Source organism: Seriola dumerili, unplaced genomic scaffold, assembly GCF_002260705.1.
Source record: "Seriola dumerili isolate Sdu_G_001 unplaced genomic scaffold, Sdu_1.0 BDQW01001124.1, whole genome shotgun sequence".
Taxonomy (NCBI): domain Eukaryota; kingdom Metazoa; phylum Chordata; class Actinopteri; order Carangiformes; family Carangidae; genus Seriola; species Seriola dumerili.
Window position 1 is genome coordinate 714947 of NW_019175379.1, and position 144179 is coordinate 859125.

The following is a 144179-nucleotide window of genomic DNA, read 5'->3' on the forward strand; positions in this document are numbered from 1 at the left end:
GCATTTACACGTGGAGTATCACCAGCAGCATGCAGTATGTGCTGCAGTGAAAATACTATGTCAGAAACAAATTATCACATTTTCTCAAAAAGATAAGACAGCTAATACCAAATTGCTTGGTAACAGGAAGACATAATGAGGAATAGCTATTTTTTTTTTAAAAATCTACATTTAAGCAGCTGGGACTTTTTACCCCTGATTGCATGATAAGGATAAATTATTTTTGGCATATAATCATGTATTGTTAGGGTTATGGTGCACAGCTGTTTCCCATCATTAAAGACAGCTGAGGTTTTAAGTCTAATTACTTACAACATCTTGGCTACAATACACCATACATGAGAGAAAAGGGATGAAAAACAACTGCATATACCAATGGGGATTCTTATGTGAAAGTGGCTTTAACTGTTTTTCTTCCTGTTGTATGACTATAGAACGATACTCTACATTACTGATATTCTTGACAGACAAAGACAAGCTAGACAAGTCAACCCCTTAAATAAGCCAAAGACAGTTTTTCACATCTTTTTTTTTCTTGTAGAGTTTCTGGTTAAAGATAAAAATGAAGGTCAGCAGAGATGATATTTTTTCTTACTGTGAAATTTGGGACTTCCTTTGTGGTCACTCGGAGGGAGGTCTGCGAACTGCACCCGGTGTCCCGACATGTCCGATACCACTTCTCAGGTCAAGCCACACGACCACCGACTGTGTTCTCTGTTCCTCCGGGTTGTTTCAAAGTATCCGGTAACTTCCGAGCACCGGGGCGGAACTGCGTCGAGGCGACTGCGACCCCGTCTGCGTGTGGCGCGTGGGAATCCTTCACAGGCGGCTACACTAAACCACGCGCACCGGTGGGGATCTGTCCGTCATTGACTTTCCCTCTGCTCCCGCTGTGTGTTTGTGTGTGTGTGTGTGTGTATGTATGTGTGTGTATGTGCTGACTGTGCCAGTACTGCGGTGAAGCAACCCGCTCAGTCCACTCTCACCTGCCCCCCTGCCTAATAGTTTCATCCGAGACACACTGGAGCAGGAAGAGGCACTTTCCCTCCTCCCGCATTTAAAAAAAAAAAAAAAAAAAATACAAACTTTCTTTTTTCCCCGCCTAATGTCCACAGGACTGCAGGGTTACGTCATCACTGTAAAGCTTTCACGGGAAATCATGCACAATAACTCCATAATAAAGTTTAAGTAGGAAGCTGCGCAAACATACAGATGTTACATGGATTTGGCTTATTGCAAGACCACATGGAACATAAATTATCCAGTCAGGAAACTGAAACAGTCAAGTTGTCAACATTTAGTCTGTATCATAAATTCTTAGCTGGGAAATCGACTGAACAATTGATTCAAACTAAATAAAACACACAATCCCTCATCATCTATTTGGCCTGTAGCCTACTAATCCTGAAACATTTCACAGTTTAGTTTGTAGAAGTTAGACATCAATGCAGCCCATTTAACTCAATGCAGTATAGGTCCAATAATCCTACATTGCAATCAGTTTGAAAAAGGAAATTCATTCCTTTAATAATACAGTAACTTTGTCCAAGAGTATATGGGGGGCTACACTGCCACCTAATGGAAGAAAGGTGCAACGTTAACTGTGGTCTGGCACCTTAAGAGTCAGAAAAGGTGGGTGAACCGTGAGTAGCCCACCTCAATAAAATGCAATTCACTACAATTGGAAAAAAACACTGAATTCTGACACTCTTTTAAATTTGGGAAGCAAATACACAAAATGTCTCCATCAGCATATGGTGAAGCACATGAAGTCTCTATAACTTATTCGAATTCCACAAAAAAACAATAAGAAGGTTAAAGAATTCTTCAATTGAGCAGCTCACAACTCACAGACATGCAAACTGTGATATTATCTAGGCTCAAGGCAGATGTCAAAAATTGTGTTGGAGTTGTGTTTCTCTTCTTTTTTTTACATGACAATATTTTTTCTCAGATTCACAAAACTTGTGAAAAGATTTTAAAAGTTAAATCGCACAAAAGGAGAACACTAGAAATATCACAACACAACAAAGAAAAACTGTGTGAAACTGTAGCTAAAGAGCCAGATTTCTGGGAACCAGAACTCACTCTTGGTGCAGCTGTCTCACATTTAAGTATGAGTAAGCTGGTCTAGAGCAATGTGTTTTTTTTCCTCCACATTAATTTGATTAAAAAGGCAGAAACCAAACAGAATGAATCTATAAACTACAGTGACATTGTACTTCTGTGTGATACTGTAACAGTGCACCCTTCAGCTTTCAACTTCCACATAGCTTTGACACAGCACAGCCCCCTTGTGATCCGTGTCCTGAGACCACAGTCACTTAATACACTGAGCTCTGCAGTCTGACCTGAATGGGAGGCTGCAGGCTCCAGGGTCACAGCATGTAATAAATTCCAAACATCACTTTTCACTTTAGGCCAGCAGGGGGTGGGGGATGAGTGCCGCACACATTACCTCATCCGGCCTGCTTTGATGCATTTTAATAGATGGATCCCATTACTGCTATGTACAAACTTGAGCCTGTGATAACATAGCTGAGATTATCATTGTGATACTGAATAACAATTCCTGTGGAATTGTAGGCAAGGGATATCAAAGCAAGCATTGAGCATGTAATCTAAATATGAAATCATTGCAAATCAGGTTTCTTCCAAACTTTATTTTGAAATATCATGTCAAATTCCCAAAAAGAACTGTAATAATAGAAAAACAAATCCTTTAATTGTTCTCACAGACACAAATCTAACTCTCTGAACTAGTCTGATAGGACTTTTGTGCAAAAGAGAGTAGCTAGACAGATATTAAACAATGTAGCTAAGTGACAAAATGCAAACCAAGTCTGTTGGCATTTGAAAATATTTGGAGATTGCATAAAAAGCATAGGCATGATAGAAAAATAACTGGTCTGCCAATAAAGGCAAATAAATACTATAGACTCAAAAGCACTTACATGTACAGTAACAGTATTAAAGTATTTCACTCATGTTAACATAACCCACACTATCAAGAAGAACAGGCTCACACACTTTCAAACACTTTCAGAGACAACTGCGACCAATTTTTCAATGTTTGCATATACAAAAACCCAAGTATGTGCACTGCACTTCCTTTCTCTCACAATATAAATCTTATAAAAATCATTTAAAGTATGCAGAAACCAAGCAGAGTCAAAAAACAGTTCTGCACTCTATTGTAACAGTGTGCGTCCTTTAACTCCCAACATATTTCTTTCATGCAGATCCATTTTGCTCAATGTACATTTTGGATAATGAGGCTGCCATTGATTTCGCCAGTTCCTCATCTCTTTTCCTCTGCATCTGTGAGTGCCTGCACCAGTCTTCATACTCTGGGTTGGGGAGACACCTGTCCAAGAGGACGTCGTAGTGACCGTTGCTGAGCCAACTCAGCCACACAGCAGGCTTGGAAGCATCCTCCTCCCCTAGATAGTGCACCATGGTGGAGACAGTGGGGCTCTCCAAGCTCCCCCCTGTTGTTAGGTGGATGTTGACATTCAGCATCTGGCTCATGGCAAGAAGCTCGGGGTAGCCGGCCCAGGCTCCATCCTGCGCTGCGTTGATCAGGAACTCTCCTACATCCCCTTCGATGATGGGGTTGAACTCATCCAAGTGGTCAGCGATGTGGTGCACCGTCTGCTCCCTGAGCTCCCCGTGCCTCGCCTGGTCCCCGTACGTGGCTTTGCACACCGCTCTGTACAGGCAGTTGCCATCTGGAATAATGTGGTACCTGAATTTATTCCTCTCCTGGAGGTACTTGTTTTGTTTCTCCACTTCAGCCAGATACCGGGTGACTTTATCGTTGATATCCCCTCTCTCTTGGCATCTCTGTGGAGGGCACTCCTGCAGAACACTGAGCTCAAAGGCCTTTCTCTCATCTGACGCTGGAGCAGCTTTTCCACTGCTTATATCACTAAAATCTTCCTTTATGAGGTCTCCAGGCTGAGCTGCCCTGGGGGTGACTGGCTCCACTTCATGTACTGAGGCCCATCCATTGCTTCTAAAGGGGGCATTAGTCACTGAAACCGCATCATCCTCACTTGAATTTCCCACCCACCTCTTGTATTCTTCTATTCTGGGTCCACAAACATTATTACTGGGGAAAAGCTGATCTTCAGCCAGCTCTGGGCAGTCAGGGAAAAGCTCATCTGTCCCATTTCTCAGATGATCTATGAAGTCAACTATCACATCAGAATCACAGTCATTACAGAGGATGCTTTCTCCATTATGCGAGTTAGGAGAGGGTGGTTTGGATTTGGACTCCCTCACGATATGGACAGGCACAGACCTCTCCACTCCATCCGGTCTGCGGATTAATATTTCAGCAGTCGACGTGAAGTAAATTGGCCTCATTGATGAAGCTTCGTAACATGAAAAGGCAGGCATGTTTGCGGAAGGAGCAGTCTCTCTCACCGGATCCCCGTTGGTCGTTGAAGTTGAAGTGTCCGGTTGAGTGAATCGCGGTTTATCGGGCTCAGAGGAACTTGAGGTTGTCCCGTTCAATCGTTCGGATCCGGTCGATAAAGTTATTGTAACTTTGCGCGACGACCTCGGGTAGTGTGTCAGCACACTGTTGTACAACTGCATTTTGAAAGAGTCCTTTATACTGAACGCTGCAGCCGGGCTGCTACGGAAAGATGACAACAACAGCTAAAAATACCCCGCATGTCATCAACAACAGCAAAGTTGTGGGGAACGTCTCCATGGTCCTGAGTCCTATTACCATTGACACAGAGACGAGTAGACTGTCCAGTTTAGCCTTCGTGCGTCATTTGCTGTTGGGGTGCCTCCCTAATTTTAGACTTCAAACTGTAACAAGACTCTGCCTGATTCAACAGTCAAGTCAGGCAGGATGAAGCCAAAGTCACTTCCTGTTATGTGCTTTCAAAATAAAACTCTTTTTAAAATAACATTTACTACAATTTCTTTTTTTTAAATACCATGTACGTCAGTGAAAATAATATTGGAATTTCTGATTAATTTAAGTTTTCCTTACATTTTAAACACATCACTGTAGTCTATGCTGTAAATTTGGGTCCAGCTCATAATATATGCCATGCAGGAAAGTCATGACATTTTACAGTCAAACCCCACTTGGAAGTTTTCATTGTTAGTCTATTACAATGATTAATTAAAGTGAATGTGGCTTAGTTTCACTGTGATCAATAGCAATAAATTCTTTAAAGTCAAAGTAAAAACCAAACTCAAGTGATCCAAATTAGTTACAAATATAGAACACTAAATATGTACTGATTTATATTTGTAATTAATTTGCATCGCTAAAGTTTGGATAAGTATTTATCTCCATTAGTAGGACAGATAACATATGTCATCACAGCCAACTGCATTTAGAAGTCACATAATTAGTTAAATAGAAATCTTGAGGTTCAGCGTTCATAGCCTGATAAAAAGTGACAATTACCTAGGCCTATTTTATTTCGACAGCAAAATCTCCTTTTTTTCCGGTATCATTCTTGCTGTCTGTAAACTACTTGATGCAGCTCTCCCTTTTCACGTCCTCACTTATGCGCTGTTTGGCCACAAGTCGTCAAATGTACAGGATTTGATGTGTTACAGCCAAATCACTTCTGTGATATGGTATCAAACAGTTGCGCGTCGAAGCAGGCGAATAACCTATTTTATATGCTTCTGGCAAACGTTTTACTCCTTATATTTCCTGAACAATTAAGTGCGACTAAAGTTATTTTCATCATAAGGAAATGAAAACAGCCACCAAACAGTCAATGTGAACAATGGTGGAAGTATTAAGCAAAGGAATATGCACATTTCTCCGCTGAATGCCCTTATAACGTAAAAAAAAATGAACCAAATAAAAGCACTCAACATTGGCAAAAACGTTTGATTGAACTTGTTCAGTTATTATTTTGAATTTTGTAAAATAAATAAACAATTTTCCACCAGTATTTCAAGACGCCTACCAAATAAAAAATGCACTACTACGGCCACAAGCACTGGAATTAGGCTTACTAATATCAAAAATACTAAAACTATTGTTATTATTATTATTATTATTATTATTATTATTATTATTATTATGTAACACATAGTAGCCTATATAAAAACGGAACAGGCTGATATTAACTTGGTGGCAACAGAAGGGTGCTGCTGCATTCTTAACTTGCTCCTACCTCTATTTTTAACACATTGTGTGACTGTTTCAGCTTGTCCGGTGTGAAACAGCCACACTACTTGTCTTTGCTAAGAATGGGAGCGCTCAATATAGACATTACCTCAGAGGAGTCCATTACAACTGCAGCTGTAAAGTAAACATGATGAAAAATCTAAAATAGTATTAACTTATACTTATGGTATGTAGTGGGCTGCCAGTTTGAATTTCTAATGATTTTGGCACTCTCCTCCAGGAAAATATTAGCCTGCAACATGGGACCTTTAGGTGATGTTTGTAAATAATACTCCTGTGACAATTTATCATGAGATATTTTCCTTGAGAGAAGGCTAACTACAGTTCAGCATCAGACAAAAGGTTAAAAGAGCAGTGAGAGAGAAAAAAAACACATTATTTTTTCTATTTCTCTTGAGCCCGTGTCACATTGCAGCACAACAACCACCAGAGGGAATCCTACGACCTCATGTTTGACATATGTTGCATTCACGTACAGTACCATATGTACACACACGGAGGCGACATTTAGCTTCAGAGAGAGAAATAAACGCCTCTCTGGAACAAATGCATTCAAGAAAAAAAAGACGTTGCTACAGCAGCTGTCGCAAGGTTGTGCACGGCATACAAATGAAGGCATTGATCGTTTCCTTCGTCCTACTGTTGTCTTTAGTAACCTGAACTGGTGCACTAACCTGCAGCTTGTGCAAGGTTGGCTCAACATCCCCCTGTTGCACCAACGTGTATACTGTATATTTTCCTCATTTCCTCGTTCGAGAAATGAGAGCAATAGTCCTTTACATAATGATGACACTGAAAAGGAAATGACATATTTACCACAACAAAAACAAGATTCAGACGACAGGGCTGCAACAGAATGAGCTACTGATTTGACAACGTGGGAGGGGAAAAGGTGCAGTAGTATAAACAGCATTTGCAGGTATAGTCACCACAATATGGGTCCCTTATTGTTAGACAATACTGTAGTGATATGAATTTTAGAAAGCACAATAGGACCACAGAGGTTACTGTTAAAAAAGCACACACACATACATTTGGAGCATTAAGAAAGGGCTATTAAATACCACACAATTATGCACGATGCTACATAAAAGTGAAACCTAAGGAGATAGAACAACAAAGAGCGATAAGGTAACCGAACTTATTTCTGAATACCACACAGACACACCATAAGTCACAATCAGCAACAACAACAAAAAAAGTATTGCGGGTAGAAATAATGTATGATGATTTGTCATTGTGGTTATTATTTGTGGAGGATGTATAACCACGAGGTCCGCAGTGCTCGACACCAGCCTGTTGTTGTTGTCATTCTGACTGCCCGCCTAAATCTACGCCTTCCTGCGGAGCATAATTTAATATAGCTACCAAATGTTGGTGTTTGTTTGGTTTTTGTTAAAAGGGGGTCTGCAGCAGATAAAGCTTAGCGACACTGAATCCATGTCAGTGGAACAAGCCATGCTGATGTCAGAGATTTTTCCTCTGCCCTCAACGGTGGGAGGATCTCTGTGCGTTGAGTCACGCAGCTGTCAAAGATAGCTGTCACCCAGTTTCAGGATCAAACACAGTCAATGAGAAAAGGGCTTTGAGTCGAAGGGACGCAGAGATCTCAGGTAACCCCCCCCCCCCCAAGACTCCAAACAAGGACGACCAGAAGAGAGAAATAAAACCAAAAAAGGAGAAAAGAAACGAGTTTTGATGAATAAGGATTTTTCAAATATTCGGATACACACTGGGGATATCTGGAGGAAAGAAGAAAAACACTGCACTTACACACAAGACAATTTTCTTCTGCGCTTGACGAGGAAAAAGTGGGCATTTTCGGACGGATATGAAGACGAAAAAGGGTAGGTTGGATGCTTTTGAGACAAAATATGTCAAAATTAGTTTAGGTAAGCAGAGACAACGTATACAACGAGTATTAGAGCGATTTCCCTCATATGCAAACCATGCAGTCTATTGTTTCCTTTCCAGACATGACAGGGGGCTTTTTCTGCCATGTGCTGGCGCGATGTCAAAAGTCGATATAGCTAGCTTTGACTATCATTTGTGGTTTTTCATGATAGGTTTTATTCAAGTTTTGACACCATAACACACGACTGTGTAGCCATGTGTTGTTTTTCTTGTCACGGTGTAATTAGGCTAACTTTAAAGCTCACATAAAAACGTCAAAATTGAATCAAACGACGCTTCCAGTGGGTTTGAAAAGAAGCTAATTTAAGTGACGAAAGCTACATTTGTATCGAAGTTTGAGAAAAGCGACGAAACAAGTAAAAGTTTGGCGACTATTGTGAGTTGGAGAGTTTGAAATGCTACATTTTTACGGCGTGCAAGCTTTAAAAATCGACATGTTGTATCTTCATAACCGTCTACCTCGGACAGAAACACCGTAAGCACCTTTAAAGAGTATCTAAATCCAAATGTAGGCTAATGTTCATCCTGACCTCATTGTGGGAAGTTGCTGTTGCCTTGTTACATTCATGGACCTCGTGGTGCAGCGCGCACACACACAATAGAAAAGCCTTACAAGTTGTATAAACTTACAAAACCAGTGTCTTCATGGGGTTAAAACACTTTTTCTGGCCACTCTGTTGAACAGTGACATTTCGGAGGGACTGAAGTTAATGGCGAAGTCGCAGTTTGCGTGTAGAAACTTTTGAATTGCATACAAAGAACCACGCAGCCCCGGATTCTTTTGTTTAGTCTGGAGACGCTGATTTGCAACAGGTCTCCCCTCCCCCTTCTCCTCTATCCAGCCTACGTAATTACCTCATCCTGTTGGCCGCTCAGACTTGGGAACTTTCTTATTCCTTTCCCATTAGTTTGCCCCAGGGCAGACTGCATAGGGTTGTGCATTAAATATTCCCAGATTTTTGTTTCTGCATTATCTTAATGGCGCCTGGGCTGCCTGCATAATACCCTGCTGGTATTCATGTGTGAAGAAAAAAAAGTGACCTACCATCACATGAGCAACTGTAAAAATCAGTTTCTTTATTCTCCAGAGGAAGCTCAAATATCCATGTGTGGTGTCACTTAAACCATACTGTCTATGACATTTAATATCATAATCAGCTGCAAACACACTAATGGCAGACAGAAATCTCATCAAAGTACAGTTTATAAGCTGGGTTATTTTCCCTGGGCAACAGTCTTGACATTAAGAGAATTTCAAAGGCCCAAATCCTGTTTGATCAAGATTGACTTTGATTAGACTGAAAAAGCTGTATTAAAAAAGATAGCAACTCTGTAATCCTTGTAAACACTCGGCTTCTGTTCTTCAAAACAAAACCTCCCTTTATACAGTGATTGTTCTTGTGGTCAGCCTGGTCTACTCTACTTATCCAAGCATGTAAGGTGTGCTCTCAGTCTGTGCAGCAGACCTGGCTTGTATTTGTCTAGGCAGGTTTTATAACTGACACAGCATCAGACCAGCCTTTGTGACGTCGCCCCCTCCATCCCTCCCTCGCTCCCTCCTCCCCCTCCTCCTCACTCCCTCCCTCTCTCGCTCCTTATATGAATCACATGGCTGAACTTGACAGCTTGCTTCTGACACATCAGCTGCCTGCCAGACAGCTTGCGTTTGGTAAACGGCTGCGGCAGAGTGCCTGGGTGACTGACAGCAGGGTGGCTGGCATAAGATGATAACATATTCTTCTTTGTCCTGTTCTCATACGCTCTCTTTTTCTCTCACTTGTGCTTGCTTGCGCAGGTTTGATGATGCTGTCGGGGAGTGAGACGGATGATGAGGACAGCGTGGACGCCCCCCTGGATCTGTCGTCCAGCACGGGGAGCAACGGGAAGAGGAAACGGCGGGGGAATCTGCCCAAAGAGTCAGTTCAGATCCTCAGGGACTGGTTGTACGAGCACCGTTACAACGCTTACCCCTCTGAACAGGAGAAAGCCCTCCTGTCCAAGCAGACTCAGCTCTCCACACTGCAGGTATGGACGCAGATATGACAGAAACGATAAGAGTACTTAAGCCTTCACTAGCAGTAAATCCTTATAGTGTAAATAGACCACTGTAAAAAGTCAAGAGGAAGCAAGTGTCAGCTTGACTGAGTCATTTCCTGTCTAGATGGCAAACAAAACATGACACACAAACAGTGAATTGAAGGTCATCCAAACCAGCTTGATGTTGCAACATTAAAGTCTATGAGACAACGTGAGTAAACTCACTCCCTGTGTGCTGTGGGCTTGGCTGAGGCACTCGAACAGGAATTTCCCTCCCTCCAGCCCCTTTCCATCCCAGCTGTCTGGGAACAATGCAGAGTCATTTACATAGTTGGAGCTACAAGGCTCCCAGAGCCAGTTACGACTAGCCTGGAGAACTGAGGGAAAAAAGAAGAAAGATGACCATGATTACTGCTGTGACAAAAGAGATTAGTTTCTATTGAAAACAATTTTAAATACAAGATTAAGAAGTCCAACCTAGGCTTTTGGATGAAAGTTAATGTTTAGTTTCTCATAGTTTGAGCTGTGATCATTAGTACAAATCTTAGAAGTCTGGTTTTTCATTTATGCACTGCTGAAATGATAAACAGGAAATGTTAATGGTGTGAAATACTGTACATTGTCTGTGGTGTGAAATCTCATCGTGTGATGGGTGGTGTTTACCCTTTCATCGTGATCCCTCTATTGAAAACACAGGTGCAAGCTGCACCTGGGGACAAGGGTACCAGCAGATTTTCCCTTTAAATTGCAAGGCAGAACATAAGTGAGCCATGTGATGCGGCTTTCTCACAGCACGGATTTTTGTTGTTGTCCTTTCCAGGTGTGCAACTGGTTCATTAATGCAAGGCGGCGACTTCTCCCAGAGATGCTGAGGAAAGATGGCAAAGATCCCAACCAGTTTACCATATCGAGGAAAGGTAGCAAGGCTGGCGACAGCTTCTCTGACAGCTCCCAGTCCCCGAAACACAGCAGTCCTGCAGCCGGTACAGAGGAGAGCTACGACAAACGTGTTCTCCACCCCTCCAGCTTCGAACCTGCCATGCCTGGTGTCCTGAGGAAGGCAGTGTCCCCCTCCATACCCTCTCCGACCTCCACGTCCCCCTCTCCAGGGCTCATTCCCACCCGCCCCTCTGTCATCTGTCACACCACTGTCACCGCAGCAATGCAGGCCAGCCCGACAGCCTCCCACCCTTCTGTGCCAGGAATGAACTGCGACAGGGCAGCTGAGCTGTTGCAGTCTGCACAGGCGCTGCTCAGGTGCCAGGAAGAAGGGCCAGGCATCCAGCCGCTCCCCACCACTACCACCATCCTCGGCAGCACCAGCATGGAGGGCAACCTGAGCCCCCGCAGCGGGCTGTTCAACACCCCTCCCCCCACCCCTCCAGACCTCACACAAGACTTCAGCGGCTTTCAGCTCCTGGTGGATGTGGCCCTCAAACGGGCTGCAGAGATGGAGCTGCAAGCCAAACAGCTGGTCTCCTAAAGGGAGTAAGTGACAGAAGAAGAAAAGGAGGCAATAGAGACTGACTTTGTGTCTCAACTATGGAACTCCTCTGAGTTCAGTGACTTGTCTGCACGCAACAGAGAACAAATCCACATGAAAGCCTGATCATTTCTATTTTTGGTATACCAATCAAATTGATGAGGATGTTTTTTTTATTGAAAAAAAAAAACTATTGAGGTGCCTTGGCTGTAAGTTTATTCATTTCATATACATGCTTATGTATCTACATGTGTATCTTATTTGCACACAGGGACCAAAAATGTTATCAGAGAAATGCTGCCTGTCTAATGTCTTTCCATTATACTGTATATCATTTTAGAGAACGGAGCAAAAGCTAGAATCAGCCCTCCTTCACAGACCAGTCAGACAGATTGGTTGCATTCACACACGTTTACTGTTTTACATTTCAGAGATCAGTTCATAATTGGTCTGCCTCGTTTGCACACTAAAGGCAGAGGAAGGTCATCTCAGTGTCTTAAACATACTTTGCTCTTGGCATCTATGACAAACTTATTCACTACTGTAGTAAATGTTATGTGTTTTCATGAGTATGAGTATAGTTTTGATTTTGTAATTTACTTTTACTTTTAGGTATTTTAAAAGAAAAAAACTTCTATGCTTTTTTTTTTTTTTTTTTTTACTCTTCTCCCACCAAGGGATATTTCAGATGACCAATGTAGCAGGTTCTTAGTCTGAGCCTTCATCCCATCACTCAGCGATAACGACGGCCAGTGGACTGGAAAATTAAACACTACAGATGTCTTTTCTGCATTTGCTGTTTTACGACCTGACAAAGACAGCATTTTTTGAAATCACCAAAAAAACATTTTCATGTATAATAGGACCATGTGTATAGTTAATGTGACATGATGCCCAATGATGTGATTTCTTTTCATACTGTGCAATGTTTGTGGCAAATAGGGGTCACATGGGATTCAAATAAAGTTTTGTTTTTCTACATCTAAGAATCAATCGTTTTTATTTTCCCTCATGCGGATCACTCAGATGACTTCAATCTAACAAGCATTTACATAGACTGTATTTTCATAAATCCCATCAAACTTTGTTGCAGATTACTGATTTATCCCGTAAGGATCAGAAGAGTGAATTGAGTCAGAATGTTCAGTAAATAAAGGGCGCGAGTACGGGAGGACAGAAATAGGTTGGCGTTCATGTCTTTCCACAGGCTACCGTTAGGCATTCAGAAACATTCCTGTGTGTGTAAGAGAGGTTTACAACAGCTCCTGCCAATTAGCATAATCCTGCATAAATTAACACGGGCAAACAGCAGACGTCAACAGTTTCTTGCCAACAGGGTTTTATGTGTGTCTGCGTCTCAATAGAGTCAATGTAAGGCAGCTTGCAAGTGAGTATGCTGCCTCGTTCAAGGCTAGGCGGACAGCTGTTCCCTTCTGGTCCTGCTACAATCCTAAAGCTTCTCTATTGGTCTCAATAGGATTTGTTGTCTGTATTTACTGAGGCAGCCACCCTTTTATTTATTACATGTTCTCTATAGTTCAAAACAAACTATTTTTCTGACTTAAAAGGAATAAAATCTTTTCTTTAAATTAAAATTAAAAAATTATTACAATTAATATGTGTACAAATGGGAGCAGAGGTGGAATGTAACTGAGTATTTTTATTTCATGCCACTTATACTTCTACTCTGATACATTTCAGGGGAAAAAAAATTACATTTCACTCCAGTACATTTATTTCACAGCTATATATATATATATATATATAAACATCAGCTGCAGCAATAAAATGCTACTTGAACATAAAGCACGTGTAATACTAAATGTATAACACAGGGATATATTTTGTAAATTTTGCTGTCATATTTTTCATTGAGTGATGTTTGTAAAGCAACTTTTACTTCTACTGCAGTATATCTACATTGTGGTATGGCTCCAAGAGAAAGGTCGTGAATGCTTCTTCTACCACAGGTTAGGACAGTTGCTTATCAAAAAGGTGATATCCATCGTCTGTGGCTGGAGCGTTGCCCCTGAAGGCTTGCCCCTGCAGGCTTGCCCCTGCAGACCGTTAACAAATGTTCAGAATGCATTTTGAGTTTTCCACCTTTTGTCAGATGTTGCCTGTGAAAAGTGACAGCTCTGGTGGTGGAGGTTGGGTCCAGTCAGGAGGATGTAATCACTAATAAGGGTTTAAACAGACCTCCTGGCGCACAGCGGGCAGTTGTGGCCCACCATGGTAGGCCATGTGAAGGGTACACTGACCCAGGGACCCAGGGCCAGGCCTTATACAAAGCTGAAACCTACCTCTGCAACCCCCTCTTTCACCCCCCACCCACCCCTGAACTCTGGCCACTGAGGTCAGCATGCCTCCCCTCAGCATGACTGATGTGTGAATGACAAATCACCAGAAGCTGCACGTACAGGAGCGTCGAGGCCGAGCCAAGGCCAGAAATGCTGTCTAATTATGGGGACCCGCCCCTGCGGAAGGGAAATGCCCTAAAAACACACCATGCTGGCCTTGTAATCTGTTTAATTACATTCCGATTGAAAACACATGTGGAGACAAGAAAGAAATGAACACAACAAGATTATGGCAATGATATTTTTTTTAATGCTGATAAGAGCTCATACACGTGCCATAACATCAACAGTGTAATAACATTAATTACAAAATGTATATCTGCTTAATATGTTATTTGATCAGGTTTTTTAAGCTTACATTTACATAGGGAAACATTCATTTATGTACAAATGTTTATTCGAATGTTTTTCTCTTAATATAACTACATCACAAGCTTCAGAATTGCCAGGATCGCTGGAGTGTCTTTTGAGTTTAGCAATTTACCACAATCCAACATTCTGGTTTCTAACTCCCTGCTATACCAGGAGTATTATATTGATATGTTAATATAATAAACATAAATAAGAAGTCAATCATTTGACAGACAGTTTAATTCAAATACAAGTTCCAAAGTAAAAAAAAATCTAAAATTAGCTTCATCTACATAAAATGGCATTAAGTTTGAACTATTGTTACTTTTATGCACCTTCTCTAAAATTTATATCGACCAACGAAAGGAAATACAAATCATACTGTACGGTTTACTTCATCACTTGAGTTCCTTCACAAACAAATGCCTCTCAATGAAATCTTCAGGTAGCGTTCAATAGGGACAAATAGCAGGAATATAGCTTTACCTATTGTTGTCCAGTGGCACAAAAGTGTCAGATCAATAAAAAGAATTGGACTAACACACCCTATTCTGTAATCTAAACAAGTATGTGATGGTAAACCGGCTCAGGATTGTCTCCATAGTCAAGCAGCAGACAGAAAATACCTTGTTTCACTGAAGTAAGTAGGGCTGAGATGTCCAACAGGAACATCATTCAAAAGATGGCATGGACACTAGTTCCTTTATTTAAGAACATGGCCTATCTTGGTGACTGGGGTTATATACAGTAAGAGACAAAGCCATGGGTCGCATACAGTCACATGAAGTCAGTCACACTCACTCTCTCCCTCCCTCAGTCACACACACACACGCACACGCACACACACAGACACACTTCTTCCCCTGAGACTGCTGTTGTGCTCAACTATCATATTAGAAATTAAGGCTGATCACTGAAACAGAAAAGACAAAAAAAGGGTGCCTGTCATGCTAAACAAACATAAAACATAAACACAGTATAAGGGCCTTGTTGTCAGTGCATAATAATAATCACAATGTCAATAAACAGTCATTGTTCTTCTAATCAATAAATTAAACATGAATACAAAATATTAGAAATTGGATTTTTTTTGTATGACCTTCAAATAATTGCTTCATTTGGAGGCAGAGATAGTGCACACACAGTGAGGAGAAAATAGTCCCTTTTCAGTCCATTAGTCTCAATACTGTCAATAAACCTCTCTTGTCTAAAAATGACATAATAAAATAGAGTACAACTACCAGTATTGTACCAAATATCAGTATTTTAGCTTAGTCTGTAACACCGAAGAGCTTGAATGCAACATGAGAAAGGATTAAACCTGTTAAAAAAAAAAAAAAAGACAAAAGTATCGGTTACCTTGTGTCAGCATGCATGTCATGTTATTATATGTCCTTTATACAAACACGTTTTGCTCAGTTTCAAATGAGACAAAATGGGTGGTGTGTTTACAGGTTGTTGATAATGCTACCTTAATAATCAGTTACAACTGGGACCGTCCCGCCCCAGAAAAATAGGAAGCACTTCTTGAAATGAACATCTGAATCAAAACACACACGCACACACATAGACGCACACGAGCGCGCACACACACCCACGCACACATGCACACACACACACTTACTCTCACTCACACACACAGATTAGGTTTGTGGCATTTTAAAACAGCGACTCTTTCAGTGAAAGGTAGTCTCATAATTCGCTCCTGGCACAAAAGCCACTTTGCCTCACATGGAGGAGCAAAATCTGACTTGACTCTTGACCTTTCCTCCTGCCACTGAAAAGACCTATTTGCAGACAGATGGCAAAATGTGTCACTAACTGACACTATAATTTCCCTGTCTACTTTTTATAACATTCGGTTCTAATGTTCAACCTCTTTTTATTTTAGAATTAGATCATGGGATTTTGGTAAAAATATAAAAGTAACATCAACGTAATCAATTTATCAAATATGATTTAATAGGTCTGATCTCCGTTTGATTTGATGTATTTGATCTGATCTGCTCAGAGTACATCTCTCATAAGTTTGTGTGTATTTGCATGTATATACAAACACACACTCCACATGCCCATGCATGCTCCCTCCAAGTTTTCCTGTAATTCTCAGCTCCTGAAACGCATTAACGTGAAGCATTACAGCTGTGCTACACCAGGCTTACTTTTGTAATATCAGGTCACTTAAAAAAGGGATTTATAAGAGACTTCTTTGGGAGTGAAGGGGGCGGGTGGTGATACGGAGGAAAAAGGGAGTGCTACATCAAAGCTGGGAAAAGGAAATGAGGAAAGGGGGGCAGATAAATAAATAAATAAATACTGTAAATGTACATTTCTTGTTCAAACAACCTCCATCGTGACTGACCCCACAGTGATCTGAGAAGTCTGCAAAACATATGATTATGTAATGTTAGCACCTTGGCTGTACCATTCAGTGCTATTGTGTGTATGGGGATGGTGTATTGGGCATGTGTGTAGGTACATATATTTGTGTGTTTCATAGTCTGGTCTGAGCCTCGGGGATATAGATCTCGATACTGTCTGCGCTCTCAGTAGCAGAGCTCTGCCGAACCGACGCGGCACGTTTGGCAGCTAGCAGGCGTTTGCGAGCCTCCAGACGCTGGCGCTCAGAGCTCTCCAGCGAGCGGTCCCTAGCCAGGGGAGGGTGGCCCTTCTGGGGCTTCTTTGGCACAGGAGGAGGCATCCTTCTCTCCTGGACAGGAATGATAGATAGTCTTAATGACAGACCACTGAGTCCTCATGGCAAGCTGCAGCTAAACACCAGTAAGGAGCAACACAATGGCAGCCAGTTTGCATAGGGGTTAGAAAGAGCACTGTAGCTGCTGCCAGCGTAATGTCAGAGCATGCAATTGTGAATGAGGTTATGGTTCACAGTGGCAGCCATTTGTGTGGGGTAAGAGAGCACGGTGGTGGCCATTGCGTGAGGTAAAAGTGACCATTGGAGATGAACAGGCCCCAACGGTGCATGGCAGGTAGAGAAGCTTCTCAAAAGCAGCTCACTGTCGGCAACAAGACAGAACAAAACACACAAATACAAGTGGTGACGTCAGGCAGGCAACATGACAGTACACAACACATATCTGCATGCTACAACAAAGCTTAACTGTGAATTCAAAGTAAACAGTAATGACAGCAGATAGCATGCAGGTTAGTAAGGCAACCCAAAACAAAACTGAGGCTAGGTGAATTTCATCATTTGAAATGCAGTTGATTGAATGTGATATTTGCGTATGTGTGTCTGCACCTGAATTTCTGGGGGAGTCAGAGGTTTCCAGTTGTTGGCTTTGAGTTGGTGGAGTTCATCAAACTTCAGGCTAATGTTCTCGATTGACAGCTGGAGCATGTCCCAGAAACCTGCCAGGTCCTGGGAGATGGGCCGTGGGTGTGCATTTGGGTTCTAATACACAAAAATTGCAGACATACACACATGTACACACACACACACACACACACACACACACACACACACACACACACGCACAAAAACATTTTGTTTATATACACTCATCACACATTTTTTGGAAAGATGCTGTTGCTGTCTGATGAATCACAGGATTGACTTTCAAGAAAGTTAAATGCGCATTGAGGCGCAAGTTATTTGGAATTCAAATGAGAGATTTTCTTTTTATAAATCAGGCACCATACTCCAAATATGTGGAAGTACTCTGCTTGTCTCTAGAATACGGCTTTGATTACATTCACTATGGCAGGTCTTATTGTTTTATAATGGATAAATTATGCAACACACGTACTTGCAATATTTTGACATGCAAATGGAAAAATAAAGGTAAATATCTGCACGAGAAAACACAAACAAAGAAGCTTTAGGCTTAAAAATCCCCGTCTGTCAGGCTCTCGCTTTCACACTGCAAGATCTTTTTTTGTATGTGAAAGACAGTAGGGGTGTGCAAAACCACACTCCACACTAGATGCATAGTAAATGAGCGCTGGCCTGTCCTGTCAGGATGATTTGTGCAGGATGATGTAAGTGTGTGTGAGGGGGGCTGGGGGAGCATGCAGAGGATGAGGTGACACATACCAGATTCTCCTCACACAGCTCCCGGAACTGCTGGAACTTCTGGGACATCAGCAGCTGGGCACTCCCCACTGCACTGCGGATCTTCCCCATGACTGCAGAAAGACACAGACACATGTGCGCACACACACACACACACACACACACACACACACACACACACACACACACACACCACAATGCAATTACTCACGGAACCGCATACTGCAGGCATGTTGCACCGCTAACAGAGAGGGTGCATTAGTAATGCAACACATAAGGATGTGCAGAAACCTCTTCTACCTGCATCTGAGGAACAGAAATCATTTAGGGAAGTGAAATAATTACTGAAGAGCACTGAAATTCAAAATTCAAAGCTATAATTTCCAAAAAGAGAATCTTGAACACACAATCCAAAAAAACACATTTACAGCACAGTTCTTCAAATCAAGCATATGGTCCTAAAACAGATTTTAAGAATGTAATGTTTTATTTCTCTCACAATGCCAGTTTGCCAGACTGATATGTGAAATAAACAAGGCTGTGCTGTATAACGGGACTCCACTGGCCAGTCATATTGACTCACATATCCCTATGGAGAGGAACTGCCACTGCATACATTACTCGACATGAAGAGAATGGGATCAGAAACTGAGAGGGGGAGTAATGAATCTGCACTACAGACACAACCCCTTCAGGATGTGCGTGTGCGTGTGTGTGTGTGTGTGTGTGTATGTATATGTATGTATGTATGTGTGTGTGTGTGTGCGCACATGGTGGCGTGGGAGCTGGGAAAACATAACCTTGAGACAGCCTCCCTGTTCTGCACGTTCTGTGAGAGAATCTCTTGCCTGGAACCATAACAACACACTAGCTGCATAAGCAATGACATTTTCTGTAAGACATGAAATCAGCTGCGCAGTAAGGACAGGTAGAAATACAGTGCCTACTGCCTGAGGCTTGTTTGCTCCATCTGATATGTGCATGTGAATAAAACATATTTAGACGTGCACATACAGACATGTACTGCTGTGTGTGTGTGTGTGTGTGTGTGTGTGTGTGTTACGTCAAGATCAAATAGTTGCCTGGAAGGGGCACTGACAGAAACCCCTTCACTGTGTTTGTGTGAAAGATCATTATACAGTGTATCTAGAGGACAGATGTGTGGCTGGGGCCAGCAGCAGCCTATTGATAAGTATGCACGGTATGTCTGTGGAGGCCAGAGGGCCTGAGACAGGAACAAGCAGCTATTGTGGTCCAATACCATGAATACCAGCACCCTCCAAATCAGAGGAGAGGAGAGGAGAGGAGAGGAGAGGAAAAATAGACCTAATATCAGTCTTATATAATATAATTTATATCTTGGCTTCATATCTTGACATTTAAAACCAATGATTCAACTCACTCTCATCAGGCAGCTCATTCTCCATCTCATCTTGCTCCATCTGCCTACACCACCCCTCCATGCGCTCCGTCTCGGCCTGCAGCAACTTGAGGAACCAGCGGCCGTCACGGGGGCACACCGATCGGCCGACAGCCTCCGAACCCTCCGCCTCTGGCTCGGCCACGCTGTCCATCCAGGGGTCCGGAGGGGGCAGGATAGACGGGTCGAACCCCACCTCCCCGTAGTCATCCCCGGCACATGCATGGTAGTGGTTCCCCGAGCCTTGGATGCTGACGGTGGAGGTGGCAGCGTCCCGGGAGTGCTGGCGCGGCATGGTGGCGCAGTGACGCGGCGGCAGCTCTGGGACATCTGTGGGGTCGTCGAGGTCAGCCTGCACAGCCGTGGTTACGCTGTTGGAGCGGGTCATCCTGCGGTAACTAGAAGAGGAAGCAAGAATAAAGTTAGGTGGTGAACAAAAAGGTATTGTTCATTTTTTTTTTCATCTGGTATGAATCTGATTTTATGCAATGATTGAATACACACACTCGTATCGTATAGTAATACCACACAGTGCCTTCCTTTTTGCAGTAATTATGATAATATTGTTTACACACAGTTCTTGGAGGTGCTCCCAGTATGGAAAATTGAAATGATCACAGTGATCTCGTCACTGATAGTGATGAATAGCTTTTGTAGTGTGGAACATCTTTTGTGTGTTTGTGTGTGTGTGTCTGTGTGTGTGTGTGTGTGTGTGTGTTTTGTCACCTGCCTCATTCAGAAGCAACAGAGTGTGCAATCGTCTGTAAAACCACTAGCTCTGCTTTGGGGGCTGATGAACATACATAAATAGTGCAAGCACACAAACACACACTCATACACAAACACACACACCTGGGACCCTTCCCTACAGCTGGGTGTGCCATGTCGTTTTTGGCTCAGAGGTTTTGTGGCACTGTTGGGGCAGCCTCTGCCAAGTCCCTCCACACTGTGTGTGCAGGAGCGGACCCACATACACACACATGTGCAAAGATTAAATCAACACACACACATACACACACTTGGCTACGTTCTATAGAGCAGCTCACCATCCCAGTAATGAATGGGACGCCAAAGGGATGCGGGTGTTTTGGGGGTGTGTGTGCGTGTGCGTGTGTGTGTGTGTGTGTGTGTGGGGGGGTGCTGGCCAGAGAGCTGCGCAGCGATTGGACAAACCTGCGGTCTAATCACTGCCAGATTACAACTCAAAGTGGTACAACACTCCAAGCACATCATTTATTAACAACTACAAAAATGTACCAGGGCGCAGCTCACTGAGCCACTCGAAAAAAAATTACTGATACACTTTGTAGTGTACACAAGAGCTTGCTAGAGTCAGGAAGTCCAAAGATAAACAGATAATATAAAAGCAGAATAGTTTACATCTGAGCTCAACACATAAGTTCTCATGCAAACGTTTCAAGTCTGGTATACCAAGCATGCCATATCCTATTATTGAGCATGTCTGGGTTCAAATATTTGTTAGTCAGTTGTCAATATGCTGCAAATTAGTAAGAAGTAACAACTTTTCCAAGCCAGAAACAAGACTGAATTGCTACTCTATTAGCTGTACTCCTATTCAAACATGCCGACAATCCTCTCGCACCTGAACCTCAGCTTGACCTGCCTGCAGCATGACACACACAAATGATCACAGCTCCATCACGTCTGCTTCAGCCCATCTCCGGACGCACACTCCTCCTCGGTGCTCCCCATTCATCTCTACCTCCCCTTTTTTCTCATTCATCTCTCCTCTTCCGTGAACACGAAAAGAGAGGGAGCAGGAACAAGGGAGTGGCTTCGGGGGAGATCAAACAGAGTGTGTATATGCTTTACCAGCAGCCTGCGAGTGTGTGAGTGTGTGTGAAGAGCAGTTAAAGAGTAACTCCTCCGAGCAGGTGTTCAGTTCTAATGACCTCAGCCTGCTTTCTATCAGCCTGCTAACAACTTCCTGCAGGGGCAGAGACGGGCAAGGCCAAACACAGCCCAGACAGAAAGACAGACATATCAATAAGCAGGAGGCAAAAGAACAAGGAAGGGCATTTCAACAGGGAAGTCAATGTGAGGGGGGAAAACTAAGAAATATGAGGAAGGTATCTGGTCGGTGGGAAAAGGAGCAAGTAAAAATGCAGAAAGTCCATGTTCTCATTTCATTCGTGTGGTGAACATGACGGAAAGTTGTAAAAAAAAAAAAAAAAGAAAAGGGGGGGGTGTCTTGCATTCCATAAGCTACAGATTTCAGAAGGCCTCTTTACCTCCAGGCTTTTATTACTTTTCCTCTCATCTGCAGAAAGCATGACTCAAATCAAAACCATGAGGAAATATCGAGGCATCGATAAACAAAAGCAGCCTGATGTCTTATTTGGATGTAGATGGAAGCTCAAAACAAGGTGAGGAATGTTAAATGACAGAAAACACAGCACTACACAGCCACTCGTGCTGCTACGCACCACACATACACATTTAAAAGTTGCCCGTGCACCCGAGCCTTCCCGTTTGTTTGCCAGTAATGACAAACCTTCAGTCAGTTGGGAGAAAAACAAAAAGACAGGGAGGTCTAGCTGTCATTTAAGTTGATTTTTCAAGACGGTTGTGCATATGGTTTAGTCACTACAGGACAATGAGCAATGCCCCACTTCTCCTGTGACTGCAAAGCCATCTGGTGACCACCAACCCCAGGCCCTAAAAAACAGAATCTGTCAATCCATCCAACATTTAGAGATCACATTTTAAAATGTTTTTTTTGTGCTTACATACTTGCTGTTTTCCTAATTTTATACGTGCACTATTATATAAAAAATACATTAAATCAGTATAATTTAATTTGACATGTATTAAAAGCTCAACTCATATAGATCTGTACGGTCCTGCAGAAAGAAGTCTGTGTAAAGACAGGCATGCTTTTTGTTGTTTTCATCTCTTTTACTCCCCCTCAGTTAATCCGAGTTCAAACAGCAAGGTGAGGTTATGACCGGAGACTGCTGCATATAAACACACAGATTCTCACACACACACACACACACACAGACACAAATAAGGCAGGTTGAGCACTGAAGCAAGGCCGTAGGAGTTTGGCACTCTCACTTGTCTGGAAATCTAATGTAGGGCCAGCATGCCCAGACCTCCCAGGTACACACACACACACACACACACACACACACACACACACACACACACACACACACACACACACACACACACACACACACACACACACACACACACACACACAGTGCATGCCAACAGGTAAAAAAAAAAAAAAAAATTAAACATGCACCAACAAAAATACCGTCCCACCTATTCCAAACATTAACCAGAGAAATGCAGAGGCTGCAGTGCTGCATAACATCCCAGCCTCAGCAGACTAGAGGGTGTCTGGATGAGTTAATATTTGGCTTGGCAACTACAGGAACTCGGAGCTTAGTCAGTCAGCTGAGACCTCCCCTTTCAGAAAGTCCATCACATTTCCTGACACTGCGTGAGTGTGTGTTTTAAAGTTCTGGACTCAGCCCTCTCTGTGACCTTTGATTAAAGGTGATGTCTCTTTGAATTCCTGAAGCATGCCTCGGCTGCGGTGTGAAAACCAGTGCCGTGGCTAAATTTGTCAACTTCCTTCACCAAACAGAAGGTCATTGTTTTGACAGGGTGAACGAAAGCAGACAAAGAAGCTATAAATGCCTGCGTGTCCCAGCAGAGGCCTTGATAAGTGTGGCGCAATGTGAGCTAATGAAACAGCGTGCACACTAGGCAGCTTCTTCTCAAACTGGGCACATGTTGCAGAATGAGAGGCTATAGCTGACAGCACAGCAGTCTCTCAGTGCTCAGAACTAAACAAACCCAATAAAACTCCCTCCCCTTCTCTCTCTCTCTCTCTCCCTCTCCCTCCCACACATACACAAACACACACAACCTCAAAGTAGCCTGAATCACAATGACTGCAGCAACAGATGGCTGTCAACTCACCCCCTCCACCTTCCCAGTCCCCTGTACCACATCCTCTGGCCCAGCTGTCACTTGGGGCCCCTGGCTGAGGGGGCTCTGACGCCAACCTCCCCTGAACTGGGGACAGCTGCTGCGGGAAGCCAGTGCAGGGGGGCGAAAGCTTGCACTGCACACTACAAACCTCTCTCTGTGTCCATAAGTCCTCTCCCTGTCCATGCTATCTCTGCCTCATTCCTCCCATCAGACTTATCCAGTTTCATTTTTACAACCTCCTACCACTCCTCTCTTTCCTCTCACTACTCACCATCGCTCATCCTCCACCTGAATTCCTATCGACTGGAATTTAGACTGCTCCTCTGTGGGCCCTCCTTCCTCTGGGTCCACCTAAGAGGAGGGGAGAAACTGTCAGAAAGCATGCCAGGGTTTTATTTTAGAACATCCACAGGAACCACGGGTGCACCCACAGACCTGGATCCCTATGGAGAGGCACTTGCGGAGCGCTTCCCTCTGCGCCTTGCTGTCTGCAGAGACGTGCGCGACGGCGGAGGTGGTGGCGGTGGCAGTGATGGTGATGGTGCTGTTTGTGACATGCTGGCTGGCCGGGCCGTGCACCTGAGCGTTAGCCGCCTCGATGGCTGCCGTCAGGGCCTTCATGCTGTCGATGCTCTCCGTGGAGTTGGACAGGCCCGGCTGGGAGCTGATGCCCGTCCGTTGGCCCGAGCCCCCGTCCATATAGGCGTCCTGGGCAGACTCTGTGCTGCTTTGGGCTGTGATGGATATGAAGGGTTTGGATGGGGTGGTGCGTGGTGGGACAGGGGGAGGTGTCTTCTTGTAGGTGGTGATGCATGATGACACTGCAGTGGAGGAAGAGAGAAAGAGAGATAAATAAGTAAAAAAAAAAAAAAAAATCTCAATCTATTAATTAAAAAGGTAAGTTGAAACTTTAGAGAAGCATTTCACCAATTTTACACATGAAGTTCAGTTTACTCAAAATGAGGAGGACTACATCGCCTGTGAAAACTGTTACGTGATGTCCTTTGCAGCTTTGGAGGGAGCTTGCAAAACTCGGAGAATGTCATCGGGGTTATTTTGCCTTTGGCTCGAAATTTTTCAATGAAAATGCTGCATAACAAGCTTGGGGATGTAGAGTTTGACAGACGCACGTGTTTAACAAGCAGGGAGGGGGTCGAATGAAAGGTACAACCCAGTTGCTTTATGTAGGACGTGTTTTTGCATACTAAGGCCTGAATGTCAAGATACAACTGGGTTGATGCAGCTGCAAATAATTACAGTCAAGCCAAGAAAAAGTAAACATGAAGAAGATCATAAGTACAAACGTAAAATAAGCAGAAACAGCAGAAATGTCTAAGTCGAAATTTGTGAATGAAAGTATGGAAACAGCATATATTTCTATGCTGTATAACATACAGCATAGAAATATATGATGTCACCACATGACTCTGGTGACAGCTGACACCCTGACAGTTTACACAGAGGTCTTAGGCCCCTGTGTTGGAGTCAAAATGGACAGTAGATTAGGGCCAACTTTAACGAATCAGAGCTTCGTCCAGTAATAGGATTATGTCAGCCACTTGACCCACTGATCTAGATGGTTAAGCCCTCTACGCACTTACTGTACACATCGAGAGGAATTTGACTTTGCCAAATATAGCCCTTGCTGTTGTTTACATGCGTAGTCGCATAGTTGTAATTTAAATGATATTTACAGTAAAGTGCAGACGTTTAATGATATTGTAGCTGGAGCGCTCAGTACAGTCTAAAGGCTTTGTGTTAAATCCAAGCAAATGGATGATACTTAAAAAAAAAAAAAAAGCATCATAGTGCTGCTCGGTAACACTCTCCCTCTTTCTGTCTGCGCTCTCTCCCTCTCAGGTTACAGCTACAGGTTCTGCACAGACAATGGAGCCTCTCACACAAACTGAGTCTGTGAGTCTGTAACATACCAACAGACAGAAAAAAATAAAAAGCATAGCCCGTCTAAAGAAAGACAACATCAGCCACGTCCTAACTACATTATGCCTTGGAATCTCCTTCCTGGCCTGGCGCTATCATCAAAACTAGGTCGCCCTCACTGTGCTGTGCAGCAAAACTAGGACAGCGGGTTTCCTGGATCCCTTTAATCCCTTCAAAAGACAAACATCCTACCGTGGCGGGATCGCTGCTCAGTGTGCAGCAGACAACTGTTGCCGGCCACACCCAGCATGAGCAGCCATGTCTAAAACTATTAGAGCGGGATGTTGTTTGCTTTGTGTCTTGCCATCTCACTGACAGCTACAGAGAGGCCCGAACACATTGGAGGTGAACAGAGGGCTGACTTCATCCTCTTGGTTTGTCAGAGTCATCCGCCCGTCCTCCCACCTCGCTCCTGCCTCGCCCGCAGTGATTGGATGATCCCCGTCGAGATTTCAGTCAGGTTTTGACAGGCTGGAAAGTCCTCGGATGGGATGAGTGCTGCGTTGAGATGAGATCACAGCTGCTAATATGAGTGTCTTTGATGGTGGCGTACCAAACCACAAGAAAGACAAAAGAAGTGACTTACTGTGTTTTCCTCCGCAGCTAAATGTCATGTGCGTTTCTTTTGAGATATACTGCATATGTAGGAATTACTGCCAAAGCCATCTCACGGGGAATTATCTGAGCATGCCACGATATGCACCAGTGTCTCGACTTTTCACAGATGTCTAGTGAATATGAGCGACATCCAGGGCTAATCTTCAGAAAGGTCACTAAGTACAGACCCACAAGAGAACAAAAAAAAACACACACAGTGAACACACACGCACTCACACAGAGGGAGAGGGTGAGGTCTTGCCCCTATCAGCCGTGGAGGTTCAAAGGATAGAATGTCAGCCCCCTTTCAGAGCTTCTATCCCCTGAAGTCATCTAAAAGTCACATTTGTGTGTACGTGCGTGTGCGCTTCTTGCTGTGTTGTGTGGGTACGTGCTCCTCTTCGTTCGCTCGATAAAGCGCCGTATGAAACAGGAGACAACGCGCCGCGTCCCACCTAGCTGTCACTGCGAGAGCCAGACACGCCAGAGAATGACAGGGGTCTTGAATGCCGAGACAGGTTGAGTAAACACACTCAGGAGTCAGAACAAGCCCACGCACACACACGAGCCTGCAGAGGCATAAAAATAACACTGACACAACCCAGCTTAACGTTTCAACCTCTCCACATCAAGGGAGACCACAGACTTCCTGCCACTGATATACTCTCCGTCCATAGGGAGTTGTTGTCAAAAATGACCTGCCCCATGCCAATGACTGCTATGCGAGGGTGTAAAGACGTCATCAGACTTTCAGCTAAAATGAATGGATTAAAGTCCCTTTGTTAGAAAAACTCTGAATTTTCTAACTCTTGTCTGTCTGACAATAGCGAAAGGAAAAGCATCTGAGCGAAACTACGGTCCCGATAAGATGAGGGCCAAGTTTCCAGTTTTCACAGAAATGATAAGAAAATAGTTTGATCCTCCTGCAGCCATGAAAGCATTAGACAACGCCGCTGCCCCCGGACCTCCCACACACACAGACAGTCAAGGACGGAGTGAAGTAGGAATGTGACGCAGGATTCCATCAGACCCCTAAGAAGGAATGTGGAAAACTCTCTTCACCAGCCACAGATAAACACTGACGACCACACAAAAAAAAAAAAAAGTTTCTCTCTTACTTTATAATATCAGGTTTATGCAGCTTTGATCACAGAATAGGAGAGGCAACACTCATATTCTCTTTTGTGCAACAAAGAAACCTGGGAGTAACTTCCTCACTTAATGGGAGTGGGGTTGTGGAATTTCATCTCCCTTCCCTCAGAGGTAGGTGCAGCCTGCTGAGAGTATTGTCATCGCAAAGAAGAGGAGAGTTTGTGAATGACAAAACTCTAGTGGTTCTCTGCCAAATCCCTCTTTTGACAAATGCTTCAAAAGTCCCATGCCGACAAGTTGGTGTGAATAGCAGTTCGTCTTGGCAGAGCACACCCCCCTTGATAATATCAAAGAAAGCCCTCTTCCCTCCTCTGAGGCAAAGCAAAGTCTCCATTCATTTCTCCAGCATTCAGAACAAAAACAGACTTGCTTAGCCATCTATTTTTTTGGCTCTGCTGATCACTGTGTCCCATTTGTGTGTCTGCATAGGTGTATGCTGTTTCCTTTATTTAACCACTGTGTTCATGTTACTGGACAGATTGAAGGCAGGCGGCTGCCTTGTAATCTCCAATCTGTGTATCTGTGTGATAGGCCACTTCAAAGAGCAGACGGTTTGGTCTAAGAGGCTAGCTAACAGGAACGAGCTCCCCCGCGCGGGGGCCAAGGGCAAATCCACCACCATCCAAACAAATACAAAGGCCAGGAAAGGGGGCGGTCGGTATGGGGGAACATTGACAGCTGAGCCCAGCTGCGCTGTGTTTGGGATGAGGGTCTGCCAGAGGGGAGAGGGCAGAGAATAGTGAACAGAGAAGAAGAGCTGAACAAGTCTGAGGAGGAGGAGGAGGGACGAGGGTAAATCAGAGTTACTGCCTGGCTCCGTCTGCCCACTCTCTGTCCATTTGTCCGTCTCTCTCTCTCTCTATCACACACACACACAAGCACAGAGAACCAGCTGGAGTCCTTTGTGATTGCATCACCATGGCGACACATAGCAACATGAAGTTTGCTGGGAGGCTTGGCGTTTTACCAGCAGCAAGCAGGGGGGAGCTTCTGTTGGCCATTTGTTTACCTTGACAGGGTACACTGCAGCTGCACTGACACTCACCTAAACACCAGCCAACAAGAAAACACAGCAGGAATAATAGGTCGCAGCATAACTGAATCAAACAAACAACAGGCTCTCTGCATAGACAAAAGAAGTGAATGGTTGCAAATGCATATCTAATAATGTTTCTAGCCCTGAAGCGGCAGCTTTGTGCGGGTGAATGCTGAACTCTACCAACCAGTTTGTCTTGGATCCTTGTCAAAAGGCTTGTCACTGGATTTCTGGGACAGGGTCATTAGATGACAATAACCTGAAAGTTTTACACCGTGTGACACATGGTGTGCACTGCTCTTGTGAACAACAATGCAAAAATATAAGACACGTCCTAAACGACTTAACATGGCCTCCAGTTAGACTAATCTAAGTCACTGTAAAAAAGAATTACAAAAAGCCTTGAGTTTCAAAATGTTTTGATGTGTTAAAATAAGCTAAGATAGTTTGTTGCTCATCACTTATCACTGTTGATCAGCTAATGTTGCAGAGACACAACAAACCCTGCATACACCACACACAATAGTGCTTTAATAGACCTCTGACAGCCCTCTGAGTCACCTGAAAGTCTCACTGAGACCCTCATGTCAGTCTGCGACTCTCGACCGCCAGAGGTCAGAGGTCACCAGAGAGGGTTTCTGCTTTCCAGATGCCTGAACTCTCTCAGACACAATAGCTCACTGTGTGCGCCTGCGTGTGTAAATGTGAACAAGAGTGGCAGTCTGTGAGTGGCTTTTAAAGAGGTATATTTAGCATGTGTGAGTGCTTTTTGGTGAGGGAGTTTTCAGTGCAAATGGTGCCAGAGTTGTAAACATCCTGCACTAACTGCTGCATTTAAATTGATTTCTTGTCATAAGTTAAACATAAGCATGCATATCAGTACAAAACATTTGTTAAATATGCCTCCGGTGTCCTCAGGCCAACAGTGCTATCAACAAAGCTGTGTGCTCAGTGTGCCCCTTTTGACAGAAACCCGTGTCAACAGTGGGTAACTGCTCTGGCAGGCCTGCGTCTCCTGAATCACTAGATAAGAGTGTGTTTACAACTGTCAGCCGCCGCTAAATCTGGCAGGCAGCTGCTCCCTGTTAGGCAATAGATTCACTTCACTTAACCCACTTCCCTGTGTTCCAAGTTCAAATAGAGAGCCCGGTTACCTGCATTCCTCTTTTATGGCCCAACGCTCTCCTCCTTCTGTCAGTCAGTGACAGGCAGGGAGAGACATGCTGAGAGCTACAAAATGAAAGGGGCGGGGGAAATAAAAATTGAAAGTTCAAAACATTCTTTTTAGTGCTCACATTAGCGTCAATACTCCCTCTGCCTTGGACATGTAGTGTTCTGAGGTTTACCTATGGGAGGGTGGGGTGACATCACTCTGAAATATGCAACTGATTGTTTTATATTCCTCTAAAATATTAAAATAACTAACATTTATTTTAACACCAGTGTAATTGCTATCATCAACAGTGTAAATACCAGTTAGATGACATGTATTGCAGGTACAATTATCCAGGATTCGGTATAAATATGTAATCCCAAAGTTCCCCTCAGTACAGTACTGTAGCATGCGGGCTAATCTCCTGAAGACTTTTCTTACATGAAGGGGGTTTTCTCATTAGACCTGCCCTGTGACGGCTCCAGGCCGTTTCCATTGTTCTCCCCTGCTCCTTGGCAAGGGCTTTACCCTGACTAGTCCACAACCACATGAACAGACAAATCAGTCTTTTGTTTCTGTCCAAAAGACCTGCCTGCAGGGGGCTGAAAGAGAGAGCATGGTCACTCGACATAAGGGGAGAGGGAGAGAGATAAAGAAAGAATAATAGAAAGAAAAGTGAGTAAAGGAGGAGAGGAAAAAAAGGGGGAGAGGGCATGGGATAAGTTTTTTGTGCTGTTTCCTTCAGTTCCTGTACATTCCATCTGCTTCGTGGGGCATAAACCCTGAGTATTAGCCCTGACGCTAAAGCTAACACACCCACACATGTCACGCATGCTTTCACTGCACTCATTTCCCACAGTATTGCTCACCGGCTGACTGAGACTATAAGAGTAGACTGGCTCGCTGTGCGGAGTGACACATCGCATGTGCCGGCAATGACAGCATAGTCGACTGTAACAAGTCGCCGCATACTTAAAAACAGAATCATGTAACTGGAGAGGATCAGTCAGTCATTAAATGAAACTGGATTTGTGATTGAGCAGTGACTAGGTGTAAATAAATCTCTGACTAAAGAACTTGTTAAAGTCAAGCTCACAGAGATAAAGACAGTGTGAAAGAAGAAGAGAGGACAGGCTCTTCATGGTGGCATTTTGTGTTGCTAAGTGGATAATACAGGCCACTTAGTCCAGTGTCTGGTAAACTAAAAATACCCACAACAACACAGCAATGTTGCCACCACACTGTCTCCAAGTGTTTAAACACAGCTCCCTGATAAAACATGACAGACTGTCCACAAGAACTGAAAGTCTGTGGAGTTACAGCCGAGTACAGGGAAACATAACCGCAAGCCTGGGGAGTAATGGACGCTGGGACAAAATAGCAAACACACGGTCAGACGGACAAAAAGACAAGAGACATACACACACATACACACACAAGAACCAGCCTCAACTGAGAGGGCTGAAACACAATGCCGATGTCATGTCATTACATGAAGGATCACTGCTTGCTGCAGCTGCTATTTACATATAAATGCAGCAGAATGTGGTCAAAAGTTCACTTCTTCTTTTCTTTGCTACAAGCTCTCGGGGGATTAACTCCAAAAGTCATAACTTGATTCATGAAATGACTGGGCACAAAAAGTAGCAGAAAGCTGGATGGCAGTTTTTACAAGCGTTTTTGAGTTTACTCTTCCAGGAATGCCGTGAAACATCAGCGTCGGGTGTTGTTTCACAGTCCTGCATTCCTTCCTTCTTTCCCCCTGTTTGACGTTCTTTGTCCTGACCACTTGCACATGGAGGGGGGAAAGGAGACACTGGCGGCTTAATCCACCGCCAGAGGCATGCTAAAGCCATCTGGGCCCAAAACCAAACGTCAGGCCTTCTGCGTCTCCTATAGGAGGGATGGGGCAGGCGGGGGAGGACGGACGGAGAGACGGAGATGGAAAGTTAAAGAGAGAGAGAGAGAGAGAGAAGGAGGAAAATGAGAGAAAAAAGGGGGTGGGGGGGGGACAGAAAGGTAGGAGGTACAACAGGGGGCTAAAGGGGGATTTGGAACAAGAACCAGGCTATACTGACGCCTACTGTCTTTTGTGGTTTCCAGTCCTGACCCTCTGACCCTATACATCCTGTTGAAGGAGAGGAGGGGTGCGGAGGGAAAGACGAGATGGCAGCTATAGGCACTGGCTGCATGTATGCACATCTGTGTGTGTGTGTCCAAAGTAGCGGGCAGCATGTATCAGGATAAATCGAACTATCTGAGAAGATGACCCGGAGCTCTGTCTGTCTCTCAGGTGTGATCTTTCACACCCCTCTTCCCTCTCTTCCTGTGTGTTTACATCCACTCCCTGCAGAATCTTGTGGGGGAGAAACAATGGTCTCTCCAACATTCCCACTCTCCTGCCGAGAGCACTCGTCTGTCTCCTGCATTCCTTTCCCCATTCATCTCTTTCTCTCTCTCCCCTCCTGGACAGAAAAAAAAAAACTCCTGCTACTCTTAACACGGGGGAGGGGTCTGAGTGTGCCTCTTAAAAACCTCTGAGTGGAATCAGTCCCCTTGAACACCCCCCCCCCCCACCCTTTCCTCCCCGTTTTACTTGGTTAGTGAAGCAGCAAAGCTCAAAGAAAGGGAGGAGAAAGAGGAGATGCATTCTTTCTCTCCCTCTCGCTGTCTCTCAGTGTGTACCGGGGGTGAGTTGTGGCTTATTTTTAATGACTAGTTAAAAAAAAGAAAAAAAAAAAAAAAAAAAATGAAGAGGGTAGTGTCTCTTCCGCCTGCCACTTGCACACGGCTCATCACTTCAGACACACACACAACACAGTGGTGCTCTGGCTGCTCACACACACAACACACACACACACACACACACAACACACACACACACCACACTACTACACACCATCACACACATCACAGTCTGCACACAATACAAGATGATATTTACCACACACAACACACACACACACACACTACTGTAGCTGAGTCTGGGACTTTCACAGAGAAGTCTTTAATTTGCACTGGGGCCTGGCCTCCCACACTGCACAGCCCAAACCACCCACTTACAGCCATGCACCATTCCTCAGAGTTACTCCAACGTCCTCCCTCCCCTCCAGATCAGTGAAAGCGAAATGAACTCTCAACCACACAATTTAGCTGTCAAGAAAAGTCTCAAAACTTTCAATATTTCGCAAAAAGAACACAGGAAAACACATGTTTTTCTCCCCTCGAGAAAAAAACTAAACAAAAAAAAAAACTCCATCTCCTCCAGGAGATTTAAATCTATATCCCAACCCCTCTTAGGTTTTCATTCCCCCAGGGCTTTGAGTTTGCTGGCCCTGCCCAGCTTCAGCATGCGGGAGCCATGAGGATCATCCACAGTCAACGCTGAGGAAATCCTTTCGGGGCTTTGCTTTTCCTTTGCTCTCTCTGATGCCAAAACACAGACAGGAAGAGCAAAGAAAAAACAAAAAAAAAAAACAAAAAAAAAAAGAGAGGAGAGGGACTGGCCCCACCTGACAGAGCAGACCCTGTCCACCTGATGTGACACGCCAGATGGGCTCTGTTACATCTTGACATTTTGGGAAAGTAATCCTCAAAAGTGAACCACAGATTTCTTGATTTTCACAGGAAACTGTTGTATGTGTTCTCTCTGCAGAGTGGGGTGGGTGGGGGTGGGGGTATGGGGGTGGGGTGGGGTGGGGGGCGGCAGGAGTGCACTGCCGCAGCCATTCTTTGTGTTTGCCGTAGCCCTGTCAGGTCCTCCCTGTACCCCTCTGTCATTTTTCTCCTCTCTCCTCTTTTCTCAAATGGAGAGCAGGAGAAGAATGAATGACATTCTCTTGCTTGCACTTCCTGTGTCAAAAGATATCCAAACGCCACTCTTCCTCCCTAAATGGCTATAATCAAAGCATTCCAGGCCATAACAAGCTGGGACCAATTAAGTCGTAAGTAAACATAAACACCTAGCAGCCACTAACCAACGCTTTAAGTCCTGCAGATTTATCCTACTGACTTTTATTCCGCTTTAGAGCATGTACAGACAGGAAATCACTGTCTATTCAGGTCAGGGAAGTACACAATAATTACACATGATTGATATTATGATATAGCAATTTCTGCACAAATATTCAGCAAGTGCGTACAGGTGCAAGTCATCTGCATAGGTTATTTATGATCAGTTTGAATCAGAGTGTCGTGTTACGCATAAATTGGGCTGTATCCAACACTTCCAGGCCGGATCAGACCACACAAAATGTTTCTGGCAACGAGCTTCAAAGCAGCTGAGGCTATGATGACATCTAGTGAAAGATTTGATATTGCAAGTCTAAGGATTTGCTCTTTTCCCTGCTTACATTCAGCTCACAAGAACCTGATTTACTTTAAATTGAATTTTCAATTTGACATCAGACGGAGCAGAATTACACTATTAAACTCAGCATTATGATAGAAGGCCAAACACATCAAAACAAATTAAACTGAAGCTGTGAAAAAAAGGCAGTAAATCTACAGATGTATCATTTTTGAACTCAATTCAATTCCTCTGGATCTGCTTATCTGATGACTAACACTCTTAAGCCGACACTGAGCCGTATAAAAGGGATGCTCGGTGTTTTTCCCATGTGTCAATGAAAGAGCGACAGTGCAAGTTCCCACTGGCTTGCATTCTCAGACAGTCGTGACAGGATGAAGTAATTACTGAGTGGCTGACACACCAGCATGGCTAGGATTTATCTCCTCCAGGAAGGGAGATAGCCAAATCACAGTTTACCCACATCCAGCTCCCAGTTCAGGCTTGATCCCCGCAGCTGCAAACAGTGAAGCCACACACAGACACTTTGACACCGTACAGTCGCATGCGTGTGAGCACGCCCACATGCTCGAAAGCTCCGTCGAGGTACGGCTGCCAACCGCAACTGAGAACGGCGTCTTTCTCCTGCTTCTTCCATATGTATGCTGTGCGTGTGCTAGTGTGTTACCACATGCCTCGACCCGGCCCCTGTTTCCTGTCAAACACACCTACTAGCACCATCAAAGCAAGTGGAATGACAGTATTAAGCAGGTGTGTGTGTGTGTGTGTGTGTGTGAGAGTAAGAGAGAGAGAGAGCAAGAGGGAGAATTGGAGAGACAGATGACACCAGAGTGCTGTTTAATTTACATCCCCTCTTTGAATAATAATTCCACCTTAGAGGATGAGCAGCTTTGATCCACTGACACACAGGTGTATTTCACATGCAGAGGCATACGTTGCTAAGGCAGGGCTTTATCTGTCCCTGTAATTAACGCCAGAGCAGGAAATGGAGAGCACAATGTGTATGTGTTTTTTTTGTGTGTGTGTGAGTGTGTGTGTGTGTGTGTGAGACTGAGGAACAGACATGGCAGGAGGGATTGATGGAGCTCAAAGAAGCATTCCTGAGCAACGTCGTCGTTTGATCTCTGTGTCTCAGCCACATACACATCAAGCAGAGCAGAATGTCAGTCATGACTCAGGGCTACAGTATCACTCATTTCTCTATCTCAGTTTCTTTTCGTCTGTTATACACACACACACACACACACACACACACACACTGCTAGTGTTGATAGGACAGAAAATGTGCCTAGCTAACAGTTAACACTGATCTCAGGATAGAACTTGTGAGTTTCACTGGGACTAATTGCTGTGGTGAAACATCAGAAGGCAGGATTTATTGTAAAAGTAGTGAAGCAGCTCCATCTAGTGGTGACAAATGAGAAATTAAAAAAAAAAACTGATGTGAAAATGCTTGGAAACCCTTGTTTCATTTAATATCCACTTCACACTTGAATTGATTTCATTAAGTGATGGGATCAGCTGTTTTTCAGCTCCGTCTCACGGAGAAAGCAGGCATTCTTCCATTTGGTCTACTTATTTGTTTTCGCTGATTCCAGTTAACACTTGTCAAATGCAGTGGTTACATTTCGTGTCATTATATCTGTTGAATTTCATATAATTAAAAAAAAAAGTATTTTTCATTTTTGTGTCATTATTCTACCACTAAATGTAGAAACTGGAAGTGTTGAATGTGCCATTTCAGTTACTGTATATCGAACACGACTTTCACTTGTTCCTCTTACATGGAACAACACTATAATCTGTTTAATCGTGTAAAAAGAAAAACAGATTTATTTAAAAAAAATAGACAGTGATGCAGAAAGACGTAGTTGTCAAACATTTAAGTTCGCTTGTGACTTGGAGAAAACCTTGGAGATAAAGCTTTAGACTCATCGGATTTTTGTTTTCCTTCTTTTATGAGGTCCACGATTTATTTAAAACTTTCCATATAAATATGTTAAAAGTAAAGTCTAGCGGTTTGTACAATGTCACCCTGAGATCTCTTGTTATAATTTTATGTTTGATATATAGTGTCTTGTAATTCCATGTGGGATCGGGCACATGTTTGGCATGGCACAGACATAAAACTAACTACTGAATACACAGTTATTAGTCTGAGCATTGACAGCATCTCCACATACACACAGATGAAAACTGACACCTCCTGTATCGCATTGTCAGTGGCAGCCTTTGTTTCACACAAATACTTCAGTACAACAAGAAAGAAAGTCTCTTTTCTGTATTAGCTTAGCTTAGAGCTTAACAGTTTTAATTAACAAGCATATTTTCACCTGACCTCTTCATCTTTGTTCTCCTGTTCTGCTTTTTATGTGGATTACTACAAATCTGGATTTAACTTTGCCCGCAGCACAGAGGAATTAGGAGGCAGATGAAAGAGGGAAGTTGAAAGAGTAGAAGTGAGTACAGAAAAGTCAGTGAGAGAGAGAGAGAGAGAGAGAGAGAGAGAGAGAGAGAGAAAGAGAGAGAGAGAGAGGGAGAAACACTAAATATGCAAGGAAATTTAGCGGAAGAGGTCAGCTCTGAAGAAAATTTGGTCCGCTTGGATTCTAGAGCTATACTTGAGTACATTTTTATTTTATCTTTTATTTGTTTTCCTGAAATTCAATTTCAACTAAAAGACAGGAGTTTTCCTTCAGTAGGAATTATTGTTGCAGCTGAATCCCGCGTCATCCTTCACACCGTTCTGTTTTTCAGTGCCCCGAGCCAGCGAGACTGTGTTTATGAGTTTCCTGTCATCACATCTCTATCCAGAGTTACTGTAAATGAGGACACCTCACACCTTCACTAGGTGTGTGCCTTTCCTTTCTCAAGTTTTTCCATCAGCCTAACTTTAACATGATAATTGCTTCCTAAAAGACGAGAGACAGAAGGGGGCAGCTGAAGTCTGAGCACCTGTGTGTGTGTGTGTGTGTGTGTGTGTGTGTGTGTGTGTGTGTGTGTGTGTGTGTGTGTGTGTGTGTGTGTTGCTGAGAGAATATGACCGGGTAATCTAACAGTACATGACAGAGAGAGGGAGCACTTGGGAAATGTAGGCAATACTGTCTTCCCTCAATAAATCCTCAATGAACTGAAGAGAGGAAAAGATAAAAAATATATATAACTGAAGATAACTGAATATAACAAAAGAGAGAGAGAGAGAGAGAGAGAGAGAGAGAGAGAGAGAGGGAGAGATTGCAAGCTATGACTGACTGTGTTAGTCCCACAGGGGTAAAACAACCCACAGGCAACTGGATATACTTTACAAACCACTCCAAGACTGCTCTGAACTCATAAGCGACAACATTATCTCAGCTTAGAACTTATTGCTTAAAGCCTCTATGCAGGTACTGCGTCTGTTTCACTTTAAAACCTCCACTTATATGGATTGTACTGTTATTTATTTGTGCTGTAGATTTATGATGTGTCCATGTGACTATTTGTAATAAAGGGCTGATCTACACTGTGATGAAGCCCCTGATGTTTCCCCACAGGTATAATAATATATCACAGGATGTGAAACCAGGAGGCAAAATCTTACTTTGTTTTCTTTTTTAACTAAAATACAACAGACTAAAAATATAGCAAACAATAATTCTACTCTTTAGAATGATCTTGCCTGTTGGGAACAGTCATTCCTGTAACGTTTTACTGCACACTAAGTTTAAATACCAATATAGTTTGAACAGCTGGCTCTTCAGTATATGGCTGTGTAACTGTGCCCCTGAGAAAACATTTCTCTGGATGAATTTTGAGCCACTACTCACGAGTTGGAACGATTTGTGAATGAAACTGAGGGAAACTAATGATCCCTCAGGGCAAAGTAGGTACAGCAGAAATTAATGGGATTCTGCTGGAGGAAAAAATGACTTTAGGCTACTGCATGAGCACAAAAACACAATAAGTAAGCAATAAAAACATAAAATGCAAAAATAATAATGCCAAGAAATCCAGTGGAAACTGAGTGGAAACAGTGCCACATTTTAAGTAAGTTGTTGATTGAAAGTGTAAGCAGTTATGGATGTTCTTCAAATATTCAAATATAATAAGAAATATAATTATTATGTGCTACTAACACTCATAAACTTGCAGTTGTTGTATCTCTTGCTTGGTAATTACGTGTCATTGTGACTTAGGCTTTCCTGGATGAATGTGTCAACAGCTGAGCCTTCCTTAACTCATACTCAGGATGCCTCTGTCATTTACATGTTAGCCTACGAACATAAACCCACATGGCTATGGCCTAGTTGGATCACCACATACATGTGTCTACTGTGCACGTGTTTGTGTCCATGGCATGTTGATCTCAGTAGGGTCTCGTCTGAAAATAGAAAGCAGAAAGCTGGTAGGTGAGCAGGCTCGCAGCATAGCTGGCATCAATGACGCGCATGAGCTGAAGTGTGTGCATGACTCAGTCAACACAGATGGCTGGTTAGAAAACATGGGGTCGCCGACCGCTCGTCTGTCACACAGTAAGGTGTTCGGGGCCCTCTATCCACCATAGCAGGCCTCAAACTGGTAAGTGGCACCACTGAACTCTTCTCCCATAAGGCCTGGGGGCTTAAAAACATACTAACGTGCCCTCTGGTTGCTCACTGTAACGAGCACAGAGGTCTGAGATGAACCCCTATGAACTCCAATTCCAGAGGGACCCTTAGTCTGACCTGAATAACTGGACCCTACAGAGGCGTGTGTTGGGATGCAGGCCACACCTGTCAAACCCCCCCCCCATCAGAGATATGATACTAAAATAAACTGGGAGCTGGTAGTTGTTCAACAATTCCCAGCTCCCATGAGTGGAGGGTGAAAGGAAATAGCATGTGGGTTAATCTCAGTGTGCTCAAAAGCTGCAGAGGGCCAAGCAGATGGCTGAAAGTTTATTTAATCACAGTTGCCATGCATGACTGCAGAGGGAAAACTTAAAAAAAAAAAAAAAAAATTGTAATGTAAAAAGGTATTAACTTAAATGATCTTATTTCATTGTAAAAAATATCAGTTTAGTTTAGAAATATCACAATCAAATTCTTAGAATATAATTCATATATTTTGTATTGCTATTAATAACTGTATTTCTTATTTAACTGGTCCTGTCATTGGAGCTGTACCTATTACTGAGCATTAACAACTATAAGAGGATTCCTCCATTTTCATGTGAAGCATGAATAAGCAGAAAGCATGGGATGGGCACTGAAAGCTTCATCGTAAAGCGAGCCGCAGTAACAACACAACTTCCGGTCGGCACCTTCAAAGTAAAGGTACGTGACTCACTGAAAATTTCACCGGTATAGCTTATTATTCTTGCTGACTTGAGATCGGGTACTCAACTTCCCATGTGGGCACTGCTGTGAGCTTTTAAATATCCTTTCCTCGAATGTAATAGGAGGCGCTCCAACTCCAACGTCTTCTACATTGTGTCCGATACCATTTTATTTTGACAGCTCGCTACTTGTTGCCCTCTCTCCCCGACACATTTCGCAGTTTATTTTGAAGGCCGTATTGCCTAACTTCCTGCCTCTGCCCCTCTAGACGCAGCCTCACAATCGCTCATGACAAACAACAGAGGAACACAACAGCAGCTTCTACTCACAAAGGCGAATCCAGTAGTCACACATGCCGAGCAGCGCGCTGTACAAACACTGAAGCAACGTCATGAAAACCGCGGGTCTGCAACACTGAACTGAGCTGAGATGACAGGAGTCCTCTCTCCCTCTATTCCTCTTTCACTCTGACGATATTGGATCTTATGTCAGGATGTGGACGCGCCTTGATCGCACCCCCCGCCCCACACAAACACTTAATAACTCATTCAGCACTGGGTGGGACAGTCCCGTTCAGCCATGATGAAAACTTTACTGTAATGCCTCTATAGCTTTCCCCTCTGATTTCTTAAGAAACTGTTTTTAAACATACTTTAAACGCATATTCAAATAGACAATATATTTTTTAATAATATTATTTTTAAAAAAACAATATAAAATATTTTTTTAATTATTCTTAATCTCTTTTTTTTGCCTAAAATAGACAAAAGTCAAAATATTTTGCATTAAAACTTAAACTTGCCTTTAAAATCCCCATATGTAGGCCTACTCTTGTAAAAAAATCAAGTTATTCTAATATTGTTTTTAAGTATTTTTATTACTTTGTGTGAGTTTTTGCGTTAGGGGTGATTGTGCACTATAAATCAATTTCAAGTTGAAGTTTACATAAAACTCACATTCAAAACTACATTATGATAACCTGATAAACTTTGTGTTTTTGATTCTCAGCCCATTAAATACAGCTCAAGCTTCCCTAACTTTATCACCCATCCATACAAACACATGCAGCCAAACAGAGAGTGTGATTCATTAACTCGGATAAGCTAATGACTGCCACCCTGTGGTTAAGTAGAGAGTGGTGTAGCTGATTTGCACTGAGCATTTTCACACCAAGAGGGGAAAGGATTTAGTTCAGGATTAGCCCTTGTTATTGCATACAATGCTTATATTTAAGGATATCAGATATTTGCTGTATAATAGGGGTTGGTGGGGTCATGATCACCTTATGCAGTGTGCTCGCACATTACATAAAGCACTTTTTACAACCTAACACCAGTTTAGATCTGTATCTCTTTTTATTTTGCGTTGTAGAAATGAACTGATCACCAGATAGATTACATAATAGTGGTGCAATAATGACTTGATCACACCTTATTCACACAGGCCTGGGGTATTAAGTCCTGACCTTGCTCTGAACTCATCACTCTCTGTTAACCGACACAACAGGCAAGCAGATGGCCAAATCCACAGAAACCGACGGCGGCAGCAGCATGGAACAAAGAAACACAGCTCAGTGTCACCAGGACCAATAGTTCTGTCAGACCTAATGCTGCCACAGGGGCCTTTCACCTGTAGTCCTCCTCAAATCCACCTTGAGAGGGGACCCTCTCAAAACAAATAAACAAACACACACGGTGCCCGGGAGCAGCATTTTTCTTTGCTTTTACAACATATGAGTCACCCTGACATATGACAAACATATCTCGGCCTCGCTCTTGGAAATTTGCGTGGGCTGGTGGAGGTGTGAGGGGAGATCTGGTCGAATGCTTGCCTTGATCTTGATTCAACCAGACTTTAGCGGTCTGTATCCCTGCCACTTTAATTTAGCACTCTGGGAAATCCAAAGATATTTATTCTCACGAGCTCGCTCGGAACAGAACTCCTGGAAAAGTGCCAGCGATGGCAGTGATTGTTGTTAATTGGGTCAAGCTGTCTGGTAGTTTTCATCCACCCACTCACATAGCTACTGTAAAAGGATAAGGGCAGAGGTACAGTGCTGTGTTACACTGAGCCCCTGGGGGCAGTGTTGTACAGGCTTTATTTCAGCCTGTAGAACTGTACCATGAGGAGCTGGGAATACCCAGGAGCCCCTTGTGATTTCACCAGTAAAGCCTGCAGACATTACAGTGAATGTGAAGCTTAGTTTTCCAGACTGAAAAAAACATGCTGTGCTCAGATATCTACCATATCTATCAGTACTGGATGGACAGATATCCGCTGATGTCACATACTTCTTTAGAGGAATAGTTTGACATTTTCTTGCAGAGAGTTAGAGGAAGAATTTGATACCACACTCATGTTTGCACAGTGAAGCTACCACCAGAAGCCAGCTAACTTAGCTCAAAAACTGGAAACAAGCTCATTTGTCTCAATGTTCAACCTTTTCCTTTAAAAAAAAAAAAAAAAAAATGCTCCTTACATCTTTTACATTTACATTGATCAATTATTCCTGTGTTTTTGTCCTTTCCATGAATTGTCCTCATCTTTGTTTCAGAATTCAAGTCTGAACAGAGTTTCATAATATTGTATAGATGTTTAAATTCATTATAAGATGCAAATGTACATAAACAGCAGTGTGTACTGACTTAATCTGGGAATGAAGCAAATTCTCAGTTTTGCCTGTGTAATCAGAATTACATCCAGGATATTTGAAGTAATAATGGAATAAAAACTCTTAAATACTTAATGTGTATCTCAAGTGGATATGAAATATGTAGTGTCTCTGCAGTGACATTATAAACTTGACCTCCTTAGTTTCTTAACTGATTCCTGACACCTGCACCTGCTGGTGATGATGGATTTAAAGTAACACACAGAGCTTGAGTTTGCAACAAACCTGTGTCTTGTTTGGGAGTAATTTTACTCTTATATGTTTATAAAAAAATCAGTGGCTCTCTTGGTGTTCAGATAATCCCTGCTCAAAAGTTGAGCCGTGAGCAGTGCAGAGTGCAGATGCTTCTCCTATCATTACTCAGTGAATCTCAGCAATAGAACCTCCAACAAGCCTTTATTTGACAAGCTTAATAAACTGGTGGATATCCCACTTGGAGAAATCTTTAATTGTTGTTCTTTTTTTATCACCCCCCCAAAAAAAAAAAAAAATCTGTGAGAAGGTGGAAAATCTACACTATAATGATTCTTTTTTTTTTGTACAGTAAGAGATAGAAAATTGTGTCCAGAGCTGCTTCAGAAAATGAAATGAAGAGGTGGGTAATCCACAGAGACCATCAGCAAAATGAGCCACAAGCATGCCTCAAACACTTACTTAAGGAATGCTTTATTGAGCGCACTGCCTCTGTTCGGGGCCATAGGAAATTCACAGCCATTAAATTAAACATTGTCCTTCCTATTACAGGGAGCTAGTGGAGGAAAGCAAATCTTTTCAGCCAATCCCTCAGCACCACTGAAAAATAGATGCTGGGAAAATGAGGCTGGATAATTGACAGCAGGTCAGTGAGCCAGCGAAACTGAGGTTCAGGGGAAGACAAACACAAACTATGACACATTTCCTAGACCTACGATCTGTGTGTATACTCACACACAGATCACTAAATTCTTCTTCTTAGTGAAACAACAGGTTGATTTACTTACACACCTAACCGCTGTTGTGCAAAGGCAGGGTATCTAGCTGTTGCGTAAGAGGCCAAGAAAGGGGAAGACAAAGCAGCAGAGCGAAGAGGTGATGAATATGTTAACTGGAGACGACGCGGGGTGGAGAAGCCAGAGCTTAGAGACAGTAAAATCCTCACATTAACCGATTGCTATGGATTTTCCCAAGCTTTAGAAAGAGGATCTGCTCCAGATTTTGTTAAACCGATCCAAAGGAGCTGGTGTCCGAGGTAATAGTAATGCGCGTGTGTGTGTGTGTGTGTGTGTGTGTGACTGCGCTGGTTACCGTGTGTGTGCGTACATGCTAGTTTGAGTGGGCAGAGAGGCAGGCAAAAGCAACCACAGCCACTTGATGTTCAAAGAGAAGAGATCAAAGGACAGCCCCTTACTTCGGTCTCCTTCCTCAGGATTAAAAAGATCATCAATAATAATGGGCTGGAGCAGCGCAGTGGGCAAACTGGAGAGAAGCTTGAGCGGAAGCTGATAGGTCTCTCCTGTCTGTGTGTGTGTGTGTGTGTGTGTGTGTGTGTTTATGTGTGATATTTTGGCGGTTTGCCGCGGGGACAAGTGGGAGCAGAAAACCATAAGTGCGGGCTGTTTTTTCTCGAGCTGGTGCCTGAACCATCCTTCAGACACATCATGCAAAATTCACCACAACAACGTCTTCACTTCTCACTTTTGGCTCCCAGTTGAGTTCTGGTGAAATTTATGAATGTGTATGTGTGTCGAGCAGTGGGCACTGGGAAAAGAGCATTGTACAATGGCAGCGTACAGTGATGTTGCAGCACATCTCCGTTATGTGTACGTGGGACACTACGTCTACGGTGGTACATGTTGTATGGGCGGTAATGACGGGAATCCTTCCGTGTTTATGACCTGATAAGGTTTCACATCATTGTGCAGCTCAAGATGGTAGCTGCCACTCATAACGTCCTTTCGACTGCTACTGCACATCCCAGCTGTCTTACATTTTTTAAACGTGTATCAAAAGTAACATAATATACGCAGATAACAAATTATTAACAAGACTCAACCAAAAGCTATGAATAGTGAGTTTCATTTAAAAATAATGAAGTTGTGTCAGTTGTTAATATCAATGTTTCTCGATTGTTTTGATGTTGCAGAGTTGGACATGTGAGCGTTAAATGCATGGTTAATATAACCCTATATCCATTCATTTAGCTAGAGCTTCGACTAACCACTCATTGTCTTGTTTTCTCAGACCAACAGACCAAAACATAAAGATATTCCATTTGCAAGGATGAAAGTGTGAAAATCATATTGGAGGAGCAGGAACAAGGAAAGTTTGGGAAATTATTTGACTACCTTTCAAGAACGACTGTCTGGCTCATGGGATCAGTGATTTTTCTCTTTCCAGGAACTTGAGCAATATTTAGAACCACGTCAAACAGAAAACCTTTCAGAAATTTGTTCAGTGAAATAAGCACCGTTTTTGATCAGTCATATGGATGAAAAAAGGGGCTGTTATTCTGCATATTGTTTACGTGTATGAGGCTTTTAAAATGTTGTTCGGGTTATTATTGAAGCATTAATGTGGAAATAGCATGTTGTTGTTGTTGTTGTTGTTGGTCAAGCTTGAGCTAATTTTAATTACTTAATACTCTGCTGGGTACCTTAATCTGTAATAATGTGTCATATTTTATAAACTGATCATGTTTTATATCTGAAATCCTAATCAGCAAAGTACTAACTACTGTATATTCTAGAAAACTATACTAACTACAACTGTCAAATACAGTACATGTGGTGGAGTAAAAAGTACATTTCCCTCTGAAATGTGGAGATTGAGTATAATGTAACATAAAATATAGATTCTCAAATGAAGTACAAGAACGTCAAAAGTGTACTTGACTAAATGTACTTAGTTACATTCCTCCACTGTGAGAAAATAAATGCAAATAAACTTTACAAGACGGATATATATATATATATATACTGTATATAAAATAATAAGCTTCATCTTTGAAATCCTGCCTGACGTGAACGTGGCGGCATTGCAAGTGTTAAACCGGCGGATAGCGAGACAGGCAAAAGTGTAGTCAGACTGAGCTCTTTTCCTGTTCTCCTTCCAATCTCCCTCTCTTCCTCTCCTCTTCAATCACGGTCTTCCCCCAGGAGGAGAAAAAGGAGAGGGAGCTAATTAATTACAGTGACTGACGACTCAGTGGTGAAGATCTAAGGAGGTGATGAATTGTGCTGTAGTACATCTATGACAGTAATCTGAAGCAATCCCCTACCTTCACTTCCAACCACAGTGAACTGCTCTCCACATCGCCTCATAATATATCACTCCATCACTCTCCTGTTCGTCTGAGCCTCAGTTACAGCCAGGATACAATAAGGTCGGCCTCGAGTGAAGGTCAAAGGTCAGAAGAAGCTGACGGCCAATCACATTATTCTATGGAAACCAGTGAGAAGACTGCCCTCGACTGGTGGCAGCGGCATAATGTCGGATCATCAGCAACCACAAAGCGGATATATCTCTTTTCTATACTTTCACAAAGTCCATTCATCATGTGACAAACCCAGGCGTCATAAATGTTCAATAAATTGCCAACAGCTGTGAAGGTACTGCTGCAGACATATATGCTACATAACACACACATGCAAACACATTATTCTTTACATTATCAGCAAATGATTACAGATCGAGAGAGTTGCGTCTGCGAAGCGTGTGGCAGATGTGAGAAAGAGAGAGTACCTGTGTCACGTGCAGCAGCAGCAGCAGCAGCAGTACGACAGAGCAGGTGTCTAGCTTGAAAACCAGAGTTTAGTCCCAACAACACTTCATCTGATAGATGGTTTTCATTATCTCTTCCCTCCTCAGGGGAAGGAGCTCCGAATGCCCCTCTCTTGATCGTATCAGTCTCCTTTTATAGATCAGTAACTACCACCACACAATAGAACAATCAGCTGAATTCTCCATTGCCTTTAATTGTATTGTTAGCTTGAACTGTCAATAAGATAGTAAAACAGTTGGGTGCGACTTCATATTTTGACTAATTTTATTAACTGGAGAGAGAAATTATAGTCAGGAGGACGCAAATTTTAAACAGCACTGAATAAATATTTGCTCAGAGTCGATGGTCAGACTTTTGAATTGACTGAATTAGTTTTGCCATTCTTCCAATTTGCAGTAAATGTGTTTAATTAGCTGACTGTAACCTTGTCGGCTAAGTTTGTGGAAATGCTGTCTCTTAATTGGCATAATTAAAACGGAATGGAGGAGAATTCCATTGTGCGTCAGGAGACGATGACTCAACGTGCACAATGTAAGGGAATGACGTCTGGATTTGCAGTGGGAAACACAGAAGCACCCAGTGCTGGATGCCAGCCCCACTCAGCATCAATACTGCATGCAGTAATGCTGGAAAGCCAAGCGCTCCAGACCATGAGGCACACAAGAGGGCTAAAATAAGACCCAGCAGCCACTGAGCTTTACAGCTCGAATAAGCTCTTATGTGGGAAAAACAGTTCTGCATTCATCGTATTGTATCTGAGAAGAAAACTGGGTCAGATGGATAATAGCGCAGAGGGTTTGGGCCTGCGTTTGTAAAGGGAAACTAGTTTGCGGTCAGCTAAACAAAGTAATTCTTTTCCAATAATCTAAAACAAATGCAAGACTGGTTTTCGACATAAATTAGAAATAAGAGAATTTGATTTGATGGCACTGTCCAATCCGATGTCAGTCTTAATGCAAGGATAAATCTCCCTTTGCAGCAACTGCAGCTCTAATTTATTTATTTTTCTCCTTTGACACTATACACATGCTGCATAACTTAGACACACAGCACATTTATAATACATACCTTCTATACACAGGTATAAATTTATAATGGTCTATGGATTATGTATGTTCACACATGTTCATGAGCCCATGTGTGAGTTAAGCGCATGTTCCCACCGACCTGTGCTGCTCTGGATGGTTCTGACAGTGGTGGTGGTGCGCGGGGGTGAGTTGGTCCTTCTGTTGCCCACTGCGACGCCTCCCTCCTCCTCCTCCTGCGAGCAGCCTTTCTCTATGGCACGCACGTAGCTGTGGCTCCGCATGCGGAAGCAGCCGGGCATGGGCAGGTCCAGGGCATCCACCGCCTGCGACTCCATCTCACTGAACACTGACTCACACACCGCCTCGATCTGCCCGTTCACCTCCACCTCGCTCACCTGCGGAGGACGGGGGGGGGGGGGGGGCACGCAGACATACAGTATGTGCACGCAAACACCCGGATGACAAAGAAAAACACAAAAACAAACACACACACACACACACACACACACACACACACACACAGGGAGCACACACGCCCATGCATGGGGAAAAATAAAAAATGAAAAATAAGAATGCACAGGTGCACACCAGCACAGTGCAAGACAAGGAGAATTGGCAATATATTAGAGAAGCCAGGGAAGCATCTCTTAGTGCAGCTCACTGCTACAGAGCTATTCCACTGATTAAAGCTTCACTCGCAGGAGTTTTCTGTACAAACACACTTCAGTCACAAATTGGGTACTGCAATAGAAGACAGTATTGCAGTATTTCCATAATTTGAATCAGGTAGATTCAATATATCTGCCAGAAATATATTCTGATGTGTGATATGAACACTGCTCTGCCCACAGAGGGAAAAAAAACAAACTGTGAATGGTCTTTTAAACAAGAGCGTGAGGAACCTCTTACTCTCCAATAAGAATGAATTTGCAGTAAAAGCATCACAGACTGGATCAGCTGTTTAAACATCAGCACACTGAGTTCAGTTTAAATATATTTTCTGAGTATGTTCAGATTGGTCGGACTGTTACCTCCACACTGTCTCGTGAAGCTTTAAGCCGTATAGAGGAGTTTGCATATATTTGAAAAAGAAAAAAAAAAAAAAGAAGGAAATATATTTGGGAAGAATCAAAGAATGTCCAAGGAGTGCAGAGGGGGAGGAATCACTGTAGGATAAAACTTCAAAGGGCCATAGAACAGAGTGAAATACTACAAGTGTTGTTATAAAAGGTGAGAATTAGGAGGTGTCAAAGCTGGGACTACTGGGATTTGAGACGAGACTCGAGGAAATCTAACTACGCCAACATCAGCAGCTGGTGCAGCTTGGGTTTCAAAACAGGGTTTAAAAGCGAAAAAAAAAAAAAAAAAAAAAAAAAAAAAAAAAACTTGCTACACACTTGTGAGATGGGTGTGTGTTACAGACTGGGGGTTTGTTAGGGCAGAAAACTTGAAGCTCCATTCCATTCCTTGAAGTTGCCTATGTTCAGTTCGTCCAATTAAAGAAGGAGTTTGCGAAATGTCTGCACAGGGAGCAAAACATAGGAATGGGATGTAGCCAGGGACTGCAGCTGTTGGGTCTGGGTGTTTGTGAGTGAAGATAGTGTGGGGTCAGACAAGTGTGAGAGTGTTACTGTAGAGCTTGGAGTCAGAAAGGTTTGTGGACCTCAATTCAATCCACTGATGTCGAGCCTTTTTTTTTTTTTTTTTTTTGTGTGCGTCAGCTCACCCTCTACGCACAGACGTGTCAAATCTGAGTGAGGGAGTGAGATAGAGACCCTAGCAGCACCTTTTTATTCAGTGGCATTTTTGTAGATGCCAGGTCCAGTGTGTCATTCTCCTCTGGGCTTGCTCCATGCCAGGACTTCAAGGGATGTCTCCAGGGTCCATCATTCAGCTGGCGAGACAAAGTGTTGCCCCTGGGCTTTGGAGGGGAGCACATATCTCCGTTACACCAGGCAAAAAGGTAAGCTAAGCTCCCCTGTCACTCCAAATAATGTAGAGGACGAAGCTGTGCCCAAAAATCCAAAATGACTAACATCTTATTTGGTGGCAGCCATGACAATAACAGACCTCCACTAGGTGAGTGTTTCCTGGCCAATTCTTCAATATGTTCAATAACCATCAAATCAAGGCAAATGCCCATCATCATTTAGAGCCAATCCCTGTTTCAATTATTCATAAAATTCATATGGCTGCGTGTTAATTCTTGTTTTTCATCTCTTACGTAGCAGATGCCAAATTGAGGAGAACATTTTTAGCTTGTCACTTTGCATCACAAAGTATGCACAAGCAGAAGGAGCATATCAGGGTGAAGGAGGGGATATTGGGGGTGGGGGGGGGTACTGCATGCCCTCCTGTTTAATTAGCAAATCTGAATATGCCTGTAATCATATGAGCTCCAGAAAACAGCACACAGACGTATACACTAATTGGGAGATTGGGGGTTTTCGTACTGTTCATTCTTTGCCGGATGGTGACCTGATTGTTAATTCAGGCCTCAGGGTGGCTACGGATGGGATTTCCTCCCCCCTGCACGACCTCATTGGACATAGCAGTGGAGGTACAGGGGGGTGTAAGGGCAAAAGGCAGAGAGGCGCGGGCCCCTGGGTGCCACTAACCTGGCTGATAGTGCTCATGGCTCTCATGTAGCTTTCGTTTCGCGAGCGGAATTTAGGCGAGGCCAGGAGCCCTGCTGGGTCCAAGCTGTCCAGACTCCTATTGATGGAAACCTCACTCACCGCCCGCAGATAGCTGTGACTCCGGATCTGCAGCTTGGGTGAGTGCTCTGTAGAAATCCTGCCGCAAGAGAAGGAGAGAGAGATAAAAGGAGGGGCAAAAAAGAGAGAGAGAAAAAAAAAGAAAGAGGCAGAACAGGAGCAAGGGAAAGAGAGGGAGAGATAAGGTGATGAAAATAGAGCAAGAGAAGGTATTTGCAAAGTACTTGGCAGTGTGTATGAACCCAAAGATATGGATCAATCCACAATTGCTTCAGGAGACACCCTTATCTAATCAACAAGCGCAGTACTATTGAGAAACACTCGCAGTGGCTTAGGTAGTCTGTCCTTGAAGCACCTTGTAAGCACTTTCTAAAACACTCACAGAAAAAAAAAAAAAGCTATAGATCGACACAAAAATACACACACACACACACCACACACACAACACACACCACACACACGAACACATGCGTACAAACGCACCCCGTCTCCCAGGACGATGAATAGGTGTCTCATTAGCTCTCACCTGCCTCCAATCCGATTGCTCAGCAAGCTTCACGCCTTATGTGCGCGTGTGTGTCTGTGTAGTGTGTGTGTTTAGGTTACGCAGCAGTTGGGCGCGAGCTAAACAATTCATTAATCAGGGGGGATAAAACCTAAAAAGCGGACTTGCTCTCTCCATGACGAACATCGTGGCCTACTAAACCAACTTACAGGGAGAGGAATGAATACAGCACAGATTAGAAAGTCTCTTCTCAAATCAGCAGTGAGAAGATAAGGTCCAATACCCCCAGTAGTTCACACTCCCGTCTGTCGTTTTATATGCGTATATGAAAACACATTTTACACACACACACACACACACACACACACACACACACACACACACACACACACACACACACACACACACACACACACGTACTGTACACATACACAACTCTTACTCTCTGGTCTCCAGGTCAGGTCGGCTTTAATTATGTATTTCCTCCTAAAAATAGAGCGTGGGTACCACAGCCGAGGAAGCTAGATTACTCATTCTTGGATGGATGAATGGGAGAGGAGAGGAAAGTGAAGAGGAACAGGGAAAAGGACAGATGAGCCCGTTGTGATGGGAATAATTCTGATGACACATATAAGCAGTTTCTGATCTGACACCACTATCAACAGAGAGACAGCGGCATTTCAAAATAAAACAGTTCTCGGACTTCACATTGCAATGGTTAAGGTTTGGTTAACCATGATCCTAACCACATTACTGGTTATGGTCACGTTTACAATAATAACCACTTGGTTATTGTTAGGGAAAGATTTAGGTTATTGTTCACACAAACCAATGCTGACTACAACTCTCCCGTGTTAAAGTCTCATGTTCTGGACACTGTGGCTCTAGAACAAAATATTACTTCCTCCTTTGTTCCTCATGGACAACAGCCTTAATTCTTTCAGCTGCAAAAGGACTTTGTTGCTTAAAAGTAAACAAATGTAATTTTTGTGCTTTTGCTGAAATTACTGATGCTGTTGTCTCTCTCTCAATCTCTCTCTCTCTCTCTCCCTGGGGTCCAGCCTCATAGTTATCCCTCTTTTCAGTTAGACCAAACAACACTGATTGAGAAAGTAACTGACAATTAAAGTAATTGCTGGATGGGAAGCTATTTAGAAGTATAACAGAACACATCAATTAGTACTCTATTGATAAAATACATAATATTTTGTTCTCTTATATTGATACAGTATTACAACTAATTTTTGAACCCTTTACTTTGTTGCATGTTTTATCATCTTTCTATTTTCTATTTTCCCCACGCAATACATCTCAAATGTTTCTTCTGGGGAACCATACTCAATTGATGATGAAGATCAAAAGGTACATCTTTCAAGCTAAGAAAAAATAATCATAATGTACGGTATATCCCCAAGCCTCAGAGAGTTGTATGAATCATCCATATCAGCCACCTGGAGTCTGTGACTGAAGAATCTACCTACACCATTATCTCTATCCACATCTCCTCTTGATTTCCCTGCGGGGCGGATTATAAGCAGGTCCAATGATGTCTATTGTGGCCACTTGAATGGCAGACCCAGCCTGTAATCAGGACCACCTAAGGTGGGGGAGGTCAGCCTGTCCCAGGGTGACCCTCTATGGAACAAGTGACATTAATGAACACATGCTCCTCTGCCAGTCAGGAATAAAGGCTCTCTAGAGCAGTCCGCTGATTGCTACTGCATTACTTATTGTAAACCTAGGGGTTTTTTTTTTCTTCTCCATCATCTCACTTTGTCCTCCTGTTTGCTTCACCTCGTTTCCTGTCAGCCGGCTCCCCCTGCCTCCCCACTTGAGAGAAGTTTTCTCTGTTCGACTGCCCTATCCTCTTTTACCTTCTCCTGTTTCTGCCTCCTGTCACCATCTTGTCATCTTAGTCACTCTCCAAATGAAAGTCCTTAGAGCGATGACAGTGGTTGAAGGGATGGAAGGACAGAAAGACAGAGATGTGATTACGGCAACCTATTATTCAGGACGTCTGTTCTCGGTGAGACGTACAAAAATAAACGATAAAATCTAGGGCAGGAATAAATGAATTTGCGGCAATTCGCTGTTGGTGAGTGAGGCAAGCAAGAAAGAATGTCATTTTCTTCTGAGCTTGTTTGCCTGCAAGGAATAATCCCCACTGCTTAATACATGCTTTATCTGTGTGTTGTGTGTTTTAATAAGGATGAAGGTCAGCTTCAGGTGAGAGTAAACAAATCCCACAAATTCTCAGAGGAAATTCTTCACTAGGCAAGGACACAAAGGTCAGGGAATGGGCTCTGAAACATATGGAACAACAAAGCTGATTATTTAATCATTGCGGAGTGTAACACAGACTTGTGCCAGCTCCCAACAGCACAGTGTGAAAACAAGATGTCAGCTCCTCCCGCCTCTTCCTCTATCTTCAATGTGCAGCACTGCAGTTTGGTTTGTTCCACTGGGTTCCATCAGACGATCGTGGCGTTCCCAGGGCCAAATTCAAGTCTTTAGTGGGCCCTAAGCTGCACCACTTGCACTTACGTAAGGGTGTGTGTGTGTGTGTGTGTGTGTGCGTGTGTGTGTAACCAGCAACAATGACGGAGCACCCACTGGTGTTCCTCTCATCTCTGTATATTATACAGCTAATCAGTCACAGCCACATACTGCAACATAAGACTTGTGTGACCAACTCTTTCACTGTTTCGTGGCTGAATGGTGGAAAACATTCTCACTGAGTTTACATTACATTCAGACAGTTAGGTCCTGAGTTGTCGTGTCCAGTAATGAAAAAGGTGGAAGGACATGTGTCATTATGAATTAAATAAATTAAAGCAAATTCCAACTTTGTGTGTTTTCATAGTTTTAACCGTCATTTCTATCAGTTCTAATAACACTGCCGCGCAACATCATTACAATAAAGTCAGTGGAGCAAGAAAGACGAGCAGGTAGACAATGAGGCTGTAAACAAGCTGATAGTTGTTGTCAGTAGCTGGATGATATAAACTACTTTATTTTGAGGCACACCTAAAATTGTAATTAATAATGTTTTCAAGAAAGTTTGGGTAATTTTATTTTTTGTCGTTGTTCTCTCTTCCAAATAAGACCTATACACCTGCTTGTGATTCATGCTTCATTAATTGGAGCTCTTCCTTTTTTTTTTTTTCTTTACATACAATGTTGTTATAATTATTTCTAATTGGAATGACGACCTAAACTGCAAAAGTAAGACTCAAGTTGTGTGAAACCAAAATTTCCAATCATATTCTTCCTCCTCAGCGTCTGTAATTCTGTGTATTCCATCAGAAAGAGTCAGAAAATGGCACCACTTAACATCTTGTGTTATTCAAGTTAACTTGTGTGGACTTCATTGTGGACAATGTTGTCAGCTTGATGTTTCTTTTTTTTTTTTTTTTTTAAGTCAGAGATCTTCTTGATGGACTCTGGTACTGCTGAAAACTTTATGAGCTCATGCTGTGAAGCAGTATGCTGCTGAGCCGTGAATGACTTATGCAACAAGAAACAACTTCATGAAAATCTTGAAATAATAAAGCTCAGCTTTTAACCGCAAATCTGTAACACAGAGTTGCTTTGAGAAAGAGAAAATATTTGATGATGTTCCCTACCCATAATGCATTCTGCAGAATATGACATTTATTTTTGAACAGACTTCAGCGCATGAACAGGCATCATGTATTTTCAATTAAGGCTCAGTCTGTTCAATGAGTTTGTGTGATTGTAGAGATACAGACGCCAACTCTGAAGACAGAAGTGTGTGTCTGAGTTGTAAACACTGAACAGGTAATTAAGCTGTGGCCACTGAGAGTCAGGGATTCAAACATAAGCCGGACTGCTGCTGGGAAGACACATGAATAACGCTGACTGCCTTCATCTGCCTCTGTTTGTCGAGTTTTCCCTTTTTCTTCCACTCCCTTCATCTCTCCCGTCTGTTTCACTCAAACTGCTCAGTTTGACCACAGGCTTTCAGCACACTTGAACATTATGTTCAGAAGCATGCGCCGTATACGCGCTGAAAAATAATATACTGCACAGGCAGGCATACGGCCGCGCCATACATGAACACATAAATACTGAAATGCTGCTGTCAGTTAAGTGATTTGGTGGATGACAGAAAATAAATCAAGTCATTTTTCAGGCACAAATGCCAAACATTCAGCTCAAGCTTCTCAAGTGGAAGGTTCAGCTGTTTTCTATAACTGCAAAGTTAATATCTATGTTTGAGTTGTCTGAAGGGGAATTGTCTAGGGAATTGTGATGGGCATTTCTTATTAATTGATTAATCAAAAAAAAATGTAAGTAAATAACTGATACTGAAACTCTCAGCCAGGGCACACACTCACTTCAGCGTGGTCATCTCTGTGAGGGACGGCTGTGTGGCCTTCAGGTAGCTCGCCCGCCGTGCCTGGACCTTGGGCGAGGGTTTGGGGCTGCAGTCCGAGTCACCGCTGTCCTCTTCTGCCATGGCCTTGATGTAGCTGCCGCTGCGCATCCGCCGGCACGGGATCTCATCGTCCTTCCCCAGTGGAGAGAAACTGCTCCAGTCATCCTGAGGCACCTGTAGACATGAAGGGAGATAAGGTGAAGAGGGTGCTAACACAGGTCGCCCTTTCAGAGTTCAGAGCTCAGAGAGAGGCACTCACACATGAAAAATAGACAGTTTAATATTTCCTACCCTGGCCTGATATAAATACCTGTACCACACAGTGCACTTAATGCCTTTAAAGAAGTGATAGTAACAATATCAATGCAGGAGCTCCCTTGATCATACCATAAGCTTGTGATTGCCGGAGGCCTTCTTTTGTCTGTCCTGTGATGCATGCGGCATATCAAACGCAGGGAATTAAATGTTTTGACAAAATGTTGCAGTAGCCCGGCCTCTGTCTGCTCCCGTGACTTTTCACACACACTAATGAAGGTAAAAAATAAAAGGAGGCAAGGCTATCTCCCAGCCCTAATCTAAAAGAGAGAGAGAGAGAGAGAGAGAGAGAGAGAGAGAGAGAGAGAGTCAAAGACAGCAGACATGGAGAGAGGGGGGAAAACAAAGGGGGTTTTGTTCAGCAGAACCACTGCAGTCCCAATGTGAGTGGCTGTTAGGGCACCGGCTCTGAAGTGAAAGAAATGAGATACAGAGCGAGGAAAAAGTGCAAGAGAATCATTCAACAGACCGGGGTGTAGCTAGGAAACCAAGCTGACCTTGATGTCAGGGGCAACCACAGACTATGTTAACATCTTGGGAAAGACTGGGTGTGTGATGACGTCACAAGAATTGAATTACTGTTACCGAGAAACAGCCACAGAACAAATGAAGTCATGCTTTTTAAATCTATTACCTACGCAGTAGCGTATAGCATATTTAAGATGTTCTAACCTGTGAAAGAGTTATGCATCAGACTAAATGTGTGTCTGTGATTACGTGTGTGAACGCATTATAGGATCCAATCCCAATAGGCGAAGCACATATCATATCAAGTCTTTGTTTTAAGGATTCAGGAAATGTCTGCAGACAAACTTGTCAGGCTGCTCTCCTTGAAAGCCTATTTTTTCCCTCCCTTCTGTCTCTCTTTCTAGAAAAAAGCGATGGCTCTTTTAGGCTGGGAGAAATGTTGCCGTACTGCGGCGACAACATCCTTCCTTGATCTGCTCACTCCGTTTTCCAGGCTGTTAAAATGCACGACCACACAGAACTTTCTCTCTGTCTTTTATATGCTCCCTCACTCTTGCTTTCTGACTTTTACTTTCTCCACTCACACCCTCCTCTTTCGCCTTTCTTTGCTCTCATTTAGTCCTTTTCCTACAGTACACACACACACACACACACACACACGCACACACACACACACACACACACACAAGCACACACAAGCACACGCACACCCTTCCTTCTATTCTCTCTGCCCTGTCTCACCATTTCTCCCCTCAGGCTTTTATTTGCAGCTCACCCCGATGAGAGGAAATATATGCAATCTGAAACACTTTTATCTTTTCCAAAAAAGAAAAAGAGAAGCAGTGTCAGGTGGGCTGATGTGTCATCATGCATGTGTGTCTGTGTGTGTCCCTGTGCGCTTGTGTTAGTGTGTGTGATGACTGGGCTTGGGGACTGGAGCATTTTTTCTTTCCTGTCTTCCTCTGCTCACCTCTGTCTCTCTGTGATCTCATATTATGGCCACACTATCACTCTGTGAGTAAGATATACACACGCTCGTGCATGCACACCACCACTGCCATGACCGTGACCAGACAATTTGCCTTTTATGCTCTGAAAACAGATTAGATGGGTATTTCTGGTCTGCTTGAACCTGACCTGTCAGACAATGAAAATAAAATCAGCTTACTGCATTATTCCTCAAGTGTAAATATAAAAGCATTGATGCCATTCCATACATTTAAATATGAATGTAATGGCATAAACATCCACCTGCTCGTGTACAACTAGTTCCATGCATGTCGGCACAAACAAACACAGAAGAGAAGATGACGCGATGATTTTGCAAAATGCTTTATGATGATACGAGGGATTAAGTCAACATGAGGCCAATGATCATTGGAGACACAGCTAATGACAGGATGGGGTCTGGGCCAGTGCATTGCTGACACTGACACACACACACACACAGATACATGCAGAAAAACAGAAACATGGAGGAGCAGCTGGCGGCGGGTGATGCATGAAGCATGACATGCGGGAGGTGGGGCTGTTGTAACAGTCCTACCTGTAGGAAGTGGCAGGTGCGTCCCTGCTCGGCTTTCACTAGAGCCTTATCTAGGTTGACTGAGGCCTTCTGGTAGACCTCTCGTGCTCTGCTCACCGTCAGTGTTGAAGACCACGAGCTCTTCTTCAGCTGCACCTGGCCGTCCAGCGCGCCCACCAACGGCAGCCCTCCACTGCTGCCCCCGGAGCACGTCGAGCATTTCACATCGTTGTTGCTGCGTGACGTCTTGAGAGAGTGGGCGCTGATGGTGTTGTAGGACTCCATGAAGTACTGCGACTGAGATTTGTCTGGGTGGCGCCCCATAGTCATGACCCCGGAGGGCAGGCCTCCACTGCTGCCCCCGTGGTGATGGTGGTAGAGGCACACCTCCCGGTCAAGCGTGTCGTCTGAGCTCCAGTAGCCGGAGATGGCAGTGCGCATCTTAGGCTCCGACTTTGAGCGGTCTTTGCTCTTACTGCGTTTACTGTGCTTCAGGGTGCCGGAGGATGAGGGCGGGTCATCAGGACTGGATTTGCTGCCATTCATCCTCCCGCTCCCTCCTCCACCAGACCCCGAGGGCCCCTCCAAGGAGTGGGACTTGGTGAAAAGCTTCTGGACAGAGTGAACGAGATGGCGGATCCGACCGGGGCTGTCGCTGCGTTGGTGCTCTACCGCGGTGCGCTTGTACTGCAGCGTGTGGTAGCCTTCACGCCGCACCGGCGCCTGGCGCTCAAACTGCTCTAGCAGGTTAGATGGGATGCGGTTGTTGTTTGCTCCACCTCCTCCGCTTCCCTTACTGCTCCCTGTTGGCCCTGTATAAGGCACCACAGCGCCACACTCCTCCTTCAGCTCATGGTGGGAGCTGTAATGTCTGCGGGGGAAGGTGCAGCTGGCCAGGTCAGGATAGGCATTGCACTCAGACTGGAAGGAGTTGCGTTGGGTGTAGCAGGAGTGGTCAGCAGGATGAGATTCCCCGGGGTTGAGGAAGTAGGACCGACGATCCGCGTGGCCAAGGGTCATGGAGTCGTAAGAGGGGTCGCAGGTCACCGCGTGGGGGTGACTACGGCTGCTGGACAGGCCTTTCATTGTCATCGTGGCCGGGTCGACGTGCACATCCAACTGCTGCCGCGGGAAGTCTGCACAGGCCCCAAAACTAGTGCTACAGAGAAACACACAGCCATGAGGAAGAGCAGACAAACAAACAAAAAGAGAGAGACAGAGAGGAGAATTATAAATATCTCATATTTGCATACACCCAAAGAACAGCGCAATGTCTTCATCTGCTTTAATTTGAAGAAGATGCTTTCTGGCACTGCTTCACAGATGAGAAAACTTGCTGACGTTGACGGGACTTGGGCCTATTCTTCTCTTTCAACCTTTTATTTTTGTCCTTCAAAACTTCAAAAGGAGCAATCTCTAAATATAGCAGCCACTTGGCATGTGATCCTTGACATCCAGATCTGTCCTCAAGCTTCCTCCTCCACGTCTCTGTTCGCTTGGGTAGATTTCAGTGAAAAAAAAGTGACAGGGGATTGAGGAAACAGAGAGAAACAAAGGAAGAGGCAGTATCAAGAAGAGTTCAAATGCATTTCCAGCTCTAGTGTGTGCTAATATTTTTCAAGGGTACTGTTAGAAATGAAGCATCAGTGTAACTGAACAAGAAAATAATGAGCAATTGTTGGTGGGAATGCAGAGACACAGGCATCCTCTGCAGAGCCTTAATCCCTCAGATGATTTCACTAAAACTGCCCAATGATAAATTCAGCCGAGTGCTTTCACAGAACAGTGGATATAACAGATCTAGTAATAGTCAAAAAGCGCATTTATTTTATCAGTGCTGCATGCATGCACATCCCCGTCTCGCAAAGACAACAAATGATCACAGCCTGAGCCTAGACTTTCCCTCCATACCTCCAGTTCTCCTCTAAGGGCAAACTAATTGGCCAGTAAAACCCAGCTGACAGCATCTGGGCCGGTCGAGGCAACTGGCAATAAACGACCTTTCCCTTACATGGTGACATGAAAACAATGGCATCCATCAGCGCCCTTAAACTGCCTTCCTCGCCCATCTGGGGCTGTGGCTGGCTAGCCGCCGTACGCACACGGTTTTCCGATGGACTGGAGGTGAAGCTAACAAGACAATAATAAGAGCCCACGCATCCTGGTGTAGGCACAGTGACAGCAGTGTGGCCGAGCCTGCGCGGGGGAATTCATTACTGCGATTTATAATGCACTTCCAAAGGCCACAGTGGTAAATATAAAAGAAAAAAGAAAAAAAAAGAAAAGAGAAAAAGATGGAGGAAGAGGGGGGGGAGATTAAACGAAGGGAGAAAAGATAAGAAAAAAATGAGGGAGACGGAGCAGCAGAATGAAATATCATGTCAGTTCTTTACATAACTAGAGGACACTGTGTAGGGCACATACTGGATGTATTTATGTGCTTGAATAGAGAGGGAGTCCCATTTATTATTTTCTTTGACGTGCCTGTAAACTGGATGCTGGATTAATTGAAAAATTGGGGAAATTATTCATGCAATTTCCTTGTCTGTACTAAACCGGGGGATCAAATCGCTCTGGGAGAGAATTAAGCCAGTATATTACTCTTCAATTGTTAGAGGGAAAATGAAAAAATACAGTGGTCAATCCCCACCCCCGTCTGCAATATACTTACAAGAGTGAACTCCTTACAAAGCATACACTACGTACAACACTGACACGCGCAGTGTCCGCTTCTTGCAGGGCTCTTAAAAAGTGGGCTGTGTCCCACTAAAGGTATTCATTGCAGTTGACAGAGATCCCTTCTGTTGGCCGCTGAAGCACAGAATATGACCTAAATAAAAGGCCCTCGCGGTGATCCACAGCAGCGTGTTTGTGGCACAGCTGTCTGCAGCACTGCACTAAAGCTGAAAAGCTGAAGTTGGGTCATGCTGGCTTTCTGCCTGCTAGCCACACACACACACACACACACACACACACACACACACACACACACACACACACACACACACACACACACACAAATACATAGTGTATCTGACAGGCTGCATGTCCACGCTGAATTTTGATGCTGCTAGCTTGTAAAGTGCAGTTTATCAACAAGAAGAAGAGGATCTGCTGGTTCTGCCGTGTCCGTCAGGTACGGCCGACAGTGACATGAGGAAAGCTCATAGACAGCTGTGGTTATGCATTATGCTGTATGTCCATCGTAGCTGACTGACCCAGTTGTGTCTCTACCTGTCTGATCAAGCCAACCTCAATATAGCATACCAGCAAACTGGACAGACCTTACAACTCTGAAACAGTAGTAAAACATTTCAGTCATGACACTGAAGTAATTGTTTTTAGGTTGTAATTGGCTGTTTGCTAAGCTGTGCCGCCTTAGTTACTGTTGTTAAGTCTGTCAAGCGTCCATTCTCGCACAGCACAATAATGTTTGCAATGATTTAACACATAAAAGTCTCTGAAACAATGTGTCCTTGATTTCAGACGCTCCTAATTTTGATCCAGTGACTGCCGATTTTGCCGCCTTAAATGACAACTATCGCTGGAGCTAGCTAGTTAATTAAGCTAACGCTGCTGATCCAACTGCAAATAGTCCTCCCATTCTCAAAGATTTGGACTCAGCTGGTGATTGCACTACAACAATGTACTTTACATATTGTTACAAAATAATCTTGTAAATAACTCAAGTGTCCATATCTAATTGATAGTGACAAAGCTTTCAAATTCTTTTAAAGTACCAGAAATGCTCGTAGCACAGCCCTACAAACATCATTTCAACATGCAGAGAAATCCAAAGGTTGACAGGCCTGCCAAGCTATGATGGGGCGACTGCTGTTTGGCGGACGGATTTAGCCAATGGTCAGTTGTTACCTTGGGAATTTGTCTGAAAATGCCACACCAGCAGAACAACAACAAGCACAGTAAGAACTACAGTGCTTCAATGCAACACAAAAGCATACAAGAAAACAAATACAAAACAAGAAACCCCAACGCTCCTTCTACTTTGTGTGAAGAGACTCCGGATACCGCTGAGACTTCATTACATTTAGAGTGATTGTGTGCTGAACAGCAAAGTGTGCAAACAAAACGCAGTAGATAAAACAAGTCAGGCTATGAATGTTAAAGCCCATTACCACCTGCACTGCATCAGCACAGCAGGCTAAATTCTATTTAGATGCCATGTTTTTTTGGGCTGAAATAGATAAATAAATAAAAGATTTTTTTCTTCTTCATAATCTAACGCATTAGCCCATCTTCAGCGTAGCCTCACAGTGGTGAAATCTACTCCCAATTTTCTTTACTTCACCCTTAGTTTTGAGGCTCACAAAAGCAAATAAACAAAAGGTGGTAAGAAAATGCAAAGTAATATTGACTTACTTACTGCATACCATTTTCGTAGGAAGTGGTGAAATCAATATGCCTGAGTGTGAGAAGACTGCTGCAGCTTTTCTTGCTGGCAAAATAAAAGGCTGCTGTACAGATTGCAGTTGGTCTTTCTTCTTCAATCGACATCAAACGCTGGGTGCAAGACGGAGCACAGGCAGGGCTTACTGAGCTTCTTTCAGGCCTTCACAGGCCACAAGGCGGCAAAAGGTCCCTTCTTCTTTCTCAAACCTGCCAATGATTTCTACAAAGGTTGAACACATAACCAATCTCCCCTCCACGGGGGATCAAAACACCTCAGTGGATGTGGCTCGTCCTATGTCTGTATGTGCGTTTGTGTGGAAGAGAAGAAAGAAAACAGCACTTTACCTCCAGTTTTCAGGTCAAATGAAGTTTTGACTCTGATCCTGCAAGCATTTGCAGTCCCAGGCTAATGCATGATATTACCGCCCAGACTGGATATAAGGGTGAAGATATGGTACACACAAAAACGTGTATGTGTGCATACGATTCTGCATGGTGTGAGGCAGAAAGAGGATGACAGTATATCCTTGGGATTGTTTCGCTGTGAAAATAAAATAAAAATGCAAATTTCTAGACCTGCTCTTTCAGAATTGACAGATTGGAAAGCATTTCTTGCATACTTGATTGATGTGGCCTACTTTCCACTTTTCAAACATGCTGGACGCAAGAAGGTTATACTCTGCACTGTGGTCTCACATTTTTCTTGAGATATGTGTACGCAAACATATCTTTTCTGTTTTATGATTTTCTTCTCTTTTCCTGGGTCGATATTTGCGCTCACATGACCTGAGATGTGCATTCACTCCTGGTAGTATCTAGCCATGCAGAAAGCATAGGTTCAGTTTATTCAGGTTTTAAGATATCTGCCTCTGAGGCCACATACGTTTCAGTGTTAAAATGCATCATTCTGCTACGTTTATGCTTGGCATCCACACTACTACAAAGTTTTTGAGCCTCTAAAATGGCAATGTTTGGAAACCCTGCTGGCCCTGTTTTAGTTTGAAAACTCCAGAAACTGAGACTTTTGGAAACAATGATGCAGATACTCTCGTTTGTTCCCTGATTGGATCCTATTGGTCACGACTACCTGTTTTAAGCGTTTTAAAATGCTGTTTTAAAATAAAGACATGGACGTAGCCTGAGACTTCTGCTGCCTCTCAAGTACAATAGTGCTAAAGGTGACATTAAAAAAATAAAAATAAAAAAATCGACAGGGACATGTATTCCAGAAACAATAGCCCAGATACTTAGAACAAACTGGAATTAATTCAACAAAACTAAATTCCATTTATCTCCAGTCCAATGGGATCCTGGAAAAACCTCAAAATCAATAGTCACATAAAACTGAAAACTAGACACACCCCCAACATGTTTTTGAACTGTTGTAATTTGGTTGAAGTGTTAAAAAACAAAAAACATAATTGAGCAGCATGTTCCTGAATAAACACGATAATTAGCATTATGCTTTTCTGGGTGGAGAGGAAATAAAAATGTTCCCTGTAAAACAGTGAGTGACATAATAAGTAGTAAATATTCTGCCCTGCTGCAAAACAGACAGACATAAATACACATATGAGTTATATTCAGATATTCTGTGAAGCCACTTTAACAGACAAACTTACAGCTACTTTCACAAAACTCACCCATATTTATAAATATTTAATTACATGAATATTTGAAGCTTTAATATCTCAAAATGAAACACACACAGAAACAGGAGAGCTGCAGCAGTGACAGTGACAGAGTGGGTTTTCTCATCGTGAATGTGTGAACAGTGCATTTAAAAAGAGAAGAAAAAAAAAAAGTCCCCGAGAGAATGATGTTGTGGAACATTTTAAAGACGGCCAGGGGCCAAAAAGCCATTGAGGGAACTGGTAATTTCTTTGTGTTTCCGGATTATGTAGAAGTGGCTTTTAGGGATGTCAGGAGACGCTGAGAACCACTAACTTTAATGTCTTGGCTGTTAAAATGACTCTTAAATGATAGATGACAGTCTCCCTTGACTGTCCTGTCTGGCTGCAGCAAGGCAACATTTTGAAGAAAAGCTGCAAATGATTGCTTTTGCTTTATATGATGTGCATCATAAAATATATGAATGTCTACAAAAGCAATATCTTGACATGATAAAAGTCATATAAAAATGGGAAAGTGATACAAATAAAATGCTTTCAGCATTCCATCTCATTTCACTCTCCAAGGCAGAGTGGTTCACACAATGGTGTTTCAAAATTTATACCAAGAACGATAAGAGGCCATGCAGTATATCTTTATTGTATCAATAAATGACAGCTTACACAATGCGTTTCCTTTGTAATTTGTATGTAGGCTTTATTCAAACACTGAAATGATTAACTGCTTGGCATCTTATCAAAATATGTTAAATAACCTGACAAATACATATTTACAGCACATCTTTAAAGCATTTCTTTTTTAACCAAATGGCTCATTAGACCTTGTCTTAGATGCCTATTAGGCATGTTCCTGCTTACGGTATTGGCTGCATTATGAAAACATATGCCTTCATGGATGGATTGATGGTCCCGTTTTCCACGAGGCAGCTCCTTTGTCACAAGCAAACTAATTAGACTGACTGTCAGGGTCTCTCTGACAAATGGAGTGACTGCGTTGAGTTATAGCTCAGGACCCGCCAAGCACATTCTAGAGACAAATTCCTCTAGTGATGAGGTCTATTTGATCAAGGTAAACAAATTAACAAAGGCATTAAGTCCGGAGAAAGCCTGGTGTTGTTTGTCTCTGGCAGAGCTGTCACTGACGCTTGCTGTTTGTTAAAAGAACTTCAACAACACAGAAAAAGTGCACTGACTTTGTGAAAATGCAGCAACGGAGGCAACCTAACATGGTAATTGAAGGTCATTATAACGTTACGTCATTGACTTTGGGTTCTGAGAGTGCCTTTCTATGTACAGCTCTGCAAAAACCTTTCAAAATTACAATTCGTTCATGTGTAATTTCTGATATGCTTATTTATCTTTCATTTGATCTTGTTCTGTTATTCCAATGACAGTCCACGGATAGAAACATTTCAGCCACGGGAATTTTACTACTACTTTTCTACATCTCCAAGCAGTCACTGAATCCCAAAGTGACATCTCATATGATGGATTCATGCAGTAAAATAATAGAAAAGTTCTGACTGTAAGATTGCTATGTTTAAAAGCCCTCTTCCCCTTTTTCTTAAAAATGAATGTACTCATTCAGGAATCCCTTGATCTTTTCAGGAAAAGATTGAACTGAGTGGATCTGACACTTGGCTCTGACTATATAACAAAAGGCCATGACTCCACTGAGATTGCTATAGTATGGCTTAAGGTTGAATCCATGATGGGCCAAGAGTGTGAATCAAGGATAAAGAAGACAGCTCTTACAGCTTTACAGTTAGATATGATAAAATTCTTTATATGAAGGCAGTCACATGATCTTGCGGAGGAATTGAATAGATTCTAAGCTTACTTTTCGAGGTGTGCTATGAGGAAAATGAAAGCACTATCTCACTTTTGTTTGATATTTCTAATTTTAACAACATTCTTTTCTTACATCACCTGTTCCTTATATCTGTTAGGACAGTGACTTTTTAAAATCAGAATTTCATCCTCTGTATAGCGCAGGAGGATGCACACTGTACACCGGCAGTGGAAGCTGCTAAAATGCAATGTCTGTTGCTATATTAGTAAGCTAAGCTATTGTTGTTCTCTTCGCTGATGCAAAATGGAGAAAACTGGCCACGCGACACTAAACCATCTATGTGAAAGTGTTTAAGATTCAACACGACAGACAGAAAAATGATGGATACAGTAGGCTACGGCTGTTAGCTGCAAACTTGATAAAACAGAGCGCCTTATGCTAACCTTAGTCGAACAGAACAACAAAACAATGTCAATTCTACAACAGGATGTGTGCATTTGAATAGATTTTAAAAATTACACGTCAGTTCAAATTTGGTCAAAAAACTGAGAGCCCAAATACCTGTGAAGGAAGTACTAAAGTACTAAAGTTAGACTTTAAAATCCAGTCTTTTTCTAAATTTAAGGCTACATCTTCCACAAGTTAATTTAGTTCTTTTCAATTTTAGATAAGACAGTCTAGATAACGACAGCAAGAGTAAAAACACATATAAGGGATTACTGATTGTGGATTAGTTCGTTGCCCAGGAGCCGAACCAAAGTAAGCGTTTTAGAGGGTAATAATGCTTTATGAGTAAAATATCACTTTGAGCCTTTCCAAATGATCTACCTCCATAAACCTAGAGATTACAGAGTGTGAGAAATTACTAACTCTTCTCTCTCTCCTCCTTTTTAATAAAGTTCAATAAAGCTATCCATAAAAAGCAGCCAAGGAAATTGGACAAGGGAGGACAGCATCGCCATGGAAACAAATGGATTTTCTGGTGGAAAACAATGTATTTTCATCCCAGCTAATGAGAACTCATATGTACCAATCACTCTGGGATCATATGTGTGGACAGCAACAGAAGTCGCCATTTCTTATGCTTTATATCTTCATGTTTCCACAGGACATTCAAGAAATTGTGAAAAATGACCAAACCCTCACCTTATCATCCTTTTTCAGAGAACAGAAATTTTGATTTGTAACCCTTTACATGACAGAAGATAGATATGGGTTACTTATTGTTTCTGGAAAGTGTAATGTAAGCGACACAAAAGGAAGAATAAATGAAAATAAAATGTATATACAGCATGTATTAAAAATGAATGACAGCTTGGAGGAAAAAAGTCTGAATAAATAAGTGTAAAAAACATAATGAAATATTTAGTCGGATGGCTCTGTTTTTTGTGAGAGGCATTTGTTTTGGACTTATTCTGAGTAATTTCCTTTATCTTATAATGACAAATTTCCGTCCTAATGGAAATGGTCTCTTCAGGTTGACAATTCTCTGATCCACAGAGGACAAGAGATTAAATAGTTTGACGAGTATGAAAATGATGTAAATCATATGCTTTGGCATTTACAGATCACAAGATCTCAACCCAAATAAAAACCCATGGGAGATATGCATTCTCCAGCGAAAGTCAGAATTACGGATGCTTTGCTAAGTTGCTAAGCTAAGACTCTGCTACGTTTTGTAAAACTTCCGGGAAACCGACAATCTGGCAAGCATGCTCATTTCATACAGTGCAATTCACAGTACACAATTACCTCTGTCATGGTTCATGTGTACAAATCTGTGCAACACTAGAACTGCCAAAGTTTGGGCCGTTACCATCATCATCACGTCTCACCTTTCCCTATGACAGTAGACTTTTCTCTATGACTTTGCATGTGGCGTTTGTATTCACTGTTATAAACACTTTTGCCTCAGATGTCAAACTGGCACTCAGACAATGCTTTCCATCACAATCGTCAAAAACAAATGATTATCTTTCAGAAAAAAAAAAGAAAAAAAAAAAAAGGTGTTGACTCCTCCAGTGGAATTTCAGAGACTTGAAGAATCTATGCCAAGTAGCACTGAAGCTGTTCTAGTGGCTACTTGCAGCCCACTGCCTTACTAACACACTTTGTGTTTTTCTTTTAAATTGTCAGCCAACTGTACGTGACTGGTGAGTATAAAGTATAGAATAGGGATGTAGGAATGCTTATGATTTTTGCACTAGAGTGGTAAAAAATAGATATCTTAATCATGTATTTATATGGTATGAAAGTGAAGTGCTACAATTTCTTTGCTTAATATGCATTTTATAGCAATTCCTCTCGTATTGGGACACTGTTATATAAAGCTATTCTGAGCCTGCCAACACACAAACTAATAAAACATCAGGTAAAAAGCATCCGCCTATGTTTGGATATGCACATTTCTATCTGTGCTAACACAGAATAATAACCTTCCTGTTTATATTCTCACTTAAGAGCTGTGAAATCTGGGCCGACTAATCCGGGACTACGTGGAAGCGGTGTAGTGCTGCGACGGTGATAACTAAATCGAACCCAAGAGAGACAGGCTCTGTGTGCGCGCGTGCATCTCTTTGCATGTTCTACATAACGCACTGCAGCCTCATCCATCAACTGCAGCCATGACCCACATGTGAAAAAAAAGTTGCTAATGCTGCTAATGTCAGTGTAAGGCTGGCAGCTCTTTCCTCCGTGCGGTGCTTCTGCTGTTGTTACACACTTGTAGCTGATAACAGAAGTGCTGCTGCTTTCTTCATTACATCTGCTGTGTCCAGTCATGCACTTGCTTGAGAGCAGCACATATAAACTTAGTGTCGACAATCAAACTTTACAAAACGAACTGTGTGTGTGTGTGTCCAGCTGCCTCACTGTGTGTTTTACATGATGATTGCTTTTTTTTTTTTTTTTAAATCCTCTAAAAATGTGATGTGTCACTGCACACGACCAGCAGAGCATCCATACTGTTTTATGAGGACCCACACTCACTGCTGGAACAAGTAGTGTGGTTTTATATGCATTTGATTGTACAGTATGCACGTTATAGTCACTTGCCACCATCAGGCAGCATTAGCATCAAACTACTGCCAGAGGCATCCGGAGTGTCAGGTGATTTCAAGCAACTGATTCTACACTTAATTACATGTCAGGAAACAGAGCTGACCTTAAGTGCGCACAGCTAATGTGTTAATATGCTTTTAGCTAATGTGGTCTAAATACCTACTAAATGTATTTCAAACAATTTATGAAACTTTTATTAGACAATATGTGCTAAATAAAGATGAAATAATATATTAACAAAGCACCAGTGGAACTGAATATCAAACAATCATTTCTGATTTGCATATAATTCTGTAATGAAATAACTCCCTACAGCTGAGAAAATAGTAAAGCTTGCAGAAAACACTGTCAGCAAAACTGCAAAAGAAAACAGACTGTTTCTTTTGGGGGAACACTTTACATAATGGGCCCACGACCAACTGAAGCCTTTTGATGAGATTACTTCGACTCCATCTCTAAGACTAATGCGAGGCTATCTGCTTAACTTCCGAGGGCGGAGGTCACAGGCTGGTTATGGAAGGTACACGGATAAAACGATGAGGAAAAAGCTGGATGATTTGTGCCTCTCCTTCACTGTGGGTGGCACGTCACGTCGAGGACATGTCAACAGATGCCTGACAGATCTGGGAGTGAGATCCAACTGAGCAAGAGGGGTGGGGTGGGGGGAGTCTCACCCGCTGTCTTCTCGCATGAGCGCTGGTGGACGCGTATCCAGTGCGACGCGCGCACACACAAGGCAAGCAATCACAAACACATGGATACACACATTGCACATGCACACACACACACACGCACACACACACAGGCTAGGAGGCATAATTCCAGCTCTCCCTGCGCACTGTGGAGATTTGAGCCTCTACCAAACACGCTGCCAGTGCAGAGAGCAGGTGTCAGACCAGGTGAGCGCTGTGCGCTGACGGTTAGCAGCTAGCTCCCAGCTGACCTCACATCAAAACTTAGCGACACGGAAAGGGCAGGAAAATTCTCAGCTAAATGGAATCAGCGAGGCTTATGTCATCAAAATGCACTCAATTATGTCTCCTGTCAAGCCAGGCTTAGCCGACGTCTATCAAAGACTCGAGACTGAGGTACTGATGCTAAACTCAGATTACTGAGACCATTTCCCTCAACAGAATTCAATGGCTGCTTTCTGCTTCCAGAGATTCTCGCTGTGGTCAACATGTTATGTCATTCAGGGCAGATATTCAGCAACATCTATAATAAATAACATTGCATTAAAATGGAAGAGGAGATGAGAGAGAGAGAAAAAAGGAAGACATCAAGTTGAGAGAGAGACATGATGGAGAAATTGACTAATGTACCACAAAGCTAGTGCAGCATAGTGATATATTTCAGATTGATGTTCATGCCTTCCCCTAATTAACTCTTCTTTGTTTATGATTCACTCTCGCTGGCCAGAATTATATGAGCCAATAACCTAAAAACAAAATAACTCTCAGTTTAAGACTTGACGTGTTATTTGTGCAACCAAGGCCAATTAAATCAGTATTTCTGTTTATAAAACCCACCCTCCTCAAGCTGGAAGCCAGAATTTACATTCACAAATCAGTGGGTTTTTGTTGTTTTTTTTTTTCCATTGCAGTTCCACTATTTATTTCAACAATATTCATTCAACAATGTTCAGTATGTTCTGTTCTGTTCTTTTTAGGTCAGACAGTGAGTGTGCATGGAGATAGAAAATTAAAAGCAACACTTTACAAGCTATTATAGAAGGTGAAATTATAGGCAGGTTTTCCATAAAGAAGTCAGTGTCAGTCATATTTAGTGCTTCCAAATTTTGAAAGCTTATCTGAGGGGGAAGAAACAAAATGAATTTGTCTCAAGTGGTCAAGGTCAAATATTACACATTTTAATGGATACTTGAACTGTGATATTGTCAAATTTTACAATATCTTACTCATTAATATAAATTATGATTATTGAGTTTTTGACAGTGTGCTAAAATGTCTTTCGTGAGCTGCTCCGGCACAGTAAGTGCTGGAATTAGAAACAAAATGTTAAAGGTGATTTGCTGTTGAGTGTTTCATGAAGTGTGAAATGTGCCGCTCATTGAGAAAGTTAAATTAGCTTCCCATTTCATAATTTGCTCAGGTACATACAGATAACAGCCTCCAACTCACTGCTACGCCGAGGTGACACACATTACATTAAATAACATTAACTTTTTGCATATTAAATGTTATCACGGGCAATGCTCAAGCTGTGAACCACGGTGAGAGAGTCTCATTTCTGCAGAAAAGAGACATTATCTTAAATTAGTCTTTGAAAAATAGAAAGAGGGATTGAATCAGAGTTTGCAAATGTGTTATCATGAATTAATGAAATAGGGCTGCTCGAAGGTAAGAGTTCTAACTGAGTGTTTCCCAGTGCTCTGTATTTAAACATATTAAGACCTCATTAATCTTTAACCGTAAAAACGCTCTAAAACACTGAACCATTTACGGAGTTGCTGGAAGCCTGGATGTATTAATAAATGTTAAATATCAATTCTTATGTCCACATACAATTATTCGGCTTTACGTCGTTCCTGATTTCTCTGCATCATCGCTGCCTTGCGATCGCATCCAACCGTTACACGGCACTGTCAGTTGTGGAACTAGTTTCGTCTGCTGCAACCTACTTATGCCACTGTGTATTCTTGACAAACCTCTTCTTTGCTCGCCTGCAGTGAAACAAATGAAGAAATGAATCACAACACCTTCCCTCGAAGCTCCCTAGCTGAACCAATGTGCTGCTTCAATAGATTAGTTCAATCCAGGCTGCTTATTGTTAATCTGCGAATATCAACGACAAGCACCTTTGAGCGAGCCTGGTATGAGGACACATGTCCACACGGTATGTACGTAATGTCCAGCTGGAGGTCCAGTCATTCACCATCCTTAGAAACCTCTGTTGCACTCCCCCTTCTTTCTCCTCTCTTCCCCCTCTGCCTTTACCTACAAGGCCTCTCCATTCATTGATTATTCCTCCTCCATCTTTTCCCCACCCATCCCCAGGTGTCCATACTGTTCTGTTTTGATTGCCAGTATCAGCACCATGGCTAAGATTGACCTCATCTGATCATCCCTAAGTACTCGCTCTTTCTCCACCTAATCTCTATAAACACAAGTCACACAAAACCGCTTGATGCTGGAAGCCCGAAATGTTGTTTCCAGCAGATAACATCTAGATTCCAGTATCTAAAAAAAAAAAAAAAACGTTAAATTGAAGAGTGTGGCTGCACAGCGGGAATCCTGTGATTCAGCCTCAGCTATCAACCTGTTTATCCCACTGACTGCCTGACTGCTGAACCCTTCCCTCGCTCTCTGAGCTTCTCTGGGATTCACAACACATTGGCTTAGAGTGCGTTTGTAAACCACATTACTTCTTTTCAAGTAGCCTTCGATGACGACCCGAGCCGGTGCAATGATACGTTTTCAAGTGGTAAGCTGTGCTCGCTGTAAATCCAGCTTTTTGGCAGTGGCCCCGGCCCTTAGGGTTCAGGGTTGGCGTGTCTACAAGAGCTGAGCCAGAGATGGGATCCCATGCGTGATTATATATTAACCACTCATGGTAATGACGATGCACTATTTCCATCCCAATTCAGCTGCAGCTGCTGCAGTTATTATGAACACACTGTTTTGTTCTGGAAAAAAGTTGAAATTCTGCAAAAAACATGTTTTTCTGAATTATGATATTTATAATTTTTAAAAAAAAAAAATCTTTATATTTCTGTAGACACAAAAAATGTAACATTCATGAACTGGTTGGATCACTAGTGCATTATACAGCATCCATCAGCAAGTAAAATAGAAGTCAAATGATGATTATGATGTCAGATTATAATGGCAGTATTAATGTTTGTGTCCTAAGTCGAAATCCTTTGCCCTCCGTCCCGTTTGCCGTCTACACAACATTGCTAGAGTGCTTTGACTTTTCCCTGACAGAGTCAACATGTTCAGCACTTTTACTTGCTATTAAGCACTTTTACATACTTTTTAAACCGTTTCTCTCACCACCGCCATCTGCTCTGTCACCAGATATCATTACACAAACAGGGGGGAAAAAAACATTTTCATCCAAACAGTCTGTGTGAAACCTCCTTTTCATTCTGTCTCTTTGTCTCATCTCCCCCTATTTTCCCTGGCATTCGCCCCTCTGTCACTCTCTGCTCAGCCTTGGTGTTTCTTTCCATCTCATTTCTGCTGCCGTCGTTGGTAGGCTGTCAACCTTGACAGATGTGTTTCCACTTACGGTGTACTAAAAGGTTGCAGATGGCGCACGGACGGATGCTTTCAAGGTCAAAAGGTGAATTGCGAGTGTGCAGGTGTGAAAACTGAGGCAGCATTTACAGAGTTGATATTATAGTGTATGTCAAGGTTTCTCTTTATGTAGTGCTTGATGTCATTGAGACTCACTTTATAGGTGTTCGCTGACCTGTGCATCAATAAAAGTTGCATCCAAAGCTACTTATAACAGCACTGTGGGCAGTATAATGAGCCAGTGGAGAGCAAGCAAGAGGAGAAGTGTAACTCACCTTCTTTATTGTTTCATCTTCGGCATCTTTTCTTTCCTGTGCTTAATTCCAGACTCCTCCTCCTCCGTGCGTGCACATTTCTCCACCTTGAAGTGAATAAAGACAGAGGCCGTGGCTGAGAATTCATCACAACATATCAAAAGGCTCCTGTGGTGCCCTGGTGGCTAATGTGCTGGTCCATGTGCCGTGTGCTCATGCTGTGCTGTTGCTGCTCCCTGCTCTTTTTCCAGACTCACTTCAGTGTTGCAATTACTGGTGAAATGCTGGGGGATGGTGGACAACACAATTCTTTGAAAGAAAAAAAAAAAAAGAAAAAAAAAAAAAAAGACATATACAAACCCTTCGACCCCAGAAGAAAATGGAAAACTTGGATCTTTATTGACCAGAGTGGTTGGATTAAAAGACATTAAAATGTCAGCTAAGCCCAGTTTTGTTTGGCTGTAAAATCGCAGCACCAACCTATTGGTTTTAATCCTAAACCCTGTCTTTTGGTAAGCAACTTCTCAGGGAAACGGCATGAAAGGAGGGAGGGGACACACGCAGAATCCATTGCCGGCAAGAAAAAAAGAAACGTGGGGAAATTCATTTTAAGCCTATTTGCACTTCTTTAAATCTAGTGTATTAAGTCCTTGAGACGTTTGGAAGGAGGGTGAAACTAGTCTTTGTCTCAGGGCAATGACTCACTCTACTTCACAATAAAGCAGATCGCCAGCACTTTGCTCAGATTTGTTCCAAGCCTACAGAGGTGGCCTTGAGTTGTTGAAGATATTTTCCTGTAAGAAACTAGGAGACACATCTTATATACTTGTCCCTTGTAATAAGCTGTCAAACTAGATTCATTACTGTGATTTTGAGAATATACTAACTCTTTGCAAATGAGTCAATTTCCTGATATCCCATGAAGGTGATGAAGAGGAGGTGGACGGTAGTTCAATGTGGGGGCACGGAACAGATGGTGGTCTGTCCGACTCGCCAGGCGGGACTTAGTTGGGACAGGTTGCGCACGCACAGAAACGCGCTCACACACACAAACACAAACACAAATACACACACACCCACACACACACACACACACAGGTCAAAGGGAGGGCACTAACACTCCACGGGGGCCTCAGGTTCTTTTCATATGACAAGGATGCAGGGATACCAATAAAGTACATGCAAAGTTAGTGTAGAATAACAAATCACAAAACTAACCACATTCATGACCTCAGAATAAGGAGGTTCTGTCTATTCTGATATTTATTATCTGCTGCTGTTAACCTGAAGCTACTTTTTGACAAGTTTGTGTCTATTTTTAGTTTTATGCATCAGTTATTCTAGAGTTTAAAAAGGCTTTTCAAAGTCATTCTCTAACTTGGATCTGTGATACAGTGACCAGACGTCCCAGATTGTCCAGCAACACTTTCAAGCTGGGTGTCCCCAGTCCTGATAAATATCTGCAAAACACTATAATATGAAAAAACTAAAATATAAAAACATAAAAACAACAATTCAACACTGATTGGTACTGATGTGTGTCAATCAACCAATGTGTCATTGTCAAGGCTGTTGCTAGCCTATGAGTCACAGGCAAGAATCATAGGCCATAATGCTGGTGGCTCTGTCTGACAGAACCTGTCAGTATGCTAACGGTTAGCTGTCATGCCAAAGAGACAGAGCTTCAGGAGGCTTAGACTTTCCTTCGTAAGGTATCCAGCAATGAGAACGCTGCGCTCACGACATCCATGGTGTTGAAAGGTGCGCTCGGTAAGTGTGCTTGGTGCTGAAATGATTCTGATGAAAACGTGAATATAAACATGAATCAGTGCATACATGTGTGCATGCATGAACTTGCAGCATACCTAATGGTCCCGGTTTGGGGATCTGAAATTATGTGTGTGTTTAGAATGTAAAAATAGGACTCTTCAGGCTTCACCTCTTCGCCACTTTACGTGCTGCTTCACTGCTCTGAAACTGAAATCTGAAATTTTTTTAAACACACAATTGATGATATTATCAACAAAACTGTAAATGACACTATTACAAATGTCAACTTAGTTGATCTTTTTTTTTTTTTTTTTTTTTTTAAATCTTGCTTGGGAATGTTTGTTAGCAAGAATTAACAGCATAAGTAATAACTCAAAGTTGCTCTGAGTATTTTAGAGATGACAGCAAAATTTCAATATATTTTCATGTGAGATAAATTCAGGTTTTCTAGCTGCTAGTTGTTGAAAACATTTTAAATATGATTGGATGCTAACTCTGAGAGCTGATGCTTAATGAATTCTTGGTAGCCTATTAGAAGGTTCTATTTGTAAAATTACCAAATTTAAAAATGAGCTAGGATTTTGATATTTCATATTTAAAGTTATCTTTAGGGTGCCAGTTGTTTCCAACAGTAATAAAGAATTTCACTTTTGCTATCTAGCTTTTTTCAAAGCTACTTAGATTTGTAGCTATAACCTTATAATTCCAAAGGTCATGCACCGTCTGAGGAGAGTAGTTAAACGGAAACGATGCTTGTTTACCACGTAGCAGCCTTCACTTTTATGAATGTTGTCACATTCTAAACATGTGATATTGAGGCAATATCAATATTCACATCTTCAAAAGAACCACTTTAGAGCGGCAAGTGAAAAATGCCAGCAACTTGAGTCAAAGATGAGATTTCACATGTCCTGTGTCTTTTCTTCTCTGCCAATAACATCGCCTCTGCAGGGGAGAATTTCTATTTCACACTCTGCTGGGGTGTGTAACGCACACGTCACTTAAACTCAGGTACAGAAACAGAGAGATGGGGGAAAGGTTGGCCTGTTTAAATGGATCAACATATGTATTCATGAATGAGTAAACAACCCAGCGATGAACATAAATGAATACATCAGACACGGGGTTGGCATGCTAATACAGTTTTTAGAGGAACAATGTCACTGCTCTCAGTGAAAGTAAGCAGCAGACCGGATGTTCATTTCCAAGCTATATGTCCACTTTCAGATTCACAACAGAAATTATATCAGATTAAACCTTTATTATAATCTTTAATTTCCTGAGTCTATCCAATCAGAGTCAGTGATTAGGAAGAGTCAACATTATGGTACAGCAGCCTGCGTTAACAAGTAGCCTTTTATTTAATTTAGCTACATGTGTTCTGATTTGACTAGAAGAAGTTGCTCCACGTGTGCATATCCTGAAAGCTTCCTGTAAGTCAACTGCAGCTCTCAAATTCACTGTATCCACTATCTGCACTATCTGCAATCTGAATAATTCATGAGTGCACAACAAATACCAAAAAGAAGGAAAAAAAGCGGTCTGTCAAAAGGGGAAATGACTGTGACCTTCTATGCAAAACAGGTGGAAGTCGAGAGAGCGATGCGCAGTGAGAGATAGGTATAAGACGGATGAAAAAAAAAACTGGCATGGAAACAGAAACAGAAACACAGCAAAGAATGAGGGGGGAATAAAATGAGAGCTGTACAAACGAGAGAAAAATCTTCCTCCTTGTAAAAGAAAAAAAAAAAAAAAAACTCCATATGCTGGAGTGTGATACGGAAATAGGCCCCTCTGTATTCATGAATCTCTTAGAGCGCAATCAATGGGGTAAGCGATACATAAAAGATGAGGCTGAGTTTGACCTGTGCACTGAGGGGGAGGGGAAGTGTTCTGCAGAGACTGGACCGGAGGAGATGGCGATTTAGACTCTGTCAGGGCATCCTTTGAAGTTTTGGCAGATGAGGATGGGCTATGGATCAGCCTGTGGCCCTGCTGCATTAACCCCCCAAGCCCCAGCTATGCTTGCACTGAGTCAGCAGCAGCAGCAGCAGCAGCAGCAGCAGCACCAGCGAGCAGCCTGCCTGGCCAGCATGATGCATAATCTCTACACTGGTTTAGCACAGATCCATTATACAGAGCCACTATTCAAACTTCAGCAGTGATTATCTCTATGCTTTACTACATTTTCACTGCAGCATGACTTCACACTAGTCGGCTGCAGATCTGATGTTGATGCTTATATTGGACAAAGATGGAATTTGTGGCGCACAAGCTCATAACTTCGACTCAGAAGTTATTGTGCAATTCCTTATCTGCCAGCAGACAGCATAAAGAAGCACACAGAAGCGTACACACACACACACACACACACACACACACACGGACCTTTATCGAGTTGAAGATCAAGATCGGTACAGATCGAGACAAACGTGCATGCACGTACACACACAAACGGACTGTTCGCACACTTCTGCCTGATTGTTTGAGGCACGTGGGCACTCCGGTGATAAATAGAGGTGAGTCACGTCAGAAAGAGGATTAGAGGGGCTGTGAAAAAGCAGAGAATTATTGACGGAAAAGAGGGGGATTTAGATTTAGCTCTGCTGGTCCACAAGAGCATCTAACCCCACCCCACCCCCACCCTCTCTTCGTATACACACTTACACATACACTAGTGATGACTCAGTAAGACTGTCTCAGGTCACTTTGGACTGACATTTCTTTGGAAACTCTAAGTCCAAGCTGTTGCCCACTCTGACCTGACTGTTTCTATTAGTCCTTATCCCATCATTGTGAACCAACTCAGCTACACATATACAGTAGTATCACTGGAAAACCTGAGGGCCAGACCAGTGCTATACATAATGGATGAAGGAAGGCATGGGCACAGGGTCAGATGTGAAGTTGCAGAATCTCATCTATCCGCAGAAAAACATACACTAATCCGATTCAAAATACACCCAAATCTCTGTGTGATTAAAATAATTCCAGATTTTGAATAAATCGTGGGTGATTAAACTAAACAGGTTACCCATCTGAGGATATAAATCATTCTTGTGTTTGTTTTTTTTTCCTGCTGCACAAAAAAAAAAAAAAAAACTTGAATAAACTGGTCAGGAGGATGAAGATGACAGAGAGCTACTCAGAGCATTTCAAGAAGGAGGCAGGGAGTACAAAATTACCTGCACGCCTGAGGGTTAGACAGAAAAAACATGTTTAAAACAGTACTGTCCAATCAGACAGAGGTAGGTTCGACTTCTTGCGCTGCTCAAAAAACACCAGGTTGTGGAGATGTGTGGGTTTTTACAAGGGCACCGAGATGTGTACAGTATTTGCAATTGAAATGTGGGGCGTCATTCGGAGGCAGGGAGGGGGTTTGACGGCACCCCACCTGGCTGTTAAGACCTCCAAAGGGCACACTTAATGAATTCACAGTGCTATAATGTGAGAACCACACATTGATGACAGGTAGTCATTTATTATAAAGCAGGTGTTATGTGTGTGTGTATATATATGTACATGTGTAGAGGCATCAAGCTGCAAATACAGTGTCCCTTCAGAAAAACAAGCTAAGCTGTTCCGGATCTCTCCTTTCACACTTCTCATCTGAAATATGCTGATATATTATCAAAATCTAATCCCTGGGTAAATCAGCATTTTTTTGTCTTTAGTTTTTTTGTTTCTTAATTTCAAATTTACACAAAAAGGAATTTGAAAGTGTGGACTTCAAACGTTTGGGCAGAAGCTGCACAGACCGGAAAAAAAAACGACTTCTGTCATCTAAAGTCAGGATGTGAAAACGATGCTGCTGTGCAGGTTTTTCTTTTCTTTCTAGAGATATTCCTCATCTAACCCGAGGGCTTAAGGACAGAGGGTGCCGTATGTTACAGATGGCGAAGCTCTCTGAGACAAAAGTGGCTGATGTCGGAGACTTCCCACCAGCATATGAAAACCAGTCACACCCTCCTCTCAAAGATGATGATCACCACCAACAAATTCTCAACCTGTGGCAAACACAGGGCAAAGCAATAAAAAGAGTTCAACAATATAATATCTAGGGTATGTGCTGATGAAGCCCTATGCCTTCAGTGACAGTAAGATGGCTAACCTATGCACAAGGCAAGAGGAGCATACCGAAGGTACAGAAATAGATGTGATACCTTTTGTCATTGGCTTTCTATGCACATTTGTCTTTTTGACATCATTGTCAGTTTATATTAGAGCGGAATATGGGTTATATCCTAGAATACATATGAACAGCAGCCAAAACAATCAGATATGAGCAGCAAATTTGGCACAGAGCACGGAGGCCTGTGGAGTGAATGTAGTGGAAGAGTAAAGGAGACATATGGCACATTATGTCTCACTGCGTGAATGTAACTGAGTCTGAAAGTGAAATGAATATCATCAATATGATATCTATAGAATCATATTAAGAATCACTAGAATCAGTCTACATCTTTATCAGCTCACCTCACAGTGTGACTCAGTAGATGTTGACGGCTGAGCTAAGCCCTCCTTATTGGCTGACTATTACTTTCTGCTTGATCTCACTTTCCCTTCAGGTATCTGTTGCTGTTTTCTCCATTAACCAACTATGACGTACAGTTGACCGAGCTAACAAGCTATATATTCTGATACTGAAATTCCTCCTCATCAACTCCTGTCAGTTTCGTGCTCTTCCCTCTGACAGAATTAAGAATCGAGAAATAAAATTTGTGTCTAAATTATCAACATGGCCTTTCTGCTGTGTGAGACGGTGCTGGAAATGTGAAATTTATCCACTGAGAAATGCCCATCTTTGGTGTCAGGGAGCCTATAATCAAATCCAATCATGTCAGTGACTACAGGACATCCTGAATGCGTGCACACCCTAACGCACATATCACATCAACTCTTACCCAAGCATTCTGGGAGATGATGGGCTATGATTTAATCATAAAGTTTAATTTAAGGCATATATTAACCTAAATATAAAGGCACCAATATGTTGCCACATATCCATTCCACAGAAAATAGTCTAATAAATAATATATATAATGAATAATAAATAAATCTAATTCTCTGGGGATGCTGGCTTTCAAGGTCTGAGCTTTGAGAGGCAGAAGCAGAGAGTGCACTCTTAATAGACAGTCTTGTCACAGCTCCAGTCCATCTCCACTCCGATGTCTCCCCCTCCATTCATAACTCTCTTATCTTCTCTCTGCTGCTCCCTTTCCAAGCATATTGCTCCCACAACCTTATTTGTGATATTTTCCGCTCTCCTCCACTCTTTTGTTCCCTTTCATGCATAATCTGTGTTCTCTCCTGTCCTCACTTTATTTCCCCGGGACACAATCTCTCTCCATCTCTCCCTGGCTCCTTCTCTCACTCCATCGCTCTCCACTGCTCAGTCAGAATAACAGCAGCGCTCTATCAGAACATTTTCTGTAACCAGAGGGCAATTTTCTGGACCTGCAAGAGCACCAGCCTTCCTCTATACTGTACCAAGACACTGCTGTAATAATAATAACACCAAGAAATCTGATTAACACAGCATAGTATGTGTGCTACAGCAGCACGAGCGGTGATAGTAAAGCTGCAACAGTCCAGGCCAGTGATTTCATGCAAATTCACAAGGTTGCCACAGGCTGTGAATGACTGACATGGGGTGAGGGGAAGGGTGCATGCAAATAGTGGTCGGTTCAAGAGAAGGGTGTGCTCAGTGATTAAGTGGAAACACAAGCTAGGGACTCCAATCAGGCCAAATCAATGTGAACTAATCCTGTGCCAATTAAGAAAGCGTGGTTCAACGCCCAGGACCTAATTCAATTTCTTTCTGAGTTCTAGCTGTGAAAAGGATTGATTGAAAGCCCTGGACATAAGCCAGATGAATGAGAGAATGCAGTTATGAGAGATTTTTTTTTTCTTCTTCTTTTAATAGACACAGCTCTTGGCATTCAAGACTACATTGATTGTGGGTCAGATGTAAAGTGTCTCAATGTATCAGCCCCGTAGCTCAATGCAAAGATGATGAATGGGATCCAGCTGGGAAGAGGAAATGGGAAGGCTGATGATGAGTGAGATGGCTGATGATACTTTTTCTTCACCCTGATTAGCCTCTTTTTGTCATCTTTTCTATATCTCTCTACCACAGCCTCCCCCTTTTAGTCCCTTTCTCATTTTCAGCATTATGATAACCAACGCTGCATATTAATAAATGTGCAGAGCATATGCACAAACATGTCCCTAGCTCCTCCCTGTCACATGCACACCGCCACGTAAGCAGTGGACATTGTATTCCCGGTGTAGCTCAGGGTGGATATTTTGCCCGTAGGGATAGGCAGGCGGGGGGGGTGAGACGACGAGGTGAGAAAGAGATGACAAGTGTGTGATAGTACAATTTTCCAAAATATGAACTCTTTCTTTTTGAATATATCTCTAACAATTCTGGGTGGTTGCAAGTAGCTCCCGGCGCTGTGTGAACAGGGACTGGATATCACAATGATGGGTGTTGTAAGAAATGCTGGAATGGTTGAACAGTTTGTTGTCAGCAGAAAATGTACTTTTTCACAGACATTACCGGCCTCTAACATTTATGGTTGATATGGCCATCATTGCTCTTTTCAAAAGGATAAGGCTGGTGTTTCTTATTGTCAATATCTAATGCAAAGACCAAACACAACAACATTTCATCTATGTGAAGACCAATTCAAAATGAGATTTAATCAATTCATCCTACTCAGATACATATAACAGCAGTGAATGTGAACAATAGCAGATAATGTGATGCTCAGCCTTTCTAAATGTTAAAATCCAATGTTCAAACAAAGCATGATGTATGGCCTACTTTAGTTTTTGTCTGCAGATAATCGAAACACAAGATTTGATTTTGACGGATACATTTCCATGTTATTCCGGCTTAAAAAAAAAAAAAAAAAAAAAATCAGCATGACGGACCAGCGAGTGACGCGTCCATCAATCAGACGCAGGAATCACTCATGCTGATGTCCGAGAGAAGGAGAAAACTGTCAATCACGCATCCTTGAAATGATTTGTGTCTCGAGCTAATGCATCCGTGGCCAGAACAAAAGTGAAAATGAATTGCGGGACGTGTTTGCCAGGTCTGTCTATCCACAGGAGGAACAGCAACACACTGTCGCACAACAAAATGTGCCTCATTGCCAGAAGCTGTTTATTTAACTGTGTCAAAGTGTTCCATGCTGTCTTTTTTTCCCCCTTTAAACTCCAAACTTAAATTGAGACAGAGCAGTTTATTTGGAAAACACTAAATCCTTTGAATTCATAAAACTGCTTGCGTAACTGCAACATCCTCTTGGGGAGCATAAGTCACTGATATTTTCTTGACTAGAAATGTTTTGAAGGTTACGTAACTCAAGGTTTCAGTGGTTTTGAATAAATTAAAAGAAATGTGTATGTGTATAATAAAATACATGCGACTGACAGAGGGAGAAACAGAAAGACAGACAGATCTCATCTGAAGGAGGCAGATATCCCATTACTGAAGCCAGTAAGTGTGCTAAACTCTATCTATAGTGCAGGGCAGCGAGCAGAGCCCATCATACCGTACGCCGTTAAAGCCTCACATGGAGTGGGGAGGGCCAGAGAGAGGGAGAGAAAACAACCCTCATGTCATCCACAGGAAGTAAAGTGGGACTGAATGAGCATCTACGACGCCACTTGGACGAGTTACAGCTGAGAGACAGATGCATCGTACAGCTCAGAGGAACAACAAAGGAACAAACAGATTAGGAATTAAAATAAAGAGAGAGAGGAAGAGAGAACATGTTGGAAAGAAAATGAGGACTGTGAGTAATCCACAGGAGAGATGTAGTCCAGATTTTGAGAGAGCCAGGCTGTCTATAATCTTTAACAAAATTGAAAGAAGACAAGACAAATGAGAGAGGATAAAAGTGAGTGTCTTTCAAACCCTGTGAATGCAAAACGGAAAGGAAACGCTGCTTCATTTTTGAGTATAATGATACAGAAAGGTGGAGAAGTACCTGACCTGAAGCTCTTACAGTATACCTACAATTTGTTTGGCTCAAGTAGCTCAGTATAATCACATTTCTCTGAGACAGCTTTCCTGTCACTGGCTGGCTGAATAGAGTCTAATAAAGCAGAAAACGCTCCGGTGCTACACTCTTATTGTTTTGTCGTGGTTCCGGTGGTTATGGGGGCCTGTCTCCGGCTCATCACATAGAATTAACCTTTACAACACAAACATATTTTAATCCTCTTCCATAAGCACAAAAGAACAGGGCTATAAAACTGACACAAGCATTCAGCGTTTGTGCTGCTATCATATAAAGACATCGGCATTACAAAACACACAGAGCCTTAAGAACTGACTCCAACAATATCTTCATGCGGGCTTCTATCCGGCCAGCTGAGACATAGACTACAATTCCCTCTCCTGCATTTGTTCTGGTTATTGACGACCTTTTACAACAACGGTCCAAACAACCGACTAAAATAACAAAATGACAGAAAATCTATTGTTATTGATTTATTATATTCTCTCTATTGAGCTTGCAAGTACAGATTGTAGACAACCTCTCTCGCTTATGACCTCTGCACTACTAGGTGTGATAATATATATGTAATATATGGAGCATTCCATTATGTACAATATCAGTATGTTTCTATTCTTTTCAGTTAGCTATTTGGATAATATTAACTGTCTGCTGTCATGGTTAAAAATCAATACTGTAGTTGGGTAATTAATATGGATTTTGTGCATTTGTCATCAGTGTTATTAACAATTTGTCAACCAATAAAAATGTAATTTAAAAACAAGATCAAGTAAAAGTAAAAAAAAAAAAAAAGTACTTAATTCTTTTATTATAAAAACTGTCTCCCACACTGATTTTCAGACTGATTAAATCTTCTCAGAGAGATAATAATAATCAATTTGAACATTCATTCAGTGTAATACAATAAAATCAGGACAGAAAGTTTCGAAGTTTCTCTGGCTCTAACAGAGCAAAGTGAAGTCAGGTTTGAGATGTGGTTTCAGGCTGCGGGGAAGCAACCCTGCTAAACTGTTTGATAACATGAGAGTGATGGGGATGTAGCAATGATGTGATGAAGCTATAGGTGGAGAGGTGGAGTGTGTTGACGGTGACTGGAGGAGAGGATATTTGAACATAACCAATGTTTGTGCCGGGGGGGGGGGTTAAAAAGTGCACAGCGCCCTACTGTCAAGTAAGCAGATTAATAAAACATTAGTATCTGTTTTCTCACTGTGATAAACAGTCATTATTATGCAACATTGTTTGCATAATTTTACACTGCTCTGAACGCGTCCTTGTACAGTAGCTCATTTGGCCTCAGGCACCATGTTCATGCTCCTGCTCCACAAAACTCATTTACCTCACCTCTTGCATTTCATTCAACTCGCTTGAACCTTAATGTTATTCTGCCCCAATGCACCACTGGACAATTGCCATCCCAGCTGCAACTGTACTGTGTACTGTACCATACTTGCTTGAATACACACACTGAGTCAACACAAGGTGCAGTTTTTTTCTACTGTTCCCATATAGCAGATGACAAAGGATGCTAACACTCTGTTTATGAGAATAATGTTGTTCATAGTTTGCAGGTTCATTTAGTTACAGTTCAACATGCAGGGAAATACTGTTATTCCCTCTTTCGCTAAGAGATAGATGAGAAGGTTGATACCTTTCTCAAGTCTCTGTATTAACTGTGGAACTACAGCCAGGAGGTGATTAGCTTAGCAGACTGGAGGCAAGCCAGAACAACTAGCCTGGTTCTCTCCAAAGGTAAAAAAAAAAAAAAAAATGCCTCTGAGCACCTGTAAAGCCCAGCGATAAACACGTTCTATCAAGTTGGTTTAATCCATATACAAACAATCAATGTAAAAATGATAAGTTTTAGTTTTAGGATGGTTTTGAGAGAGCCAGACTTGATTTCATTTTCCTGCCTCTTGGCTGTGGTTCCATAGTTAACACACAGACATGAGTGCGGTATCCATCTCCGCACTCGTTCACTCTCTTGGCAAGAAAACCCAAGAAAGTGAATAAGCGTAATTTCCCAAAATTAATGATGATGTAGCAGAATTTGTTTAGATGTTTGAATTTAATTAATTATTAAATTGAAACAGCTGAAGTCCGCACAGGCACATTTCAGCTTTCATAATGAATACGGCACATGAATTAAGAAAGAACAAACTGACTGTCTGTAATAGGTTCCTTTTATTCAGTTGTTTTTCAGCTTCCAGTGTCACTATGTTTGTTTTTAACGTCCCTCTGAACCGAATCCACCTAATTGTACATTTAATTCACATACTGCAAGGTTGTGATAATTCTACAGAGACTTCACAAGACATGGGAAGTGCTTGTGTAATTCTAATGCTCCGCTCTTGCAGAGCCTCATTAGCCCCCCACCCTCCTTTGAAATTCACAGAAGCTATCAGTGCATTGACAGATCCTGAACATTTGTTGCATCCAACGATCTAGCCAGAGGAATAAAAGATGTTGTCCATACAAACATGGGCAAAGCAACTATATAAACATTCATTTGCGTGCAGAGACTGAAACACTCACCCCTCCATCTGGCTGACACTAGCTAGCTCACTAAGGCAATCCCATAAGGAGGGTATAAAGTCATTAAATCAGTGTGTACACGGGATATGCTGTCTCCCATTAACTTGTTACCTGTTGTGTAATTGTTCACAACAGTCTGTGGGCTATACAATTAATGCGGCGTCGGATCGCACTTACGTAAGAAGAGGTCCTTTTGAAAAAAAATAAACTCATGAGCAAGAATGAAGCTTGGGTGTCTTAAAGAGACAGATTCCTGTTTATGAGGCCTATATGACACTCATATATGTCTCTGAAGATATGAGACAATAAATCAAGTACATTATATTATATAGGTATCATATGAGTGCTTGCGTGCATGCATGCATGAATGCTAAACGGATGCCTATGTTTACAATCATAAGCACTAGTGTGGTAGCGAATACAAATGTGTACAGCATATGACTCCAAAGAAGGAGTTTTTTCTATACAGATTTAGCATTGATCTCATGAACTATCCAAATGCATGGCGGTATCTTTCATGAAACTGGAGCCGTGAGTCCCCTCTGTGTCGTCATACATGCTGGTGAGGAGAGCACTCCTTGATCTCTACCTCAGCTAATCTGAAGTGAAGGTAGTCGGGCTATCAGTGGGGAATTTAAGGGGATTACACATGCTGAACAAAATAAGGCTTAGACAGAAAACTACACAGCCCGCTGTGTGCACACATAAACACACACACACCTCCATGCAGTGTAACTGTAATAGTGTCCATGGATGGTGGGGTTAATGTGTCTGTCACTCACAGGTGTGAATCAGGTGAGTGTCTGATGTTGACTGTCACCACTGCTGACAAATCTCTGAGGGATGATAGGGTAGTTTTTGTGCTTTTTTGTCAGTTGACTAAAAATCAATTAGTCAACTGACAAAAGAATTAATCAGCCACTCTTCTGATAATTGATTAATCATTTTTAAGTTGAAAATCCAAACATTCTCCTAGTTAAGCTGCTCAAATGTGAAACTCTGCTGATTTTCTTTCTTCTTTTTTTTTTTTTTTTTTTTTAAATAGTAACTTGAATATTTTTGCATTTTGGGCTGTTGGTCAAACAAAACAACACATATGATGACATCACCTGATGACATCAGGGAAATCCACTAGTGAAACTACCTCTGCAGGCCTGAAGTATTTTATCCCAACACAAATGTATTTGACTGTACATTTTGATGTCCAGGTCCCCTCTGTACTGTCAGCTGTACATGCCCAGCTGCGCTAGAGGAGCTGAAAGAGTTAAGAGAGTCAGATTGTGTTGAGTGTAGGTTATAGTTGGCTGATTGTGGTTACATCATCAGTCAGGACCCACAGTAAGTGCCATCACCTGAGGAGAATCTGATGCCAGCAGCACCGACAGCCACGCATTATTCCACCCCACCCCCCACGCCTGACCAGCGTAATGGCACGTCAATCTAAATTAGACACAAAACATGTTTGTATATGCCCACTCACATGCATCCAACACCATAAATACATCCATAAACACAGCCATGTGAGCATGTGTGTACAGGATTACTATAAACACTGTCTTAATACAAATTCATGCACAAACACAGAGCCACGCAAACATTTATGCGAACGATTAAACATGCGCATAAATGTTGACTGAATGTACAAAACCACAAAGTGAAACCTTCAGCAATTCATACGTTTAGGAAGAGACAGGAAAGAAGACGAATACTGGACTGAACTGTTTGTTCAGTGAGTGGCTGCAGCCCACGCCAATGTAATCCTGTGAATAACTGTAAAGGACACACTGCTGTGGAAGATGCAGTGTAAATGGGACACCTCCATTTCGGCAAATCAAACGCAGTGATCATCAGTTACACTATTCGAGGCAATCTAGCTTTGTACTGTGTCAACATAAAAGTCACTGAACCGATCCACCATTATGAGAAAAATTACCACTAATCACACTGAACATATTAATCCACTGGCTGAAATAACAAATTAACTCAGAGCTTGATGACGTCACAGAGTACCATTGGTGGTACCTGGAGAGGTAACTAGATGTAGAAACAACAAAGCTTTTGTGGCCCAAATTGTAACACACCACCTCTCTTTTCTCTACTCATACACAGCAGTCAGTTAATCATTCCTATTGATGTTTGCTTTGGGGCAATCAGAGGATGTTGACGCATCACTACAGTGTGGTCTAGTTTGTATTGGGCCTGTGTATAAATCAATAGACACACATTGATTTCCAGCTATCCTATTACTCTAGCTGTATTGCTGCAGGCAGAATTTTCACAGGTCACTGTAAAAAAAAAAAAAAAAAAACAATTAGATATGGTTAATTTTTTGTTGAGTACAGCGATGTATTTAGGGTGCTGAGAGACGGGAAACTGTGTTAAACATTTACAGACATCAGTGTCTTCATTTGCTGCGTAAACATTCAACTACTTTATTAAATTTTTCTCTGTCATGAGTATAACACTCATAATTAATGTTTGGCAGTGAGTAAAAGCTTAATTACAAGTCTAAAGGCCTGGTGTAATTTTGTTCCAAGAATTTATTGTGTGGCTTGCGACCAAATGCAACATTTTTACATCAAGCTGTGCAGCGATGATGCCTTAAAATTGTCTGGCATTTGGAAACATGAGAAATTCCAAGAGCGATGCTAATGTTTAAAGGACGAGTACAGTCAAAACTGCTTTCGGCCTGAAGGAAATCTGCCATTTATCACAGTTGGGTGTAAAACAGTGACAAGTTAACTACGGCGTTTGTCAAACTCAACTGCACATGAACTGTGATTCAAAAGTGTTGGAATAATAATAATGATCTCCCCCCTTTTTCTTGTCTGTTCCTTCCTCACTTTACCTGTTCAGATGTGCCAAACATAAATGACTAATGGCTTAATGGTCCACATGGAGCAAAACCACTTTGTTTTAATTTAAGTGACTGCCTAAATTACAACAATACAGGGTATAATGACTCATGCATCAGTACATTTTGTTTGATGCAGCCTGCACATAAAGCAAAAAAGAAAAAAAAAAAATGACACTGAATGAGCAAGAGAGTTGCGTCTGTTAGGTGACACTACTCCCCAATAAAAAATAACACTCAAATGCACACGCTCCTCTTTTCCCCATACCTCGCCGCCTACACACCAAATCATTATGACAGTGACTGCTCATCCCGCCGGCTGCTGCCTCGTCAACACTGGCCCAGATCTCATCAGATTATACAAATGACATCATCAAGTGCGTGTGTTTTTGTGCGTGTGCATGCATGGCTATATTTTTTTAGTGCAGTATCTATTGCTCTGTGTACCATATGTGCATTTGTGTGTATCCGCCCATTTAAAAGCTCTCAAAAGATATCTTAATATTATAAAAGCAATATCATATAACAACCAAACAGTCTGCGAAACATAAACCTTTACTGTGGTTGAACAGAGAGGATTTGACTGGGTTTGACTCGCATTAAACAAATGCACAGTGGCTTTAAAGACGCGGCTCGCATGCCAGTCGACACGGGAAGTACATCTGTTGTTCTGCAGGTCAATGAGCTTCAACAGCCATATATGCTTATATGCATCTCCAGTAAAAAGACTGATGTAGAAGAGAGCATCCAGGCGTTCTGACATGCAAAGAACAATTCCACTGTCCAGCAGGAAACAGGGGTATCATGACTCTGTTTGACTTCAGCCATACTGAGCCCCCCCCTACTCACGTATGATGGCAAACAGCATTCGATCCTAATTCATGATTAGATTTTAGCGGGTTGCAGCCATGTATAGTGCCTCTGTAGGTACACAAGACCAAGGGCAATTCTGTTTGGCAACTGCATCACTTCAAAAAAAAAAAAAAAAAAAAAAAAAGTCCGACTGAAACCACAGATATTTTTGCTGTCCAAAATCATGTCAAAGTGTTTATCACATAATTTAGCATCTGAAGACATTTTAAGCAATTCATTTGTAGCAGCCAACTAGGTAATTCGCTTTCTAGCCTTCAAACTCACATTGACAGTGTCCATTCACACACTGATGTTGGTTTCGTAGCTCGTTCTGCAAGCTAAGGTGCAATACAACATTTGTATCCAGGCTTGAACATGTGAAGGAGACATCTGCTTAAAAAAAAAAAGTCTGTCTATTTTTGTGTCAGTCTCTGTGGAGCTACATTTTCACCAATATATGCACAAGGGGGCGCTGTGATGAAACCAAAAAATGTAAACTATAAGTTTTCTCATCTTTGGTTACTGATTTGTTCTCAAAAGACAGCACAAGAGATGCCATTTAAAAAAGTAGATGTGTAAGCTTTAGCTGAAAAAAAAACAAAAAAAAAAAAAACGAACAAACAAAAAATACAGTGTCATTTCAGTTGGACTTGAAATTTCCTGCTGCGGCGCTGAAAGTGTCTGTAGGCGTCATATACGACACTACAATCAGAGCCACTCCATAAAATGTATGATAATTATGGCCGATAAAGACCGTGAGAAAAGCGTCTGTTGGCAACATGGCGTCAAGAAGATCTTTTCTCACTTAGCTTATTGGAGCCTGAGAAAATGCCCTGGCTTGTCACAGCTATCGAAAGCTATTGGCTAGTGATGACCCTGACTAAGCCATTTTCTGCTGCCTCTGCACCCGTCTCTCTCTCTGCCAGAACCGCCAAGGAGATTTGGGTGTCCTCACAGATGCCAGTATTTCATGCTTTCGACACGCAGGCTTTCACTGTCTGTCTGCCTGGAAGCGTGGAAAGCAGAGAAAAAAAAAAAACAGCATCCTCTTCTCGACAACTTGCTAATTACGCTACAAAGGCTTGCTTGCCGTCCATAATGCATTGGATACATCTCATTCCAAAAAGGGACAATACCATTAATTGATTTGCTTTCAGATCTCAAATTAGTGAGTAAATAGGTGCCTGTTTGCATTTTCCACTTGTTCTTCTTTTTGATGTGGAAAATACGAGAACAAGACAAGAATTTCCGAGATAGAGACCAAGACTTTTAAAAGTACGAATCAGGCCAGAATCATCTTATCCAGACTATGAAGCTCAATGAAATGCCTGTCTGATCAATGGAGTGAAAGTGGACTGAAGTGAGATGGAAATGAATATTCAAGTAGGAAGATCTTAGACCTTAGATCTTCTCAACACTGTCAGGTGTATGAGTGGTTTGATCATTTACATCTCATCAATGTCAGGCGGTACCTACATAGGAGCTGATGGTGAACATCACAAAAACTCAACCAGGAATCATTTCGAAACAAACGTGTTGTAAAAACATTACCAGTCAAGTTACAATAGAGGTTTAAATAGACAAACATCCTTTCATAGTGAGGGTTATGAAACCTTAGAGGTTGAGGATGAAGATTTCAAACTTCATATAATATCTATGCACTATGTGTGAGTAATTAAAAACACTACAAACTCTATTCTAACTATTTTGGCATTCTGTTTTTGCACAAATAATGCAACAAGAGTCAAACAAAACTATTATTCAGAGGGTTTGTGTCAGTGTTTACTGCAAATACCTTCCTGTAAATTTGTAAGGTGTCAAAGCCAGCTATGGAAATGGAGCAGATAAAATAAAAAGTGATGCTAAATTAAGCTCAGTTCCTTTTCCAGGCTGCAAACTTGTGTTTGGTGAGCTTGTCACAGAAACTGGCTCCTCAGATCTTTGCTGCATTGCCACGTTCATTAATCTATAAACGTACGTTCGCTTTTGAATGTGTGTGTGTGTGTGTGTGGGAACAGATGGAGCAAGGCGATACAGATAAAAGAGCATTGTGATATGCATGAAGCATGAGACGCTGTCCGTGGTGCTGAAGTCATTCTCCAAACTGCACTAGCTTGCTCTCAGTCAGGGACATTCATTCATCCTTCTCTCTTTCTCTCTCTCTCACACACACACACACACACACACACACACACACACACACACACACACACACACACACACACACACACACACACACACACACACACACACACACACACACACACCACTTAGTTTCAGCCAAAAACATATTTTGATCTCCCTGCAAATCTGCTGTCCTGAATTCAATCCAAAACCACTTTTATTATGTATATCTAGATTATCTATACTAAAAATGGCATGTCCCTGAAAAGGCTCAGCGAGAATACAGGCGTAACTGATGACCTGAAAAAGTAGCGACCAATAAGAGGACGAGAAGCCAGCTAATTCCACGGCCAAACCCATCACTCAGCCCACAGGGCCAGACTGATGCCTGACCTCCAGCTGTCTGTCCATTTTGTGCTCAATTAGCAAAGAACTCTCTCCACTGCACATGTGCAAAGATCTCAGGGCTTGTGACCTTTTTCTTCCTCGCTAATTAAATTACTAATAAATCTAGGCACTAAATTTTTCTGTCACAAAAGAGTGGGTGTGGAGGTCAAGAGACGAGAAGAGCCAGAATGAAGGCGACATCGATGGAGGGGTCTGCTGATTCATTCCCGTCCTGGACCCTCTGCAGGTGGAAGATTGGGAGCAGGGCAACATGCACTCTCACTCAGCTGCCAAGACAATTTGAGCTTTAAAGGAGTCACAATAGGGAATTCCAAAAAAAAAAAAAAAAAAAAAAAGGTGCTCAAGAAAAAGTGCACTTCACACTTTGACATTACAATTATTTAAAAAAAAAAAATACATGTCACCAATTAAAATGACCACCTCATGGTTTTATGCCTCCACCACTCAGACTAGTTTCAGGTTACATCTCCATTTATCAAGAGCCATATAAAATATTAACCATTTGTGTAAAACCTTATCATAATTTCTGTGTGAATTCATGGGTTATGACCAAAATGTACTTTGTGCGGTGATAGTGACCTTGACCTTTGACCTCCACAATATCATCAGTTCATCCTTAAGTCTAAGTGAACATTTGTGCCAAATTTGAAGAAATTCCCTCAAGGTGTTACTGAGATATCAGTAAGAGATGGGATGGATGGATGGAATTATAGCCAAGTTCTGATTGGTCAGTTTGTAGAGGTGTTCTAATTAGGGCTACAAACCAACCAACCAGAACAAGGCTACAAACCAACCAATCAAAATATGCCTACCAACCAACCAGAGCATGGCTACATATCAATTGATAAGGCTACAAACCGTCACCGTGACCTTCACCAAGTGGAAGCAAGGTGGATTCATATTTCCTTTAAAACAATTCAATGTATTTCTGTCTGCATCTGGTTAACATCTCCCCTGACCATTTTTTAACATTTCCTCTTTCATTGACTTTGAAAGTGCCCCAACAACAACAAAGCAAAAAATGGATGTGGCAAATTTTGTCTTCTTCCTATAGGTGTCAAATAACGAACAGAGAGCTAGTGTGCTAGAGCTAGTGTGCACACAGAAATTACCAAAACTTACTAACTCTGTGTGTGTATGTTATGTAGTTCGAGCCTTTTCCAAGTCTTTATGTTAGTTGTTTTTCATAATGTGCAAAAAAATAAATGGAGGAAAATGGCCTCTTGTGAAAGTAGAAAAATAAGCCCTAATACATCTGACTGTGCTAGTTGTATAAAAGAAAACATTAAATAAAGAGGCAATTTAGATGATTGGCCATAAATAGGGCTCTGTCCATCCATGCTGCTTATTAGATTGAGAAGAAGGTTTTTCCCTCTCATCATCGCTCTCCCTCCCACCTCCTCCATGCCTGCCACCTTGGCGCTGGTCGTGTTTTGGCTTAGTACCACAGTTTTCAGCCCCTCCCTCCTCTGCCTCCGCTCTCCCCCTTTTTTCTCTCTCTTGCAGCCAACACACAACATGGTGATTTATGGCTGAACTTAAAAACACCACACAAGGAGCTGCGTATATTTGACATGTTTTACAGGCTATCGGTTCTGGTCTTGTGTGAAATCATGGGACGCTAAAACAATGCTGATAACAGTCAATTTGTTTCGTGCCTTCTGTAATCTGTATAGACTTAATCGGACAAATGATTGTCTCTGTAAACCAAGAGATAATCCAGGAATTAATGAAAACATGACATTTGGTTTAGTTCAATTTGAATTATTGTTGATGAATTATTGCTCTTAAATGTGACTGAGAGGAAATTGAATAAAACATGAAAATGAAAAGATGGATAAAAGCACATTTCAAATAAGCACTAAACTTAGGGTACAAAAACAGTGACAGTAAAATATCAAGACAGCAAAAGGGCTACTAATGAATAATCCTCCAAAATGTAAACAATTTTGGAATTTAAGATCTCTGGAAACTAACCCTTCTCGCAGTTGAAATTGTAATAAAACAAAAATAATTTCAAGGCCTTGCTACCCATCATCAATATCACAATCAAGTTGAATACCATATTTGGTCCTTCCTTCACTTGTTTCTGTGCAAAAACAACGCTGAGCACTAGCACCAAGCATTCACTCATTCACACACTGACACACACATACAGCCACCATCTGTCATGCTGTATCCTCCCCGAGCTCGCTTTCCCTCTCCGTCCTGCCAGGACACATGCTCACTTAATGATTCCATAACTTTGTTACCACCTCATTATGACGGTTAGTAAGCGCCATAGCTAGATTTACCACTTTGTAATGGACAAGCGGTGCAGACTCATCTGCTTGACAGCCGTATTGATTCACTGCACCGTGACGAACGGACCAGTTGAGACTGTGTGGTAGCAGCGCTGACCTCCACCTGCTCTCGCGCCACTGCTATGTCCATCTGCCTTTTCCCCTTCTACATCTGATTACATTGCAGTAACAGTTATGGCTCAGTGTTTTACTGAAATATGTTATACCTTAAATAAAACAACCCTGTGGACAATGAAAGGCTGTCATGTACAAATCCACAGTTTTCCGAGTTGAACAGGCTCCAGTCTCCCACTACAGACTGACTGATGTGTTTACACACAAACTCTATAGCTAGTTTCACGCCACCTGGGAAGAAAATATCATAGCAAAGTGACTTGCCAGGGAACAAACACAAAAGCAAAAGCCAGGATTTGAAGACCAAAAGTAGTGGAGAATTTGCGCCAAACTGGTTCCACAGCAAAATATAATCAAAGGATGGGAGAGGAGATGATGCCCAAGTTGCTCGGTGCAGTTATTATATAAGGCAAATGTGTTTTGTCTTTATACAATTTCAGGAGCTTACTGGAAGACCTGTGAAAGCAGTCTGTAATGATTTCAGTGGAAGAAACGTGCTCCTATTGCCAAAGGGTTTCCTTTGAATGCAGCCAGAAACATTTCAGCATATGCAGCTGCTCTCTACATGTTTATTTCAACCTACTGGGAAACCTCTCAGGGGGAACGCCATCAAAAAGGAAAGAGCTGATATGGAGCTCAGAGAGGACTGAACTACTCATGCTGGCTGGGGTGAAGCAGTAAGCCACTGGAGGTGGAGAACCAATCAGATTAGAGAGGGATAGAGTGACGAAGTGGAAGTCTAGCATGGGGGGTCAACTAGCATTCAAACTAGCCTGATGACCTTTTGGTTAGGAGATGACCAGTTGGTCTTTCGCGCAGATAATCCCTGGAAAAGCTGGTTTTACAGACAGAACAATGGTCCCCTCCCCCACAAACAGTCAACACTGCTGCTGCATATATTTGTTTGTATTATGGACGTTCCCTAAATGAACTGTTTTGATAGGTTTGTGGGAGTTCATGGCTTTGCATGTGTGCTACACAAAGCAGCCACAATCATTTACAAAGGTCTTTGGCTCCTGAGCTACTCAGTACAAAGACAAAGATGATAAATTATCACTGCCTTATTTATATTTCTTCATCTCTCCAAAGATATGCCTATAAATTAAAGATGGCCTTGATGTTATACAGTCTTTTCAACATAAACTCATGTACTCTGTGTGTTTCTTCTGCACAGCACATTAGCCATCTCCTCCTTGTTCTCCTGCTCGCATTGCCTCCTCATTCATTGGCCCTTGTGCCTGATTTAGCCAGTGCCTTGGGCCTGCAGCAACTGGCGGTGGTATAGAGGGCCATGTAAATGTCACCGTCTCAGAGGCTGTGCTCTGCAGAGCGTGAAATGAAATCTGGCAGAGTTTTAGGGTCCTGCCTCTCCTAACATGGACATTCCACAGTACATGGGCCCTATATAAAACTCCAGTGCATGTTATGATTACATCTTGGCTCCCCCCGCCTCCTTCCTTTATCAATTATTTAAGTGTCAGGTCAAAAGTGTTGCATTTACTTCCATGTGGGAATACATATTTTCCCAACACGATTACTGTTATTAGTTAGCAAACAGATTATTATTGCTGTCATGTGAAATTGGTTAGCTTTGCTAATCCAAACTAATCCTATGGATCATGCAACTATATCAAGATTACTGCATGTTGTATGCATGTACTGTATGCACATAAAGTACACTGCATATCTAAGCAATGAGGGACGTATCTAAGTGTCATATCTAACCACTCAAATGTCAATCACATGACTTATGTTTTTAAAAGAACAAGGTCTTGTATTCTCTCACAACAGGAGGAGATAGAGGTGCTGTGAGCACTGTGCACTGGCACAGAAGGAGGATGAATAGTTCAACATTTCACTGCAGGAAAAGTTCTCTGTAGGGTTTCTTCTACTGCGAAGATTGGCAGTACGCTTCAGTGGCTCTCTATCAATTAAAGTCAAAGATTTGAGGGGGGGCGGCTCAGCCTGCACTGATGCCATTTTGGAACCAAAACAACTGTGTCAAACCTCCTCGCTCAGGCAGTTCTGCCTAAGATCATTTCTTGCAGGCTTTTCTAAGATTACTATAGGATCACAGTAAGCCCATGTTGTGCACGTAAAACTGTTGATGCATCAGAATTCCTGCTCTGACTTTCTGGCCACACAAGCCTAACTACTCCAACTATTATTTTCTATGAACTGACAGAGTGATGTCAGTGTAGATGAGCTCAGTGAAACCCACATACTATACTCTTTTCAAAAGTGATGAGATCAATTAAAGACTGCCATCAGAAAATATCTACACTTTAAAATACCCATTGTTGAAATTACCCTCTCTTGCTTATCGCCTCTATTCATCTCTCAGCCAGGCACTTAAAGCCAGGCACTTGTGGACATTTTACAAATAGGCTCTTCTATTCCATTTAGAGCTGTGCCTTTTGCAGCTTATCTTGTGTAACTAGCTCTTAAATAAATCTCCTTGCTTTAAATAAACAGGAGCAATGCTCACGAAGGCTTTCCTTCAAAGTTGGGTTACATGACAGTCTGGACCTCCCGTGGAGACACTGACATGTGTGTGACATGCTAATGCCAACAACAATAGTATATTCTGCACTGAAAGAAGCAGCTGTTTCAAAGAATAGTTATTCATTTAAGAAACTCCATTAAATAGGGAGTTACTTGAATTCTCATTAACATAACAGACATATAAAACTGTGCACAGTGGATCAATAACATGTTCCAGCTCTTTGGAACCACACTTGCCTATGAGCTTTAAAGTGGCTGAATGTAACTGCGATAACACGCTCTCGCACTGCGTGACAGTGCCTGGCGACTCAGAGAGGAGTCAGTGCTGGGGAGATCTTCGTCATGCCCCTGATTCATCGTCATCTTCCCTCTCCTGTCATAGCCACTGAGAGGTGGCCAGGCCAGCTGCTACAGGGCACTGCAGAAAGCTGTGGCATGGAGGGATGCTGGCAGGTCAAGAGAAGCCCCCTCACTGCTCCACCAAGCCAGTCCTCACCAAACTGACTGTGAGTAACAACACTGTGTGGTTCATGGGGGAGATATGATATGAGGAAAACCTTGATGGAGACTTGAGTACATAAGATAAAGTGGGATTTTGTTTAAAGCTATAATCCTTGCAAACCTCATGAAATGAAACCATGTTTTTGATATATTATACTATTTTTCTGTAATATTAAATGGCATTCAAAGTATTTACATTCTGTTAATTTCTCTCTATTTTTCCATAGTTAGTGACTGCTGTTCCCTTGTAGGATTCAAGTTGCCATCACATGTGCCAGCTACAAATTTTGTACTGATGATGATGATGCCTCGAACTATCAAAAAAAAGCGACTCTTGAAAAAGAACCAAAAAACCAATGTTTTCCCTTGAAGGAGGTATTTGTACGTTTTGCTATTGCTACATAGCCAGCATTACCATTTACAGTTGTTTACTTAACAGTCCTGGCTTTTAGTCCTTGATATGATTCTAGCTCCATGAAAACAGAATTGTAAATTTTCAATGATGTAATTCAGTAGGGTCTTTAGATGCTTAGAGCCTCCCAAGTAAACATTTTTTTAAACCTCCTTACCTCCAGTTAGTAACACTCAAGGACAACTTATACTACTACCGTTTCCCAAATAATGCAGGGATTCAAACTGATGACACCCTGATAAAAATTCTGGATGTCTCTTTCTCTTACTCCACATTACTATTCACTTTCGTCACAAAATCCCTAATCAGTGTCAGGGAATGGCGAAAATGTCACATTAATTTGTTATTATATGATGTGACACCTGTGCTATGTGGAGGTTAAATAGGTTGACATGACACTGATTGTGGCCCTTTCCTGTCCCACGGTCATCCCATCTCAGCATCTAAGGCTTGATGATTACCACGAAAATATTATTATTGGCGATGAAAAAATTCATCTAGGAGCGCCGAAGGAATAGCAAACACATTAAAAAACACCTTTTTAAAACATGGGGATGATAACAGGAGCTATTAGGGCTGTCTAGACAGACAGACTGTAAAAGTCATGAGTGCCTATCTGTTCAATGAAAAGCTATTTATGTTATAAAATGTTTTTGTCTGACGTGCTTTAGATACAAAACTGGCAAAACATGAATTCAGTTTCAAATGAGTTCTGTGTGCTTAATGTCATTATATGGCAAAAAAAGCACAAACACAATATTCAGGATTACCTTACATTGTTCCATCAATGTTATAACCTTTAGTGTCTCCTGAGAAAACAAGAATCTCTTGTCAAAATCTTCTCTCCTCTCATCACTGTCACTCCGGTAGAGAAGCCATGTAGACTTTCCTAAAACTTCAGCCCGCATTTTAATCTGGCTTTACTGTGTACACATGCTTACAGACTGTGGTACAAAGAGAGATCTTAGATTCGGATAAAAACGATGTTAGGAATTATAGGGGGAAAACTTATTTTTTAATTATTATGTTTGTACAAACATTTGCATATTTCCATTTCTGAGCCATGATTGTTTTCTAATGGGTATGTGTCTTTCATATACGCCAGCAAATGCCAGCAAAATAGAAGAGCTATTTCAACAAGAAATATCCCAACGACCCACTCACATGCAGAGGCCTCGCAACTGAAGCAATGAGGGGCTTCACTTAGCTTCAAGGAGCTGTTCACACACAGAATATCAAATTGCATGCGAGAAGAGTGAGCGTGTGAAGCTGTTATGGAAAATTATTTTAACAGGATGACTGCTATTTGACTTTTGATGATATTTGAGAGCGAGAAAGTTAGACACAGAAGTGAAAGAGCTTTCTTACTTTTCACATAAGAATGTAATAAATGTAAAAAAAAAAAAATGTAGCCAAACCATCTATGTTTTCACGGTTTGTGAAAGCCTGGGTGGAATGTTTGGTTCACCTTTGAATCTTGATTTATTTATGTTATGAATTCTGACACTAAATATATAAAAATGTGTATTTTCTTGTTTTCCTTTTAATTTCATTTCATTGTAAGCTGACTCTCACATTTTTGTCAACATTCCTTATATTCATTTTCTTATTTTTTCTGTACACTATGACTTTTAGTAATGTACACCTTGTGATCTTGAAACCATGTAGAAGAAAGAAATGTCTTGGTACATAACAAGACTAAAATGCCAATAAATAAATAAATAAATAAAAACTAAATGGAAATAAATGGCAATTAAAGTTATTTCTAAACCGATTTTGACACCAGAATTTGACCGATAATTGTCCTCAAAAGCTTTTAATACATTAAGGTATACAGGATGGTGCATTTGCACTCCTTGCACATATAGTTATCAGAGAAGTACCCTATATGCAGATATACAACGACAATGAAAAACAATGTTTTTATTTGTTCAGCTATTTCTTTGTCACGCAAGGGTTTCAAAGTAAAGATTACAATACAACTGTAGTAAACTACAGCTGCAACTAATGATTATTTTCATTATTGATTATTATTTAAAATGTCAGAAAATGGTGAAAAATGCCGTTATCATTTTCTGAAGAAGAATCATGAAACCTGTGGATATACACATTTGAGAAACGAACATACAGTATATTTGCACAACAGTCATAACTTCCAAAATCTGCATATCTGTGCTTTTTTCATGTGTGCGCAGGTACCCATGTGCATGTACATAGCTTCCATATCTGCCTCCACGATGGGAAATAATGTCAATACTTATAAGACTGCAAGCAATCTGATACTGAAGCATGAGTCTATGTATAATCCTTTGTGAGCCACCAATTCCACTATTAAGCCACAAATCTGCTGCTCACAGACACATATTGTCGGTATCATTCCTGCAGGTGACCATACACGCCACAATACTTCATTAAAACCATCCAGAGAGACTTATCTCTGGGATGACTTTTTCCCAGAGGAGGCATTTGTGTATTTATGTTTCTCCATCCGGGCCCTCGCCATCAGTGGAGAATATCACAATATAACGCTATCAATAAAACTGTTTAAACAAGCCAGTCAGCTAGCACGGAGTTTGTGTTTAGAATGGCAATAGTGGGATGTACGCGCTATCACCCCACACACAAGTTCAGTAACACTTGAAAATTGCTTAGCATTCAGCAGCTGCTTCCAGCACAGAAAGGGATATGCATCAGTACTGAGAGGGAGAGTGTGTATAGGCAGTCCTCCCCAGTGTCTGGCCGAAGGCCTCCCTGGTGGATTATGTTACCCAACAATGGACGTGGCCTTTCACAGTCAGAGCATGCTCCAATAGCTGGAAGGCATACAAACATGCCTCTCTTCCCCTTTCCTTTGCTCTCCCACCAGAATTGACATTGTCCCCTGGCAAATGCAGGTCTACAGTATGTCTTTATATCAACAAATGAGTGCCCTAGTTTCTGGTGAAAGGCAAATTAAAAAAAAAGCAGGCTATCACACCAAAGCATTTCAAAACAACAGAGCACACTGTGGCATGAATGGCATCACACGTGAAACGGGACCCAGTGCCCCTGCATGTTTGTGAAGACAGAAAAAGGTGAGGCCATTGTGGCTTTTAGCATCTCCACAGTAATTAAAGCTGGACAAGACACAAGGCCTGACAGGACTGTGGACAGATAATGATGTGGCAAGACATACTGTACGCTACTGTGCATTTATAATGTATATGGAGAAACACACACTATCAACACAGAGTTGGAGAGACAGCCTGAGGCATAGACTGCAGTAAGTCCTGCAGGCATGAGCAGGCATGAAGGGAAGAACCGCTCTTCATCAGACATTCAATAGCTGTGACTTAAACACTGTTGCACACACAAATATCCCTCAGCAGAATACTGTATATACAGCAAAGTGACTTCATCAGTAAGTATAATGTACTTTGCCTCATGCTTCAGTTGTAGCTCCAAATTAATTATATTTGACTATTGAGTGACTGTAGCTAAAAGAACATGTTATGGTGATTGCTGACATCCAAGAGCAAAGGAAAAAAAAAACCTTAAAATATCAGACATGTTTTTCAGAATAAATCCTGGGGAGCAGAAAGTGAATTTTTTTTTCAGCCTAAAACTCCTCAAAAGGCAGATTATCTCAGAAGAGCGGGATTAGTACATTTATTCGAGGACTGAGTCTATGTTCATTCAGTGTGAGTAACAATCTGCGCGGTATACAGTGAGGCCTGTTTCATAAGCAGCGGCACACACACTCCTCATGAGACCCTCGGTCTTCGGTGAATACAGGACTTATAAGGAAGATCAGCTCTCTCTAAACCTCACAGTTTGGAGCACAAAAACATAAGGTTCTCCAGTGGTTTCCCCGAGGTAGCACACAGCTTGTTCTCCTTGCTTTTGAAAAAAATCCACATGAGGAAAGCTGAAGAAATTAAATTGGCATGCTGACAGTTCCCATACGACCAATCTGAGCGGCTAAGTGCGCCGGAAAGTGCACAAGCTGAGATTATAGGACTAGTGCAGGAGTGCTTGAAGAGTCCCCTCAAGCCAAACTAATAAGTCCTATTGGTTTGAGGAAGAAGCTTTGGACACAGCAGATATCCTGTTCTCATAAGTGAACCGCTGAAAAGCAACAAGGCGTAGTGGGACCTGACGGGGGCTCTGCTCAGGAGAACGGTGAAGCGTAATTAAAATTCAGCAAAGAAAAGTACACAGCCTGGAACTATGGCACATCAGAGAATACCGCTATAGCTGACTCATCATCACTGTCATCCAAAACCATCATTACAACACGATTGTAACTTCCGGCCCACCCTAATAAAACCTGAGGAGGACAAGTTATGAGCAACAGCTATGTCATCACTGTGCATCACAAAATCTTCTTTGCCGTCATCATCCCTTATTTTTATTGTAAACCCTTCGGGTGTTAGAAAGCAATATTTGTGCCACTACTAGTCTTAGCCTCCTTTCTGCCCCTTGGACTGCTCAAATCTGATGGCCCTTTCATAATTTCATTCTAATGTCATGGTGCCACGGCTTCAAAGACAAGCTCACAACAGAGCAGCATACACACAAACAAGGCCTTTTGGTCCGTCTGCGATGACACATTTACACCCGGACAGAATTATCTGCATAATTACACAGCAAAGCCAGACTTGCTGTGTATGGAAGGAAAAAATGTGTGAAAAATACGAATAAAAATATACAGAGATTTTAAAATATTCAACTACTCTTATCTCCCCTCGAAAGCATCCTTAATATTCCACTGGCAGCCTTTGGAGAGCGGTGGCTGAGGCACCGATTACAGGTATTTTGTATAGCAGAGCAGATCTCATTGTGTTTTAACACAACACAGACCGGAGCAGGGCAGGCCTTCTGCTAATTAACACGGGAATAAAAAGAGGAAGTCACAAAAGATCCTGAAGTCAGTGGATTCTTGTGTCATCTGCGAGGTGGCTGAGCTATATGGAAATGATAGAGAAGGAAGCTACCACAGCTGATAACAGCATCAAGACAAAAAGGAAGCTAATGAAGTACAGGCAAAGGGTTGAGAGTTCAGCACCGAGTCCATCATTATCCGACTCCGTGAGAGGAAAGGCAGCTAATGATCACTCCGACACTCCAGCCACACAAACATATGAAGCCACCGCAGTCGGTCATACAAGCAAGATGCAGACGGTCTCTAATGGGGGATGGGATGGGGATGGTAGCAGATGCTGGGGGCCTTGTGTTTAACAAGGAAAGCATGCACGTTTATGGTTAAAGGAAGTGACACAAGCACAGAGGGAAGATCTACCGATTGTGGGACTGTTCGCTGCTTCTTTGAGATAAGGGAAAGTGCCCGCAAAAATGTCTGCCTTGCAATGCTTTTCACTTAGAGTAGGCAAGAAAAAGAAGATAAAGAGAGATGGGGGTGGAATCATTAAATGTGTCTCTTATTCTCTAGCACATTACATGAAATCTGGAGGATCTGTGTGAGCTGCAGCTTTCAGTCAATATCCCCTTCCCTACATTATTTCAGTGCTTAATTCATTTTCGTAAGCGACTAATAGCTTCTTCATACTTGGTTGACCTCTTAGCCTTGATCCCTTCCTGTCGTCCTTGAATCTTGAACAACTGCCCCCCCCCCCCCCCCCCCAATTGGCTGAGTGCCCCACTCACATGCACAACAATAATTACAGTCTATTCTAATAGCATATAATTTTCATCTACACCAGGAGCCATTAACACAGCTTTATTCTTGTGTACAAACTGATTGTGCATTTACATCAGACAAGTGATCCATTCATACCGCAGCTGGAGTTAGTCTAGAGAGTAATTTACAGATGTAATGTTCATTTATGCCATCTGAATTTCACTGGGTACTACTTGTGGCAGTGTTTTAATGCCTGGAATCAAACGTTCAGTCTGGAGCAGTGCTGTCTGTGCAGACCACATGCAACAACATCAAACCAATTTCCAAGGAGGCTGATGGAACCAAACAGCCTGTATAAATCCAAAGAGCAGATAGACAGCTAAGGGAATAAGGCATGGTGTCCCAGTCCCAGTACCCCTCGGTGGAAGTGCCTACAGCCTGCAATGCTTCAGAGCCTATGATGGAGGGAAGATGTGGCCAGATAAACACCTCAAAGCCTTGGCCACAGAGTGATATGATGGCACATGTTCTGCTTGCCATTACTGCATCCTCATCCCACAAGTGGCAGCAGCCTGTTCAGATTTTTTTTTTTTTCTTCAGGCTTTTAGTGTTCAAAAAGAAAAACATGCACCGTTCATGTCGCAAAAGGAGCAAAATTGATCATCTGATCCACATGTTAATAAATGCCAAAGACGCAATTGCAGACGTTGCTCCGTCAAGGCGCACTGATAGGGTGATTGGATATTTTACTCTTGCCTCATTATCACTTACGTCAAGTGGCAGGGAAGGCTGTCAACGAGCCACAGGGGGGAAAAGCGGTCTTAACAACTTTGTCAAAACAAATTACCTTATTTCATCAAGAGTCCAGGTAAAGTTATGGGGATTCACACCATTGAAGCAGCCTGTCATGCGAAATCTGATAACAGGAGAAAAGCAGCATGACGGGGACTGCATATTCAAAAGAGGGGGAGAAAAAGTAGCTAGCGGAAAATGATAAAAGAGATTATCGATTTTAACTAATGACAAGTGCACACAAATTCTCACCGCAGAATGAATGAAACGAGGAAACAATTTGCGCATTTGCTCCCCTTACCTTGTCAACACAGCAGACTGTCCTTCCGGGAATCACCTCGAGAGTAAATCCTCTGAATTTCGCTGAAACTGCCTTCTTTGCCTCACGATTATTACAAGTCAGGGTTTGATCACACAGGACGTCACTTGGATGGTAAGGTCCCGTACACTGTAGTATCTTCCAGTATCGCTCCGTCTGTGGGCTGCAGAGGCATCACTGAACGTATGAAACAGCGCTGCACATGAACGGAGAGAGGGAAGGTCCGACATGGAGTCCGCTGTTTGGATTTGTCAACGGACCAAGTTTGAATCTTTACATCTTTCTGCGTCACATTTTAGAGACACAACACTCAAATTATATTAAAAACGGTTAGGCCCTACTACTATTATTAGCGGCGATGTGTTGCGGATGAATACAACAAAAAAAAGAGGGAAGAAGTGTGTCCTGTAAAGTGGGCCACAGGTGCATTTAATTTACCAGTAATTGGTCATTTAGAGGTTGAAGCTAATGGCTAACGGCTCGTTCGCCTTTGTTGGCTAATATTTACTTCCGGTTTAAATTATGTCTTTATTATAGAATGGCCCACAAATAACAGTGTGATATTTGAGTTGTGGAAAATGAAAATTCTTCATTCTTCAATTCTTCATTCTTCAAAAGCAACAGCTGAGCAGTTTTTATCATCTAAAACAACACAACAAACACACACACACATACACCAGCACAAAAAAAGAGTTGTTCAACACAGTGCACACAGGCGCATCACACAGGCTTCTCCCATCACTCTCTGTCTCTCTCTAGCAGTGATACTGATGAATGACTGGAGGCAACTCTGCTGGGAGAACCAGCAAACCAGGCCAGCCTCTGCTCTGAGCCTGCCAGGCAGCCCTAGATCTAATAACAAGGTTGCATACTTCAGTGGCATAACCCTGGCAACAACAACAGCAGCAGCAGCAAAGATTGAACTTGCTGTAGGCTACTAGTGTGTGTTAATATGGACTTTGCATGATCTGGGTTTAACCAAATCAGCTATGGGTTTAGAATATTATATGTGACTCTGGTTAAGATGTGACACCGCATCAAGAAATGTCTACATTTAGACATTATCTGTGGATTTACTGCAGCCTGAGGCCTTTACATCAACCAGCAATCAACAATTTATTGGTGGCAGTCAGTCAATAAAGGCGTTCCCTGAAAGTGTCGGTGAAATCAATATTCCCCCATGGCCCAACACACCCAGAGAGGCAGAGAGAGATGGAGGGAGAGAGAAAAAAACATAAGCAGAGCTATAATGAGTGGCTACACTTGCATTGTAAGCAAATAAGATTGATTATCTGTGTTGCCAATGAAGCATTATGAATGAACTGGGGTGAAATAGATTTGTACAATTCAGTAGTCATATCAAAACATACTAGTTTTCTCCCTTTGACTTTAATTGTCAGTGTAATGGTTTAATCCTGCCTGATCCCAATGTGATGACTGATTTTTCTTGGGGGGAAACTAATTGTCACCCAAAGCTGACCGCAGTAAATCTGTCTTTAAAGAACAGCAAGCACTGCTATCCGTGGGCTTAAACAGGGAGGGAGTGAGTGTGTGTGTGTGTGTGTGTGTGTGTGTGTGTGTGTGTGTGTGTGTGTGTGTGTATCTTTAGGGTTACTTTTATTCTAATCCAAGATTGTTTTCTGTGTGTGGTGGCTTTAAGGGGACTTGTGGTGGTGCAGTGAGTCCCTCAGGAGGCATGTGTGATCTTATTTGCGTCACAGCATCTTGCAAGTACAGTACATCCATGACACTAGCCTACACATCAAAGTGTGGTACATTGCTTGCCTTTTTCAAATCCATCTTGGGGCTGAAAAACAGAAAAAAAAATACTTGCTGAGAATAAATAAAATCCAAAGATCCCTGAGGGTTGTAAACAAAGCATTTCAGCAAGATTTAAATTATATTCATATTTATTTAAAAAAAAAAAAAGTGTAACTGGAAAAAAAAGGTTAGAGTATTTGAAATCCATGAAAACGACAGTGTTTGAACACATTTTACATTTAAGAATAAAGGTGAGTGACTGTATGCATGTTGTCAAGACATTGGTGGATCCTAGCTGTACCTGAATCCAGTCCATATTTTAGCCCTCTCTCTGGCTCAGCATGCAACAGCCAGCTATTTATCAATAATTCATACCAAAGGAGGTAGATGCAAACATATGAAAGATGACACAGACAGTGCAAAGTAACTATTAGATTACTTTGTTGTCACAATCACCAATAAATCATGTTTTGACAGTTTGTCAGATCCTCAAACTCTTCAGGTCTCATACAAAAAACTCTAAGGGGAAGCCATTATTCTGTATTACTTGCTTGTTATTTATGCATTTCTCTAACTCAATAACAGCACAAATACATTTTTCAATGTGTGCAACATGTATTGACTCTGTCAACCGAGTAATCTGGTGGTTTATAATTACAGTGCAATTTATTTGATTAATCACATTTATGATGCTGGCAGATGAAGCACCAGCCATATTAATGTAAATTATTAATCACTTCACATCATTAAAAATTCTGCTGATGCCGCCACAGCAATGATAGTCTTGTAACACTGAAAAGCTTAATGAGTATTTTTAAAAATTAGGCCAAAACATCAAATAACACTAGAAAGACGTCTTGGTTTGTGGAGAAGGATGTTGCACGCAGAATAAATACAAGAAATCTGAATTGCAAAACATCTGAAGGAAAAACAGTCATATTTTTATTTGTGGCAGCATATTGATTGCAGCAGTAGAATGCAGCAGTAGTATGCAGCAGATGTCACCCAGTTTCAGCGCATCGCCTCCTAAACTCCCATCTTCTGCTGCTTCCCTCTCAACTATTTCAGACTTAAGAGATTAGCAGATCTCAGCTATACGAGACGCGGCTGGATGAAATCAGTTTCACTGGATGGGAGACCACGAGCATGTTCCCACCCAGCATTTTCGATCGATGCTCACGAAACAGCCCAGAGGGACGTCTGCAAACCTTTGATGTTCCCTTGAAGACTCTATCGCTTCACGACTTGATTTAATTCCAGCCTCTTTGTCTTGAAGCAAATTAATTCCAGCTTGAAAAAGTGACATGTAAACAGCAGTGTCTCATTTCAAGCCCATATAGTTTACATGCACACTTTTGCATTTTGTAATTGTTCAGTTAATGTTACACATCTTGTAGCGTAAGTCATATCTGAACCTTCTTAACCACAACATTCACATGAAAGAACCAAGGTAATGAAGACTACCTGGCAGATTTGCTTATATTCTGTAGCGACTCTGGATTATACAGTTACTGTATGTTGTTTACTGTATACTAAGGTTTCTTCTTCTTCCAAACACTAGTAAAAGCACTAAGAATAGAAATGGCATTGAAGCTGAATAATTCAGACGCAGGGGGTGGAATACACAATCAGTTTTTCCATGAGCTGTCTAAAAGAAGAAAAAAAAAACATACAAGCCTTTCAAATGCTGATATCACAACAGCATATTACCCTCAGTGAAAATCTGTTTGTGTCTTATGTGTGTTGGTATGTAGACGTATTCATTTGTTGAGAGTGTGCGTACAACCATCGCCTAGTCATAAAAGGGCCAAGAGACACTTTACGCAAGGATGAGCTAATCACATCAATGTCTTCTGTGGCTCGAGTTCATTCAGATGCACTTAGTGGATTTATAGATGAATAACTGATGAGTAACAATGTCTCAAGAATTACTTAGAAATAGCCATCACACATCAGTAAATTATCTACAGTTGAGAAAAGCTGTTTCAGTGCATCCATGAGAGCCTACAAGGGCCTCTTTCCATTTGCTTTACATGTAGTTCAGTGGAAAGGTCTGTGTTTTAATGTGGACAGCGTGGACCGTGCAGACTGCAATGGGTAGAAACAACAGTTCACCCCACAGAGGGAAAATCCAACTCTTCAGCTTCCAAAACAGAACAGGCAGCACCTATACTTTTTATTTCCTACGTTCATGCCACTGCCCTCCTTCCTGTTTCCCTCTCTATGGAACTTGCGGTGCTTTTAACATTTGCCTAAACTGTACAAAAGAAATTCATAGGGCAGTATTAAATATTGAACAGCACAAGTGAGAATGTTTCAGTGCAGCTGGATGAGTAAGATGGAAAAATATTTCTATATTAAGGCAAAAGGCAGACCTCTCAACCAGAGATCATACATGATGTTCAGGTACAGGCACAGATATTGGCTACTTTTCTTACTAACTTTTTAAATAAACATTATTTTTCATAATCAGTTGATCTGTCAAATATTATTTAAATGAATAGGTTGATTGTTCAATATATGAAATCACACAATCTCAGTGGGAAACATGTTTTTTTGGTGTTTTTGTTTTTGCTTTGCATCTTTGCGTGATACATTGATTGAATAATAATCAGTAATCAAGTTTGGTGTAGATACATTTTCCTGTTGATTGAAGAAACATACGAAGCCATCATTCAGCTTAACCTTTCTATTGTTTAGCAGTGAGCAAAATTAACAGAAGCGAGCTGAGGTTTAGTATTTTTGCTCAGAAACATTCAGGCGCAACACACAGCTGCAGATGAACACCTAGCTGCTTCACAAATTGAAGCGCTGACCCTTCAGTTATGGGGAAGATTCGGGATGGTGTCTCTAATAACCAGTGTGCAACCCTGACACTGCGCGCTTTACACATTCCAGCAGGCTTTCATTACTGCACAGCTCTGAATTTCTGTGGGAGAACTCCTGCCCCCCCTGGGAAAGAGCTGTTTATATTGGCACTATTGGTATTGTGTTGTTACTTTCTGTCACCTTGTTGTCATTCTGTAGCTGCCATGTCCTTATGGTAGAGACAGGCGAGAGCAATTCCTGCTTGAACTGTTCACTGACAGGTAGAAGGTGCTGAGAGAACCAAACAGTGACTACATTATCTTTGCTTCACCGCACCGCTTTCTCTTCGCTTTTCTTGCTCTTTGCCCCCCCCCCCTCTCTTTTTCTGCGACTTTCTCCTTCTGTGAAGCTCCTTAATTCACTACGTCCCACCTGAAGTGACAGGTGTCAGACGGGCTCCTCTCATATTGACTAAAGACTGTGACCTTGGAAAAGACATGTCACATTCACCGGGGACATCTTTCCACTCGACAAACCAGTCAAGGGAGAGCAGAAATGAAAGTCATTACAGTTTAAATGCGGTTGTTAAACTGTATGATTTTAAAAATTGAAGTGGAAATAGAATATATATTTGCCACATTTTTAGGTTTATAATAACGTATATTGAAACCATGTGGTTAAAAAAAACCGTCACACTGTTTTAGCTGTTAGCCAGTGTCAATTCATTTCAAGAAAGCTGAAGAAATGAAAGGAAAATATCCACTGAAAACAATTACAAGAGGGAAAAATGTCTTGTTCTTTACCAACAGTGGCTTCAATACACCGTAATTCACTGCAGCCACAGGATGTCTATTTTTCAACCCACTAGAAAAAAAATCTTCCTCTAAACATTGTCATTATTGCTCTGCAATGCAACTGAGTGCAACAAGTGTATCCACATCTCTGGTGGACATCACAATGGATGCTGGGAAATGTTGTGAATCAACTGTAGTAGAATTAGACACGGCACGGTTATTACGTTACATTACAAAATAACACAAATTGATGATACGATGTAAAAATACCTGAGAATGGAGGTTTCCTAAAGGTAGTGCCAGGAAAAAAAAACAAAAAACATGCCTTTGTGAGAAACAAAACCACGCTTCCCTGGAATTCAGCAATTCCACATTTGAGACACTCTAACAATGCCACTAAATCACCGTGTATTCTGCTGCTGGGAGTTTATAGCACTGACAGTATTGGATTCAGAGATGAAAGAGCGGGGGTGGGTGGGTGTGTGGGTATGAAAGTAAATCATGGAGGATGGAAATATAGGAGGCAAAGCTTGTGAATGAGAGACACGCTGCTGCGGGCAGACATGTTAGTTTTCAGATGGAAAGCTCTGACGCTGGGATATCAGGGAGGGATCATTACTCTATATCCACCATTAACAATAAGCACAGTTACAGGATGTGTACCTTAATGAGATACATCTTCTTATAATAGAACAATTAATCATCACACACACCACAGGGGCCAAGCGACTGCAAGGTGCACCTCATTTCTCTTGACATCAGTCTCTCTGCAGCGACTTGTCACGCGCTTGTCATCATCTTTTTTTTTTTGAGGCCGCCATTTTGTCTCCTGCATATTAAACATTAAGGTTACCTCTATTTAGCCTTTTGTTTGGTTCAGTTTTGCATCATTTGTAGTGCAGGCTGGGTAACTGAAGGAGACACAGTTTGCACTCTCAATACCAAGCTGAACATGACAGATGATGTAGCGCGAGTTTAGAAATCGACACTTTGCACGAACAGAATGTGGAACTGCATGAAAGGAAAGTTCTTTTACAATCATTTGGGATATCACTGTGTTCGAGATGAAACGTGGATATGACTGCATGCATACAGAACGCTGACAAATTAAAGGAAAAAATGAAAAAAAGAAGTGTTTTAGAGAGGTGACGCGCTGCCACAAGAGCTTCGCTGCTCCTAAGTCTCTAAAAATCTATTCCACAGATGAAAACCATTCTCCTAAAATATTCCCTGATTAAGGGTTTGGATGATGGTGGTATAGAACTTTTTGGCTTATGACTTCAACACAAATCAGCCATCAACCATATGTCTATTGGTTGTGACCTGCTCAACTAGGGAGGGATTTTTTTCTTGTTTTGTTTACATAATTAGTAAGTAAAATTAGCCAATACTTGACAAGGAAAAAAGACTTTGAGTTGCAGCCACGCTATCAGCTCTGAGGCTGGACCACAGACTGTATTTTTATGGCAGAAGTATATATATATATATATGTTTTCTACTTTCCTCCCCGTCATCTCACAGCCCCCTCAGATTTACCTTGGTGTGTGCTGGCCTTCGTGTTGGGAAGCAAAGGTCTTAACACTGGTCCAAAATCTCCTATGGGTGTTCAATAGGTCGTGTCCTGGCGACCGTGAAGGCCATAACATATGATTCACATCATTTTCAATCTCACCAAACCATTCAGTCACCCGTTTTATATGGAAACATCTGCATTCACATTGTCACTTTTCCCAAAAGTGTTTCTCATTTTCCACCTTTTTTTTTTTTTAACCTGCCTGACAGCCAGTCACTAACAATTAATAATCAAACACCACTAAACAGTAACCAGTCTTCACTTAGTGCATGACTTTGACAGCACCACAAACACAAATAAATGTCTGCATGAACCTTCAAAGGCTTTTCATTAAAATAAAGAAATATTCCATAGTGCCACACATGTAGCTGAACTGTCAAAACAACAATAAAAGGCTTTTCATTCTTCACGCTCGTAGCAGCACATTTGTCTGACGGTGATCTGTTTTTGTTTTTTCCTCACAGCAGTAAGTTCGAGCAGGAGTGCTGATAGCAATTCTAGGTCTAGTTGACAATATGTGACTTCAGGCCTCTAAATCCCCCAAAATCAGATTTAGTCCAACATCACCTGGCTCGTCCGAAGGCTCCTGTGATCCCCCACCTCCAGCCTTCACACTCCACTAGCAGCACCCAGGGTTTGAGTGACAGGAAAGTAGTGGTTTATACTGTACAAATCCCGAGTTCTAAAAAAAATAAATAAAAATCCTATGTATTGTGTCCAAACTTGATGTTCAGCAATAATACAGCACAGCAGTGGACAGCAGTGGTTACCAGGGTCCTTTGGAGGAGTGAAAATATTATTTTGACAGCCTCTTACAGACCAAAGTGGTTTCATATGTGGAGATTTATCTCTTGTGATGGCTTGTCTTATGTGAAGGGGTGCGGATAGGTGGGAGTAAGATTGGATGTGATCTCTGTGAAACTTCCATCAAAACTGACAATATGGTGTCTACTGCTGGCCAAAAGAGATGAATCATTTTCAGTTTCCGAGCATACCTCATTTTTGTGTAACTCACTATTTTTGTTGAGCAAGAACATGTTCCTGAGCTCCGAATATCTTCTTTTATCTGGAGAAATGGATACGTGTTCTCTTTAAATGTTTGATTGTGCAGGCTGCACAGTTTCAACTGTTCTCGAATAACATCTGAATTATTGTTCTGGGACTCTTGATTGCATTTAGAGGCCAATATCCTCCACTCTCACCTTTGCTGTCCTTTGCCATCCTCATTTGTAATCTAGTTGGCACAGCCACCACTATTGGTCATGGCAGTGTAATTGTGACATTAGGAGGTGACTTGCTTCCAGAGGGATCCGAAAATGTCGTCCACAAATACAGCGTGAAAGTCACATAGCCTGGGCTGTGAGGAAGTAAACAGTCCAAATACACAGAGCTTGTTAGTCATGGTCCCTAATTACAAAACGGCTCCTGTAGGACCGTCCCAATTGTCCAATCTCTTCTGCACAGAAACGATGCCAGGGAAGCTGTCGGCATGCATGACTATTTGAATTTAAGATCTTTTCAAATATTTTCTCTCTTCTGTGATTGATCAGGATTTCAAAACACAAACTGTTTATCTAAGTCTCTGTCAGTTCAAGGTAATTGCTTTTCTTGCTGGCATTCCAAAAAAAAATAAATAAATAAATAAAAATACAATTACCACTTTGTGGGTGTATGCCTCTGCAACTCACAACTAGTTTCAGGTTACATCACTGTTTAATCAGTCATATAAAAAATTAACCATTTGTGTGAAATTTTGTCATAATTGCCGTGTGAATTCTTGAGTTATGGCTAAAAACATCTTTTGTGCGGTCACAGTGACCTTGACCTTTGACCACCAAAATTAAATCAGTTCTTCCTTGAATCCAAATGAACATCTGTGCCAAATTTGAAGAGAGTTCCTTGAGGGGTTCCCAAGATACTGAGTTCACAAGGCCTAAATAGTGTTTTGTGAGGTCACCGTGGCTTATTGCGTTCACAAGAATGGGACAGACAGGCGGACAACCCAAAAATATAATGCCTCCAGCCCTGGCTGATGCCGGTGCGGAGGCATAATAAGCTTGACAATATTTTAATATTCAACAGTGTTTGGATGTAATCGCTGTGTGATGCAGAGAGCCTATGAGAATCCATTGATGCCAAGACCTGCATGAGTCATAAAGTGAATCATAATGTGTTACCAGTGTGACAGTGATCTTTTATAATACCCATCATGCACATAGTATCTCTCATAATGTAAGTGATCAAAGATGGCGGCCATGTAATTGGATATGATTTCATTCATTAGGTGATGAGCAGCCGACAAATTGGGCCTTGTCCTCTGCCAGCAGCACGGGTCACAGCAATCAGTCAGTCAACTTGAAAGAGTCATCCAGGCACAATGTGGGATTACAGCATCAGCGATAAAGATAAATACTCTTCTGTGTGTCGCTGTAAAGTCAGCAGCGATGTTAAGTGTTCTTGTGGTAAATTTAGCTTCATGCACTGGGAAGAGCTTGTTGACTTGATGGTCATGAAGACCCACTGGTGTTCACAAGCATCAATACACAGCTTTTATTTTCTCCCACATGTATCAGGTGTTATGACTCACCTGCGTGTGCTCTCTGAGAGGTTGTGAGTGAGTGCGGACCAGTGTATATATCCTGCATGTTTATGTGTGAGAGTCCATAAAGCCTTTAATCCAAGCTCTCCTGGAGGAGCTCTGCATTAATTATTGCTGAGTGTTTTAAGTACAATACACCACAAGGCAGCATCTGGTGCCGGGTGAGGGAACTGGCAGGGGACATTTCCTGGGTCGAGTGCTCCCTTTACAAAGGTTGAACCTCAGCTGGGCTGCCGAGTCACAGCCCGCCTGCACATAAACTCAGTCCTCAGAAGTAGAATAATTGGATCATATGGATAAAGACACACATAGACACAGAATGCTTGTTTTTAAGGGACCTTTACCGTTGTGGTTTTATTGTTTTGTCCCAGTGTTGGGTCAAACATGTGCCACTAAAACTCTCCATTAAAGTTATAATCTAAGATTTTCAGGAAGTTAAGCCAAGTTTTGATGCTACTGTACATGGTCTGGCTTTTTTATGCAATATCATTCAATATATATATATATATATTTATTGATATAAAACTCCATATCAGAGCTGAAATAGTAAGTAATTAAATATTTCTACACCAGCTACACAATGTCAGAGAGAAACAATTTGCTTAAACAGTAATTGATTGTCTGATATTATGAAACAGTATGTATGTATGAATAAAAATATTAGAATGACATTTTATTGAAGATTTGTCACATAGCTTTGGTCAGAGAAGAGGTGGAGGTGGAAAAAACAGACTGATTGAAAGCAAACTGATTTCACTAAGAAGAAAAGTGTCTCCATGCAGACGCATATCCTCAGAGAAAAAGCTCCATGTGATTCAGTAGCTGTACTTTCAAGCTGCCTTCACATGTGAATTAAAATTACATTAGGAGGATACACTGTGTCAATGCCTCACTGCCACACTATAATGCAGTGGTGCCACTGTGTGGAAGGAAGCTGCACACACAAGACCTGAGGTGACTGCATTATAGTGTAGTTAATTACATACAGCAATACAGAACTAAAGTTTTAGCAATTACACTTTCACTTAAACCCAAAAATGCAGACATAAACAGTAAAAGAACGTTTATAGTTTCTAAGTAATGGATAAACTATTCTTTAATATATATTCAAATCAGCTGGAGAAAAAAAATCATCTTTTCTAATGGTATTTTGCAAGTTTGATAAAAATCGAGTTTACACCGGTCCACACCAGCTCCAGGAATCAGTGTCCACACTCTTAAGGCTGACGCTGGCAAAAACTACCTGCAAGATGAAACGAAAGCATTACAACCTTAAATAGTGTTACAAACACACTTGAGTACTGTGTGACAACCATTCGCTTGCTTTAAGCAGTACAAGTGGCGACTGACTGAATGAAGTTTTCCCCTCTGCATTTACTGTAACTGTGTGCACTCGCTGCTGAGACCAGTCGGAACTACAAACCCATAGAAACCACGACAGTTGACCCAACTTGGCTGCTGCTGATGCCAGCTCTCATACATACTCGCTGCCCTCTGCACTTCCTTTAGCCTGGAGAATACTAGAGAGACTTCTTGGGAGCGTCAGGGCTTGCAAGATTCATTCCTGTAACATGGTCAGGTCTGCTCGTGTCATACAACACACATACGAGTTGATAGAGTAGATAGAGTTTTGCTTATTTACTGTAAAAATACACTTGAGCATCAATATAGTTATCAGAGTAAGTTAAGTAACTTATGAGTAAGTAATAGATTTATTTAGCCTTTTTCTTAAGATTTTGTGAGGCCTCTAAGGCGGGCAACACACCATACTTAAAAACTTAAAACAGGCCTACTTTAAAGGTGCACACCCGGTGTACACCAAGGGAAAACGACACTCGAACATCCTGGCACTAGCTCAGACTAAATACGAGCAGAGGGGACTGCAAATTTTATTCAAGGATGGTTTCTTCTAAGTGCATCTATAATTAAGGCTCGTCTCGGAGGATCCAATCCACCCTGCTGAGTAAGTAAAGGTTTTGCTTTCACACTCTTTTAATTATGTCCTGATTTTCTTTTTTTACACCCTGGTCTTTACTCCTTACCCTGTTTTTAACAACTAAACAACAGATTGTTTATGACAGAGGAAGATAACAGATGCTCAGTGCAGGGTCATAAAAAAGGATGACACAATATATAATATATCCTGCCAGGACAGGTTATGATAGGTGCTGTCATAACTTATTTGAGACCTGCAGACACTGGACTAGCTTTGTTGTGGAAGAACCCGAGAGACTGACAACACAGGCACATAGATATGTATTTTCAAGCATAGATTCAGTTTTTTTATGTAAGGTGAAAATATTGTTTTGTTGGCATTGTTCCTTTTTTGTCTAAATTGGTAGTTGTATCTTCTTGCGGACTTTTACCCTCGGACCATCACCATGGTAAACCACGACTCAGCCCGAGTTGTGCTCATGTTTCTTGGATTACTTACGTTTTTAGCCGCGATCACATTAAACTCTCTGTCAGGATTCGGTGCTAAATCAGGTGAATATTTGTCAGATAAACTGAATCAGTTTAAGGTTGTGTAAAGTATGGTATGTATAAAATATATAATAAAATGTGATTATCTTGGTTCAGGTATTTTCCAGCAGAGCACAGAAGATGTGACACTCAAGTATTCAACACCCTTAACTCCTGCAGAATGGGCTCTGTTTGTCTGGGATTTCACATATCTTTGGGTTTTTGCCATGTTTATATACTTTTTAATGGGACTCTGTAGAAGGTAGGCTTCTGCATCATTTTCACACATAATTTACCAACAATGATTATGCTAAATGGCTGCATCACACCGCAGAACTGTCTTTTGTATTATTGCATGTGGCAAATCACTCCACCTATTCCAGAGGCACCAGCCTTCTTCTGTGCAGTCATTTTCTCTTTATATGTTGCAGATTGCTCTGACATTGCGATTATTTCCCCAAAGGCACAGTTTGTTTGCTGTGGTGTATTTTCCCTCCCTCTAACAACAGTATCCTCGCTCCCCGCAGGACTGCTTATGACTGGATGTACACCACGCCTGCAGTGTTACCCTATGGATTTCATGTCGCCATTATCATCAAAACATGCTTGAACATTACATGGCTGTTTTTGTTTGACAGAGAGTAAGTGTGTAAGTTCAGGTCGTCCACCTACACGTTCCTCTATTTCTAAAAAGCTTTTTTTTTTTTCTTCTTTTTTTTATGCTGTCGTTCACAATAATTTAAATGTTTGTTTTTCCATGTGTCTACAGGTTGTTGCTACCATTGCTGATAATATCAGCACTAATGACGCTCACCAATTACATTATCCTCTTTTTCTCCTGTCATGGACTGAAGATCTATGGAGCCTGGTTGAACAAATATCACAAGGCAGACCTCTGGCTTTTCAGAATATTGGTAAAACTATATCATAGCCCTTTTCTGTTTATCATTTCTCAATGAAATATATATTTGTTTGTTTTTTTGGTTCATAACAACATGTAAACAGGGAAGGAAGGGGGCTGAATGTCAGCCAGACAATCAGATGTCTTTGACTTACAGAAACAGTCAGAAATTCACACATTTAGCAAACAAAGGTGCTCTGTGGAGTGAAGGGCAACTCATATGGAAAAAGACAGAAATCTAAGATACTCTGAGTTTGAGTACTGTAAAGATTAAAATGTCATTTTATGTGGAAGTGTAGGGTAAATTTTAACCTTTATTGTACTTGAACATTAACTTTGTCAGTTGCTTTCATTTCCTTCTCGCTGCATTTGGAAACAACATGTTATTCTTATTGCTATGGAAAACATAATCCATATTTTCAGGCATAACACGATCTGTGTGGTGTATACATAATAAGCCGCTTTATAGGAAGCTGTAATTCCAGCTTCCTATTGCAGCGACTATCAGCATTGTCCACTGAAAACCATGTTTCTCCAGATTTGGTGATTTTGCAATTTTCAGAGAGGTTTTCCATTACGGGTTGAAAACATCGTCCTACTTCTTAACCTAAACAATCCAATTAAAGAACCATCAGAAAAATGCATTGACATAAAGCTGAAAACAGCTGTTTTTCTTACCTCATTAAAGTTGACATTTTGGAAATACATTGTTTTTATAGGTCATGTTGTGATACACATAATAACCAAGGAAGTGTCATAGTCTGAAGTCAACCTTTCCTTATTTCTTCTCCTATAAAATTTTGTATTTAAAGGAATGGTTGGGTATTTTGGAGAATACGCTCATTTGCTTTCTTATCTAGAGTTAGATGAAAAGATTGATAAAGCTGATGTTTGAGGGGATAGAGAGCCACAGAGTCCAACATAGAGGAAGCTATTGAAGCTTATCACTCTCTAAAATGACACTACATCATGTGAAGAAACACTTCAGCTTGGTTGAGCAAGGCACTGCGTAGGCCAATCATGTAAGTGGATGATCAGGCCGAATACACCCAAGGGAAGAAGTCTCTTGTTTACCACGAAGCACTGTTGCGTTTTACAGTTGGAAACTTAGAAGACTGTGACCATGGAGGAGAAACTCATTGCCGCCACGATGACTTCTTCAGAATTTTACAACCCTGCCATGGAGGAGTGCAAGGGCATACAGTAGATCGCTTCTTTCGACTTCTCTGTATCCACTTCTTTGTATGTTTCACTTGTATTCACGCTCAAACTTGGCCCTGTACAGTAGTTCTAAACACACGCCCATGTAAGGCCCCCATCGACGTGGAGTCAATGGTATAATTTGAAAATTCAAATTCGAATATACTATGTGAACTTATTCAACTTAATAGGGAACGAAAAGTAGAGAGAAAATAGAAGGTCTGGTTGCTATTCTCTTGCCACCCATTTCCCCTGGACGAGCGTTTCCCCTGTTCTCAGTCTTCATGCTAAACCAAGCCGACCATCTCCTGGCTGCAGCTTCATATTTACTACACATACATGAACGTAGTAATGATCTTCTCATCTAAATATAAGCAAGAAAAAAGCAAATGTGTTTTCCGGAAAATGTCAAACTACTCCTTTAAAGTCGCATTTTATTACAGCTTCCCATTCGTGAAGTCCCACTGCACACGGCTGATAAACTATAAGGTTAAAGAAGCCAGCCGCTGGTTCCAAAGCTGCTGGCTGCTCCATCACCCATATCTAAAGAGTGAATCCTCACCGAAGTGCTCAGTCCCACTGGCTCTGCAGAGTCTGTGCACCAGGCAACTGTGGTCTGAGATTAGGAGGCTAGAAGCACCCAAGTTAGGCCATAGCAAACCTTGAGATTGGTTTCCAGTCCCTCCTTGCCTCGCACTTCACTTAAAGAAGAGGTGATAGATATGGTCACGTGACACACCGGCATCCTGTGCGGTAGACTGTATTTGAAGCTTACAGAGAATCTGCCAAAAGCTGAAGGATTAAAACGCTGCCAGACGCCACAGAAGCTGCTCACGGCTTTCAAATGGGCTGCTTGTAGAGCTGAAACAATAAGTCCACCGCCATTTTTCACTATTGTCTGAGATTTTATAGACTAACCAATTTATCAACAAAAAAAATTTGAGTGATTGTTCATTTCAGGCCTAGCTATTTGCATTTCAACCGTTCAAGCTTTAACGTCTTCTTCCATTGTGATGAATCAGGTGCAAAATGGAGTAGCAGTGTACGCAACACAGGGGACCCTCTCCACTCTGCTGAGCCTGACGATTTACTTACAGTATCAGACAGAAACATCGAGATGTGACTGTGGAATGCTTTCACTGCTGCTGCTTCTGATGGTGCTGTTAATGTGGTGAGCCTGACTCCCTGCTGTGTTATGTTGTTTAGCTGGTGGGTGTTTATGTCTTCCCCTGAGCAGAGGAACCCAAATGCTTTGTCTTTGTCTCCCAGGTTTCTGCTCGAGAACTTCTACCTCGATGAGCATGTGCGTTATATTGTGACCATCTACCCTGTGGTAATCCTGTGGTTGGCAGGCACCCTGAGCAACTCTGGCTCTACTGAAAGTTACATTTACATCTTTGAAGGTACTGTCTGACACCTGAACTGAGGGAAATGAGCACCTTCCTCTGTTTTCTTCTTGGTGATTAATTGAATTTCTCTGATCAAAATTATATCTGATCTCTTCCTTCCTCTTCAGCTGTGATCCTGGCCATTTCCTGCATCATAATTGTGGCTCGCATTGCTCTGATCGCATGGAAGCACCACAAACGACCACTTTACAAAGACAATGGACTCAATATGTCACCGGTAGAAATTGCCTTGACACAAAGGAAACTCTTTCTTTGAATTGTTTGCTTAGAATGATGTTGTATTTTCCGTATTTTTCTGGATGGAAATGTTAGTTGACTTAAAATTTACAATGGTTATACTACAACAAATACAATTAATGTGTAAATACTGAAAAATTATGCATTAGTCCTTACATAAAACAAAATGAACAAATGTAAAAAAAAAAAAATTATGTATAATTTCTTGATAAATTTTTCAAAGGAATTTTAAAATCTAAATGTTCTCTTTTTTCTCTGCAGAACAAAATTAAATTACACTGAGCAAATGGTGGGTTATTAAGAGTGCTAGGAAAGAATTTAATCAGGGATCTAATAGAATTCAGGCGCAAAAATATTATAATTGTACTTAATAACTGTAAAGCCAAATAATGGCCAAAGGCGTAGACATAAATAAGATTACAAAAATGCATATGATAGTAATGTATGGTAAGGTAGACATTAATTATGACTAAGACAGAAATTTAAAAAAATCAATGAAGAATATCATATCTTCTTGTGTGATTGGATTTACATCAATATTTGTAAATCTCCTTGGAGCACATTTTATTAAGAAAGTACACATTTAGGCAATTGAACCTTTCGCTAAAAAAGAATAACTTCAAAGAGAAACAACATATTTAAAGCTGATCCTAACAATTTCTTTAATAGCCAATTAATTGTAATAAAACTGCATTCAGTTTGGTAGTTTTGCCTAATGACAAGTACAAAGACACGACGTTTGTAATCATATAAAATATGGAGAGGCAGTTGATTGACTTTTGAATCTTACCCGTACTCTCTCACACACACACACACACACACACACACACAAACGCGCACGCACGCACGCACGCACACACACACACACACACACACACGCACGCACAATGTAATCAAAGAGATAAAATTTAGCAGTTCAGCAATGCAAAGTCCAAAATATAAGATTGTGGTGACAAATATTGTGTCTCACAGCAGTCTGAGCTGTAGACACTATGGAGAGGTCCAAGATGTTTCTCCTCTCAGTGAGAAACAGTGACCATCTAGTGATACATGCTTGGAGCATTGCCCTGGCTGTCATCAGTCAGGTGATCTCAGACATCTTCTTTAGCCTGGTAAAGGACAGCAGCGTGCCCAACGGTGAGTGACTCGACTTCTACAGAATATTTCAATCATGTTGTCAGACCAAAATGTCATATTCAGAGCTTGAGAGGACTGAATTTGATGGTTTTCATAAGCTGGTCTTGTCCACGTGGTGATGTTACTGTGTGTAGTCAAAAGAAAAGTACTTTTGAATCTTCATCATCAGTAATGAGTGTTTAACTCACAATAAATGACACATACATATATTTTTCAGCTTTAATTGCTGCATATTTGGTTGTGAATAGTTATTGTTATAGAGAAATACTTTTTTGACAGCAAGAATATATTAAATACATTATCATAAATAAGGACATTTTTGCTGTGCACGTCTTACTGACGACCTTTGCCCTGCCAGCCATTTGATCCTGGATGGAAGCCAATTAAACTAACAAGGCCATATAACAAGCTTCTGCACTTGCAATATAGACTGGTAGTCTCTCACATAAAATGTCAAGTGCATACTTGCTGTGAACAAATCAAAACCCTGATTATAGATGTTACCCTATTAATATCCCAGTTAAAATGTGTCACTGTCCGGAAATTTCTCATAAATCCAAACCGAGGATCAGCTGTTTTCTTCTTCAGCTCTGTTTCAGACCTCATTCAGGAATGTGTCTGAGACCTTCTCCCTGGAGGTGACTATGGACTGGTGGTCGGAAAGTTACTGGATTATGATTGACTTTTGGTCGATGACTTGGCTTGTGGAGGCAGTGGTCAGCCTTTTTAAAAGGTATCAAAGATTTCATCTTTAAAACGTAATACAATACCAGAAAAATGGTTTACCAGCAAACAGTTAAATACAACAGAATGGTAACTAATATATCTGTTTAGAGTGCAGCCAAACAAAGTCATGTAGGTATGCGCAGCAAGGCTATTTGAATCTAAGGTATGGTGGACTCCACCACTAAAACAATTACATAGAGATGTGATTACAGTTAATACTTTTACTGCTCCATCTGTAGAAATGTCCTCGGTCCACAGTCTTGCAATCCGGAAATCCACCCGCCAGTATTTTATCTGATGTGGACTGTCATTAACGTTGCAAGAATATGCAGCATGCTTCTATGGGACAGCCAGTAAGTTATGCACAATGATGTTTTATCCAGTAGCACACACAACTGCAGCAACATTGACTCTCACAAAGAAATACATCCATAACTATCTAAAGCTGCTGTTGTTTTCCACAGCAATATATATGGAGCTGTCTTACTCAGATGGATTCTACCAGCCCTCAGCTTCTACATGCTCTACATGTCCTACTCTAACCTCAGCAAGCACAAAGCCTGGCTAGCCATCAACAACCCCAGTGTGATTTCGTGGACACGATACCTGGTGAGGTCAAATTTACCATTTCACCATCATCAGTTGTGTGAATTTAGAGGTATCTCTACATGAACGCATGTGATTTATTCATTTGTGGCAGACCCAGAACGGATTGGCAGTGTTTGCCTGGTGGTCTCTCTTGAACGCTGTGGTCGGTTTTGGTATTGTGCTTAAGTACAAAGCTGGTGTACCGGACCCACTGGTCAGCACCATCGTGCTCGCCATCGTCTCCTTGAGCACTATAACCTGGTAAGAACAGAAACACTGGAGATTTAAAGGCATGTCTAATATTTGATTTTGTGTTTTGGTTGTAAAGCAGAATTATGGACGTAAATGACTGAAAACACATTTTGCTCCCCTCAGGTTCATCCTGCAGAGCTTCCTGTTAACTAAGCACTTACGCTATACATTCGGCGTTTACACCATTCTCATTCTGGGCCTGGGTGCAATGTTCACGAGAAGCTATCGTTCCCATGACTTCACTGCAAACACAGTCTATTGCGGTAAGATCCTAAAAGAGAGTGGTGAATGCATATTTATCAGTCACATTTCTATTTTTATTGTCGACATTTACCCTGAGTTTCATGATCTTTAGGGTTTTTTATGCTCATGATGACCATCATGAGTCTGATCCATTTGATCTCTTCATGTTTGTACACGGAGGAGTCAAGCAAACCTCTTGCTATGGAGCCCTATCTGAACTTCGAGGGCTGTGTGACAGTGTGCCAACCAGAGGTGAAGATCAAGCAGAAACTTCACAACTGACATCAACACGAGAGCTTTCTGCAAAATCTGTTTTCATTTGGTGAAAAAACACAATAAAGAAAACCCAACTTGTGTATTATTCATTTCACAGTCACAATATCTGACCATTTATCCATGGGTCTAATTTAAATGTGTAAACAGTTATCATTTGCAAAGTGTGCACTTTACATTAATGACCCAAAGGGGGCAGCAAATACTCACTTCACACTGAGAATGTGACATGACAAAGAGAGATCTGCTGTACCAGAAGGTGGCACAGTGGTTCAAAGCTTTTATATGGAAAATCTGACATAAAAATCATTTTATATTGAAAATCTCTTTAATGGAATTATTGAGCAGAATCTTCAAAACTGATTTTCATAACTTAAAAAAAATTCCAAATCAACCCAAAACATTTTAACAAATATTATCCAGTGTGGTTCATACTATTTGTGTGTTTTTGAGGCCACATTTGATCAGTCTTTCTTCAAAAACAGAAAATCCTGATGCACACTTTAAAAACTCTTAACATAAGCTGTACCAGGATAAGGTTACAGAAAACAGTAAACATCATAGCTGGGTTTCTTACTCAAAATAATGACATTTTCTAAATTGGTGGACAAAAAAAGTTCACAGTGAGAGACCCTCTCTGGGTCTCTCTGCCATGATGCCGCAGAGATTGTCACACATGCTTCAGTTTATAAGTGCCCTCTTTCTTGATGCGGCTTAAAGAATGGAATATCAAACATGCCCATTGGCTGTGGGGAAGAGCCGCACGACCTTTGATGAGGACGCCGGGCTGAATGGAACCAAACATCAGATGAAAGCAGCGGAGGGAAAAAAAAAAAAAAGACAATAGGGATACAATTAATGTGTCCATGGATGGACATGCTGACTACACAGCTGAGCAAACTGCTCTCCATTTGTGGCACGGTTTTATTTGGTGGGGCCATAAATAAATTAAATGCTAAAAGCTTACTGGCTGGTTATCTCCACATATTCAGAAACACTATTTCCTTAAGACATTTCCTTGATTAGTTGAATTGAGAATTACCAATTAGTTTAAAAAAAAACTACTTAGAAACCATCATTTTCTTTTTCCCGGCTGTTGGTGAAGTGTTACTTTGGTGTTTGCAGACAAACATTAGATTGCAAAAGTGCCTTCTGTGGTGGGTGGATGTCTGCGACCCTGATCATAAACTCATATTTGACTGCCTCATTTGGAGGAAATTCTGCAAAATCTCCAGCCTCATAATGCAGAACTGATTTGCCTTCAGGGTCATCGCCGAAAGAGACCAAGTTAGAGCACATAGGGGTGGAAATTCACTAATTACAAATCCGATCACTGTAATTTAGTCGTGTATGTTGAGTATGTTTGAGTTAAGTAATTCAGCTTCTATAAACATCAATTTTGATGGAATGTTACACTTTACTCCGCTTGGAAATGCAGGAATCACAGAGCTGTGCTCAATCAGGAAGATTTTCAGTTTACGTTTAATTCAAACCTTTTTGCCATCATAAGGAAATCTGTTAGTTTTGCTATAAGTAGAGCAGAAATGATTAGTTGATTAATCAGTTAGTTGACTGACAAAATTGATTAGCAGCTATTCTAATAATCAAATAATCATTTAAGTCATTTTTAAGCAGTTTTTCCAGTTTTTGAAATGGGAATATTTTTTGGTTTTCTTTGTCTTCTATGATAATAAATTGAATATCTTTGGGCTTTGGACTGATTCAAAGGCAAAAGAAGACATTTTAAGATGTCACCATGGGCTCTGATATTGTTATTTTGTGACAATTTACAAACCGAAGCCCGAGCTAGAAGAATTTATCATCACCACTTTGGAGATACTGTATTAAAAGAGAGGACAGCGGTGAATTGGAGGAGCAGAGTCATAAAAAGTCTTAATTCAGAGCTGGATAGTCTAGCGGTCTTTTCACCTCTGACAACATAATGCAGCAGCTTAGTTGGTTAAAAATAGCAATGGCTTTCTACCAAATTAGGCCCAGTTTTCTTACAACACAACAGTAAAGATTTCTTAGGCAAGAGCAGAAAATGAGATTCCCTCATACCATTTACTAGCATGTATCAGATTACACAGGTCCAATCAAATTTTCTTTTGAACTTAATTTCTATTATTCCCTCCCCGCCAAAAACAAATTGCTCAATTTTTTTTTTCTAAACACCTACAAGTGTTCAAAGTAATTTAAAGATATCAGGTGATGCTGCACTGTTGAAAGTAGCTGCAAAGTCCATTAAATTGCTTCATGGATGTGACTCCTGCACATATTGCACTGTGGTGTTATCACATCATTCCTCTAGAGTGCTAAGGCCGAATCCTCCCTGGAATAAAGCACTTGGGGGAAACGGCAGACGTGAAGGAGGAAATGGAGGTGTTTTACCGTCTGGCAGCCTTGTAATTGTTTCTATACTCTCCAAAGACTTTTTCCTCCATAAGAGAAATAACCTAGATATGCAAATGCGCATTCCCCCAATTAATTTAATTCATATAATTATGCAGAGAAAAGGAGATTGGGTTGGAAAAGAAGTCTTACCTTGTGCCAATTTGTCCTCCCACTCAAGCCCCCTCACTCTGCAGGGTACAGCTAAATTAGCTTGGAATTTTGAGGCATGCTCGGCTACACAGATGAGCATCAATTATCTGTAACATTTTAATGAGTGGTCTTCAGCCTATTGGAAACAACAAACAGTGAGTTGGTGGTAGTAATCAAAGTGACTTTATACGTAAGCATGACCTTATGACCCCCTTTTTGGTGCTTTTTAATGTTTTAATTTAAAATAGAGTTTTACATTGCCCTTTACTGTATGTTCAAGCAAATTTCACTGTGCTCCCCTGTGAGCTCTGGTTAGGTTTTCTTAGCAGGATTTAAGCCTCATATGCTACACTGAAAGACCATCTGATTAAGACTGTCATCATAAAAAACTCCTATTTAATTTGTGAAATCATTCAGGATTAATGGATCCTTAATTTTATATGTTTCATTCTATTGGGGAATGTCTTTGTTTTAGGTTCTTTTTAATTTAGAAGAGATTTTCCCAGTTTTCAGGATTTGTTAGATATAGTATAAAATGACAAGAAAGTAAATTATTAAAAGAAACAATGTATTTGAAATCAAAGCTGCTACCAGAAATGATGAAATTTGTAACCAACTTTGTCTTATATGACTTGTTTATCTAATCCACTCAAGAGAGTGGTTTCAATCCTAAATAAACTATAGTTACTATAGTTTTTTATAACTCTAATTTTATGTTTAAGTGATCCAACAGATTGCCATATTTATTATTATGTACAATTTACATTATAGATTTACTTATTTTTAGATTTACTTACCAAGTTTCAGGTGTCTCACAGCTTCCAATATAACAATACCACAGAAGTAATAATACAAATCACGACTTTCATTACAGTAAGCACAGTATATGTTGGACCTGTACCAATTCTCCAATGAACAAGTTTTGAATAATGAATTTCTGTTCTACTGGTTCAACATGTTAAACAGCTGATAGAGCAACAACAACAACAACAACAATAACAGCAACAACATGTTGAAGTCTGACATACTGGCTTTCACTGGAAGCAAACAAACTTCAACAATCCTCAAATAATACAAAAGTGGCACAGTGATGCCAATTAGCCTGGTAAAACAATTAGAATATATGTAAATGCTTTGAATTAATTAATCCCATGACACAGTTACACTAATTAGCTAGTAATCCCCAACTCCTATTGCTCCATATTTAAGACAAACCCACTCAGTCCAGATATGGGGACAGCAGACGCCAAAGAGTGAAATCTGTAGGAATAATTATTATTTTAAATGGATGATTTTTTAAAAACTAGATCTGACTAATTAGTCGTACTTTTCTGTCAGTACGGATGAGCAATGACAAATGTAGCTTTCTAGGACGCAGGCAAACCAACAAGGAACTTGTTGATGTTAATCAAAAGATAAAGACTTTAATTTACAGTTGAAATTAAGGGATCCATAATTATAGTGAACACAGGTCTCTAGTAGTCTGTAAATGACTTTAAAAAGATAGAAATATAATTCAGTGCAGCATGTTTAGAAGCAGTCTCAAGAGCGGAACAGCTGACAACTGGTGATTGTCATATGTCTACAGATGTTTTTCACATGTGTTTTCACACAAGGTGAACAAAGTAATTCTGCTTCTGCGATGTGAGAGAAGAAAAACAACACGGTCAGCCAGGGGTTTGTGAGGGCTAAGTTGATTGAATGTTGAAAGATGCATAAACAAAAGTGCCAGCTGGAAGAAAAAAAAAAACTGAAGATGGCTTGTGCTTGAAACACTGCAAAATAAAACAAGAAAATTAGTATTTTGAGAGTGCAGCCTAGTTTCATATTTGATTCAGAAATATTGAAATTATGTCAAAATACAAGGAGTCTTCATGCACAACCCAAACAACTTTTTTCAGTTGTTTGTGTGTTACTGTTTAGTCAGCATCGCCTTGACTTCAGTTCATCAAGAGCGCAGCAAACGGATCTAAAATTGCGTATTAAATAAAAGCGGCCATAATTACTGAATACCTAAATGAAAGGCTAACTGTGTCCCTCTGTGTCCAGTCTTTATGGTAAGCTAAGTGAAAGCTTCATATTTAGTGAACAGACTTGAGGGTGATATCAATCTTCTCATCTAGCCCTAAGCAAGAAAGCAAATAAGAGTAAACTAGTGCTTTAACTACAGATGGATCAAAACTTCTAGGCTACATTACGTACTGCTGAATGTTTCACCATCATAAACCACAAAACAAGAGGTTCAGATGTCCTAATTATGATATGAAGAATACTACAGCAACCTGTCACATAAACCCATTAGTAAAATACTTCTCCATATGTTGTTGAGTTTCCTTTAAAGTCATTATTGCAGGGGAATAATTATCAAAATAGGCTTTAAGTAATACAGTCATATTAACATCTCTTCACCCAATATGTAATATTATTCTCAACTAGAGACCCAAGCTTGCAATGAGCCTGTAAGCAACCCTTCAAAACAAATAACAATAACCTAGAGGGAAATATGCAGCGAAACAAATTCAGCCAATAACGCTGACAACACTCTGTAACATGAGTATTCATATTTCAGCACTTTGCAATTCATCAGTGTAAAGGCATCATAATTTCACATGCCAAAAAAAAAACAACCAATGAAAAAGAAACTCAGCAAAAACAACAAATGAGACACAGTTATTAGCCTACCAGTGCAAACAGAGGATGCCAGAAAAAGCTGAAGTTAGCTAAAACTTAGCATCCAACATAGTACAATATCTAGGCCACAAACAGATCATAAAGCATTTTAACTGCAAGAACCATAATGTTAATCACCTAAGCACAAAAACAAAACCCACAGTAGCATGTTAGCATAAGTACCTAGCGCTTACCTTGTGAAGCTGACAGGAAAAACTCCACTACTGGCTTTAAGTGCACCCTGAAGGCAAAAAAAGCTCTGATAAACCAACTGTACGCTACCAGCTCAGTACCAGACAGAATACAAACAGTTAGCAACTAGCTGGTGAATAAAATGGAGAACTTAGCAGCTGTTAATTATGTCAGTGGAGACCAAAACAAAGCTAAAGAAAGAGGGATTATTGAGCGTACATTCGCAGGGTGGGCAGAAACACGATGCTAATGTTGCTCCATGTCTGTTGGATGTGGGGATGTGTTTATGCTGTTTGTTTTTGCAGCACACAAATCGCCCAAAAAAGCAAGTTTATTGACCTCTTGTGTTCATAGTGTTGATATCTATGCTGATGTCGATGCTGTTTGTTGTTAATAAATATCAGGATCATCAATATCATTATGCCATGGCTGTATTCACTCTTTGCCCACTGGGAGTTTTTGCTTGTCCAATGTGGCAGCGAAGCTAAAATAAACTTCATTTATTAAATCATGATGATAATTTTTCTAATATGATTACATTTGTTATGCTCAATATATCTTAACTTGTTAAAATCTAATTTCAATGTCAAGGAAAATACCAATACAGTATCTGTACATGAGCAGACGAATACAGTAAATAAGCAAATGTCATCTTGAAATAGTGCTGCAAGCTGTGTCAATGTGGCAGAGTGTCTAACTTAAAAATTCTATATTATGTTATATCAAATGAGCATAACAAAGGACTGAGGACTGAGTGATGCAACTGTAGACTTCCAGTCATTTCCAGGATCAAAAGCTCAGCTGCAATCCACAAGTTAGACTGAGGAAGATGACAGGCTCACCTTCCTAAATTAGATGTGTCACTAGTGACTTCACTTTAAGCAAACCAACAGGGCAAATCAACCGCAGACACAGAAAATAGGACAGTATACCCTTATTGTATGGCGTCTGGCAAGGGATCAGTTTCAAGTATCTGACTCATTGTACCCCAAAGGTCCAGGGTCTCTGATTGCAGCAAATTACACATTAAAGGGCCCTTCATACTGTTGCAGAAGTGCTCCCGACACACTGGCTGCTGTCTGAGAAGATATGTGATACGTGGGGTGTGTGTAAGAGAGTGTGAGTGTGTGCGTGTGTGTGTGTGTGTGTGTGTGTGTGTGTGTGTGTGTGTGTGTAATTTATTTTTCACTGAGCAAGGTGAGAGGAGGATTGGAAGAAATAGGCCCAGGTGCCAGACACATGAAAAGGAGCGAAATCAACAGGCCCTGACAGTGAAGCTGAAACATGCGTGCGTTAGCCACTGAAAACACAGATGTTAACAAACAACCTAATAGTGTACATTTAAAGAGGTTCCTGGCTGTAGTAGAGCAATATTAGATAACATATTGTAATTCTAAGCCACACTTATTCACTGTTGCACATGAAAATGCTAATGTCATTTTAAAGAAATATGAAGCTTCAGCCTGTTTTACCTTGGCCGGTCCCTAGGAGCAGTAGACAGATGGTTCCTATGAGTTTCCTGGCATATGACCTTGAGTGCTTTATTAATTTCCTTATTTTTTTTAGGGCAATACCTCAGGCTATTCACCTAAAAGATGAGTCAGGGGATCACTTGAGGCATAAGATCTGAAATTAGACAATTTCCAGTTAAAAAGACTTCAACAGTTCATTAACTATTTCAATTATAAATTCTTGTTGAAGAATAATTAAATTAAAATGATCAAATTAGCTTTTGTTTTATGTGTAAGCTACTCTTTTCAATTATTCAAAGGATAGTAATTATTTAAGGTATTTAGTGACGGATTTGTTTTAACATTAAAAATGGAAATAACTGCATGCAGTCGTCTCTGCTAGATTTATGCTTAAATTCATTGACAGCATTTTAACGTGCTAAATGCAGAGGAGATTATTGTGCAGAATAATTCTATGGTGAGGTTGAGATGCTTTGAAGTGCCCAACACAAACTGGCATTTAACTGCTTGAATTAAAAAGCTTCATTCAAGAGAATGACAAACCCATCTGGAACAATCAGATTCTCCCTCAAGAGTTTGAACTGGGAATTCATTTAGGATAAAAGACATGTGGATTCATGTTTTGACAGACATCTATAATGCCTGTCACACAGGGAGTGAAGTGACCAAAGATTCATAATGCATGCACTGACTCATTGTGTTTTTGAAATGCTTTGCACTCAATGTGTCATCTTTGGAAAGGTGTGAATAAGACTGAATACATAATCTGCATCGTGGTCATTCAAATGCAAGAGGAAAGAGACAAGGAAATCCTTCCCTGCCTGATAAATCCACATATAAATTGACAGATCAGTACACACCATAAGGGAAAATAGCACTTTAAGAACATATTTACTCCGCTGAAAACAAATAGTAATAGCATCTCTCAGATTCACCCAGTCAGCTAACTTGTGTGAGGACTCATGAATAAATAAGTGCTGGAAGAAAAAGCGTTGTATACTGACATTGATGTTGACAGCAACACATCATATATCCTTGCAGTAACAATTTGACCATTTCTTCCTATGTTAACTTTCATTCTGCCATCTGCTGCTGCTTGAAATGCTAGTAACATAGCAGTGTTTCCAGTTTTCAAGTTGACAGCACGACACAGGGTCAGAGCAATTTATCAAGATGATTACTGTACAATATCGACATTTCTGTCCCCTATATTATGTGCAACAACTAAGAACCGGCTGAACAGTTCAGGGGAGATCACTAAGGTGGAATGACAGACTGTGTGCATCAACCACAACTTCAAGAGAGGAAATAAAGAAGATATTTGATTGAGAGGGGTGTGTGGTAAAAATCACAACTCACCAATTAAAGAAAGATGTGTAAGAATATGTGCTTGTTTGCTATTCATCCTGGGGTCCATAAAAAATATTCATAGTGACAATTAAAATCATCACAGCTTACACACAAGTGACAATTACATAATGATAACTGGAAACTGCAATTTCTGAAGAAATTGCAGTGGGATTACTGGTTTCTGCTATTCTAATTTAGTTTAGCTAAAACTTAATTGTATTGCTGCCTTGAATTTGTATGAAGAAGCAGTTGAATTAGTGTGAAGAGATGGGGAAAAAAAAGGGGGAAAGAGATGAAGAATGCAAACTGTAGAGGAAACAGTGAAAAAAAGTTTAAAATGTGAGTCATATTGTGGAAGTGAGTACACAGAGAGAAACTGAGCTGCATTTCCTCGTGCATACCCTACACTGTAAATCCCAATTCACTCACTCGATTTAAAAGTTTATTAGAAACGGCCTGCACACAAAACTTGTTTACATGCATACCAACTATGGAGGCGGTGGAAACCGTAAGGCAACGCTTGCCGCCCTGAACAATAGAACCAACCTCAACCCAGACCAGATAGGCGGACTGCTGGCCCTCTGCCTAAACACCACCTATTTCCAGTAAGGCAGACAAAAGCATGGCAGTGCCATGGGCTCACCAGTATCTTCCATCGTAGCAAACCTCTGTATGCAAGAAGTAGAAAGCAGGGCCCTGAACTCTTTCAGAGGAACAGCACTGAGCCACTGGTTCAGATATATGAAAGGAAGTGCATGCCTTCATAGAAAACATCAAGTTCACGCAAGAGGATGTCAGAAACAGCAGCTTGCCTTTTATGGACTTTGCCGTATACACTGAAGACGACAGGAGCCTCCATATTGGAGTATACAGGAAACCCACCAACACAGACCAGTACCTACTTTATAACTCTCACAAACCACCGGAACACAAACTAGGAGTTATCAGAACCCTGCAACACCGAGCTGATAATGTGCCAAAGGTAAAATTTCGAACATGGACTTAAGATAAGATGGGTGCCAGGGGAGGCAGCTAGCTTGGCCCCATCTCGGAGCGGTGCGGAGCTGCAAGCTAGCTGCCGGAGGAGGGACTTATCCCCTGAGAGAAAAACATAACTGTGTGTAGTACATTTCATGACAATCCATCCAGCAGTTGTCAAAGCAAGCATTTTGTTCAAAACCTCAAACATCTAACTAGGTTGGAGGAGCAGTTTGCATTTAAAGAGGAGAGGAGATAGGACGACATTGAATAGATGACAGATTTATGGCTCCACAGCAATAATACAATTTACACAGCGCTGCAATTTATACACAAACTACATGAAATAAAAATGTAAAGATAGAGCTCTTTCAAAATGGGAAAATAATAAACAAAATACAAAAATAGATCAGTCCCCTTCATATTGAAATCCACAACTCCAGCACTCCTATGAAATTATGGAGTCAGAAAAGCAAGAGTTCAGTTTCTTTGTCCCTGTGCAGATTTGTGTGTTGGATGTTCTGTACCTGTGACTAGTACTACTACCTGGGCAGAGTTAATAGTGTGCATGCTTCCTTACCTGGGGTCCATGTGAATTAATCTAACTGGTCAGATGTCTTCTATGGACACACCATTTCCACGTTCATCCACAATCTCACAGGTTAGGCTCGCCATCACAGATTCCTCACAGATTTTATCTGATAAACAAAAACCAATCTACACAAATAGTGCAGAATGATAAGTTACTCTGTTCTCTATGTCTGAAATAAAACCTCAATGTGCAGTGTAACCAATAACTAAGGATATACTTCATTTAACATGAAATGAATTACTCTTTATATGTGCATATTATATGTTTATGTATTTTAACATAACCACTTTTACCTGTAACATGTCACTTTTCACTGTTTCAACATTTTTTACGCATCACATTTTATGAATTAAATTATCACTATTAACCTTCCAACATACACCTTCAACAATCGAGCTCAGTTCAACAACAATACAACTGTACTACAAACATTAAGACAAGTTATCTCCACTGACAAATGGCTGTAATGTAAATGGGATATGTACAATGGGCCTTTATTATTATATATTTTATTACTTTACTTTATTATTATATATATTTCATACAGCTTGGAGCTGTTCCACAACTCAAACCAGCAATTGGCGCTACGATACCCTTCTAACTGAGGGCCAACGGCTAGCGATAAGCACTCGCGATTAGCGTTAGCGATCTTCTCAGAACATTAAAACAATGATACAAAACACACCAAAGTACAGAGCAAACATTAGACAATAATTGTTATTAGCTCGACTGCTTTTTGTGAAAAGTATCTGAAATTAGACAGGAAATATATCGTGTATTATCTCTCCTCACAGTTGCTAGCAACAGACTGGCAAAGAATGTGTGCTAAAACTCACCGGGATTTCAACACTAACAACTCGACAGAAGCTGTCTCCCTCAAGTTCACAGTCAGGATTCTAATAAAATAACAGCTTATTAGCGCTGACATGTATAAATATTCAAGGGTTTTCTGTGGTGTTTCCTACCAAGTATTCTTTAGCTGATCTGCAGCACGTTCTCAAGCCGTTTCAGGAGGAGGTCACAAGGGAAAGTGAAGGGCTTTTGGGAAACAGCACATAGCGCTACCTACACTAGGTGTGCAGAGTGTATTGTGCTCCCACGGGAAACAACATGAAACCACCATGGCAACCACACTCCTAATCGATATATAAGATTTTAGTACCCCTATGTATTATATACGGGTTACACATGGTTGCAACATATGATCTTAAGAACCATGCAAGCTGCTCTGTTTTGTACTACTTGCCATATCTTCAGATTACAGGTTCACGTTGCTGGACAGTAATTAAGATGGAATAAAACCAAGTTCTGAGTCTTTTTATTGTCTAACTGTTTCTTAAGTCAAATATTTCAAACGCTTATTTCCCATTTTAGTGGGTAACAAGGTACAATTACAAAATAATGCTTCCATTTCAGTATTAGCAAATTTCAGAGAAAAGTTTCTCCTTGTAAATTAATGCCTGTGCAAGACAGTAAGTTTTGCAATGGCAGGAACAAAATTTAATCCAAAAGAACAACACAACAGCATCAGTATTCACCACAGACGTGCACAAACATCTCTCTGAATCACAAAAATGATATTTTTCTACATCATTAGACTGCATGATATTGTCAGGTTAGAGAACACACTGTTGATGTACATGGTGTGGTGCAGTTATTGGAATGCATCCTGTACCCGAGGTCATTGTCACATTGAGTCAACCTTTAAAAAAAAATCTTTTTTGAGCACACACTAGGTGGGAACATTGATTTTTTTTTCTGCTCCCTGTGTATTCTCGTCAAACAGGACCTCCACTCTCCTCCGTCTTCCCATTGAATCACTTTTTCTTTTCCTTCATCCACTGGGCCAGTGCTGCTTGCCTCAGCACATCACAACCTAACACCTTGTCTGTCTGAACCTACTCCGCTCCAGCCAACTACTGACACACACTGATACTGTAATTAGGAGAGGGTGGTACAGCGCGAACAGATGTCATTAACTTTCAGGAAGGAGTGACAGTAGAGCTTGACAGCGTCAACCTTAAGAATTCAAGTTCAAACGTTTAGCCATTTATCTTCCACAGCACATTTAACCTGTTTCATTATTTATTGTCACCTTAGGACATCTTACACACAGGCTTTTCTACTGCATGTGAAATTAATAACATGAAAGTGTGTAAAAAAAATAAAATAAAATACTGAGCAGCTAATAAACAGCTCGACGCTACAATTACCAAAGTGGTGTGGAGCTGCACTTGGAAACAAATGCACCAGTGAAAGATTCAATAGATCATGATACTGCGTCATCAGAGCAGTCCAGGTTTTAAAACACATTTATACGTATGACTCAGATGTGACATTGTGGGATCATATGCAGCAAACAGAAAGTGACCTTATGTGAAATCCCATGTTTCTCTGTGTTTAACATTCAGTCACTCATTGCACAATTACTGCAGGCCAGACCCTAAGGCACACCGCTGAATTTATGTGGCAGGTTTAGCACCAAAGTCCCTGATCCGAGACCGCGTCCCATTTTTCTCTCTGGTCATTTTTCCAGCACCTACAACATCAAGTTGTATTTGCTGACAGTGTTAAATTCTGGTAGTAATAGGAATAATTGATGACTAGCTATTTATGGGGATGAGACCAGTCTGGAGGGACAAGGTCAGAGATGTGATTTACAGTAATGTGCAGAGAGAAAAAATACCCCTGAGACCAGAGGGAGTGTGATGCTTGTCTTCAGTATGAGCAAGGTGAGTCGTATCTGCTCGGAGCAGCACACAGTGTGATTTTTCCGGTGACAGACTTAAATACTATAAGCTTGATTAGTGTTCACACTTTTTCTTTTTTGTGAAGACAGAGACTATACTGCACGATATGAGCCCTCCCAGTGTTTTCATCTGAGCTTACTGCAGTGCACTTTCAGCTAAACAGCTGGAAGCACAAGTATGTCATCTGTTTTAATAGGGGCCGCTTTGCACTGACACTTTAAACAGGTTGCATTAGTGCCTTCATAGCCCTATAATTAGCAAGACACAATTTTGCAAAGCAGGTTATTCAGCAGTGACTGCAGAATTAACTGCTAAGCTGATTTGATTTTGTGCAGCAGCATCACCTGTATGGAGGAGTTAAGTGGGGTGGGGTGGGGTGGGGGGGTAATTAGAGGGGTTGGGAAGGCGAAAGGGAAAGGGCACTACAGCTTCTCAAATATGTTTTTCCTCGAGCAGGTGATGATGTGATAAACTCCTAGTGTGCCTTAACATGCATGCAGCAGCATATGTCATGGTTACTAATTGAACCACACTCACTCTCTTTAAGCAGGTGTTTCAAACAAATCCCATGGATTAGGAAGAAGTGTTCACACAAGCAGCAATAAACACTTATTGTAACCTCCAAGGTTGCTGAGGTAAAAGAGGTGGCTGGTGACCAGTTACTGTAAAGCCACTGACTGTGACATTTACACTGCAGTAGCAGCTGAAACCCAAGTGCATGCAGTGTTTTAATATGGGACTTAATGGAGGCTGTGATGCAACAAATACAGGCTCTATTTTTTCTATGATGGTCCAACAACTTTTATATGTGTTTCCATTTATTATCAGTTACTGTAGTTTCTATGACACTAAACAGCCAGTTTATAGTCAGGGCACTGCTCTGTGCTGGTGCTGTGTTATATTATAGGACATAGCTGAATGTCAGTTACCTTCACAGTAACTGCCTGACATTATCAAGTCTGATAGGAAGCATAGATCTTTTTTTAGATCAGCCTCCCTGCTCTTCAGCTCCATGTCTGTTGATAGAGAAGGTAATTATCAGTCATTAGCAAGATCATTTATTTTCAAAATGAAAACATCTTTAAAGCAGGTTGTTAATGGACAGATGGTTTGTTGAACAGTTTCAGTGTTCTCTTCCTGTAAGTGGAGTCTCATTGCAGGAGGCGACTATGATGGTTTAATTAAATGTATTGTCCAGGGAGATGTTCTCAGGACATAGTCACGGGACAAAGGAGATGTCCCACTGGATATTCCAGATAGAACCCAATCGGAAGAAACTTGATTACAAGTTGCCAACAAATGAGATTTGAATTACTTTACGGGAAATGTGGATTAATCTCAGTCGGCGGGAGATGGGAGAAATACCCTGGGAGTTTCATAGGTGGTCGCGTGGAAGCATCATCCATCATAAATCAGCGGGATACCTGTCTCCTCGTGCAGCCTCTGATCACTGCGGAGTAAGACTAATGGGAAAGGAGGGAACGTTTTCTGAGCAACACCGAGAGTGTACGGAGACAGAGGCATCGTCCTCTGCCACACCGCACGCCTCTGTAAAGAAAAAGCTGTTGCTCGCGGGGGAAGTGCACGCCAGAAAATAACACACGCACTCAAGTCTCCCACATGCCCAGAAAACGCAGTGTTTGCCAGTTCCCCCTTCCCGATCCAGTGCGTGGTTCATTCCAGCGCCTCTGTATCCTCAGTGCGAGGTGTCTCTCCGCTGTCATCAACACTGAGCCAGGCGGTTTCAATCAGTCCTCTGACAAGAGCAGCCAAGTGAATTTCGATGGAGAGGTTGAGACCGAGCAGAGATCTTCTCGTGCAGGACTGCCGCGTGCCGAACTGTTGATGGGGTGAGTTATATATATATATGTATGAACCGTTGGTCGCCGAGTTTTCTTTTCAAACAAGAAATAGCATTTAAAAGTGAGGCTGTGTGTCTGAGATGATGTGTAACAAGTGTCTTGGCTGATTATCATCTTATAAGCAGAGTCTAGTGCATACAGGAAACCTCGTGGGGCAATGGGTGCACCATGGGGAATTGTAGCCTAAATGTTGAATGATGAAAGTTATCCATGGGGGAAAAAAACACTCACATTTAAATCTCTCATAAAGTGTGAGTTTCTATCAGTAAAGCACATGTACATGTAGTTTTCTTTTTCAACGAGTTATAGCTGAATGGCTTAAATTTTTTTTTTTTAAAGAGACACATTGCATAGGTTTGAAATCATGGTCCTCTAACCACAGATAAAAAGCAAGAGCTGCTAAATAAACAGCTTATTTACCACTCCACTAAAGGTTTGCTTCATGCTGCCTTATTATAAGGACACATCCACATACCTCCCCCACCTGAAATGTCAGCCTCAGGAAAACTCTCCTTGGAGAAAATAGTGTAACAAATGAGCGTACAGCCTATTCAGGATGGAGAGCTTTACACAAAGAGAATGCCATTCACATTCTTGCTGTTTTTTTGTTTTGTTTTGTTCTACCTGATATTGCATCTGGCAGCTTTCAGTGCTTTGTTGGAAATGTTTTTTTATCAGCAAGGTGACTGCAGAGAAGGGTGTTAAAAATTTTTTTTTTAAAAACCCTGAAAATATAAACAGAAGAAGCAGAAACAATATGCAAATATCATAACACAGTATTCACAATTTACTTTTTTCTTTCTTTCAGAAGATTACATTGGTGTGGCTGGAAATAACAGTAAATAAAACAGCACATTGATCTAAGTTTGTGGCCACCCATGAAACAGTGAACAGCATCTTGATTTCTGCAGCATCTGGTGCATCCTTTGCAGTAAGGGCTTGTGAAACTCAGAAAGGAATTTATTTACTTTGGTCATTTTCAAATTATAATGAAATTGTAATGAAATATATGGGGACTGGAAATATCTCCTTGCTGCAGCTGTGGCAGGAACATGAAAATTGTCTGTTAGAACTACCATTGTTACCTCTGTCCTCCTACTTGCACTAAAAAATATAAGTGCACAGACCTTATGATAGGTAATGAGATGATAACCAACCTCTGTCCCAGTTTAATTTCTTACAGTAAACTGAAATCCCCACAAGGTTCTCAAATAAATATGCCCAGTGAACCAGCTGGCACCTGTAAGTCTCCAGTCAGCGACCGAACCTGAAGTGACACTTTACCCATACATCCGTCTAAAAACCCCTCTAGAATAGAGATGTAAATATATTCAGCTATTTTCCGTTGACAGAAGTGAACACGATCCTCGTCTTCCTGTCTATCAGTGTCTCCCTTCTCACTCCTCTCACTAAAATGCATTTGCATGTGTTTTCCTGCGCCTTCCCGCATTGTGTGTCTGTCTTTCACAGAGTGAATGACAGCCGCTGTTCGAGACACCTGGCCTGTGATGTCAGCAGAGAAATTATGGGATGGCTTTCCTAAATGCCGCATGTTTGATTGACTGTTCCCCTCATAACGGTTGTCCAATTTCATGGCTATTAGGCTTGTTAATAGGAGCGGGGAGAAGAGAGAGTGCGGGGCCTATGGGTGTGCTTGGCTGGACCCTTTGATTTGAGGGCATGGTTTGTGATGCTAAGAGACAGTGTCACATGTCACATAAATACTGCGGCTGACAGGGACATGGTTCGTATTGTTGTTACCCGTCGGGCCTTATTGATGAAGCCCAGAGATTGATAACAAGCAGATCAATCTGACACGACCCCATGGGTGTAAAAACATGAATAAAGCATTATATGTATCTTAACTTCTTCTTCTGTTGATTTTTTTTTTTCCGGCAGAAAAATCAACATGTACTTGTAAATTCAAAAAACACTTGATTGATTTATTCATCAGACAGAATAATGCGTCAATAATACAGCTAAAAGTAATGTCATTAGGAGCCAGATAGCTACAAGAATATTATGCTGGTGAGTAAATCTTGCAATTTAAATCAATCTCAATTAGGGCCAATTATATCAACTGAATTATATGCATTAGCTACACTCATTATGGACACTTGCACTGTACCCAGAGGCCTGGGAAGAAAACCTGAGCAAGTCATCCAGATCCCCTCATGACAATGTCACAGGAGAAAACATGCAAAATGAATGATTATATTTGATATTCAAGATCATGGGTGAAACTCTAGTCTAAAGGTAGATACACTGGGTCAAGATAAGAAATGGTGATCTGTATTTTTAAAAAGCCTGGAAAGATTGTTTGAAGCGAGAGTAGTTTTTAGGAATTGGTTAAAGCAGGAGCAGAAGTTTAAACTGGGCATTTATAAATAATGCATCATGATTAATGATTAAAATTAACATCCTTAGACAAATCAGGCGCATCTGAATATGTTTTCCAAAACACGATGCATGAAATCATTAATGCCCCCAGTGATGCTGCTTAAAAATGTGAGTCAAATGTGTCTTCGTTAACATAACAATGTATTCTGGACAAAATTACAGATTTCTGAGGATAGCCAAATGCTTTTGCATAATTTTGATTTCAAAGTTTTTAGTTAATGTGATAGCTGGAATCATATAAAATATGAATTGCTTAATTATGCCACTTGCAAGTGTATACAGCAGTTGTAGTTGGTAAAGATCAAACTTTACAACATCTAGCTAGAGGTGGTTGGTGATCTGAGATGCATTGTGCCCGCAAGGTTGAAGATCGTGTCGTGTAGACGTCGCGACTTGTCCAGCCTCTCCTGTGAATGTATTGACAGAGCTGGAATCCGAGGCAGTTCCGTGAGTATCTCTCCAACAGACACTCTTGCTTAAAGTGAAAATAGATGCCACTCTTTGTAACCACCTAAAAAAACGTGTAACTCCACAATGCTACTTAACAGAGGGATCTCTCTATTGGATATGAAAATGAGACGTTCCCCCAACGAGAGCAAATGAGAGCAGAAAAGACTCCACTTAAAAAACAGTTAATTTTTGCAATAGAGACCTGACTTTCATGCAAATCAAAGGACAGCAGTGGGATGATGAAACTGAATATGTATGGTCTTTTCCAGACCCAGAGATGTCCCAGAGTACTTTTGAGCCTTTTTCACAGCAGATGAAATTGCACTTGAAAGTTGTAGGCAGGTTGCTTGACAGCTGAAATGAGAAACTCAAGTGCTTTTTACTATTGTGAGCAAATCATTAAACTTGCTCTCTTGTGAATGACACGGTGACGTACACTGGTGCGTTTACACAATGGTGCAAACCCAGCAGTATATTTTTTGTAAGTATTGCATCTTTAACCTTTAGCACATACAAATACAAAAGGTATTTTTTGTGCGAGAGCTAACAGTCGCATTGAACCGGTTTCTTCCATTTCTTTCTCCCTGCTGCAGAATGCATCAACTGTCTGCAGAAACTCTGTCTGAATCGTCTTGGCCCTTGGCTGCGGGGCCGTGAGCAGCTACCATGACGTACCCCAACACCAGCATACTAACAGCCAACTTCAGTGGAGCTTTGGATGGCCATGACTCCGGGGGAAACATTTACCGGCCCTTCTCTGTTTTCAGTGTGCTCACTCTTACTTTGCTGGCGATGCTAGCGGTGGCCACCTTTGTCTGGAACTTGCTGGTGCTGGTGACCATCCTAAGGGTGAGGACATTCCACCGGGTCCCCCACAACCTTGTGGCTTCAATGGCAATCTCCGACGTGATGGTGGCCGCCCTGGTCATGCCTCTAAGTCTCGTCCATGAGCTGAACGGCCGGCTGTGGAAACTGGGCCGCGTGCTGTGCCAGGTGTGGATCTCCTTTGACGTGCTGTGCTGCACGGCCAGCATCTGGAATGTGACGGCCATCGCGCTGGACCGCTACTGGTCCATCACCAGGCACCTGGAGTACACGCTCAAGACACGCAAAAAAATCTCCAATGTGATGATCGCTCTGACGTGGCTGCTGTCCTCCATCATCTCCCTGTCGCCTCTCTTCGGCTGGGGGGAGACCTACTCAGAGGGGATGAAGTGCCAGGTGAGCCAGGAGCCGTCTTACACAATCTTCTCCACCTTCGGAGCGTTTTACCTCCCTCTGTGCGTGGTGCTGTTTGTTTATTGGAAGATCTACAAGGCTGCCAAGTTTCGGATTGGCTCCCGCAAGACCAACACGATCACACCGATGGCTGAGGTGATTGTTCATTTCCTCTGTTAAAATCCATTTCCTTCTCATAACCCCTCATCCTTATAAGTCACACTATCATTATCCTCCCCCTCTGATATCAAATCAACTGGCTGATGCCCCTGACCCACAAATATGGGTTGCTGTGCAATTATTTATTATTTTCTCTGATGAGCTATTCATCAGTAATCAGGGAAACCTAAGAATCTGATGTATGAGCATACGGACAAATAATTGAAGCCATCCTGCTGATCACCAGCGGCTTGCTAATGTGCGTAGGCAGAAGGTAGAGGGGCTATAAATACCACCTCCAGCATCTTTAATGACCCACTGCACCTTTTCTGGCTTTGGCGTTTCTCTAATCAGCGGACACTAAGGGCTAGATCTATTCCACAAGCATGGGTGAATCTATAATCAGGCAAATTTTCCCTGTGAAAATTGTGTTTGCACTCACTTTTCACCTGCCGTCATGATGGGAAATGCAATTTCTCAAAAAAAATACACGTCAATGATAGGTATTACGCTACTTTTAGACATTTTAGAGACATCTTGTTCTTTCACCTATGAAAAGCTATTTATGAAAATCAGTGTCTGAACATTCTGGCAATAATCCACCGAAGGAAGAAGAGGTTCACAGAAAATACTAAGTGAAGTTTTTATGTAATGCATGTACTTTGAAGTCTTAGTTATGTATGTATGACATCAGTTGGCCTGAAATTAGGATAACATGGTCAAGGAGGAACAATTGTCCAATGAATTAGCTCTGTGTTTTTTCTTCCTTTTGCTTTCGTAGGCTGACTTTTATGTCAAGTTTCATTACACAGGCAATCGCTCTTGTCGCTACAGCAATTAAACGGAATATGTTTTATAAGTAATTTTGCTTTCCACAGACATACCAGCAGCTTTATACATGTCTCATTACACCAGCCAAAGTTTATTCTCATTATCTCCCAGCGTACATTGAAGAGCTGAGGCACAGAGCCCTGCAAAGCGTCAACACGGAGCCCTGATATTATGGGTGGCATTAACATCCAAGATAATAAACCTCCTGCTCTCATCCTTCAACAGCACCCACTGAAAGACATTCAGACTTGCACATATACACTTACCACACCAGAAATAGAGTGTATTGACAGGTATGATTCTACTAATTCTTGGCCTAGTTGCACAAATAACTCAAGACTAATGTAAAATATCGTTTCAGAAAATGGTTCATGTCGCTGAAAATATAAAAACTGACAGACTTCTTACTCTACAACAGTCTAGCTTCCTGACTGAATTACCTGACCTTCAACATATAAAGTACACTTGTCTTTCTTTCTTGATTACTTATACCCTTTTAACATAAAAGAAGCAGATGAAAAATTCACAAGGTAGAAAAAAAACTGCCATATCTGCACATCGGAGACTGGCCTCATCAGAAAATCTCACTGGAGACCGTGATTCACATTCTTTCTCCTGCTCCTTGTCAGTGTTAAGTTAGAGCTATCACATAATTAGCTTAGCTGGAGGCAAAGGGGAAACAGCTCTGTCCAAAGTTCTTTTTTTTTTTTTTTTAAAATGCACCTACCAGCATCTCTAAAGCTGTCTAATTAGCACTTTATGTAGTTTTGGTTTAATTCAAACACAAACAGAAATGTTAAGGTATTTTCATATAGAGAGCAAAACAGAGTTTCACCTTGCATTACTGGCCTGAACACAGTCTTTCCTTAACCTTAACCTTAACCTTAATCTTAACCTTAACCTTAACCTTAACCTTAACCTTAACCTTAACTTTAACCTTAACCTTAACCTTAACCGCGGAGGTGGCGGATCAGAAAGCACCCAAAAAAACAAGAATCATTCTAGATGTTATGTATCTCATTATTGAAGGTAATGTGAAATCCTCTGTTTTGTTGTTTTCGGCATGAGGAAGTAATGACAGGTGGCATCATGTGCAAGCACACAGGAGCAGGAATACACTATAAAAATGTAGCAAAAGACAAAAGAGAGATGTACAGAAATAACTACAGAGGACAGTGTTTATGTGCCTGTTTGTCGGCACGTCGACTTTAAGGTGATAATATTACAAAAGATTATCAGGTAATGGGAAGTTGGGATAAGACATTTGAGGTCTAGTGTCTTAGGTTGAAGGCAGATCATAGTTCGGTGATTCGCTGTATAAAGGGGGATTTGCAGTTAAGTGCCCATTTTAGCTACTGCATCATCTAGTATATAATGTTGAGGTTGCTTAAACCATCCATTGAATATGAAACCGCCTTCCCAACAGCACTATGCTTTTAACTTCTGGCCTCTGCTGTAAATGGATTTGCTTCATCCATCTTATCAGTTAGGCCTCCGCTGACCCGTATTGATTTAACAAATTTTACTCCAGAGTGGACGAATTCCTCCGTCCCTGCGCAGTTTCTTGTTTAGATATCCAACAGAAACAAACAGTTTACAGTATTAGTCTGAACTCTTATTTCCGACACATTTTTATAAAAGCTGTTTTGCTGCAAAAGGACCCGGACGACTTGACCTGATAAACAAAAAATAAAAGTCAGCCTTGAGCTGCGCTAGGCAACAAATAAAGAGGCGAGAAAGTCAGCAGATAAATGTTGACATTTTCTTTTCCCTTTTCCTGGCTGCGCAGTATGTTTGTGAAATGCCACAAAATTGGCTGCTTGAAAATAATGCAGATTAAGACACGGCTCCAGCTTCATGCTCTGTGTTGCGTATGTGTGTGTGTGTATGTCTGTATGAAATGAAAGAATAAGCTTTGGATTGTTGATCCACCTGTTGATTCACAGTTCTGTTCAGCAGCATATAATCCATCTTTTGTTGAGCAGCCACAAAATGTTCACTTGAGTAACTGCTTTTCTTTGGCCTATATTGTTAAAGAATATTGCATTTCTGATTCTCATGCTAACCGGGTTTGACAGATTGATTAATGAATCAATAGAGTAACTGATTTCTTTTATTCTTTTATCTTTCTTCTATGTCTGATCGGCTGCCTCCCAGGTAAAGGAGGAAACACAGCAGCCACAGATGGTGTTTACTGTGCGACACGCCACCGTGACCTTCCAGACAGATGGGGACACGTGGCGCGAGCAGAAGGAGAAAAAGGCGGCGCTGATGGTAGGCATTTTGATTGGCGTGTTTGTACTTTGCTGGATTCCCTTCTTCATCACCGAGCTCATTGTGCCGCTGTGCTCCTGCGACATCCCGCCCATCTGGAAGAGCATCTTCCTGTGGCTTGGCTACTCCAACTCATTCTTCAACCCGCTCATATACACCGCCTTTAATAAGAACTACAACAACGCTCTGAGGAACCTCTTCTCTCGACAACGCTGAGACATAGACACAGACTTGGCACACTCAGCTGACGCACTACACCAGCACGCACTCCACAGTGTTACTCCTC

At 41.5% G+C, this 144179-nt stretch overlaps 5 protein-coding genes across 5 annotated transcripts; 3 read left to right on the plus strand and 2 right to left on the minus strand.

Annotated features, from left to right (window-relative positions):
* Positions 1 to 2642: 2642 nt before the first annotated feature.
* Positions 2643 to 4828, minus strand: otud1 (OTU deubiquitinase 1). The gene has a single exon (XM_022767207.1). It carries the CDS (start codon positions 4603 to 4605, stop codon positions 3235 to 3237), a length of 1371 nt encoding a protein of 456 aa, XP_022622928.1. The 5' UTR covers positions 4606 to 4828; the 3' UTR covers positions 2643 to 3234.
* A 2948-nt stretch (positions 4829 to 7776) lies between these two features.
* Positions 7777 to 12241, plus strand: LOC111237888 (homeobox protein AKR-like). The gene is made up of 3 exons (XM_022767189.1): positions 7777 to 8028; positions 9891 to 10120; positions 10953 to 12241. Exons 1-3 carry the CDS (start codon positions 8013 to 8015, stop codon positions 11613 to 11615), a joined length of 909 nt encoding a protein of 302 aa, XP_022622910.1. The 5' UTR covers positions 7777 to 8012; the 3' UTR covers positions 11616 to 12241.
* Positions 12242 to 16820: 4579 nt separating this feature from the next.
* dlgap1 (DLG associated protein 1) lies at positions 16821 to 57722 on the minus strand. The gene is made up of 10 exons (XM_022767231.1): positions 56652 to 57722; positions 54282 to 54496; positions 49317 to 49494; positions 46838 to 47093; positions 24190 to 24575; positions 24026 to 24105; positions 19765 to 20180; positions 18384 to 18475; positions 17589 to 17741; positions 16821 to 17036 (listed from the first exon to the last, which is right to left on the minus strand). Exons 1-10 carry the CDS (start codon positions 57720 to 57722, stop codon positions 16821 to 16823), a joined length of 3063 nt encoding a protein of 1020 aa, XP_022622952.1.
* A 62202-nt stretch (positions 57723 to 119924) lies between these two features.
* LOC111237805 lies at positions 119925 to 122166 on the plus strand. The gene is made up of 7 exons (XM_022767043.1): positions 119925 to 120069; positions 120658 to 120802; positions 121035 to 121148; positions 121260 to 121404; positions 121496 to 121644; positions 121759 to 121898; positions 121991 to 122166. The coding sequence occupies exons 1-7, from the start codon at positions 119925 to 119927 to the stop codon at positions 122158 to 122160; spliced, it is 1008 nt and encodes a 335-aa protein (XP_022622764.1). The 3' UTR covers positions 122161 to 122166.
* A 17911-nt stretch (positions 122167 to 140077) lies between these two features.
* Positions 140078 to 144109, plus strand: htr5a (5-hydroxytryptamine receptor 5A). The gene is made up of 3 exons (XM_022767253.1): positions 140078 to 140791; positions 142688 to 142690; positions 143777 to 144109. Exons 1-3 carry the CDS (start codon positions 140078 to 140080, stop codon positions 144107 to 144109), a joined length of 1050 nt encoding a protein of 349 aa, XP_022622974.1.
* Positions 144110 to 144179: the final 70 nt, after the last annotated feature.

What these genes read in the sequence shown, in the direction of transcription:
- LOC111237888 (XM_022767189.1), top strand. An exon ending in CTCAGCTCTCCACACTGCAG is followed by an intron (nt 10,121 to 10,952) that starts GTATGGACGCAG and finishes TGTCCTTTCCAG; the next exon opens with GTGTGCAACTGGTTCATTAA.
- htr5a (XM_022767253.1), top strand. Translation starts at nt 140,078, where the DNA reads ATGACGTACCCCAACACCAGCATACTAACAGCCAACTTCAGTGGAGCT.
- LOC111237805 (XM_022767043.1), top strand. Translation starts at nt 119,925, where the DNA reads ATGGAGAGGTCCAAGATGTTTCTCCTCTCAGTGAGAAACAGTGACCAT. An exon ending in ATGCTTCTATGGGACAGCCA is followed by an intron (nt 121,149 to 121,259) that starts GTAAGTTATGCA and finishes TGTTTTCCACAG; the next exon opens with CAATATATATGGAGCTGTCT. An exon ending in TCCTTGAGCACTATAACCTG is followed by an intron (nt 121,645 to 121,758) that starts GTAAGAACAGAA and finishes TGCTCCCCTCAG; the next exon opens with GTTCATCCTGCAGAGCTTCC.
- otud1 (XM_022767207.1), bottom strand. Translation starts at nt 4,605, where the DNA reads ATGCAGTTGTACAACAGTGTGCTGACACACTACCCGAGGTCGTCGCGC.
- dlgap1 (XM_022767231.1), bottom strand. Translation starts at nt 57,722, where the DNA reads ATGACAATGAAAGGCCTGTCCAGCAGCCGTAGTCACCCCCACGCGGTG. An exon ending in ACAGAGATGACCACGCTGAA is followed by an intron (nt 49,495 to 54,281) that starts GTGAGTGTGTGC and finishes CTCTTGCGGCAG; the next exon opens with GATTTCTACAGAGCACTCAC. An exon ending in CAGGTGGAGGATGAGCGATG is followed by an intron (nt 20,181 to 24,025) that starts GTGAGTAGTGAG and finishes TTCCTCTTCTAG; the next exon opens with TTACCGCAGGATGACCCGCT.